This window comes from Salvelinus alpinus, chromosome 16, assembly GCF_045679555.1.
Source record: "Salvelinus alpinus chromosome 16, SLU_Salpinus.1, whole genome shotgun sequence".
Classification (NCBI taxonomy): domain Eukaryota; kingdom Metazoa; phylum Chordata; class Actinopteri; order Salmoniformes; family Salmonidae; genus Salvelinus; species Salvelinus alpinus.
The window spans coordinates 40,706,302-40,850,480 of NC_092101.1; the positions used below are offsets into that span (position 1 = coordinate 40,706,302).

Consider the following 144,179-nt stretch of genomic DNA (forward strand, 5'->3'; position numbering starts at 1 on the left):
ACGGTGCTGTGCAGGCAGGCAGCTCAGACAGTGCTGGGCAGATGAGAGACTCTGGCTGCGCTGGAGAAGAGGAATGCTCTGACAGCACTGGACAGGTGGGAGCAACTGGAGAGAGAACCCGGAGAGACAGCCTGGTGCGGGGGGCTGCCACCGGAGGACTGGTACGTGGAGGTGGCACCGGGTATACCGGACCGTGAAGGAGGACACGCGCTCTTGAGCACCGAGCCTGCCCAACCTTACCCGGTTGAATGGTCCCCGTAGCCCTGCCAGTGCGGCGAGGTGGAATAGCCCGCACTGGGCTATGCTGGCGAACCGGGGACACCATTTGTAAGGCTGGTGCCATGTACGCCGGCCCGAGGAGACGCACTGGAGGCCAGATGCGTTGGGCCGGCTTCATGACACCCGGCTCGATGCCCAACCTAGCCCTACCAGTGCGGCGAGGTGGAATAGCCCGCACTGGACTAAGCACGCGTACTGGGGACACCGTGCGCTGTACCGCATAACACGGTGTCTGACCAGTACGACGCCCTCTCACTCCACGGTAAGCACGGGGAGTTGGCTCAGGTAACCTACCCGGCTTTGCCACACTCCGCGTGTGCCCCCCCCCAAGAAATTTTTGGGTCTGACTCTCGGGCTTCCGTGCTAGCCGCGTACCTTCATACCGCCGGTTCCTCTCTCCGGTTGCCTCTGCTCTCCTCGCTGCCTCCAGCTGTTCCCATGGGAGGCGATCCTTTCCAGCCAGGATCTCCTCCCATGTGTAGCAACCCTTGCCGTCCAAGACGTCTTCCCATGTCCATTCCTGTGTCTGTCTCTGCTGCTGTCACTGCCCTTTACCACTCTGCTTGGTCCTTTGGTGGTGGGTGTTTCTGTAACGGCTGTCCTCGCTGACAGACGGAGAGGACCAAAACGCAGAGTGGTTAGTGTTCATTATTTAATGAAAGTCAACAAAACACTTCAAAATACAAAACAACCAACAAACGTGACAAAACCGAAACAGTCCTGTGTGGCACAAACACTGACACAGGAACAAACACCCACAAAACACACGTGAAACCCAGGCTGCCTAAGTATGATTCTCAATCAGGGACAACGAATGACAGCTGCCTCTGATTGAGAATCATACCAGGCCGAACGCACAAAACCCCAACATAGAAAACAACACATAGACAACCCACCCAACTCACGCCCTGACCATACTAAATAAATAAGAAACAAGAGAAAACAGGTCAGGAACGTGACAAGTATATACATATACATTATATTAAGTGGCATTGTTTAAAGTGGCTAGTGATACATTTTTGATCAATTTCCATCAATTTCCATTATTAAAGTGAGCTGGAGTTGAGTCAGTATGTTGGCAGCAGCCACTCGATGTTAGTGGTGGCTGTTTAACAGTCTGATGGCCTTGAGATAGAAGCTGTTTTTCAGTCTCTCGGTCCCTGCTTTGATGCACCTGTACTGACCTCGCCTTCTGGATGATAGCGGGGTGAACAGGCAGTGGCTCGGGTGGTTGTTGTCCTTGATGATCTTTATGGCCTTCCTGTGACATCGGGTGGTGTAGGTGTCCTGGAGGGCAGGTAGTTTGCCCCCAGTAATGCGTTGTGCAGACCTCACTACCCTCTGGAGAGCCTTACGGTTGTGGGCGGAGCAGTTGCCGTACCAGGCGGTGATACAGCCCGACAGGATGCTCTCGATTGTGCATCTGTAGAAGTTTGTGAGTGCTTTTGGTGACAACCCGGATTTCTTCAGCCTCCTGAGGTTGAAGAGGCGCTGTTGCGCCTTCTTCACCACGCTGTCTGTGTGGGTGGACCAATTCAGTTTGTCCGTGATGTGTACGCCGAGGAACTTAAAACTTACTACCCTCTCCACTACTGTCCCGTCGATGTGGATAGGGGGGTGCTCCCTCTGCTGTTTCCTGAAGTCCACAATAATCTCCTTTGTTTTGTTGACGTTGAGTGTGAGGTTATTTTCCTGACACCACACTCCGAGGGCCCTCACCTCCTCCCTGTAGGCCGTCTCGTCGTTGTTGGTAATCAAGCCTACCACTGTAGTGTCGTCCGCAAACTTGATGATTGAGTTGGAGGCGTGCATGGCCACGCAGTCGTGGGTGAACAGGGAATACAGGAGAGGGCTCAGAACGCACCCTTGTGGGGCCCCAGTGTTGAGGATCAGCGGGGTGGAGATGTTGTTACCTACCCTCACCACCTGGGGGTGGCCCGTCAGGATATCCAGGACCCAGTTGCACAGGGCGGGGTCGAGACCCAGGGTCTCGAGCTTGATGACGAGTTTGGAGGGTACTATGGTGTTAAATGCTGAGCTGTAGTCGATGAACAGCATTCTCACATAGGTATTCCTCTTGTCCAGATGGGTTAGGGCAGTGTGCAGTGTGGTTGCGATTGCGTCATCTGTGGACCTATTGGGGCGGTAAGCAAATTGGAGTGGGTCTAGGGTGTCAGGTAGGGTGGAGGTGATATGGTCCTTGACTAGTCTCTCAAAGCACTTCATGATGACGAAAGTGAGTGCTACGGGGCGGTAGTCGTTTAGCTCAGTTACCTTAGCTTTCTTGGGAACAGGAACAATGCTGGCCCTCTTGAAGCATGTGGGAAAAGCAGACTGGGATAAGGATTGATTGAATATGTCCGTAAACACACCAGCCAGCTGGTCTGCGCATGCTCTGAGGACGCGGCTGGGGATGCCGTCTGGGCCTGCAGCCTTGCGAGGGTTAAAACGTTTTAATGTTTTACTCACGTCGGCTGCAGTGAAGGAGAGTCCGCAGGTTTTGGTAGCGGGCCGTGTCAGTGGCACTGTATTGTCCTCAAACCGAGCAAAGAAGTTATTTAGTCTGTCTGGGAGCAAGACATCCTGGTCCGCGACGGGGCTGGTTTTCTTTTTGTAATCCGTGATTGACTGTAGACCCTGCCACATACCTCTTGTGTCTGAGCCGTTGAATTGCAACTCTACTTTGTCTCTATACTGACGCTTAGCTTGTTTGATTGCCTTGCGGGGGGAATAGCTACACTGTTTGTATTCGGTCATGTTTCCGGTCAACTTGCCCTGGTTAAAAGCAATGATTCGCGCTTTCAGTTTCGCGCGAATGCTGCAATCAATCCACGGTTTCTGGTTTGGGAATGTTTTAATAGTTGTTGTGGGTACGACATCGCTGATGCACTTTCTAATGAACTCGCTCACCGAATCAGCGTATTCGTCAATGTTGTTGTTGGACGCAATGCGGAACATATCCCAATCCACATGATCCAAGCAGTCTTGAAGCGTGGAATCAGATTGGTCGGACCAGCGTTGAACAGACCTGAGCGCGGGATGTTGTTATGATCACATCACGTCTCGTTAATCATAAGGCATACCCCCCCGCCCCTCTTCAAAGTTGCCACCCTTTACCTTCACAACAGCGTTGCACACTCTTGGCTTGTTTTAACAATAGCGATATTATGGAGATTATTTCGTTTTCAAATAACCAAAAGAGAGAGGTTGTAATCTGAATAAAGGGAAAAAGGCCATTCTTGAACATGGGGTGAGACATTCTTGCTACATTGCTAGAGAACCAGTTCGGAGAGGTCTAATACTTTCATATTTAATCATATGTGCCTTCCAAATTCAGATTCATTATAAAAATACGCCCTTTTAATTTTGTCCGGCTTGAAGGAAAAGGAAACCGCACACTGCTCTTGATAGTATCACCGATATTTAATAAGCTTACGTATCGGCCACACGGCCTTCGTCAGAGCTTTTGGAATTTTTTGAAAGTTGCACCCTTATGTAGACCTGGCCCCACCCACATCCGTTCTACACATCGAAGGGGGTTGGAGGCAAAGGAAAATAAAGGAAAATAAATAAAAAATTTGTCCGGCTTGCCATTCCATAAAATTTTATATTTTTTGCTCATGTAATTGATGAAAAACAGTCGCTAGGTGTAGGCAAGACCATAACCAAATAGTGATTTTTACACAAATAGACATGGTAGCAAGATCTTATCTATTTTTACTAACTTTCTATTAAAATGTATTGGAGTGAGATATTAATTTAAGGTACGGCATAAGGTTAGCAGTGGGGTTAAGATTAGGGTTAAGATTAGGGTTAGGTTTAAAATGGTATGACTTTGTGGCTATGCCAGCTAGTGACTACCCTGCAGAACTGCCTCCAGTAGTCTTCCAAATAAATGCCAACCTGCTGTTGATCCTTCTTCACATGATGCCCTGTGGTGTGTGTTTAATATTATGTGTATTTCGGGGCGAGGGATGGGGGGGGCTAAGACACACAGAGGGAGGGGAGGGGGGGTTCAGGGGATTTACTGCTTAAGAAACATGCTTGTGATTAAGAAGCAGAGCCATCTGGTAGTCTGTGACACATACACACAGACACACACACACAAACACAGAGAAAGACCCCCCCACACAAACACACAGAGCCTCACCTGAGTGGCTCTCTCCTGTTCAACCCCATCCACCACAATACCACATGCTAATGAGGGAGGTTCTCTGAAGTCTAAATATTTTATTTGAAATTTTCCACACGGACAAAATCAACAATAACACGGAGCAATCCCGAAAATACATACATATGAAAAAACAAGAAGACAGAGACAGATACACAGTCCCCTCTCCGATTTCATTGTGAGGGACAAAAAAACAAAAAAACAAAACAGCGATGTCCATGTCTTCGAAGAATAAAACAAGTTGAATATGTGAATTAGAAAATAATGTCATTCTACTTTATTGACAATTGTTCTTCCATGATAAATATTTATATCCATTTCCCACCCCTCTCCCTAATCTCCTTCTCACCCCAAAAAATATTATAAGTATTACATTTCAATGGTACAAACAGCAACACCCAGATTCTTGGTGGGTTATGGGTTGGCAATCCCCTTCAACAGTATATTCGCATACTCATCCTCTATAAACCAAACTACAGGGCTCCAGATATGCAAAAGCTTGTCAAGTTTACCCTGGAGGACATTAGTCAATGTTTACAGAAGAAACAACCACGCCAGGTTTCTGAGCCACAAGGAATTGTTTGGATTCGTGTCATCTATCCATGGTTGAATAATTGTTATTCTAGCAGTGCACCACATAAGAGCTAAGATTTGTTTAGGACATTACAGTGAAGGGTTAGCCGAGTGTAGACCCATAACACATTTGAGAGGCTGTTACCAACTGGAGAGCCCAAAATATTTGAGATGTCTCTTTCCACCTCTTTCCAGAAATCTTGGAGCAGTATGTCACAAGTATGTCATAAGATATACATACTAAGTACTTTTACGCTGCTTACATTTGTGACATTCCCCAGAACATGCAGGGTCATAGTTACTTCTGACAACAGGTGTAGTTTGTACTTCTGTATCATTTTATAGTTCTATAGGAACAACACATTTTATTTGCTTTGGTAAGAATCCCATTCTCAATTATCGATGGTCACCCGAAGGTCTTGCTGCCATACATGTATGCTACTATCACTGTTGACCTTGCCTATTGTAAAAAGACCGCTGTATATGTCGTTTATTTTCTTATTTTTTAAGGAGCTAGCATGGACTACACATTTTTTCCATCTTATTAAGGCTAGATTCCTCCTTGTAAAAGGAAATTGAATTGATAAAGCTTCAAAGCTGGAGGAAACAGTGAAATTGTGAGTGTGGTAAACCATATTCTTGTTCCAATTTCAGGAAAGACTTACAGAAGCCATCATTAAAACAAATCATTCAATGTTGTAAATACAGCTTTGTACCAATTCCTAAAGCCACTGTCTATACATGAAGGACAGAAGGGGTTGTTAATGACTGACACACAGAATGCCATATGAAAAGCTGCTTTTCTAGTATTCCATGAGTTAATGGGGTTTGTGACAAATCCAACAGCCCTTGGATTCCAGATCCAACCATGTTGAGTTTGGGTGTTGATCAATCCACTCAGAAATTATCTTAAATTGTGTGGACCAGTGATAGTACTGAAAGTTAGCTACAGACACATTTCAGTTGGAGTTTTTCTAATTACATTTTAGGTCGCTTGTTGTTCCAAATAAATATGGACATTGCTCTGTGAATTGATTTGGAAAAACTTCCCAGGGATATGATTTGGGATCATCTGCAAAGGAGATAATGTAACACCTGGGGGACATTATATTCATTATAATCACAGCAATACGTCCTAACCAAGAGAGTGACAATGAGGTCCACCTAATCAGGAGGTTTGCTGAAGTTCTCATGCCTACTCCTGCATGTAATCATTTCTTCATAGCTTCCCTCCCTCTGCCGGCTGTACACACTCACCATCTGTTAGCTCCACAGCTAGGTTATATTTGAACATCAACATACCTGTCAAAAATAGAGGGAGAGAGAGAGAGAGAAGGGCGGGAGGAAGAGAGAGAGAGGGAGAGTCCATGTACAGATTTATACAGCTAGGGTAAACCAACAACCTTCCTGTCGACATACAAGTTTGTTTTTGCAGTCTTCAATCCTTCAAGATGTGTACTGTAGTGGCATGTTAGATGTAGTACTTGTTTGTCTGTCTTCCCCCCAACCCCCAGGTTACACACAACTTTATCACACACACAACTAGGCTAAACACAACCGCACAGCCTATCAGAGTCATGTTATCAGAGAAAGAGAGAGAATGAGAGTCAGGAGAGGGAGAGCTTTATTTCATTTTTGTTTATTATCTATTTCACTTGCTTTGTCAATGTAAACATGTGTTTCCCATGCCAATAAAGCACATTGAAGAGAGAGCGAGAGCGAGAGCGAGAGCGAGAGCGAGAGCGAGGGCGAGGGCGAGAGCGAGAGCGAGAGCGAGAGCGAGAACGAGAGCGAGAGCGAGAGCGAGAGCGAGAATGAGAGCGAGAGCGAGAGTGGTGTTATATCAAACTAGCCAACTGTCAGGTTAAATGCATAGCATCCCTAGCCAAGGATTAGTTCATAATTAAATAGCACCATGCAGTGCCATGCAGCAGTAGAGATCTAATCAGAACGCTGCAGCCATTAGGCTTGTCTCTCTCTCTGGCTGGCTCCCTTAGTATGGTGGCCTGAGATGCTCTTCTTTCCCACTCTCCTATGTTAATAAGTCTCGATACATATTCACAGTCCTAAAGCACACACTTCTAGGCACAGGGAATGGGATACACATAGAGTCACTCTGCGTGTGGTTCTTAGCACCCCAAACACTAAATGCATACTCATACTATCACAGGCACAAACACACGCACCTGCATACACATACACACACGCACACACACACACGCACACACGCACACACGCACGCACACATGCATGCACATAAACACACATACACACATAGACACACTCAGACTCAGACTCGTCTTCAGTTGCTGTGTATTTAACACACACTCGTTAGCACCCCGGCATACACACACACACACACACACACACACACACACATTCACAGAGTCAGATCTGATGTTACTCATCTTTGTGCTAGCGAGGCTCTGCCTACATGATCCAGCCGCTATCATTCCAACAAGATATCACGGTTTGACACGGTTTGACTTCCGTATTCAACGTTTGTCCAGGGTGGGCATAAATTGTGAATCCTTAAGGTAAGGGTTAAGGGCTGGGATAGGGTTACAACAGAAACAACTCGATGGTTAAGTTTATTCTTCCAAATGGTAAAGGTAAGGATTAAAGACATGCTCCGGAACTTTGCGTAGTAAAATACAAAGTATTTTTTAAACCTTCCGCTTTGGGCTGGATGTGTCAATGTGTAGTTCATACATACATAATCTATGAGCAGAATTACTGTCTTAACTCAATTAGCCATGAAATCCCTAGTTTGAAGGCAACTCTTTTTCTGGAAGCTGTGCTAAACCATTTCCCCTACATTTTCCCTCACGTGGACCATCCCCCTAGCAATTCATGTTCTAGCGAATGAGATTCAGCCCCTCGCCATTTGAATGACAGCTAGCAAGATGCACACAGAGCAGAGCAAGAGAGAGAGCAATGACGTGGTGCACATACTGTTTATGCACAGACATGTATGTGACATAGTGCGTGACATAGGGCTAGTGCGTGTGTAGAATCTCTGTATGTGGTGCATATGATTATATCTCACATATATAACACATGCATTACACAATAACAACTTTATGTTGTTGACACTTCAGCTCTCAATGGGAGATTTCCCCTCAGTCTTTCAGGAATCTGGAGTTTTTAGTCTAACTATATCTCTCTGTTCCACATTGCATCCAAGTACAGTAGCATGCAGTGCTGTGTTCTAACACATAGCTCTGGTGTGCAACTCTCCAATTCTACCAACCTTCGTCTTGTTGAGCTTTTGGAAAGATTCCACATCTCCTTCTCCGTCTCCCTGGGTCTAAATATAGGGATGGAAATCGTGACTTTACAGTATCCCTGTATCCCTGCAAGGCTGCCAAACGCACCATAGCAGATCCACCATAAGAAACAAAATAATGAAAGTATTCACTCGCTAACATATGCATGGAAATACGCACATTTACAGAAGAAATATTAAGAGGAGCTTGCTTTCAATCCCTCAAGTCTCTCTCCACGGAATCCATAGTCTTATCAATTGAAAACAATAGCACTTGAAAGATACATATGTATCTTGCAGACACGCTTAAAGGGGCAATCTGCCGTTGCTACAGGCTGTAAAATGCAGTGAATGTGTCATTTCAATAACCACTCAAATGTTCTGCATTTTGAATGCATGGGTTTCATTCCAAAAAAATAGTAATCTAGCCTAGGCTTTAGACAACCATTTGGATCAGTAACGGGTCTTTTCTCTATAGTTTATAAGGTCCAGAAAGGCACGTTAGCAGGCCAGTCATAGTGTGTATTTTGTCAGGATGTACAGTATCAGACAAAAGTTTGGACAAACCTACTCATTCAAGGGTTTTTCTTTATTTTGACTGTTTTCTACATTGTAGAATAATAGTGAAGACATCAAAACTATGTTACCTGGAATGAATTTAAATTAACATGTGTGTCTTGCTAAAAGTACATTTATGGAATTTCTTTCCTTCTTCATGCGTTTGAGCCAATCAGTTGTGTTGCGACAAGGTAGGGGGGTATACAGAAGAGAGCCCTATTTGGTAAAATACCAAGTCCATATTATGGCAAGAACAGCTCAAATAAGCAAAGAGAAACGACAGTCCATCATTACTTTAAGACATGAAGGTCAGTCAATGCGGAACATTTCAAGAACTTTGAAAGTTTCTTCAAGTGCAGTCGCAAAAATAATCAAGCACTATGATGCAACTGGCTCTCATGAGGACCGCTACAGGAAAGGAAGACCCAGAGTTACCTCAGCTGCAGAGGATGAATTCATTAGAGTTACCAGCCTCAGAAATTGCAGTCCAAATAAATGATTCGCAGAGTTCAAGTAACAGACACATCTCAACATCAACTGTTCAGATGAGACTGCGTGAATCAGGCCTTCATGGTCGAATTGCTGCAAAGAAACCACTACTAAAGGGCACCTGTAAGAAGATACTGGCTTGAGTCAAGAAACATGAGCAATGGACATTAGACCGGTGGAAATCTGTCATTTGGTCTGATGATTTTTGGTTCCAACCGCCGTGTCTTTATGAGACACGGAGTAGGTGAACGGATGATCTCTGCATGTGTGGTTCCCACCGTGAAGCATGGAGGAGGTGTGACGCTGTGGGGGTGCTTTGCTGGTGACACTGTCAGTGATTTATTTAGAATTTAAGGAACACTTGGCTACCACAGCGTTCTGCAGCAATACGTCATCCCATCTGGTTTGCGCTTAGTTGGACTATCATTTGTTTTTAAACAGGATAATGACCTAACACACCTCCAGGCTGTGTAAGGGCTATTTGAACAAGAAGGAGAGCGATGGAGTGCTGCATCAGAAGAATTGGCCTCCACAGTCACCCGACTTCAACCCAATTCAGATGGTTTTGGAGGAGTTGGACCGCAGAGTGAAGGAAAAGCAGCCAACAAGTGTTCAGCATATGTTGGAACTCCTTCAAGACTGTTGGATAAAGCATTCCAAGTGAAGCTGGTTGAGAGAATACCAAGAGTGTGCAAAGCTGTCATCGAGGCAAAGGGTGGCTACTTTGAAGAATCTAAAATCTAAAATCTATTTTTATTTGTTAAACACTTTTTTGGTTACTACATGATTCCATATGTGTTATTTCATAGTTTTGATGTCCTCGCTATTATTCTACAATGTAGAAAATAGTAAAAATAAAGAAAAACATTTGTAGGTGTGTCCAAACTTTTGACTGGTATGGTATCTGCGACTCTGCGTTAACAAATACCATCAGAAAATACACGGATATGCGTTGTTTGTCATGGATCATCATTCTCCCAAGTCATCTTATAATTAATGTGGCCAGCAATATGCTCACATTTGCCCAGTTATTCAGGCAAGCTAACCGTGTGCTCTGCCTTCTCTCCTCTCCGCGCAAGCTAGCAAGCAGGCTAGGTAGTATAGGTATTAACAGCCTATTCAGTAGGGGCTGGACGATATAGTGAGCTTCCATTGGTCAACAGCGCCGCAATGTCGCTGACATTTGCAGAAAGTTCAGCTTTCCCCAACTTTGGCCCGCTCTTTTCACCCTACCTTGCCCATGCATGGATCACCCAACGGTCCCCACGGGCACTTCACTTCCCTCCATTGAAAATGATTGGGGCTCTGTTGTTTCATCGCACCCAATGTGTTATGTGGAAATGCATTGTAACGTAGCAGGCATAAAAGAAACCTAGAACCAAGAACGCCCCAAACTGATGCTGGCACTAAGACCGCACTCAATGAGCTGTACTGGCCCATAAGCAAACAGGAAAATGCTCATCCAGAGGCGGCACTCCTAGTGGCCCGTGATTTTAATGCAGGAAAACTGAAATCCGTCTACCAGCATGTGCCTTGTGCAACTTGAGGCAAAAACCTCTAGATCACCTTTACTCCACACACAGAGACGCGTACAAAGCTCTCCCTCGCCCTCCATTTGGCAAATCTGACCATAATTCCATCCTATAATTGATTCCTGCTTACAAGCAAAAACACAAACGGGACGTACCAGTGACGCGCTCAATATTCAGGTGGTCCGATGAAGCGAATGCTAAGCTACAGGACTGTTTCACTATCACAGACTGGAATATGTTCTGGGATTCATCCGATGGTATTGAGGAGTTTACAACATCAGTCACCGGCTTCATTAACAATAAGTGCATCGACGACGTCGTACCGACAGTGACCGTACTTACATATCCCAACCAGAAGCTGAGGATTACAGGCAACATCCACACTGAATTAAAGGCTAGAGCTGCCACGTTCAAGGAGCGGTACCCTAATCCAGACACTTATAAGAAATCTCGCTATGCCCTCTGTCGAAACATCAAACAGGCAAAGCATCAATACAGGATTAAGATCGAATACTACTACACTGGTTCTGATGCTCGTTGGATGTGGCAGGGATTGCAAACTATCACAGATTACAAAGGGAGACCCAGCCGTGAGCTGCCCAGTGGCGCGAGCCTACCAGACAAGCTAAGTGCCTTCTATTCTCACATCGAGGATAGCAACACTGAACCATACATGAGAACACCAGCTGTTCTGGACGACTGTGTGATCACAATCTATGTAGCGACGATGTAAGACGTTTAAACAGGTTAACGTTCACAAGGCTGCAGGGCCAGACGGATTACCAGGACGCATACTCAAAGCATGCGCTGACCTGATGGCAAGCGCATTCACTGACATTTTCAACCTCACCCTGACCCAGTCTGTAATACCTTCACGTTTTAAGCAGTCCACCATAGACCCTGTGCCCAAAAACACCAAGGTAACTTGTTTAAATCACTATCACCCCGTAGCACTCAGATCTGTAGCCATGAAATGCTTTGAAAGGCTGGTCATGGCTCACATCAACACCATCATCCCAGACACCCTGGAACCACTCCAATTTGCATACTGCCGCAACAGATCCACAGATGACGCAATCACCATAGTGCCCTCCAAGCTCATCACTAAGCTAAGGATCCTGGAAACTCCTTCTGCAACTGGATCCTGGACTTCCAGACGGGACCCTCAACACAAGACCCCTCATGGGTGCGTGCTTAGTTCCCTTCTGCACTCACTGTTCACCCACAACTGAGTGGCCTTGCATGATTCCAACAAATCAAATCAAATTGTATTTGTCACATGCGTTGAATACAACAGGTGTAGACCTTACAAAGAAGATAGCCTGCAGAGCTCTGTCTTACTATCCAGGTCTGTACCCAAACAATTTGAGCTTCTACTTCTAAAAATCCACCTTTCCAGAAACAAGTATCTCACCGTTGCCGCTTGCTATAGACCACCCTCTTCCCACAGCTGTGCCCTGGACACCATATGTGAATTGATTGCCCCCCATCTATCTTCAGAGCTCGTGCTGCTACGTGACCTAAACTGGGACATGCTTAACACCCTGGCCATCCTACAATCTAAGCTTGATGCCCTCAATCTCACACAAATTATCAATGAACCTACCAGGTGCAACCCCAAATCCGTAAACACGGGCACCCTCATAGATATCATCCTAACCAACTTGCCATCCAAATACACCTCTGCTGTTTTCAATCAAGATCTCAGCAATCACTGCCTCATTGCCTGCATCCGTAATGGGTCTGAGGTCAAACGACCACCCCTCATCACTGTCAAACGCTCCCTAAAACACTTCAGCGAGCAGGCCTTTCCAAAACGACCTGGCCGGGGTATCCTGGAATGATATTGACCTCATCCCGTCAGTAGAGGATGCCTGGTTATTCTTTAAAAGTGCCTTCCTCACCATCTTCAATAAGCATGATCCATTCAAGAAAAATTGAACCAGGAACAGATATAGCCCTTGGTTCACTCCAGACCTGACTGCCCTTGACCAGCACAAAAATATCCTGTGGCGTACTGCATTAGCATCGAAAAGCCCCCGTGATATGCAACTTTTCAGGGAAGTTAGGAACCAATATACACAGGCAGTTAGGAAAGCTAAGGCTAGCTTTTTCAAACAGAAATTTGCATCCTGTAGCACAAACTCCATAAAGTTCTGGGACACTGTAAAGTCCATGGAGAATAAGCGCACCTCCTCCCAGCTGCCCACTGCACCGAGGCTAGGAAACACTGTCACCACCGATAAATCCACTGTCATTGAAAATTTCAATAAGCATTTTTCAACGGCTGGCCATGCTTTCCACCTGGCTACCCCTACCCCGGTCAACTGCCCGGCACCCTCCACAGCAACTCGCCCAAGCCTCCCCCATTTCTCCTTCACCCAAATTCAGATAGCTGATGTTCTGAAAGAGCTGCAAAATCTGGACCCTTACAAATCAGCCGGGCTAGACAATCTGGACCCTCTCTTTCTAAAATTATCTGCCGAAATTGTTGCAACCCCTATTACTAGACTGTTCAACCTCTCTTTCGTATCGTCTGAGATTCCCAAGGATTGGAAAGCTGCCGCAATCATCCCCCTCTTCAAAGGGGGAGACACTCTAGACCCAAACTGTTACAGACCTATATGTATCCTACCCTGCCTTTCTAAGGTCTTCGAAAGCCAAGTTAACAAACAGATCACCGACCATTTCGAATCCCACCGTACCTTCTTCGCTATGCAATCTGGTTTCCGAGCTGGTCATGGGTGCACCTCAGCCACGCTCAAGGTCCTAAACAATATCATTGATATCATCGATCATCAACTGCCATCGATAAGAGACATTACTGTGCAGCCGTATTCATCGACCTGGCCAAGGCTATCGACTCTGTCAATCACCACATTCTTATCGGCAGACTAAACAGCCTTGGCTTCTCAAATGACAGCCTCGCCTGGTTCACCAACTACTTCTCTGATAGAGCTCAGTGTGTCAAATCGGAGGGCCTGTTGTCTGGACCTCTGGCAGTCTCTATGGGGGTGCCACAGGGTTCAATTCTCGGGCCGACTATCTTCTCTGTATACATCAATGATGTCGCTCTTGCTGCTGGTGATTCTCTGATCCACCTCTACGCAGACGACACCATTCTGTATTTTTCTGTCCCTTCTTTGGACACTGTGTTAACTAACCTCCAGACGAGCTTTAAATGCAAGTAAAACTAAATGCATGCTCTTCAACCGATCGCTGCCCGGACCTGCCCGCCCGTCCAGCATCACCCTCTCTTTCTAAGGTTCTGCCTTAGATTATGTGGACAACTACAAATACCTAGGTGTCAGGTTAGACTGTAAACTCTCCTTCCAGACTCACATTAAGCATCTCCAATCCAAAATTAAATCTAGAATCGGCTTCCTATTTCGCAACAAAGCATCCTTCACTCATGCTGCCAAACATACCCTCGTAAAACTGACCATCCCACCAATCCTCGACTTCGGCGATGTCATTTACAAAATAGCCTCTAACACTCTACTCAACAAATTGGATGCAGTCTATCACAGTGCCATTCGGTTTGTCACCAAAGCCCCATACACCACCCACTATTGCGACCTGTATGCTCTCGTTGGCTGGCCCTCACTTCATACTCGTCGCCAAACCCACTGGCTCCAGGTCATTTACAAGTCTCTGCTAGGTAAAGCCCCGCCTTATCTCAGCTCACTGGTCACCATAGCAGCACCCACCCGTAGCACGGCTCCAGCAGGTATATCTCACTGGTCCCCCCCAAAGCCAATTCCTCCTTTGGCCGCCTTCCCTTACAGTTCTCTGTTGCCAATGACTGGAACGAACTGCAAAAATCACTGAAGCTGGAGACTCATATCTCCCTCAGTAGCTTTAAGCACCAGCTGTCAGAGCAGCTCACAGATCACTGCACCTGTACATAGCCTATCTGTAAATAGCCCATCCAACTACGTCATCCCCATACTGTATTATCTTTACTTATCTTGCTCCTTTGCATTCCAGTATCTCTACTTGCACATTCATCTTCTGCACATCAATCACTCCAGTGTTTAATTGGTATATTGTAATTACTTCGCCACCTTGGCCTATTTATTGCTTTACCTCCCTTATCTTACCTCATTTGCACACACTGTATATAGGCTTTTATTCTACTGTATTATTGACTGTATGTTTTGTTTATTCCATGTGTAACTCTGTGTTGTTGTATGTGTCAAACTGCTTTGCTTTATTCTTGGCCAGGTCACAGTTGTAAATGAGAACTTGTTCTCAACTAGCCTACCTGGTTAAATAAAGGTGAAATAAATAAATAAATAAAAATGCTTACTTACAAGTCTTTAACCAACAATGCTTTAAGAAGTTTTTAGAAAAATAAGTGTTAAGGTTGCCAATGACATGACGGTGATATTTATGGTCACCGACGACGATGAGACAGGCTATAGGGAGGAGCTCAGGACTTGGCAGTGTGGTGCCAGGACAACAACCTCCCCCATTCAACATCAACGGGGCTTTAGTGGAGCGGGCCGAGAGCCTCAAGTTCCTCAGTGTCCACATCACTAAGGACCTATCATGGTTCAAACACACCCACACAGTCGTGAAGAGGGCATGACAATGCCTCTTCTCCCTCAGAAGGCTGAGAGCATCACCGCCTGGTATGGCAACTGCTTGGCATCTGACCATAAGGCACTACAGAGTTTAGTGCGTAAGGCCCAGTACATCACTGGAGCCAAACTTCCTGCCATCCAGGACCTCTATACCAGGTGGTGTCAAAGGAAGGCCCGAACATTTCAAAGACTGCAGCCACCTATGTCATATAGTGTTCTCTCTGCTACCGTACGGCAATCAGTACCAGAGCGCCAACTCTGGTACAAAAAGGCTCCTGAACAGCTTCTACCCCCAAGCCATAACAGTGCTGAACATTTAATCAAATGGTCACCCTGACTATTTGCATTGACCCCCTTTTAAGCACGGACTCTCCTGCGACAGCTCTATACACACTCACTGGATTCTACCCACACACTCACACATACTACACTGACACTCCAACACACACATATACACACACACACACAAACACAACAAACACACGCATATAGATGCCAAACACACACACAATCACTCTTCACATACACTGCTGCAACTCTGTTTATTATCTATCCTGATCACTTAGTCACTTTTACCCCTACCTACATCCTTAGCCGTGGGAAGTAGGGGTGCTGAGGGTGCTGCAGCACCCCCTGAAAAATAAGAATTTTCAACAAATATTTATACACATTTATTTTTGAAGGAATTATTATTTTATTTTTTTATAAAAGTAGTGCACTGGGCCTTTATTAGTATTAGCAGACTGATATAGACATCTGTAGAGCAAGCAAAAAAAAAATCTGCATCTACACTTTGGCACAATAGGTAGTTGTATAATTAAGAACAGTATTTTGCAGGATTCAATAGTTTTGTATTAGAATTGTAAGAGTTGTTGCCCTGTCTCTTTCTCTGTGTTGTCATTCTAATGGAATCCAGGAAAAACAAAACCCTGTCCTCAAACATTTACATCAAAATATGCAAAGTTATGGGGAAAGACACAAAACATCCACATCAAATGAAATATTTTTCTTGATAAAATAACATGGAAAACAACCACTTTTTGTTCAGTATTAATTTACCATCCTTACAAACCACTTCAAGTAAATCTACATTATTGTATTGTACATAGGCTGGTCATCTAGGTTTGTACCTGTAGACTTTCCATCACCATGAAGAAAAACAACGCACAATACAGTAATTGAGTACATTGAGACAGCAAGTGGTTTGTGATGATGTGATGTGATGATGTGGCTCAGCTGGTAGAGCATGGCACTTGCAATGCTAGGGTTGTGGGTTTAATTCCCATGGGGACCAGTATGAAAATGTACACCCTCACTACTGTAAGTTGCTCTGCATAAGAGTGTCTACTAAAATTGATAAGGAATTAATCAACTGTTTCTGTTTTCGCATAGAAATAAGTTGCATTTGCAAACAGACAAAATGGCGCCGGAAGAAATGGCAGCAGTTTTACGGCGCCCAACCAATTGTGCTATTATGTGTTCTTTTTCGCGTAATTTGTAACTTATTTTGTACATGTTTCTGCAACCGTTTTTTCCTCAACCAACAAGACGCACAAGACATCCTCCAAACACCCGGCAGGGCCAACATCCACGTTATTTGCAAGAGGAAGCGACGCAGGTACAGAGGACAAAGAGCCGGATGCCTGGTCAGGACCCGGAGAAGGCGAGTGGGAAAGCTGCCGTTACTGTCAATACTACTCGCCAACGTGCAATCATTGGACAATAAACTAGACGAGGTACGATCACGAATATCCTACCAACGGGACATCAAAAACTGTAATATCCTGTTTCACGGAATCGTGGCTGAATGACGACATGGATATTCAGCTAGCGGGATACACGCTGCACCGGCAAGATAGAACAGCACACTCTGGTAAGACGAGGGGGGGCGGTCTGTGCATATTTGTAAACAACAGCTGGTGCACGAAATCTAAGGAAGTCTCTAGATTTTGTATATTGTATATTGTGATAAATTGCAGGCCATTACTTGCCTAGAGAGTTTTGAGCTATACTTTTCGTGGCTGTTGATTTACCACCACAGACACATGCTGGCACTAAGACAGCACTCAGTCAGCTGTATAAGGAAATAAGCAAACAGGAAACCACTCACCCAGAGGCGGCGCTCCTAGTGGCCGGAGACTTTAATGCAGGGAAACTTAAATCAGTTCTACCAAATTTCCATCAACATATTAAATGTGCAACCAGAGGGAAAACAATTCTAGATCACCTGTACTCCACACACAGAAACCACAACTCTATTCTCCTGATTCCTGCTTACAAGCAAAAATTAAAGCAGGAAGCACCAGTGACTCTAGCACCAGTGACATCAGTGGTCTATAAAAAAGTGGTGAGATGAAGCAGATGCTAAACTACAGGACTGTTTTGCTAGCACAGACTGGAACATGTTCCGGGATTCTTCCGATGGCATTGTCCTCAATCAGTCACTGGCCACATCAGTCAGGCAACATTCGCACTGAGCTAAAGAGTAGAGCTGCCGCTTTCAAGATGCCGGACTCTAACCCGGAAGCTGACAAGAAATCCTGCTATGCCCTGCGACGAACCATCAAACAGGCAAAGCGTCAATACAGGGCTAAGATTGAATCATACTACACCGGCTCCGACGCTCGTCTTATGTGGCAGGGCTTGCAAACTATTACAGACTACAAAGGGAAGCACAGCCGCGAGCTGCCCAGTGACACAAGCCTACCAGATGAGCTAAATCACTTCTTTGCTCGCTTTGAGGCAAGCAACACTGAGGCATGCATGAGAGCATCAGCTGTTCCAGGCGACTGTGTGATCACGCTCTCCGTAGCCGGCGAGTAAGACTTTTAAACAGGTCAACATACACAAGGCTGCGGGGCCAGACGGATTACCAGGACATGTGCTCCGGGCATGTGCTGACCAACTGGCAGGTGTCTTCACTGACATTGTCAACATGTACCTGATTAAGTCTGTAATACCAACATGTTTCAAGCAGACCACTGTAGTCCCTGTGCCCAAGAACGCAAAGGAAACCTGCCTAAATGACTACAGACCCGTAGCACTCACGTCTGTAGCCATGAAGTGGTTGGTAAAGGTTGGTAATGGCTTACATCAACACCATTATCCCAGAAACCCTAGACCCACTCCAATTTGCATTCCGCCCAAACAGATCCGCAGATGATGCAATCTCCATTGCACTCCACACTGCCCTTTCCCACCTGGACAAAAGGAACACTTACGTGAGAATGCTATTCATTGACTACAGCTCAGCGTTCAACACCATAGTACACTCAAAGCTCATCACTAAGCTAAGGATCCTGGGACTAAACACCTCCCTCTGCAACTGGATTCTGGACTTCCTAACGGGCCGCCCCCAGGTGGTGAGGGTAGGCAGCAACACATCACCATGCTGATCCTCAAAACGGTAGCTCCCCAGGGGTGCGTGCTCAGTCCCCTCCTGTACTCCCTGTTCACCCACGACTGCATGGCCAGGCACGACTCCAACACCATCATTAAGTTTGCAGACGACACAACAGTGGTAGGCCTGATCACCGACAACGACGAGACAGCCTATAGGGAGGAAGTCAGAGACCTGGCCTGGTGGTGCCAGAATAACAACCTATCCCTCAACGTAACCAAGACTAAGGAGATAATTGTGCACTACAGGAAAAGGAGGACCGAGCATTCTCATTGAATTGGCTGTAGTGGAGCAGGTTGAGAGCTTCAAATTCCTTGGTGTCCACATCAACAACAAACTAGAATGGTCCAAAGACACCAAGACAGTCGTGAAGAGGGCACGACAAAGCCTATTCCCCCTCAGGAAACTAAAAAGATTTGGCATGGGTCCTGAGATCCTCAAAAGGTTCTACAGCTGCAACATCGAGAGCATCCTGACTGGTTGCATCACTGCCTGGTACGGCAATTGCTCGGCCTCTGACCGCAAGGCACTACAGAGGGTAGTGCGTACGGCCCAGTACATCACTGGGGCTAAGCTGCCTGCCATCCAGGACCTCTACACCAGGCGGTGTCAGACCCCAGCCACCCCAGTCATAGACTGTTCTCTCTACTACCGCATGGCAAGCGGTACCGGAGTGCCAAGTCTAGGACAAAAAGGCTTCTCAACAGTTTTTACCTCCAAGCCATTAGACTCCTAAACAGGTAATCAAATGGCTACCCGGACTATTTGCATTGTGTGTCCCCCTCACCCCAACCGCTCCTATTACGCTGCTGCTCCTCTCTGTTTATCATATATGCATAGTCACTTTAACTATGCATTCATGTACATACTACCTCAATTGGGCCGACCAACCAGAGCTCCCGCACAGTGTCTAACCGGGCTATCTGCATTGTGTCCCACCCACCACCCGCCAACCCCTCTTTTACGCTACTGCTACTCTCTGTTCATCATATATGCATAGCCACTTTAACCATATCTACATGTACATATTACCTCAATCAGCCTGACTAACCGGTGTCTGTATGTAGCCTCGCTACTTTTAAAGCCTCGCTACTGTATATAGCCTGTCTTTTTACTGTTGTTTTATTTCTTTACCTACCTATTGTTCACCTAATACCTTTTTTGCACTATTGGTTAGAGCCTGTAAGTAAGCATTTCACTGTAAGGTCTAAACCTGTTGTATTCAGCGCACGTGACAAATCAACTTTGATATCTTCCTCTCCCTTTTCCGAGATGTTATCCTCTGTTGTGTCTGCGTCCATTTCTATAGCTGCCTTGTGATTCTCATCTGCCTTTCCTTCTCCACTTTCCTGCTCTTCATCAACCTCTTGCTCCTCATCTACCTCTCTTCTTCAGCCTCTTGCTCTTCATCTACCTCTCTTCTTCAGCCTCTTGCTCTTCATCTAACCTCTCTTCTTCAGCCTCTTGCTCCTCATCTACCTCTCTTCTTCAGCCTCTTGCTTTTCATCTAACCTCTCTTCTTCAGCCTCTTGCTCCTCATCTACCTCTCTTCTTCAGCCTCTTGCTCTTCATCTACCGTCTCTTTTTCAGCCTCCATTTCCTCTGTGTCCCTGCTGTCTTCCTGCTCCAGCTCAGGACCTAGCAGTACCTCTCTGAGAGTACCCATCAGCTCTGACTGGGTCTCTGAAAGAATCTTGGTAATTTCCTGGTCCTGCTGCCCAGGGACCAAGTCAGTAAGGTTGAAGGACTGTTGCAGCAGATTGGGCTGTTCCATCAGGGAGGCTAGGGCCTACACTAACCAGGCCACTAGCAGCTGTACTAGATGATTTTTTGTGTGGCCCCTGATGCCCCGATGTCAGCAGACAGCCGCGCCCAGCGGGCCAGCAAGAAGCTCTGCAGTATGGGCCACAGGCACATCTCCAGGGGCTGGAGGCAAAAGGTGCAGCCGGCGGGGACCACGGCCGGCAGGGTGCACCAAGGGGGGTCAGGAAGTCCTTAGACACGTGTCCGCGGTGGCCATCCAGGATCAGCATGCCTTTGGTGCTCCTACTCCGGTCCAACATGTGTTGGAGCCACACCAGAGGATACCACAGCGACACATCCTCGTCCCTGGTGAATCCCTCTACCTTGGCATCTAGCAGTACATAGTTGTGCAGGCCTGTGCCCTTCATCTCGGGGAGCTGCCCCTTGATTAGGACCAGGGTGCGTAGTATGGTGCCATCGGCCAGTGGTCCCTGGTTTCCACCAGCTGGAGTGCCCCCTTCTTTTGTCTACTTTGGCTGGATCCGCAAGCGCCTCAAAGTCTTCAAAGATGTACAGCTCGTCCAGCTACTCTATGTCTGTGTGGGGCAGATCGTGGGCCTGGATGTGCTTGCCAGTGAACGCCGTGAAGGAGTTAGCTTTGTCCTCCATGGAGCGTGGCATCTTTCTCTCTCACCTTCTCCCATCTCTCCATCCTTCTCCCCCCCCTTTCCCATCTCTCCATCCTTCTCTCTATCCTTCTCTCTCACCTTCTCCCATCTCTCCATCCTTCTCTCTCACCCTCCCATCTCTCCATCCTCTCTCACCTTCTCCCATCTCTCCGTCCTTCTCCTTCTCCTCCCCATCTCTCCATCCTTCTCTCCCACCTTCTCCCATATCTACATCCTTCTCTCTCACCCTCCCATCTTTCCATCCTTCTCTCTCACCTTTTCCCATCTCTCCATCCTTCTCTCTCACCTTCTCCCATCTCTCCATCCTTCTCTCTCACCTTTTCCCATCTCTCCACCCTTCTCTCTCTCTCTCCTTCCCATCTCTCCATCCTTCTCTCTCTAATTCCCCTCTCCATCCTTCTCTCTCACCTTTTCCCATCTCTCCATCCTTCTCTCTCACCTTCTCCCATCTCTCCATCCTTCTCTCTCACCTTCTCCCATCTCTCCATCCTTCTCTCTCACCTTTTCCCATCTCTCCATCCTTCTCTCTCTCTCCTTCCCATCTCTCCATCCTTCTCTCTCACCTTCTCCCATCCCTCCATCCTTCTCTCTCACCTTTTACATCTCTCCATCCTTCTCTCTCACCTTCTCCCATATCTCCATCCTTCTCTCTCTCATCCCATCTCTCCATCCTTCTCTCACACCTTTTCCCATCTCTCCATCCTCTCTCTCCTCCCCATCTCTCCATCCTTCTCTCCCACCTTCTCCCATATCGACATCCTTCTCTCTCTCCTCCCCATCTCTCCATCCTTCTCTCCCACCTTCTCCCATATCTACATCCTTCTCTCTCTCCTTCCCATCTCTCCATCCTTCTCTCTCACCTTCTCCCATATCTCCATCCTCTCTCTCCTTCTCCCATATCTCCATCATTCTCTCTCACCCTCCCATCTCTCCATCCTCTCTCACCTTCTCCCATCTCTCCGTCCTTCTCCTCCCCATCTCTCCATCCTTCTCTCCGACCTTCTCCCATATCTACATCCTTCTCTCTCACCCTCCCATCTCTCCATCCTTCTCTCTCACCTTCTCCCATATCTCCATCCTTCTCTCTCTCATCCCATATCTCCATCCTCTCTCTCCTTCTCCCATATCTACATCCTTCTCTCTCTCCTCCCCATCTCTCCATCCTTCTCTCTCACCTTCTCCCATATCTCCATCCTCTCTCTCCTTCTCCCATATCTCCATCCTTCTCTCTCACCCTCCCATCTCTCCATCCTCTCTCACCTTCTCCCATCTCTCCGTCCTTCTCCTTCTCCTCCCCATCTCTCCATCCTTCTCTCCCACCTTCTCCCATATCTACATCCTTCTCTCTCACCCTCCCATCTCTCCATCCTTCTCTCTCACCTTCTCCCATATCTACATCCTTCTCTCTCACCCTCCCATCTCTCCATCCTCTCTCACCTTCTCCCATCTCTCCGTCCTTCTCCTTCTCCTCCCCATCTCTCTATACATCTCGCTCACCTTCTCCCATCTCTCCATACTTCTCTCTCTCCTCCCCATCTCTCTCCTCTCACCTATTCTTGTCATCTCCCTATCCCTCCTCTCCCTCCCCCTCGCCATCACCCTTTCACTCTCTTTCCCCTCTCTTCCCCCTCCCCCTCGCCATCTCACATTCACTCTCTTCCCCCTCTCTTCTCCATATCTCCCTCTCATCCCTCTCTCCCTCTCCCCCCTCTGCCCCAATGTCAGTCCAAAACTCCAGTCAGGTAATCACCATCTCTGCGGGAGTCATTACTGGGTCATTGAGCTGTCTCTGACTATCCATTCACTCTCACATGCTGTCTGTTGAATATAGATGAACTGTATTCACCTCGACAAGGCCAGTTAAAGAATAGGGGATCTGCTTTAATGAGGCTAACTGTCAGTGAAGCACAACCTGCCTTTCATTCGCTCATCCCTCTTTTATGTGTAATTATGCACACACACTTGGAAGTACACACATACAGACATACGCATAAGCATGCACACAAGCACAGATACACACACACACACACACACACGCACGCACACACACACTCTGTCACATTGAGCTTCAAGAGCAGTGTAGAAGTAGCTCTGGCAATCTTCCAGGCTCAATCAACGTGGCTTTAAAACTCACTGGCTCAAACATCAAGGACGCTTAATACTTTGATAGCAGTTGGATGGAGAGGATGATGGGAAAGATTAAGACGTCCATCTGTTTCTGGTCACAGAGTGAAGATGGGCACAACACACACACACTGCATACACACACACAAATGCTGCATACACACACACATGCCACATATACACACCAGTGGCGTATATATTTATGGATGCCAAGGGAAGCCAGGATCCCCCCCCCAAAATAAAAAAATGGATTAAATAACTTATCTTTCGTCTCTCTGTGTTTTCATGATTTTCCTTCAATTCGCAAGAGGCTGAATGTATCTCACCCCAGAAAAGCATCCAAGCGAGCGAAACAGCGCCCCTCTCTCTGTGTATGTGTAGGCCATCTATCTGATGCTGTCTGGTCAAAAAAGAGTATGACGTTGTTGCCGCCTTAGCATTGAATGCAAGGGAAGCCAGCGAGCATTTGGCCTCCCTTGATAAAAGAAGTATAAATAAATAGCCAATCAGCGTTGAGCTAAACTGAGCGAGCTCAACTGTGAATGGTCCTGGTGCACCAAAAACAAGTGTCAAGGGAAGCCAGTTTGGATTTGGCTTCACTCCTATCACAGAATAACATGTCATCGATAGAAACAACTTGAATTGTTGAATCTCGTTGTGTTGTTGTCCTCCGGTGTCACGCCCTGACCTTAGTTCCTTTTTTATGTCTCTATTTTGGTTTGGTCAGGGCGTGAGTTGGGGTGGGCATTCTATGTTTTGTTCTATGTTGTCCTTTTCTATGTGTTTGGCCGCGTGTGGTTCTCAATCAGAGGCAGCTGTCTATCGTTGTCTCTGATTGAGAACCATACTTAGGTAGCCTGTTCCCACCTGTGTTGGTGGGTAGTTGTTTTCTGTTTTGTGTGTCTTCACCTAACAGAACTGTTTAGTTTTCGTTCTTCATCGTTGTTATTTTGTTTAGTGTTCAGTTAGGAATTAAATTATAATATGAACACTTACCACGCTGTGTTTTGGTCTCCTCCCTTAGACGATCGTTACATCCGGTGGCTAGCTAGCTAGCTCAAATTGTCCCTTAACTAAATTAGCCATGGCTGGAGATAGAGATTTGGACTTGTGGTTTTAATTAATTATCTGCACTGGCCAATGATTTTAACGGCGATTTGGATCCAACCATAAAATACATTGAGCCCCTGGACTGAGAGGATCAATATGTAGTTAGATGTAGAAGGCTAATGTTAACTAGCTAACGTTGCCCATGAAAGGAAGTTAGGCTAGCGAGCAAGCATTTTAGCCAGGTAGCCTAGAACAATAAAAACTAAAAGCATGTACTATATGACAGTCATAGACCGTTTCGTCAACATGAAAGAGAGGAGGATGGCATTGGCGTTTCTCTACAAGTAGGGTGAGTCAACATGTTTTTATACTTGCACAAACGTATACTGTACACACACACAAATCAGAACCATGGACAGCCACATCATATTTAGCTTACATTGGTTGGACTAAATAGTTTTTAGTACCTTTTAGTTGTCACTGTATTAGACTAAGCATAGGTGATTTAGATGATGTTGAAATGTTAAAGTTGAAATGGTGCTGGAATAGTGGAGGATTTTTTTTTTTTTTTTTTTCGACTTGCAGTAACTCTCCGTGGTTCTAAATCAATAGTTGTTTAGTTGTCCTAAAATGTTGGAAATATGAATTTTCTTGACCATGCTGTAGGTCATGTAACTGTTTGTTACATTCAATATCCTTTGTGAGGTTGCTCTCCGCCACTGTCTTCTTATTGTCTCAGTCTTAGGCCTATACACTCTAAAAGAAAAGGTTCCTGGAGTATCCTTTAGGGGTTCTTCAAATTGAAACTGTGGGGGAACCCCTATAAGTTCTTCAAATAACCCCTTTTAATGGATCCTCAAAGAACCTTTGGAATAAACTTTTGGGGTTAATTTCTGAACTACGCCCCTATTATTATTATTATTAATAATTAATCATTATTAATAATAATAATACGAAAAACAATAAGACTATATTTTAATTGTCAGTGTTTATTATGATTTTAGTGGCAAAGTAGAATAATTTTTTTTAAATATGAGGTAAGAGCAGAGCTCCAGGTCCAATGGATACATCCTCTGGCGTGTTGATGTTAATGTCTTGTTGATGTTCTCCGTATCCATAGCCAGAATGATTTTGCAGTGCAAGGTGTTCAAACAGGTTTCCTGTTATATTCATCAGAGCTGTAGGGAGGGTGAAGTCTGTGAATCCCCAAAATAGTAATTATACAGATGATTAACAAAACATGCACACAACAGTATTCATACCTTGTTTTTGTGTTAAATCTGAATGAAAAAAACTGTTTTGATAATGGTTTTCATACACATACCTTGTCCATAATGTAGAGGCCTATGGGATATTCATTCGCTCCACAAAAGCCGCAGCCCTACTACTTCAAGGTCTCAGAGTATGTGATGCACTGCTAACTAGCTAGCCATTTCACATCCGTTACACTAGCTAGCCATTTCACACCGGTTACACTAGCTAGCCATTTCACACCGGTTACACTTCCCCCCTTTGACCTCCTCCTTCTCCGCAGTGATCCAGGTCAACAGCATCAATGTAACAGTGTTGCCTCCGCGAGAGAGAGAGAGAGATAATTGCATTGTACTTTATTGACTGAAATGCTGAACCACTACACTGCTTTGGCAAAATCTACAAATTGTATTTCATGCCAATAAAGCAATCTGAATTTGAGAGAGGGAAGCTTAACCCTTTCTACCCTATACCCAGTATACCTTACCCACAGAGAGAGACTACACCAGACTATTTGGCCCTACCTAACCCAGAGACTAACCCAGTCCAGTCCACCCTAGCTCACCCAGAGAGAAACCACCCCAGCCCAGTGTCACCCTAGCTCACCCAGAGAGAGACTATGGCCCAGCCCAGTCTCCCCAACTAACCCACTCTACATAAGTAGTGCTGAGCGATAAGTGCTTTTTGAGGATGGTTGGTTTCGGCTTGATCATTTTTCTAAACATTAAATGCACTATGCATTATGTGGGTTGAATGCTGTAACAACACAGAATAAAACTATTAATAAAAGTCCATGATGGTAGTGACTTCTCATGACTGCTTATCACTTATTAACCATCATTTATTCACATTACTTTAATGAAATATTTCAGTTGTTGTGTATATTACATTTGTTATATTTGATGACTGTATTATTTCATTCAAGTCAGCATCTCATCTCTATGACTGCTGAATACCAACTATCAATCATGTATGTTCAGGTATAGTTAACTCGCAAAGCAACTGCTCTATCCCTCTCGATCGCACATTCTTCTGTTTCTTTTATGTAGCAGCCAAGTAGGCGCACAATGGATTATGGTAATTGTAGTGAATTCACATTTTCTCTGTTAAACTATGTAGAATATTATAGAACTGTGTAGAACTTCCTACTACGTCGCACGGTGTGCGCATTGAGCTCAACACTATCCAGAAGACCCATTCCTCCAAGCTTTTATCCTGTATTCCAGGGGTGGGCAATTCCAGTCCTCGAGGACCTGATTGGAGTCACAGTTTTGCCTGAGTCCCAGCTAACACACTTGACTCCAATAATCACCTAATCATGATCTTCAGTTTAGAATGCAATTTGATTAATCAGCTGTGTTTGCTAGAGATGGAGAAAAGGTGTGACACCAATCAGGCCCTCGAGGACTGGAGTTGCCCACCCCTGATCTATTCTCTTCCCATAATTCTTAGCATCAGGAAGATACAGAAGCACTTTACACTGCTAAACCTGCCTGTGTGAATCAACTCCACTGCATTTGAGGGGTTTGTGTGTGTCACGTGTGCTCCCTCTCCGGCCTCTAGGTCACCAGGCTGCTCGTTATGACGCACACCTGTCACCATCATTACGCGCACCAGCGCACCCCTAGAGTCGAATGAGGCACCCGTGCGTCAATCTGTCAGTTTAAGCCAGAGATATGTTTTTTTTAATGGACTGTGTCTCAATCTACTGCATCCCCCAATGTCGGGCCTTCCGTATCTTCTCACAAAAACATATGTAGTGTCCGAACAGTATGACCCCTCTATGGTAAGATGAGACTCTCACAGTGTCACGGGACTCGTCTGAAGGTAACCTGGCACTGGTTAAAAAAATGAATGGAAGTAGTTTTGGGGTGAAATATCTCATAGATATAGGGCAGACACTTCAAAACCATGAATAAAAAATCTGTTTTGCCATTTATGAATGTGTTATTCAATGCGTTTCTATGGGCTATAGCTGTCACGTTCTGACCTTAGTTCTTTTGTATTTTCTTTGTTTTAGTATGGTCAGGGCGTGAGTTGGGTGGGTTATCTATGTTTTGTGTTTCTATGTTGGGTTTTTCGTTTGGCCTGATATGGTTCTCAATCAGAGGCAGGTGTTAGTCATTGTCTCTGATTGGGAACCATATTTAGGTAGCCTGTTTTCTGTTGTGTTATGTGGGTGGTTGTCTTCCGTGTCTGTGTGTTCCACACGGAACTGTTTCGATTTTCAGTAGTTCACTTTATTGTTTTGTATCTCAGTGTTCAGTTTGTTCTATTAAAGATTCATCATGAACACTTACCACGCTGCGCTTTGGTCCTCCTCTCTTTCTCCAGACGAAGATCGTTACAATAGCAGTAAAGGCCAAATTCAATATTTTATTAAATCATTTGTAAATCATTTTTTAGGGGTCCTAAAATTCCAAATCAAATAGCTGAGATGGTATGACCATCTTAAAACAATTCCATATGCCACCCCCCCTCACACACACACACAAAGATTGGACTTCATACTCTTCAAAGAATATCTTCAACGGAAAAAACACTGACTTTGCTGATAACTACTTTATTGAGGGAAAATATACTTACGACTGTGATATGTGTTGTCTCACCTAGCTATATTAAGATTCATTCACTAATTGTAAGTAATTTTGGATACGAGCTTCTGCTAAATTACTCAAATGTAAATGCCTATGAAGCTTGTCATATTTTTCCTTTATCTAACCAGACACGTGTTATTGAGATCTTAATCTGAAATGTTCCCATCTTCCCTCAAACAGAGCCCTAGCTAGTAAAACCCAACATCAATATGGCTGCTTCCCCTGGTAATAAAAGGTGGCGAGCGAATGGGAGAAATTAAGAGGTAAAGATGACATAACTGGTCCTAAGAAAAATCATTTCTTAGGAGGTGTCAACAGAACTTTAGTGTACTCACAACCCTCTGGGCCAGGCAGACTCCGGGAAAGGGAGCACATTCTGCATCCCAAATGGCACCCTATTCCCTACACTACTATTGCAAAACTAATGCACAATGTAGGCAATATGGTGTGATTTAGGGACAAATCCTCCAATGCAATCTGTTTAATCTTTGCAAACCCACCAAACTCAATCAGAAAGCTATGACATCACTGCCGGCAGGGTTATTCTATTACAGGAGCTAGGGCCTTCACTTCAGCTTGAACTCTTTAAACACAAAGTGACAGCGCAGTCACCTCACCCACCTCCGCTGTTCACTGTAATGTCATTACCACAGGTTCGAGGCAGAGCCGGGTCTGTCAGTAGCCGACAGGCTCCAGCAATCACATGGTGTTATCTCATTCTACAGCTGAATATTGAATCATAAACACACTCTCTCTCTCTGCATGGGAAACATTTGTATTGTTAATTTCACTTTTGTATAATATCTACAAGTGAAGTAGATAATAAAAATAAGTGAAATAAGCAATACAAATTAACAGTAAACATTACACTCACAAAAGTTCCATAAGAATAAAGACATTTCAAATGTCATATTATGTCTATAACGGCCTAATTCTGTTCTACATGCATTTTTTGGTGTTTTACGTTGTCTCTCTCTGTCTCTGTCTCTGTCTCTGTCTCACACACACACACACACACACACACACACACACACACACACACACACACACACACACACACACACACACACACACACACACACACACACACACACACACACACACACACACACACACACACACACACACACACACACACACACACACACACACACACACCACTCCTCTGCTTTTCTTCTGTTTCCTGGTTGACCATTCTAATCAGCTATGTCATTAAGACCTAAGAGGAGCATTTACAAAGAGTAGTGTGTGTGTGTGTGTGTGTGTGTGTGTGTGTGTGTGTGTGTGTGTGTGTGTGTGTGTGTGTGTGTGTGTGTGTGTGTGTGTGTGTGTGTGTGTGTGTGTGCACGGCTGTGTCCTTCCTCTCTCTTTCTCTGCCTCCAGGACCAAGTTGCACAGGGCAGGGTCAAGACCCGGGGACTCAAGCTTAATGATACGCTTGGAGGGTACTATGGTGTTTAACACTGAGCTGTAAATGAACAGCATTCTTACATGTACATAGATATTCCTCTTGTCCAGATGGGATAGGGCAGTGTGCAGTGTGATGGCGATTGCATTGTCTGTGGACCTATTGGGGCGGTAAGCAAATTGAAGTGGGTCTAAGGTGACAGGTAGGGTGGAGGTGATATTATCCTTGACTAGTCTCTAAAAGCACTTCATGATGACGGAAGTGAGTGCTACGGGGGCGATGGCCATTTAGTTTAGTTACCTTAGCTTTCTTGGGAACAGGAACAATGGTGGCCATCTTGAAGCATGCGGGGACAGCAGACTGGGCTAGGGATTGATTGAATATGTCCGTAAACACAGCAGCCAGCTGATCTGCGCATGCTCTGAGGATGCGGCTAGGGATGCCGTCTGGGCTGGCAGCCTTGCGAGGGTTAACACGTTTAAATGTTTTACTCACATTGGCCACGGAGAAGGAGAGCCCACAGTCTTTGGTAGGGGTCTGCGTCAGTGGCACTGTATTGTCCTCAAAGCGCGCAAAGTTTAATTTGTCTGGAAGCAAGACGTCGATGCCCGCAACGGGGCTGGTTTTCTTTTTGTAATCCGTGATTGTCTGTAGACCCTGCCACATACATCTCATCGCCGTTGGATACTGACACTTTGATGTTTGATTGCCTTATGGATGGAATTCTACACTGTTTGTATTTGGCCATATTCCCAGTTGCCTTGTCATGATTAAATGCGGTGGTACGTGCTTTCAGTTGTGTGCAAATGCTGCCATCAATCCACGGTTACTGGTTAGGGAAGGTTTTAATAGTCACAGTGGGTACAACATCTCCTATACACTTCCTTATAAACTCGCTCGCTCACCCAGTCAGTTTATGTTGTTATCTGAGGCTACCCGGAACATATCCCAGTCCACGTGATCAAAGCAATTTTGAAGCGTGGAATCCGCGTAGGAACTGCAAGAAGGTCAATTAGAAAGCTGTATTCCCAGTGAAAATCCATTGAAAAGAGAGTGAAAAAAAAAATCTGAATGGTTTGTCCTCGGGGTTTCGCCTGCTAAATAAGTTCTGTTATACTCACAGACATGATTCAAACAGTTTTAGAAACTTCAGAGTGTTTTCTATCCAAATCCACTAACAATATGCATATCTTATCTTCTGGGGATGAGTAGCTGGCAGTTGAATTTGGGTATGCTTTTCATCCAAATGTGAAAATGCTGCCCCCTATCCTAGAGAAGTTAAAAGAATGAACACTGAACAAACTAACCAAACGAACAAAACGTGAAGCTATACGAATAAGTGCTGACAGGCAACTACACATAGACAAGAACCCACGAACACAAAAGGGAAAATGGCTACCTAAATATGATCCCCAATCAGAGACAACGATAAACAGCTGCCTCTGATTGGGAACCATATCAGGCCACCATAGACATACAAATACCTAGAACTACAAAACCCCTAGACAATACAAAACTAGCATACCCACCCTCTTCACACCCTGACCTAACCAAAATATAAAGAAAACATAGATATCTAAGGTCAGAGCGTGACACCAGCACAAAAACATCCTGTGGCATACTGCATTAGCATCGAATAGCCCCCGCAATATACAACTTTTCAGGGAAGTTAGAAACCAGTATACAAAAGGCAGTTAGAAAAGCAAAGGCTAGCTTTTTAAAACAGAAATTTGCATCCTGTAGCACAAACTCCAAAAAGATCTAATTGATCATTTCAATAAGCATTTTTCTACGGCTGGCCATGCTTTCCACCTGGCTACCCCTACCCCCGGTCAACAGCTCTGCATCCCCTGCAGCAACTTGCCCAAGCCTCCCCCATTTCTCCTTCACCCAAATCCAAATAGCTGATGTTCTGAAAGAGCTGCAAAATCTGGCCCCTTACAAATCAGCTGGGCTAGACAATCTGGACCCTCTCTTTCTAAAATGATATGCCGCAATTTTGCAACCCCTATTACTGTTCAAACTCTCTTTCGTATCGTCTGAGATCCCCAAAGATTGGAAAGCTGCCGCGGTCATCCCCCTCTTCAAAGGGGGAGACACTCTAGACCCAAACTGTTACAGACCTATATCTATCCGACCCTGCCTTTCTAAGGTCTTCGAAAACCAAGTTAACAAACAGATCACCGACCATTTCGAATCCCACCGTACCTTCTCCACTATGCAATCTGGTTTCCGAGCTCCAATACTGTGCAGCCGTATTCATCAACCTGGCCAAGGCGTTCGACTCTGTCAATCACCACATTCTTATTGGCAGACTCAACAGCTTGGTTTCTCAAATGACTGCCTCGCCTGGTTCACCAACTACTTCTCAGACAGAGTTCAGTGTGTCAAATCGGAGGGCCTGTTGTCCGGACCTCTGGCAGTCTCTATGGGGGTGCCATAGGGTTAAATTCTCGGGCTGACTCTTTTCTCTGTATACATCAATGATGTCGCTCTTGCTGCTGGTGATTCTCTGATCCACCTCTACGCAGACGACACCATTCTGTATACTTCTGTCCCTTCTTTGGACACTGTGTTAACTAACCTCCAGACGAGCTTCAATGCCATACAACTCTCCTTCCGTGGCCTCGAACTGCTCTTAAATGCAAGTAAAACTAAATGCATGCTCTTCAACCGATCGCTGCCCACACCTGCCCTCCCTTCTAGCATCACTACTCTGGACGATTCTGACTTAGAATACGTGGACAACTACAAATACCTAGGTGTCTGGTTAGACTGTAAACTCTCCTTCCAGACTCACATTAAGCATCTCCAATCCAAAATTCAATCTAGAATCGGCTTCCTATTTCGGAACAAAGCATCCTTCACTCATGCTGCCAAACATACCCTCGTAAAACTGACTATCCTACCGATCCTTGACTTCAGTGATGTCATTTACAAAATAGCCTCCAACACTCTACTCAGAAAATTGGATGCAGTCTATCACAGTGCCATCCGTTTTGTCACCAAAGTCCCATATACTATCCATCACTGCCACCTGTATGCTCTCCTTGGCTGGCCCTCGCTTCATATTTGTCGCCAAACCTACTGGCTCCAGGTACATCTATAAGTCTTTGCTAGGTAAAGCCCCGCCTTATCTCAGCTCACTGGTCACCATAGCAGCACCCGTAGCACGCGCTCCAGCAGGTATTTTTCACTGGTCACCCCCAAATCCAATTCCTCCTTTGGCTGCCTTTCCTTCCAGTTCTCTGCTGCCAATGACTGGAACGAATTGCAAAAATCACTGAAGCTGGAGACTCATATCTCCCTCACTAACTTTAAGCATCAGCTGTCAGAGCAGCTTACAGATCATTGCACTTGTACATAGCCCACCTGTAAATAACCCATCCAACTACCTCATCCCCATGTTGTTCTTTTTTTTCTCCTTTGCACCCCAGTATTTCTACTTGCACATTCATCTTCTGCACATATATCACTCCAGTGTTTAATTTCTAAATTGTAAATACTTCGCCACTACGGCCTATTTATTGCCTTACCTCCCTAATCTTACCTCATTTGCACACAATGTACTGTATGTAGACTTTTCTATTGTGTTATTGACTGTACGTTTTTTTATTCCATGTGTAACTCTGTGTTGTTGTTTGTGTCTCACTGCTTTGCTTTATCTTGGCCAGGTCGCAGTTGTAATCGAGAACGTGTTCTCAACTGACCTACGTAGTTAAATAAAGGTGACCTTTTTAAAAAAAAAACACCATGAGTCGTTGATCATGAAACATACACCCCTGCCCTTCTTCTTACCGGAGAGATGTTTATTCCTGTCGGCGCGATGCACTGAAATTCCCGTTGACTGTACTGACTCCGACAGCATGTCCCAAGATAGCCATGTTTCTGTGAAACAGAGTATGTTACAATCCTGGATATCTCTTTGGAAAGCAACTCTTGTCCTAATTTTGTCGACTTTGTTAACTAGGGACTGGACATTAGCGAGTAATATACTCGGAAGCGGTGGGTGGTGTGTGCGCATCCGAAGCCTCATTAGAAGACCGCTCCGGCACCCTCTCCTCCGGTGGCGTTGTTTTGGGTCGGCCTCTGGCATCAGTTCGAATGCTCTAGGATGTGCAGATGAAGGATCCTCTTTGGGAAAGTCGTATTCCTGGTCTTAGTGCTGGTAAGTTGACGTCTCTTTGATATTAAATAGTTCTTCCCGGCTGTATGTAATAACGCTTAAAGTTTTCTGGGCTAACAATGTAAGAAATAATACATAAACAACGAAATACTGCACAGTTTCCTAAGGACTAGAAGAGAAGCTGCCATCTCTATCGGCGCCGTCTTTGTTAAGTGATGCAACCACCACTGTGCTTGAAAATATGGAGAGTGGTACTCAGTAATAGTGTTGGATTGGATTTGCCACAAACATAACACTTTGTATTCAGAGCAAAAGTTAATTGCTTTGCCACCTTTTTTGCAGTGTTACTTTAGTGCCTTTTTGCAAACAGGATGTATGTTTTGGAATATTTTTTATTCTGTACGGGCTTCCTTTTCACTCTGTCAATTAGGTTAGTGTTGTGCAGTAACTACAATGTTGATCCCTCCTCAATTTTCTCCTATCACAGCCATTAAACTCTGTAACTGTTTTAAAGTCACCTTTGGCCTCACTGTGAAATCCCTGAGCGCTTTCCTTCCTTTCCGGCAACTGAGTTAGGAAGGACACTTGTATCTTTGTAGTGACTGGGTGTATTGGTACACCATCCAAAGTGTAATTAATAACTTCAACATGCTCAAAGGGATATTCAATGTCTGCTTTTTTATTTTTTGGGCCATCTACCAATACATTAGGTGCCCTTGTTTGTGAGTCATTGGAACACCTCCCTGGTCTTTTTGGTTGAATCTGTGTTTGAAATTCACTGCTCGACTGAGGAACCTTACAGATAATTGTATGTGTGGGGCACAGAGATGTAGTCATAGAAAATAATGTTAACCTGTCTAGGACTGGGGTTCCGCTAGCAAACCCCGTTCTGCTAGCGGAACCCCTCGCCAACAGCCAATAAAATTGCAGGGCGCCAAATACAAAACAACAGAAATCTCATAAATCAAATTTCTCAAACATACAAGTATTAGGCACCATTTTAAAGATACAATTATTGTTAATCCAGCCACAGTGTCTGATTTAAAAAATGCTTTACAGCGAAAGCTCCACAAACGATTATGTTAGGTCACCACCAAGTCACAGATAAACCCAGCCTTTTTTCCCGCCAAAGAGAGGAGTCACAAAAAGCACAAATAGAGAAAAAATGAATCACTAACCTTTGATGATCTTCATCAGATGACACTCATAGGACTTCATGTTACACAATACATGGATGTTTTGTTCGGTAAAGTTCATATTTATATCCAAAAATCTTATTTTACATTGGCGTGTTAAATTCAGTAGTTCCAAAACATGCAGTGATATTGCAGAGAGCCACATGAATTCACAGAAATACTCATAATAAATGTTGATGAAAATACAGCTATTATACATGAAATTTTAGATACACTTCTCCTTAATGCAACCGCTGTGTCAGATTTCAAAAAAACTTTACGGAAAAAGCATAATCTGAGAACGGCGCTCAGAGCCCAAAACAGCCAGAGAAATATCTGCCATGTTGGGTAGTCAACATTATTCATAAAGAAAATTATAAAAATTCACTTACCTTTGATGATCTTCATCAGAATGCACTCCCAGGAATCGCAGTTCCACAATAAATGCTTGTTTTGTTCGATAATGTCCATCATTTATGTCCATTTATGTTCAATAGCTTCTTTTGTTAGGGAGTTTGGTAAACAATCCAAAAAAGCGATCTGGTCCATTCGGACGAAACGTTCAAAAAGTTATATTACAGGTCAAAGAAACTTGTCAAACTAAGTATAGAATCAATCTTTAGGATGTTTTTATCATAACTGTTCAATATTGTTCCAACCGGAGAATTCTATTGTCTGTAGAAAAGCACTGGAACGAGAGAAACCTCTCAAGTGAAAGCGCGTGACTGAGAACGAGGCTGTAGGCAGACCCCTTAGTAAAACATCTCTCATCCGGCCCCCCTTCACATGAGCAGCCTGAAACCACGTTCTAAAAATGGTTGACTTCTAGTGGAAGCCTTAGGAAGTGAAAAAATACCCATATCCCAAAGTGTATTCGATTGGGGTGAGTTTAAAAACTACAAACCTCAGATTTTCCACTTCCTGTTTGGATTTTTTCTCAAGTTTTTGCCTGCCATATGAGTTCTGTTATACTCACATACATGATTAAAACAGTTTTATAAACTTCAGAGTGTTTTCTATCCAATACTAATAATGCATATATGCATATATTAGCATCTGGGGCTGAGTAGGAGGCAGTTCACTCTGGGCACGCAATTCATCCAAAAGTGAAAATGCTGCCCTCTATACCAAACAAGTTTTAAACACTATTATTGCACACAGAGTGAGTCTATGCAACTTATTATGTTAACCAGGTAATACGGTCCAACCTGCTGTGTCAGCTGACTTAGATATGCTGCTTCAGGCAACTTGCAGACTTGTTTACGTGTTGATGTGCGTTTTGTTGCCAACCTTACTTTGCTACCTGACAACTTTACGGTGTTACTTTTTAACTTCTTATGGCTGCAGGGGCAGTATTGAGTAGCTTGGATGAAAGGTGCACAGAGGTGCCCATAGTAAACTGCCTGCTCCTCAGTCCCAGTTGATAATATATGCATATTATTATTCGTATTGGATAGAAAACACTCTGAGGTTTCTAAAACTGTTTGAATGATGTCTGTGAGTATAACAGAACTCATATGGCAGGCAAAAACCTGAGGAAAAAATCCAAACAGGAAGTGGGAATTCTGAGGTTGGTCGATTTTCAACCAAGACCCTATTGAATACACAGTGGGATATGGATGAGTTTGCACTTCCTACGGCGTCCACTAGATGTCAACAGTCTGTAGAACCTTGTCTGATGCCTCTACTGTGAAGTGGGGCCGAAGGAGACAGGAATTAGTCAGGTCTATCATGACCTGACCATGCTCTGACCATGCACGTTCACATGAGAGGGAGCTCTGTTCCATTGCACATCTGAAGTCAATGTAATTCTCCGGTTGGAACGTTACTGAAGATTTATGTTAAAAACATTCTAAAGATTGATTCAATACATCGTTTGACATGTTTCTACTGACTGTTACGGAACTTTTTGACATTTCGTCTGCTTTTAGTGAACGCGCTTCCTGACTTTGGATTTGTTTACCAAACACGCTAACAAAAATAGCTATTTGGACATAAATGATGGACATTACCGAACAAAACAAAAATGTATTGTGGAACTGGGAGTCCTGGGAGTGCATTCCGACGAAGATCAGCAAAGGAAAGTGAAGATTTATAATGCTTTTTATGAGTTTTGTTGACGGCACAATTTGGCGGGTAACTGTATGGCTTCCTTTTGTGGCTGAACGCTGTTCTCAGATTATTGAATATTGTGCTTTTGCCGTAAAGCTTTTTGAAATCTGACACAGCGGTTGCATTAAGAACAAGTTTATCTTTAATTCAATGTAAACATGTATCTTTCATCAAAGTTTATGATGAGTATTTATGTTATTTGACGTGGCTCTCTGCAATTTCTCCGGATATTTTGGAGGCATTTCTGAACATGGCGCCAATGTAAACTGAGGTTTTTGGAAATAAATATGAACTTAATCGAACAAAACATATATGTATTGTGTAACATGAAGTCCTATGAGTGTCATCTGATGAAGATCATCAAAGGTTAGTGATTAATTTTATCTCCATTTGTGCTTTTTGTGACTCCTCTCTTTGGCGGGAAAAATGGCTGGGTTTATCTGTGATTTTGCGGTGACCTAACATAATCGTTTGTGGTGCTTTCGCTGTAAAGCCTATTTGAAATCGGACACTTTGGTGGGATTAACAACAAGATTACCTTTAAAATGCTATAAGATACATGTATGTTTGAGGAATTTTAATTATGAGATTTCTGTTGTTTGAATTTGGCGCCCTGCACTTTCACTGGCTGTTGTCATATCATCCCGTTAACGGGATTGCAACAATAAGAAGTTTTAATTACCGTTTATGTTTTTAGTTTTTCCCTCATTCAACTTTTTTTCATTCAACTTTTTCACTCCGGACGCTTTATCTGGACATGGTTCGTCAGGACTTCCAACAGCCGAAGCTAAGTAGTAACATTAACATGATGCCTTCTAATTGCAGTCGCTGTACTCATAATATACAGGGGAACGATTGCCTTACGGCAAGGATAGCTGTGCTGCAAGCCCAGCTTCAGACGCAATTGTTAGGCAAGGGTAATTTCAGTGTAGGAAAGGATGAAACAGCGTCTGTGCCACCAGTAAGTACAGATAGTAACGTTAGTATAAATCCCCCTGCACGGTCCCCGTAGCCGGACAACTTTCTCATGGCTTCTGGAGGGAAATGCTGTTGGAATGCTCAACCGGTGTCGCTCATTCAGCCGACAGAAACTTTCAACCGGTTTTCCCCATTAAGCAGCGAGTCGGAGTCTGAGGCCGAGCCTTCTCTGGTCTCTACTCCTCCCGTTACGGGGTCTGAGACGCCGAAGCTTCCCACCATTAGCTCTGACAAATTGAAAACCCTAGTCATTGGCGACTCCATTACCCGCAGTATTAGATTTCAAACGAATCATCCAGCGATCATACACTGTTTACCAGGGGGCAGGGCTACCGATGTTAAGGCTAATCTGAAGATGGTGCTGGCTAAAGCTAAAACTGGTGAGTGTAGAGAGTATAGAGATATTGTTATCCACGTTGGCACCAACGATGTTAGGTTGAAACAGTCAGAGGTCACCAAGCACAACATAGCTTCAGCCTGTAAATCAGCTAGAAAGATGTGTCGGCATCGAGGAATTATCTCTGGCCCCCTCCCAGTTAGGTGGAGTGATGAGCTCTGCAGCAGAGTCTCACAACTCAATCATTGGTTGAAAACTGTTTTCTGCCTCTCCCAAAAGATAGAATTTGTAGATAATTGGCCCTCTTTCTGGGACTCACCCACAAACAGGACCAAGCCTGGCCTGTTGAGGAGTGACGGACTCCATCCTAGCTGGAGGGGTGCTCTCATCTTAACTACCAACATAGACAGGGCTCTAACTCCTCTAGCTCCACAATGAAATACGGTGCAGGCCAGGCTGTTAGCCAGCCTGCCAGCTTAGTGGAGTCTGCCACTAGCACAGACAGTGTAGTCAGCTCAGCTATCCCCATTGAGACCGTGTCTGTGCCTCGACCTAGGTTGGGCAAAACTAAACATGGCGGTGTTCGCCTTAGCAATCTCACTAGAATAAAGACCTCCTCCATTCCTGCCATTCTTGAAAGAGATCGTGATACCTCACATCTCAAAATAGGGCTACTTAATGTTAGATCCCTCACTTCAAAGGCAGTTATAGTCATGATCATAATCTTGATGTGATTGGCCTGACTGAAACATGGCTTAAGCCTGATGAATTTACCGTGTTAAATGAGGCCTCACCTCCTGGTTACACTAGTGACCATATCCCCCTTGCATCCCGCAAAGGCGGAGGTGTTGCTAAGATTTACGATAGCAAATTTCAATTTACAAAAAACCCAGACGTTTTCGTCTTTTGAGCTTCTAGTCATGAAATCTATGCAGCCTACTCAATCACTTTTTATAGTTACTGTTTACAGGCCTCCTGGGCCATATACAGCGTTCCTCACTGAGGTCCCTGAATTCCTATCGGACCTTGTAGTCATAGCAGATAATATTCACATTTTTTGTGATTTTAATATTCACATGGAAAAGTCCACAGACCCACTCCAAAAGGCTTTCGGAGCCATCATCGACTCAGTGGGTTTTGTCCAACATGTCTCTGGACCTACTCACTGTCACAGTCATACTCTGGACCTAGTTTTGTCCCATGGAATAAATGTTGTGGATCTTAATGTTTTTCCTCATAATCCTGGACTATCGGACCACCATTTTATTACGTTTGCAATCGCAACAAATAATCTGCTCAGACCCCAACCAAGGAGCATCAAAAGTCGTGCTATAAATTCTCAGACAACCCAAAGATTCCTTGATGCCCTTCCAGAATCATAGCACTGAGACTGCACTTGTGAAGGTGGTAAATGACCTTTTAATGGCGTCAGACCGAAGCTCTGCATCTGTCCTCGTGCTCCTAGACCTTAGTGCTGCTTTTGATACCATCGATCACCACATTCTTTTGGAGAGATTGGAAACCCAAATTGGTCTACACGGACAAGTTCTGGCCTGGTTTAGATCTTATCTGTCATAAAGATATTAGTTTGTCTCTGTGAATGGTTTGTCCTCTGACAAATCAACTGTAAATTTCGGATGACACACAGCTGTACATTTCAATGAAACATGGTGAAGCCCCAAAATTGCCCATGCTAGAAGCCTGTGTTTCAGATATAAGGAAGTGGATGGCTGCAAACTTTCTACTTTTAAACTCGGACAAAACAGAGATGCTTGTTCTAGGTCCCAAGAAACAAAGAGATCTTCTGTTGAATCTGACAATTAATCTTGATGGTTGTACAGTCGTCTCAAATAAAGCTGTGAAGGGCCTCGGCGTTACTCTGGACCCTGATCTCTCTTTTGACGAACATATCAAGACTGTTTCAAGGACAGCTTTTTTCCATCTACGTAACATTGCAAAAATCAGAAACTTTCTGTCCAAAAATTATGCAGAAAAATGTATCCATGCTTTTGTTACTTCTAGGTTAGACTACTGCAATGCTCTACTTTCCGGCTACCCGGATAAAGCACTAAATAAACTTCAGTTAGTGCTAAATACGGCTGCTAGAATCCTGACTAGAACCATAAAATGTGATCATATTACTCCAGTGCTAGCCTCCCTACACTGGCTTCCTGTTAAGACAAGGGCTGATTTCAAGGTTTTACTGCTAACCTACAAAGCATTAAATGGGCTTGCTCCTACCTATCTTTCCGATTTGGTCCTGCCGTACATACCTACACGTACGCGACGGTCACAAGACGCAGGCCTCCTAATTGTCCCTAGAATTTCGAAGTAAACAGCTGGAGGCAGGGCTTTCTCCTATAGAGCTTCATTTTTATGGAATGGTCTGCCTACCCATGTGAGAGACGCAGACTCGGTCTCAACCTTGAAGTCTTTACTGAAGACTCATCTCTTCTGTAGGTCATATGATTGAGTGTAGTCTGGCCCAGGAGTGTGAAGGTGAACGGAAAGCCTCTGGAGCAACGAACCGCCCTTGCTGTCTCTGCCTGGCTGGTTCCCCTCTCTCCACTGGGATTCTCTGCCTCTAACCCTATTACAGGGGCTGAGTCACAGGCTTACTGGTGCTCTTCCATGCAGTGGATGTGCGTCACTTGAGCGGGTTGAGTCACTGACGTGATCTTCCTGTCTGGGTTGGCGCCCCCCCTTGGATTGTGCCGTGGCGGAGATCTTTGTGGGCTATACTCGGCCTTGTCTCAGGATGGTAAGTTGGTGGTTGAAGATATCCCTCTAGTGGTGTGGGGGCTGTGCTTTGGCAAAGTCGGTGGGGTTATATCCTGCCTGTTTGGCCCTGTCCGGGGGTATCATCGGATGGGGCCACAGTGTCCCCTTGATCCCTCCTGTCTCAGCCTCCTGTATTTATGCTGCAGTAGTTTATGTGTCTGGGGGCTAGGGTCAGCCTGTTATATCTGGAATACTTCTCCTGTCTTATCCGGTGTCCTGTGTGAATTTAAGTATGCTCTCTCTCTCTCTTTCTCTCTTTCTTTCTTTCTTTCTCTCTCTCGGAGGACCTAAGCCATAGGACCATGCCTCAGGACTACCTGGCATGATGACTCCTTGCTGTCCCCAGTCCACCTGGCCGTGCTGCTGCTCCAGTTTCAACTGTTCTGCCTGCGGCTATGGAACCCTGACCTGTTCACCGGACGTGCTACCTGTCCCAGACCTGCTGTTTTCAACTCTCTAGACAGCAGGAGCGGTAGAGATACTCTTAATGATCGGCTATGAAAAGCCAACTGACATTTACTCCTGAGGTGCTGACTTGTTGCACCCTCGACAACTACTGTGATTATTATTATTTGACCATGCTGGTCATTTATGAACATTTGAACATCTTGGCCATGTTCTGTTATAATCGCCACCCGGCATAGCCAGAAGAGGACTGGCCACCCCTCATAGCCTGGTTCCTCTCTAGGTTTCTAGGGAGTTTTTCCTAGCCACCATGCTTCTACACCTGCATTGCTTGCTGTTTAGGGTTTTAGGCTGGGTTTCTGTACAGCACTTTGAGATATCAGCTGATGTAAGGTTTGGACACACTTATTCATTCAAGGGTTTTTCTTTATTTTTACTATTTTCTACATTGTAGAATAATAGTGAAGACATCAAAAGTATGAAAACACATATGGAATCATGTAGCAACCAAAAAAGTGTTAAGCAAGTCAAAATATATTTTTGATTTTTGATTCTTCAAAGTAGCCACTCTTTGCCTTGATGACAGCTTTGCACACTTTTGGCATTCTCTTAACCAGCTTCACCTGGAATGGTCTGAATACTTATGTATATGTAATATAAATGTGCAAAATTTTCTAAACCTGTTTTTGCTTCGTCATTATGGGGTATTGTGTGTAGATTGATTAGGGAAAAAAACAGTTTAATCAATTTTAGACCAAGGCTGTAACGTAACAAAACGTGGAGAAAGTCAAGGGGTCTGAATACTTTCCAAATGCACTGTATTGTGTAGACCTGTGCTGGATTCATGGCATTTTTTTATCATTCCTTTTTTCTAATTTACTTCAGGAATGATGTTGAACCCCTGCTCGGATGAAACCTCTCTCCTGGATGAAACTGATCAGTCACTCTCCCAGTGGTGGAAAAGTACACAATTGTCAAAAGTTAAGATGCCTTAATAGAAAAGGACTCAAGTAAAAATGAAAGTCACCCAGTAAAATACTACTTGAGTAAAAGTCAAAAACCATTTGGTTTTAAATATACTTAAATATCAAATTTACATGTAATTACTAAAATACACTTAAGTATCAAAAGTAAAAGTATAAATCATTTCAAACTCTTTGTATTACGCATATCAGATGGCACCATTTTTTTTAATGTATGGATATCCAGGGGCACACTCCAACACGCAGACATCATTTACAAACAAAGCATGTGTGTTTACTGAGTCCACCAGATCAGAGGCAGTAGGGCTGACCAGGGATGTTCTCTGTTTACTGAGTCCACCAGATCAGAGGCAGTAGGGTGACCAGGGATGTTCTCTTGATAAGTGTGTGTGGACCATTTTCCTGTCCTGCTTAGCATTCAATATGTAACGAGTAGTTTTGGGTGTCAGGGAAAATGTATGGAGTAAAAAGTACATTATTTTATTTAGGAATGTAGTGAAGTAAAAATAAGTTGTCAAAAATATAAATAGTAAAGTACAGATACCCACCGCCCCCAAAACTACTTAAGTATAAATACTTGAAAGTACTACTTAAGTACTTTACACCACTGCACTCTTCCCCCATCCTCACCTCCAGGTATTCCTGGCTGACCATGTTAGTGCTGCATAAACTATTGGAGCCAATGCAAACACAACACTATTTAGGATATCTAGTTTATTCAATTGGTATACTGACTTGTTTTTTGAAAGAAATCTTGAACATATTGCAAAGCAATTGTGTTCCCACAGGTACCCTGTTTATAGTGTCTGTAGGCTATCCAAGGCTTTAAAAGAAATCAAGACAACTACTAGACATTTACACAATTGTATTTATTTCACCTTTCATGCTACACAAAGATAAATGGAATACATTTTTTCGAAACTAATTAAATCTGTTTGTTGGACTTATTGCGTCCGTTACTGAAATGGTTGTTCCAATTTGGATGTTTTATGTAGTCTAATGTATTAATCTTTCTAACCCTGGCAGTCATTGTGAATGCAGATTGTGCGTGAATAAAAGTTAGAATATTCAGATATCCCCAGTTAGGGTGGATTCCAATAGGAATCAGACATCACTTTGAAGGCCTGCATAATGTGACTTGATGCTGGTTTTGCAGGTAACCAGCATATATTGGTATGCTGGTGACTAGCTTATGTGTCCAAAACACAGTGAAGGCTGGCCACCTGCAAAAACCCAACCAAGGAAGGTCACCAGCGAAAACACAACAAAGGCTGGTCACCAGTGAAAACACAACAAAGGCTGGCCACCAGCGAAAACACAACAAAGTCTGGCCACCAGCAAAAACACCAGCGAAAACACAACAAAGGCTGGCCACCAGCGAAAACACAACAAAGTCTGGCCACCAGCAAAAGCACCAGCGAAAACACAACAAAGGCTGGCCACCAGCAAAAACACCAGCGAAAACACAACAAAGGCTGGCCACCAGCGAAAACACAATGAAGGCTGGCCACCAGCGAAAACACAATGAAGGCTGGCCAACAGCGAAAACACAACAAAGGCTGGCCACAAGTGTAAACACAACGAAAACACAACAACGGCTGGCCAACAGTGAAAACACAACAGCGAAAACGCAACAAAGGCTGGTCACCAGTTTAAACGCAACAAAGGCTGGCCACCAGTGTAAACGCAACAAAGACTGGCCACCAGTGTAAACGCAACAACGGCTCGCCACCAGCGAAAACGCAACAAAGACTGGCCACCAGTGTAAACGCAACAAAGGCTGGCCACCAGTGTAAACGCAACAAAGGCTGGCCACCAGTGTAAATGCAACAAAGACTGGCCACCAGTGTAAACACAACAACGACTGGCCACCAGCGAAAACACAACGAAGGCTGGCCACCAGCAAAAACACCACGAAAACACAACAAAGGCTGGCCACCAGCAAAAACACCACGAAAACACAACAAAGGCTGGCCACCAGCGAAAACACAACGAAGGCTGGCCACCAGCGAAAACACAACGAAGGCTGGCCACCAGCAAAAACACCACGAAAACACAACGAAGGCTGGCCACCAGCGAAAACACCACGAAAACACAACAAAGGCTGGCCACCAGCGAAAACACAACGAAGGCTGGCCACCAGCGAAAACACCACGAAAACATAACAAAGGCTGGCCACCAGCAAAAACACCACGAAAACACAACAAAGGCTGGCAACCAGCGAAAACACAACGAAGGCTGGCCACCAGCGAAAACACAACAAAGGCTGGCCACCAGCGAAAACACAACAAAGGCTGGCCACCAGCGAAAACACAACGAAGACTGGCCACCAGCGAAAACACAACAAAGGCTGGCCACCAGCGAAAACACAACAAAGGCTGGCCACCAGCAAAAACACCACGAAAACACAACAAAGGCTGGCCACCAGCGAAAACACAACGAAGGCTGGCCACCAGCGAAAACACAACGAAGGCTGGCCACAAGTGTAAACACAACGAAAACGCAACAATGGCTGGCCACCGGGGAAAACACAACAGCGAAAACGCAACAAAGGCTGGCCACCAGTGTAAACGCAATAAAGGCTGGCCACCAGTGTAAACGCAACAACGGCTGGCCACTAGCGAAAACGCAACGAAGGCTGGCCACCAGTGTAAACACAACAAAGGCTGGCCACCAGTGTAAACACAACGAAGGCTGGCCACCAGTGTAAACGCAACAAAGGCTGGCCACCAGTGAAAACACAACGAAGGCTGGCCACCAGTGTAAACGCATCAACGGCTGGCCACCAGTGTAAACGCAACAACGGCTGGCCACTAGCGAAAACGCAACAAAGGCTGGCCACCAGTGAAAACACAACGAAGGCTGGCCACCAGTGTAAACACAACAAAGGCTGCCCACCAGCGAAAATACAACAGAGGCTGGCCACCAGCGAAAACCCAACAGAGGCTGGCCACCAGCAAAAACCCAAGAGAGGCTGGCCACCAGCGAAAACCCAACAGAGGCTGGCCACCAGCGAAAACCCTACAGAGGCTGGCCACCAGTGAAAACACAACAAAGGCTGGCCACCAGTGAAAACACAACAAAGGCTGGTCACCAGCGAAAACGCAACAAAGGCTGGTGAACCAGTGAAAACACAACAGTGAAAACGCAACAAAGGCTGGCCACCAGCGAAAACGCAACAGCGAAAACACAACAAAGGCTGGCCACCAGTGAAAACACAACATCTGGTCACCAGCGAAAACGCAACAGAGGCTGGTCACCAGCGAAAACATAACAAAGGCCTGCGAAAACACAATGAAGGCTGGTCACCAGCGAAAACACAACAGCGAAAACACGACAACGGCTGGTCACCAGTGAAAATGCAACAAAGGCTGGTGAACCAGTGAAAACACAACAGCGAAAATGCAACAAAGGCTGGTCACCAGCAAAAACGCAACAAAGGCTGGTCACCAGCGAAAGCACAGCAAAGGCTGGTCACCAGCGAAAGCACAACAAAGGCTGGTCACCAGCGAAAGCACAACAAAGGCTGGTCAGCAGCGAAAGCACAACAAAGGCTGGTCACCAGCGAAAACACAATTAAGGCTAGTCACCAGCCTATGCTGCTCTATACTTTTCCCCCCCAGCATGGTTACAGCCAAATCAAATACTAAGAGGGGATGTTACAGTAAGATGTTGATAGAGTGCCCTCTCCTGGTAGTTATGCTACAGTACACTGGAAATAATACTCTAACCCAGAGGTTCTTGAGCTTTTCCAGCTCGAGACTCAAATGTGAAATGTACCGTCCTCACACAACCCAAATTAAGAAACATAAATGTTTACTCATAACTCACGACCCACCTCTCACATGCTCAGGGCCCACTTAGGGTCCCAAACCATAGTTTAAGAAACCCTGCTCTAACCAATTACAAATATCCCACTTCTGATTTCTTATATTATCCCATTGGACCACATTTTCCTCCATTCCCAAACCCTTTCAGATCATAGATACAGTATGTCAGTTTCTCACATGAAGTCTGATAAAGCAGAATGACCCATATGCCAATCTATAATGTTTCAGCACATTCTATATATGAGCGGTCTTGCTCTAGCCTGGGTATCAGTCTGTTGGTTGCATCATGCTAAGGAGTTGGAATGATTGCACAAACAGGCCTGGGACCAGGCTATTCTTGTTCTACTTTCATCAAAATTCTGACCATTCTGAATGGGACAAGCAGGAAATGCATTAATGGCCCAGGTGTTGTTTGGCTTATAGCCTACCTCCAGCAAAGTGAGAGCAGCTGTGATCTTTATGTTCTCAATAATAAATACGGTTGTGTTCTGCTGTGAAGCCATGCTTCGACATGGCTAATCCTGTGTCACAGCAGACAGCAACTCAGTATGTAATCTGTGTCACCGGAGACAGCAACTCAGTGTATTCTCCCTCCCTCAAGACAACCAAGTCGATATATACCACAAAATAATGGTTCAGGGTGGCAGCTCATGGGTCTCCTAGTATTGTCTGTCTGCAACCCTAACCTGTCTGAGTGACTGATGGCCTCGGTAATGGTGGAAGAGAAAACACGTTTAGTGTTTAGGTTTGATCTTTCTCAGCATGGACCACCTTCAACTCAACCATTTCCTAATAAGTCAACAGTCGTGGCAATAAAGATTTTATTGTGACCACGAAAACTACACAAGATCTTGACAAGGATTACATATCACTCTGGTATTTTCAGTTTTTTCATTGGTTTCAAAATGTACATTCTTTTATCATGTATACCTACAGTAGCAACAGCTTTTTCAATAGAAAAAGACACGCAATGAAACTAGATGGCACATTTCTTACATATCGTAAAGAAGTTTCAAATACAGCACATATACAACGAAGAAAATATATATATATTTTTTGAGGGCTCAGTCAATGCAAATGCAGATCTAAAAGGCAATTCTCCACAAATGTTACAATAAGTGTTCCAAAAGCATCCAAATCCAACATCCACCAGAGTCCAACCATTCAATCACACCCGCTTTGAGACACGATCACATCATGTGCTTATGCTGTACAGTCTATCGAGCTCACAGCAGCCATCGGAAAGAAAATAGACCTTTTCAGAAGATTTTTCTTTCCTTTTTTCAATTTTTTTATTAAATTCATCCCAGCATAATAGTTCCTGAAAGTGTGCAGTACTGAATGAATGAGCCTCCACCCCTCTGCTCTCCTCTCTCCGAGATGTGACAGAGCTGGCTTCCTGTGGACTGAACAGTAGCACTGTAGACGGAGAGACTGTGCTTATAAAATGGCATCCTATTCCTTATAAAGTGGGCAGAGGCTTAGCATCTAGGACGCCTCGCACCCTTGGACGCCTTTTCCCCATATTCTAAATGTCCAATATAAGTGCACAACTTTTGCCCAGGGCCCATAAGGGATCTTAGTGCACTATATTGTGAATAGTGTGCCATCTAAAAACAGCTAAGGTTCTGTAAATGCTCTCAACAGATAGAAGAGCCTATCACTGACTGAACACCGGCCACAGGCCATTGTCTGTGTCTCTCTTGAGTTCTCTCCCTCCTGAGGGACTAAACAGCAGCATCAGACTGAATCAGTACATGAAGCACTATCAGCGCTTACAGCTGGTGGGCGCTGTCCTGTGCTTTGAGTGGACTGGAGGGAGCAGTTCTGAACTGGGGGAGGTAGAGGGGGACACTCCTCATCCCTACCACCGACCCCTCGTCACTGTACTCACTAAACATAGAGTCCTGACTCCCGAGCAAAGGGATGCACTCAACGGACGAGCCCCCTCTCCCCAGAACCATCACCTCTTTGAGAAGCATAGCCCCTGTGTCTTCTTCCTCCTCCTCCTCCTCCTCCTCCTCACTCTCCTCCTGACAGCCCATCCCCAGGTAATACAGGTCCTTCTTCTCAATTACCTCTATCCCCCCATCCCTCTCTCCTCCCAGGGCCTCATCCTCCTGTTCTGAAGTCTCGGAAAACTCCCCGACAGAGTTGTAAGAGCAGGAACGCCGTGGTTCCAGGTCCGACTCTCCGGCTCCGGAATGGGAGATCTCCAGCTCCCACAGACCTCCGGGGAAGGAGCCCGAGATGTCAGAGTTGTTGCCTGAGAAGTTGCCCTCGTCGCTGGAACTGCTGAGGCTGCCCTCCTGCTTGTAGAGGTGGTGGGGGTTGTCAGAGAGAAGCACGGTGGCGTAGGTCACTGACGGCTGGGCTGAGCTCTCCAAACTCCTGGGGAGATCTGGGAGTTGGAGGGTCTCCTCCTCCTTTGGGAGCCCAGGCACCTCTGAGTCCACACAGAGAGCTGGGGAGGAGGCTGGGATCAGGTCCTTGTCTGGGCCTGACGTAGGGGGCCCAGTCTTCTCCATGATGGTGGCCTCGGAGATGGTCTCTGAGACGAGGAGTAGTGGCCAGGCTGGCAGGCCCTCTGGGTGGCGGAACAACTGCTCCATAGTGTCAGCCTGGACAAGAAGATAGGAGGAGAGTTAGGACCACAGCAAGGTGAACAAGCCTATGGATTAGATAGTACTTTATTAATACTGTGGCAAGCTGTCCTACACAACACATGCATTTTTTGGTCTCTATGGTCTCTTACTGTTTTAGTAGCCTGCTATATCTTTAAGTGTGTTTTCATGGCTAAGTGTGTGTGGAGTAGTATTCCTGTACACCTCACCTTCCCAAAGTCAATCCCCTGAGCCCAGGAACAGTTGTTGGGGTTGGGAACATCTTTCCACATAAACTTCTTCATGCTGGGATTCAGACAGAATAGAATTTAACAACAAGGTATGGAGCCTTTCAGTCTCCAATCCAACACTCTCACTCATATACATTTACAAAGCGTAGTGTGTTTGTTTACGGATGTGTGCTTAGGTGTAGCTAGGACTGAGGGCAGCATGTGTATGTGAAGTGTGCGCCTCACTCACTCACTCTCACCCCCTTTCTCCCTCGTTCTCAGAACACATTCAGCCAATCTCCATAGTAATTGAGCCCTGAGGACATTCTGTACATTGTTGAAATGTCACGTATAATTTAATTCCATTCCTAATCAATGTGTCTGACTGTGTTCCTCAGATCAATAACTACCTGGAATCACCATTTTAGTCTTAACCACCTGCACAGAGGCAAAAAACATTGATCCTCTCTTTCTAATGTCAGACACAGGCCAAAAGTACTTTCTGTAAATACACCACTGGTATAGAACAGAACACACCACTGGTATAGAACAGAATGCAACACTGCTATTGAGTGTCTACGACTGAGCAAAAATCTGTTAGCAGTATATACAGTTTATTGTCAAATGATTAAACTTTAAATTATATTCAATAATGATGTGAAATATAATCTTACTGGTTTTGGGATATGACCAGGGTGACGAAGAGGACAATGGAGAGGAAGGCGATGATCATCAGAAGCATGTAGGCAGCAGGCCCAGCATCACCCCCCCTAAAGACTGGAGGACAGGACAACACCCTGTGTAAGTCTATCAATCAATCAATCCACATTGGATCATATTCCTATTGACAAGATGGCGCCAGAGAACAAGGCTGACGTTTTACGTATGCCTAAACAATTTTTTTTTGTTCATTTCTTTGCGTTGTTTGTTTTTAACTTATTTTGTACATAATGTTGCTGCTACCATCTCTTATGACCGAAAATAACTTCTGGGCATCAGAACTGCAATTACTCACCACGGACGGCAGAATACTTTTTTTCGTTTAACGAGTCCGATGTGAATGATATACTGCTTCCCGGGAAAAGGCCCAGATCCCCGTCATTTGTGTGAAGAGAAGGCGGAGAAAAAGGGACCAGAGGGCAGGCTGCCTTCTGAGAATTCGTACCCGATCTAATAAACCCCCACTTCCTTCCATTCTGCTAGCAAACGTGCAATCCTTGGAAAATGAAATCTATGACCTACGCGGAAGATTAAACTACCAACGGGACATTCAAAACTGTAATATCTTATGCTTCACGGAGTCGTGGCTGAATGACAACATTATCAACATACAGCTGGATGGTTATATGCTGTATCGGCAGGACAGAACAGCGGCGTCTGGTAAGACAAGGGGTGGCAGACTATGTATTTTTGTAAATAACAGCCGGTGCATGATATCTAAGGAAGTCTCGAGGTTTTACTCACCTGAGGTAGAGTATCTCATGATAAGCTGTAGACCACACTATCTACCGAGACAGTTTTCATCTGTATTTTTCGTAGCTGTCTACATACCACCACAGACTGATGCTGGGACTAAGACCGCACTCTGTATTCCGCCATAAGCAGGAAAATGCTCACCCAGAGGCAGGACCTCCATCCAGGACCTCTGGATGGCATATGAAGGAAGACCCTAAAAATGGTCAAAGACTCCAGCCACCCTAGTCGTAGACTGTTCTCTCTGCTACCGCAGTCTAGGTCCAAGTTGCTTCTAAACAGCTTCCACCTCAAGCCATAACTCCTGGACATCTAATCAAATGGCTACCCAGACTATTTGCATTGCACCCCCCCTCTTTTATACCGCTGCTACTCTCTGTTATCATCTATACATAGTCACTTTAATAACTCTACCTACATGTACATATTACCTCAACTAATCGGTGGACCTGCACATTGACTCTGTACACCCCTGTGTATAGTCTCGCTATTGTTATTTTACTGCTGCTCTTTAATTACTTGTTACTTTGATTTCTTATTCTTACTCGTATTTTTTTTAAACTGCATTGTTGTTTAGAGGCTCATAGGTAAGCATTTCACTGTAAGGTCTACACCTGTTGTATTCAGTGCATGTGACTAATAACATTTGATTTGATACCAATACATAACCCTAGAGGAAATGTGTTAAAACACTCTTATAGAATCGGCACTCAAAAAATGTGAACATATGACTTACATTATAGATGCATGCATGTCAGTGCTTTAATATACAAAATAAACACAAGCCATACTCATATGTCAAATACATAGGCTGTGTTTACACAGCCAGCCCAATTCTGATCATTTGTCCAATTATTGAAGAAAGATCTGATTGGTCAAAAGATCCAAATTGGGCTGCCAGTGTAAATGCAGCCATTGAGACATATTTTTGGGCCGGGTGTATTGTATGTTGTTCCTATCTTGAGGGAGGGCTTACCTTTAGTATACACTGGCTCACCTTCTCCATCCGCGAACACTGGATACAAAATAAACTCGTATTCATCAGTGTCATAGAAATGACCTGGGAAATATAGTCAGAGAACAGAGAGAGGCTCAGATTAGAACAGATTGAGCCATATAAAGTCACAGAGAACAGAGAAACGTGCAGATTAGAACAGATTGAACCATATATAGTAACAGAGTAAAGAGAGGCTCAGATTAGAACAGATTCAAACATGTCTATAAACTCTCACTAGAGGGCGCCAGAAGCTCACAGCCAACAACCTCTCAAACTGGAACTCCAAACGGATTGAAGTGCCACAGTTTGACCAGAAGCTGTTTTAAGGGGGTATAAGCTGTTAAGGAGCATCTTGGACATAGACTTGGTGCTCTGGAACTGCTTGCCGTGCGGTAGCAGAGAGAACAGTCTATGACTAGGGTGGCTGGAGTCTTTTAACATTTGTAGGACCTTCCTCTGACACCACCTGGTATAGAGGTCCTGGATGGCAGAAATCTTGGCCGGAGTGATATACTGCACCATACGCACTACCCTTTGTAGCGCCTTGTGGTCAGATGTCAAGCAGTTTCCATACCAAGCGGTGATGCAACCAGTCAGGATGCTCTCGATGGTGCAGCAGTATAACTTTTTGAGGATCTGAGGTCTCATGCCAAATCTTTTCAGTCTCCTGAGGGGGAATAGGCATTGTCGTGCCCTCTTCACGACTGTATTGGTGCGTTTGGACCATGATAGTTTGTTAGTGATGTGGACGCAATGGAACTTGAAGTCGATGTGAATGGGGGTATGCTCAGCCCCCCTTTTCCTGTTGTCCACAATCAGCTCTTTTGTCTTGCTTACATTGAGGGAGAGGTTGTTGTCTTGGCACCACACTGCCAGGTCTCTGACCTCCTCCCTGTAGGCTGTCTCATTGTTGTTGGTGATCAGGCCTACCACCGTTGTGTTGTCGGCAAACTTAAATGATGGTGTTGGAGTCGTGCGTGGCCATGCAGTCATGGGTGAATTTACAACTGCGACCTGGCCAAGATAAAGCAAAGCAGTGCGACACAAACAACAACACAGAGTTACACATGGAATAAACAAGCTAAGAACGCACCCGAGGGCTCCCGCGTTGAGGATCAGAGTGGCAGATGTGTTGTTACCTACCCTTACCACCGGGGGGAGGCCTGTCAGGAAGTCCAGAATCCAGTTGCAGAGGGAAGTGTTTAGTTGCAGGGTCCTTTGCTTAGTGATGAGCTTTGTGGGCACTATGGTGTTGAACACTAACCTGTAGTCAACGAACAGCATTCTCACATAGGTGTTCCTTTTGTCCAGGTGGGAAAGGGCAGTGTGGAGTACAATAGAGTTTGCATCATCTGTGGATCTGTTGGGGCGGTATGCATATTATAGTGGGTATAGGGTTTCTGGGATGATGGTGTTGATGTGTGCCATGACAAGCCTTTCAAAGCACTTAATGACTACAGACGTGAGTGCTACGGGTCAGTAGTCATTTAGACAGGCTACCTTGGGGTTCTTGGGAACAGGGACTATGGTGGTCTGCTTGAAAATGTAGGTATTACAAACTCGGTCAGGGAAAGATTGAAAATGTCAGTGAAGACACCTGCCAGTTCGTCAGCACATGCTCGGAGTATGCATCCTAGTAATCCGCCTGAATGTTGACCTGTTTAAAGGTCTTGCTCACATCGGCTATGGAGAGTGTGATCACACAGTCGTCCGGAACAGCTGGTGCTCTCATGCATGGTTTAGTGGGGCTTGCCTCGAAGCGAGCATAGAAGGCATTTAGCTCGTCTGGTAGGCTTGCATCACTGGGCTGCTCACGGCTGAGTTTCCCTTTCTAATCCGTAGTAGATTGCAAGCCCTGCCACATCCGATGAGTGTCAGAGCTGGTGTAGTAGGATTCGATCTTAGTTATGTATTGCCGCTTTGCCTGTTTGATGGTTCGTCGGAGGGCACAGGGCAATTTCTTATTAGGGATTTTCTTGTCTCGCTCCTTGAAAGCGGCACCTCTAGCCTTTAAGTCAGTGTGGATGTTGCCTGTAATCCCCGGCTTCTGGTTGGGATATGTACGGTCACTTTGGGGATGACGTTGTCGATGCATTTATTGATGAAGCCAGAGACTGACGTGGTATACTCCTTAATGCCATCGGATGAATCCCAGAACACATTCTGTAGCAGCAAAACAGTCCTGTAGCTTAGCATCCACATCATCAGACCACTTCCGTATTGAGAGAGTCATTGGTACTTCCTGCTTTAGTTTTTGCTTGTAAGCAGGAATCAGGAGGATAGAATTATGGTCAGATTTGTCAAATGGAGGGTGAGGGAGAGCTTTGTATGCTTCTCTGTTTGTGAAGTAAAGGTGGGCCAGAGGTTTTTTTCCTCTGGTTGCACATGTGACATGCTGGTAAAAATGAGGTAAAACGGATATAAGTTTCCCTGCATTAAAGTCCCCACCACTAGGAGCGCCGCTTCTGGGTGAGCATACTCTATATTGCTTATGGCCGTAGCAACGGCTTATGGCCGTTGCTTATGGCCGCTTGTTGAGTGTGGTCTTAGTGCCTGCATCGGTTTGTGGTGGTAAATATTGATGGAAACTCTCTTGGTAAATATGTGCTCTACAGTTTATCATGAGGTACTCTACCTCAGACGTACAAAACCGAGACTTCCTTAATATTAGAGATTGCGCACCAGCTGTTGTTGACAACAGGACACAGACCACCACCCCTCGTCTTACCGGAGGTAGCTGTTATCTTGCCGATGCACGGAAAACCCAGCCAACTGTATATTATCCATGTCCTCGTTCAAACACGACTCGGTGAAACATAATATATTACAGTTCTAATGTCCAGCTGGTAAGATGGTCTCGAACAGAGCTCTTCCAGTTTATTCTCCAGTGATTGCACGTTCGCCAGTAGGACGGATGGTAAAGGAGGATTATCCACTCTCCAACAAATTTTTACAAAGCACCCTGATCTGCGCCCCCTGTATCGGCGTCTCCTCTTCATGCAAATGACGGGGATTTGTGCCTGGTCCGAGAGGAGCCATACATTTTTGGCCTTTGATTTGTTAAAGAAAGCGAATGAAAGAGAGAGAGAGAAAGAATGAGAGGGGAAATGAGACTGCAAGGTACAACAGGAAGTAAATGTACATACCATATAGGTAGAGGAGCTTGTCAGTAGGGGGGAACCTGGTCCACCTCTCCCTGCTCTCTGTGGTCTGGTCCGGTCTGTCCTGGTGGTTCTGACCCGACCACTCTACGACCAGGGACCACGGTACACTGCTGTTGGGCTGCAGAGACCACAACAGGACCACACAACTACTGTTCACACGGGACGCACTGAACGAACGCACACACTGACCTGGAGAGGGAGGGGCAGAAAAGGGAGGACGAGAGAAAGTGGGGGAAGGAAAGGAAGTGTCATGACGTTGGTTTATGACCCCCCCCATAAATACCTTTCTCCCTTCCCTCTCTCTCTGACTCTACTGAGGGACTCTTGAATAGCCTTTGTTAAACATAGAGAGTCTGGGAACATCAAACAAGTGGGGGGAAAGGAACCATATTTCGGTAATAGAACCAGTTGAAAATATGCGTTGGTACTTAATGAATATGATGTCAGTTCGGTTGTCATCTGAGACATTATGACTGATGACAGGATGACATAAACTGTATCTAGGAAAGTCTACACATTATAGTTATCAGATTCACATGGAGCTCAGCTCAGAGTAAATATTTATTGCATTTTCCTTTTCCAAATGGGCGGTAATTTAGAATGCATAAGATACTGTATTTACGATAGCTTCTCCCTTTGTTCCTTAGTATTCCCGCTCTTTCACTCAAACCCAACCCCCTTTTCTTTGTGTAACCAGCTGTCATATCTGTTTCGTCCGCTAGGGACGTTTTCCTTTATGACATAATTTGTAATCAATGTATGATTCATTCTGTGTATATGTAATTCTGCGTGATGAGTCAGGTTTTTAGTAAATAAATAATTAAACCCAATTTTGTATTGCTGATTTAACTTGTTAGCCAGAGTTCGTGAAAATAACCAAGAATTTACAACTTTCAGATGAGACTGAAATAAGGTGACGATTAATATTGACTGCTATTGATGTAAAATATTCCTAGGTCTTTCAGAGTTTATTCGGAAGATAACAGCTCTATAAACACTCTTTCGTGGTGCCCCGACTTTCTAGTTAATTACATTTACATGATTAGCTTTTTTTACATTTTTTATTTTTTTATTTCACCTTTATTTAACCAGGTAGGCTAGTTGAGAACAAGTTCTCATTTGCAACTGCGACCTGGCCAAGATAAAGCATAGCAGTGTGAACAGACAACACAGAGTTACACATGGAGTAAACAATAAACAAGTCAATAACATGGTAGAAAAAAAAGAGAATCTATATACAATGTGTGCAAAAGGCATGAGGTAGGCAATAAATCGAATAATTACAATTTAGCAGATTAACACTGGAGTGATAAATCATCAGATGATCATGTGCAAGAAGAGATACTGGTGTGCAAAAGAGCAGAAAAGTAAATAAATAAAAGCAGTATGGGGGGTGAGGTAGGTAAATTGGGTGGGTAGTTTACAGATGGACTATGTACAGCTGCAGCGATCGGTTAGCTGCTCGGATAGCAGATTTTTAAAGTTGTTGAGGGAGATAAAAGTCTCCAACTTCAGAGATTTTTGCAATTCGTTCCAGTCGCAGGCAGCAGAGAACTGGAAGGAAAGGCGTCCAAATGAGGTTTTGGCTTTAGGGATGATCAGTGAGATACACCTGCTGGAGCGCGTGCTGCGGGTGGGTGTAGCCATCGTGACCAGTGAACTGAGATAAGGCGGCACTTTACCTAGCATAGCCTTGTAGATGACCTGGAGCCAGTGGGTCTGACGACGAACATGTAGCGAGGGCCAGCCGACTAGGGCATACAGGTTGCAGTGGTGGGTCGTATAAGGTGCTTTAGTAACAAAACGAATGGCACTGTGATAAACTGCATCCAGTTTGCTGAGTAGAGTATTGGAAGCTATTTTGTAGATGACATCGCCGAAGTCGAGGATCGGTAGGATAGTCAGTTTTACTAGGGTAAGTTTGGCGGCGTGAGTGAAGGAGGCTTTGTTGCGGAATAGAAAGCCGATTCTTGATTTGATTTTGGATTGGAGATGTTTGATATGAGTCTGGAAGGAGAGTTTGCAGTCTAGCCAGACACCTAGGTACTTATAGATGTCCACATATTCTAGGTCGGAACCGTCCAGGGTGGTGATGCTAGTTGGGCGTGCGGGTGCAGGCAGCGACCGGTTGAAAAGCATGCATTTGGTTTTACTAGCGTTTAAGAGCAGTTGGAGGCCACGGAAGGAGTGTTGTATGGCATTGAAGCTCGTTTGGAGGTTAGATAGCACAGTGTCCAAGGAAGGGCCGGAAGTATATAGAATGGTGTCGTCTGCGTAGAGGTGGATCAGGGAATCGCCCGCAGCAAGAGCAACATCATTGATGTATACAGAGAAAAGAGTCGGCCCGAGAATTGAACCCTGTGGTACCCCCATAGAGACTGCCAGAGGACCGGACAACATGCCCTCCGATTTGACACACTGAACTCTGTCTGCAAAGTAGTTGGTGAACCAGGCAAGGCAGTCATTAGAAAAACCGAGGCTACTGAGTCTGCCGATAAGAATATGGTGATTGACAGAGTCGAAAGCCTTGGCCAGGTCGATGAAGACGGCTGCACAGTAATGTCTTTTATCGATGGCGGTTATGATATCGTTTAGTACCTTGAGCGTGGCTGAGGTGCACCCGTGACCGGCTCGGAAACCGGATTGCACAGCGGAGAAGGTACGGTGGGATTCGAGATGGTCAGTGATCTGTTTGTTGACTTGGCTTTCGAAGACCTTAGATAGGCAGGGCAGGATGGATATAGGTCTGTAACAGTTTGGGTCCAGGGTGTCTCCCCCTTTGAAGAGGGGGATGACCGCGGCAGCTTTCCAATCCTTGGGGATCTCAGATGATACGAAGGAGAGGTTGAACAGGCTGGTAATAGGGGGTGCGACAATGGCGGCGGACAGTTTCAGAAATAGGGGGTCCAGATTGTCAAGCCCAGCTGATTTGTATGGGTCCAGGTTTTCCAGCTCTTTCAGAACATCTGCTATCTGGATATGGGTAAAGGAGAAGCTGGGGAGGCTTGGGCGAGTAGCAGCGGGGGGGGCGGGGCTGTTGGCCAAGGTTGGAGTCGCCAGGAGGAAGGCATGGCCAGCCATTGAGAAATGTTTGTTGAAGTTTTCGATTATCACGGACTTATCAGTGGTGACCGTGTTACCTAGCCTCAGTGCAGTGGGCAGCTGGGAGGAGGTGCTCTTGTTTTCCATGGACTTTACAGTATCCCAGAACTTTTTGGAGTTAGAGCTACAGGATGCAAATTTCTGCTTGAAAAAGCTGGCCTTTGCTTTCCTGACTGACTGCGTGTATTGGTTCCTGACTTCCCTGAACAGTTGCATATCGCGGGGGCTCTTCGATGCTATTGCAGTTCGCCACAGGATGTTTTTGTGCTGGTCGAGGGCAGTCAGGTCTGGAGTGAACCAAGGGCTATATCTGTTCTTGGTTCTGCATTTTTTGAACGGAGCATGCTTGTCTAATATGGTGAGGAAGTAACTTTTAAAGAATGACCAGGCATCCTCAACTGACGGGATGAGGTCAATATCCTTCCAGGGTACCCGGGCCAGGTCGATTAGAAAGGCCTGCTCGCAGAAGTGTTTTAGGGAGCGTTTGACAGTGATGAGGGGTGGTCGTTTGACCGCGGACCCGTGGCGGATACAGGCAATGAGGCAGTGATCGCTGAGATCTTGATTGAAGACAGCAGAGGTGTATTTGGAGGGCAGGTTGGTCAGGATAATGTCTATTAGGGTGCCCATGTTTACGGATTTAGGGTTGTACCTGGTGGGTTCCTTGATGATTTGTGTGAGATTGAGGGCATCAAGCTTGGATTGTAGGACTGCCGGGGTGTTAAGCATATCCCAGTTTAGGTCACCTAACAGAACAAACTCTGAAGCTAGATGGGGAGCGATCAATTCACAGATGGTGTCCAGGGCACAGCTGGGAGCTGAGGGGGGTCGGTAGCAGGCGGCAACAGTGAGAGACTTATTTCTGGAGAGATTAATTTTTAAAATTAGAAGTTCGAACTGTTTGGGCATAGACCTGGAAAGTATGACAGAACTTTGCAGGCTATCTCTGCAGTAGATTGCAACTCCTCCCCCTTTGGCAGTTCTATCTTGACGGAAAGTGTTATAGTTGGGTATGGAAATCCCAGAATTTTTGGTGGCCTTCCTAAGCCAGGATTCGGACACGGCAAGGACATCAGGGTTGGCAGAGTGTGCTAAAGCGGTGAGTAAGGCAAACTTAGGGAGGAGGCTTCTGATGTTGACATGCATGAGGCCAAGGCTTTTTCGATCACAGAAGTCAACAAATGAGGGTGACTGGGGACATGCAGGGCCTGGGTTTACCTCCACATCACCCGAGGAACAGAGGAGTAGTAGGATGAGGGTGCGGCTAAAGGCTATCAAAACTGGTCGCCTAGAGCGTTGGGGACAAAGAATAAAAGGAGCAGATTTATGGGCGTGGTAGAATAGATTCTGGGCATAATGTGCAGACAGGGGTATGGTGGGGCACGGGTACAGCGGAGGCAAGCCCAGGCACTGGGTGATGATAAGAGAGGTTGTATCTCTGGACATGCTGGTCTCAATGGGTGAGGTCACCGCATGTGTGGGGGGTGGGACAAAGGAGGTATCAGAGGTACGGAGAGTGGAACTACGGGGTCCATTGCAAACCAAAACAATGATAATGATAACTAGCCTGAACAACAGTATGCAAGGCATATTGATATTTGAGAGAGACATACAATAAGGCATAAAGTGATTGCAGGTCTTGATTGGGAGAGCTAGCTAAAACAACAGGTAAGATAACAGCAGCAATAACAGGGTGCTAGTCTAACACAGCAACAACAGGTAAAAATGGCGACGACTAGGCAGAGAGGGTCGGATTAACTACACACAGATCCTGAGTTAAAGCACAGAGCCGACAGATAAAACACAAATAAACAGAATGGAGTACCGTGAATTAATGGACAGTCAAGCAGGCATCAGCTATGTAGCCAAGTGATCATAGTGTCCAGGGGGCAGCCGTAGATGGAGCAGGGAGGCCTCCACTAAGCTAGCACGCGGCGTTTAAAGTTAGTAGCCCGGGGGGTGGTCTGCTCAGACGGAGGGGGTCTGCTCAGACGTGGTCGTGTCGACAGAGAATCCAAGCCGGATGGCGATGGCGAAAGAGAGGTTGTGAATTGTAGAATTGTGTTTGCTAACTGGTGCTAGCTTCGTGGCAGTGGCGCTAGCTGCGCTAGCTGCAAGCTAGCTGTGAGGATCAGAAGTAGTGGCTCAGGGATTACGGCAGGAATCCGGCGTTGTTGTCGAGAGACAGTCCGATGCTGGTAAATTGGTGAGTAATATCCAGGCTAATAACAGGGCTGGTGTCTGTGCAGAAGGTAAAAGCTGCTAGCAGCGGCAAAAAATGGCTAAATTAGCTTGTAGCTGATTTAGACCAGTTGTGATGGATTGGCAGGGCTCTGTGTCGGCAAAAAAAAGGTCCAGTCCAATTGGCAAAAGAGGTATTGTAGCCCAAGAATTCGCTGGTAGACCTCTTCGGCTAGCCGGCAGATGGGCCTAGCTCGAGGCTAGCTCAAGGCTAACTGGTGCTTGCTTCGGGACAGAGGTGTTAGCCAGTAGTAGCCACTCGGTTGCAGCTAGCTAGCTGTGATGATACGGTGTAATTGTCCAGAGCTTGCGTCAGGAATCCGGTGATGTGGTAGAGAAAAAGCAGTCCTATATGCTCTGGGTTGATATCGCGCTTGCAGACTGGCAGGTATTGGCCCGAGCTGAAGCTGGCTGTGTCCGAGTTAAGGGTGAAGACCGCAGCAGTGGCTAACTGACTACTAGCTAGTAGCTAGTTATCTGGCTAGCTTCTGATTGGGGTTACGGTTCTAAAGTATAAAAAATAGCAGGTCCGTACCACATTGGGTGAGGCGGAATGTAGGAATGTATATTCAGTTCCTAGATGGAAAGTGAAATTAAAATATATACGAAATGTATACGCAAATCAGGTAATATTAATTACAGAGAAAGGATTTTATAGAATAGCATGTCATATCACTTAATCCGGCATAGCCAAAGACACGACAGAAGAGAGAGAGAGAGTGGGGGAAGGAAAGGAAGAGAGAGTGGGGGAAGGAAAGAAAGAGAGAGTGGGGGAAGGAAAGAAAGAGAGAGAAATAAAAATGAAGTTTATATTTTCTCTTCATGTAAAAACGGTTGGCTGGCATGCCCTCACGCGTCTGAGCGGTCGGCTGTGAATGCCCTCACCCGCTAGTACACTTATGATGACTGTGATTTGAGTTCTGACCCTCTACAGGATGTACAGTAGGAACAATACCGATGCTTCTCCTTTCTGGGTTTTAATTTCCTTACACTTAAGTGTAACTGTCACTAAGGAAGAGGGATAATGCCCTCGAAGCCGGTGGTTGGAGGATATATTGGCACAGTTTGCCAGCCCTCGACTTTGTCTCGGGCCTAACAACTCCCGTGCCAATATATCTTCTGACCACCGGCTTTGAGGGCATTATCACTTTTATCCAACGGGTTACCAACATATTCAAATAATGATCTACATATTTTCATTAAAAACGTTATTTTGATTAATTTATTCGTAGTATTTCATCATTCCACAAGATATCGTCCCGACACAAATCTAGGGTTGCTAGAGACGCGACCCAGTCGTTCGTTCTTTTTGTTCTGTATCTGTGGACGGAACCCATTTGTTCAGTCTTTTTGTTCTGTAGCTATAGACGCGAACCAGATGTTCGTTCTAAATGCTCCATTGCCACTGACTGGCAACGTTCTAATCCCTTGCTTGCTAGCTAGCCAACTACGGCTAATTTACAGTCACGTCAAAAAGTGCAGCCAGACTAACAGCAAAGTAGCTGCATTTGCATTTGTTTAAGCTGTTTTCTAGTTTGATTTATTTGGATACATCCATAACAATGAGCTTATGATGCGCAACTTTGCCTGGCAGAGAAAATGAAAGACAATCTATGACATTCATTTCAGCTGATTTTAATAAATGAAACCATACATTCTCTTTGTTACCCACCACAGCTGACAGCTACTTATTGTATGTCCCATGTATCTGTACATTCCCCTGGATTGTGCATTGGTCGAAATATCTGTCTCAGTCTGTGCTACTACTTCTGCTGCCTTGCTTCTTCAGCCTTTAAGGTGTTGATGGTGCTGCAGTGTTCACTTTGTTTTCGGCCAGGATGTTGGTCGGTTAGTGACGGACGCCAGTAGCTATGGAGCGAACCTTCGCACCCATGTTCACTCACTGACAATCTCCCTCGCTTCTAAACCAGCATTGGCCAGTTTCTGGACTGTCGTTGTCCTGATGCTGTGATTAGTGTATGAAGTTGTTCCAGCTGCCCTACAGATCTTGGGTAAAAGTGCTGCCAGATACTTCACGCCCATCGGCTCTGACGTGTACCAGATCGAGTCCCCGATACACTCTCCTCTCCTTGGGTGGAGATAAAATGCAAGGGCGTTCTCCGGGCATTTCGATAGATATTTCTCCAGTGATGCCACCAGCATAGCGGCTTCCCTGGCTGCTCAAACATGAATCCCCTCTTGGACTCCCTGCCACTCTCCCTTGGGTCCAGATGATTCTTTGTGGCCTTGTTATATGCGAGAGTGGCGTGTCTGAGTGAGAGAGAATGCATTGTTTTAATATTGTTTTCCAGTAGCCCAATTACGAGTGCAACTTAGAAAAAAAACACAAACAGGCTATGAACAACATACCTTAGAGCGTTCTCGTCTGTTTTTACGAGGAATGAGTTGGGCTTTTGTCTGTTCCCCTCTTTTCCTCTTCGATCCAGATGTAACTGGAGGTTGAACTACACTTTCTGGACCAGACCCCTTGGTGTACCAGGATTCAGAGCCTGGGAGTTTTGGAGCTTGGGCCATTGTCCTCATCGGTGGCTGTTTGTGATATATTTTCCTTGCCGCCTTAGCTGTTTGATGTTGCCCAGAAATACAGGATTAGAGGTGGTAAATTCGGTGTCCTTCATATGGCACCAGCTGCGACCAGTGGGTGGATCATTTAGAAACCGGTTGAGCTCACTACGGAGTGCCAGGTAGCTACTTATGCTGTACTGCTCCCCCTTCCCATTTCATACATTTGTTGGAGAAGGATGTTAAACTCTTCCTTAGTGACAGTTTAAGTCAACAATTGTTTAATTCTCTGCAAGTCAGCCCTCGAAGCAACGCACAGCCCAGTTTGTATTCTTAACAATGCAGTATCCCCCAAATCTGCATGCCTGGGGATTATTGGGATTATTATTATCTCTTCTTCCCATTCATCCATTGTCATGCCGCCGAAAAGATCAAAAGAAATGTTCTACTCATCCATTTTAGTTTTCGCAACAAAGTATCGATTTAGCCAGTCAACTGAAAAAAAGTGGTGTGTTGCTATGACAACCAGCTCAATTTGCTGCTTTACATGGGACGGTGGAGATCCCAAATCAATATCGAAAAGGTCTGAGAGAGACAGACAGCACGGTTTATACAAATCTCTGCTGTTGAAAACCAAATGCTAGTCTAAAAGAAATGGGAGATAATGTCTAGATGCTTTTCACAGTGGAGATCAAGATTTAGCAGGTAGTAACTTGTGAAATAGACACCGGCTGGAATGTGGTTTTATCCAATCAGCATTCAGGATTAGACCCACCGTTGTATAAACACACACACACTTCGATTATATACCATGGATCTTGACTGGGAACGAATCTTGGTGGAATAGTACAATTCCGAATGAATTGTGTTTCTATAACGCAAGAACATGCACAATATAACAGTATCAGTAAAGTGTCATAATTAGGCTATATAAACATGAATGAATAAGCATAATATTACACTACTATAACACCGATATAAACAAGGCTATAAACATAGCAGAATAAACAATAACCTAAACGATAAACATCTTGTCGTAGAGAGAGAAACCAATTACTGACACTGACAAGATAAAGATTTGTGTCACTCTCTCTCTCTGGCCCATAGCCACAGGTAGTAGGGGTGCTGAAAAATATTAATAAAAGTAGTGCACTAGGCCTTTTACATGCCTTGATAGCATGTATTATGCATCTATTTCATGTTGGATGCACTGTTCCACAAGTAGGCTAAATGAGTCAATGTAGCCTATGTACAGTGCATTCGGAAAGTATTTTCCCCAATTTTTTTTTAATGTTACAACCTAAAACAAATCCTCAATCTACACACAATACCCCATAACGGCAAAGCGAAAGCAGATTTTTAGATTATAATTTTTTTGCGCAAATTTATTAAAAATAAATAACAGAAAAACCTGAATACCTTAAGTATTCAGACCCTTGCTATGAGACTCGAAAATTATCTCAGGTGCATCCTGTTTCCATTGATCATCCTTGAGAAGTTTCTACAACTTGATTGGAATCCACCTATGGTAAATTCAATTGATTGCACATGATTTGGAATGGCACACACCTGTCTATGTAAGGTCCCACAGTTGACAGTGCATGTCAGAGCAAAAACGCAGCCATGAGGCCGAAGGAATTGTACGTAGAGCTCAGAGAGAGGATTGTGTCGAGGCACAGATCTGGGGAAGGGTACCAAAACATTTCTGCAGCATTGAAGGTCCCCAAGAACACAATAGTTTGGAAACACCAAGACTCTTCCTAGAGCTGGCCGTCCAGCCAAACTGAGCAATTGGTGAAGAAGGGCCTTGGTCAGGGAGGTGACCAAGAACCCGATGGTCACTCTGACAGAGGTCTAGAGTTAATTCTGCGGAGATGGGAGAACCTTTCAGAAGGACAACCATCTCTGCAGCCCTCCACCAATCAGGTCTTTATGGTAGAGTGGCCAGACGGAAGCCACTAGATGGAAGGACTTTCAGACCATGAGAAACTAGATTTTCTGGTCTGATGAAACCAAGATTGAAGTCTTTGGCCTGAAGCCCAAGCATCACGTCTGGAAGAAACTTGGCACCATCCCTATGGTGAAGTATGGTGGTGGCAGCATCATGCTGTGGGGATGTTTATCAGCGGAAGGGACTGGGAGCCTAGTGTCATGACGTTGGCCTGGGGGTAGGTTTATGACAGTCATAAATACCTCTTCCCCCCTTTTTCCTCTCTCTACCCTACTGATGCGACATTTGAAAATCCTTTGGTTAACATAGAGATTCTGAGAAGATCAGAAGGTGGGGGGAAATTAACTATATTCTGGTAATCCGACCAATTGAACATATGCGGTGGTACTTAATGAATATGATGTCAGTTCGGTTGTCATCTTTGACATTCTCATAAACTCTACAGTGGAAAGTCTGCACATTGTAGTTATCGGATTCACATGGATTTGTTGTTCAATTTAAATGTTTGAATATAAAATTATTGGTGAAGAGATTTAATGTAATTTTAGCTTCCAAATGAGAGATTTGGGTATTCATAAGGTTAGGGCTCTGCTCAATCAGTGGCCCGCCCCTGTAAAGAAACATGGGTTATAAAAGTTTTCAAACACGCCCTCCTCTCCCTTCCTATATAAAGCCTTGACGACAATATAACCTCCTGTTCCAAGGATGTGGGGACAACGGTCCATACGTTAAAAGGACTAACATGTCAACTACAGAACTAAGCCAACCTCAGCGTGAGCTTTGGTTGCGGATGGTATGAACTTTGAACTCTTATTCACTACAGAAGTGATACCTCCTAGCCGTTGAGTTAGCAACAGCAGCTGCAAACGTGGGCTAGGAAAGAACAGACAGAGTATCCCGTCTACCAACGACATTACTACAACGTATCCAATTTACCACCAGAGACATTCTTCAAAGGACAAAGGACTTGGTTGGGCAACACGGCCTTCCATCTACCACCAACCTACCGAAGCGCAGCTCAGAGTAAATATTTATTGCATTTTCCTTTTCCAAATGGGTGGTAATTTAGAATGCATAAGATACTGTATTTACGATAGCATGGCTGGTACCTTTGTTCCTCAAGTCTTCCCGCTCTTTCACTCAAACCCAGCCCCCTTTTCTTCTGTGTAACCAGCTGTCATATCTGTTCCGCCCGCTAGGGACGTTTTCCTTTATGATGTAATTTGTAATCAAGGTATGATTCATTCTGTGTATATGTAATTCTGTGTGATTAGTTAGGTATTTAGTAAATAAATAAATAAACCCAATTTTGTATTGCTGATTCAACTTGTTAACCAGGGTTCGTGAATAAGGCCGTAACGTAACAAAATGTGGAAAAAGTCAAGGGGTCTGAATACTTTCCGAATGCACTGTATGATGAAGTTGAGTAGTACATTGTGGACTCCATTCCAAAGACCTTTAAACCTAATATAAACCTAATGTTGAGGTGATAATATCTATGGGACATTTTTGTTTGAGTTTCTTTTTACAGGGAAAGTGAACATTAATCAATATTTCAGTAAAAGTGACAGTTTTAGCCAGCCGGCTTTCAACCGCTGTCCCTGGGCAGGTTATTAAAAACAGTTACAATACAGACAAACAATGAGCAGTGAGCACATGCAGAGCAACATAGGACAAGCAACACGTAGCACGTAGACAGAACAGCAGCACAAAAAGCAACAAAGTGTTTCCAAATCTCACAAGCTACAGACAACAGATATCATGGACAGCGGCAATGCACAGCGGCAATACACAGCTAGGGATTATGTTCACAAGTCTGATTGACCTTTTGCCATGCCACGTTTGTTTTTGCTGTTCTCCAAATAGCATTCTAGAGTTTTAAAATTGTGTCGAAGTATAAATGAGCTTCAACTGGTGGATGTATTTCTACACACTCCACTTTGCCATACCCTAGGCACAGATAGAACAATGAGACAGATATTTCACTGGATGTATAAATATGAAGCATCTGCTTGGCGTTTTCCACTCACTACTAAATATGGTAATGAGAGGAAGCCCAGTGGCAGGCAGAGGGAGAAGATGGAACGAGATGGATTTTGGCCTACATTCTGCAAATGTTCTCATAGATGAATCTCAATACAGTTTTCTGTTCCCAAAAGTAGAATCTGTTATGAACAGAGTGGACAAAGTTTTGTAGACTTTTGCCTTTGCAAAAGTTTTAAGAAATCGCGTTATTTAGGAGTGCAAAGTTGAATTGAGTTATTGCACGCGCTCATTTCACAGAGTAGGCGTTCCCTGACGGAAATATGCAGATGTATGCTAGAACGGCCCAATAGGATCTCGCTAGCTCGTGCTTGGCTCTGCCCACCTCCTTACTTGTTCTGCCCACTATGACTCATCTGTTCCCATTGGAAACGACAGGCTGTGGTCTATCTTTGTTTAGATATAAAAATCTTTGCCATAGGTTTAGCTGAACGCCATCCCCAAACTACTTCCCGCTGCTATGCTCCGGGCTGGTGCGAGAATCTGCAATGCTTATCTTATTTATCTGCCCCAGCACCACAGGGTCATGAATTACTCTGCACATGCGGGAGCTCCATGACCTGTCTGGGAAGGTTCTAGAAGCTCACAACAACCACTCTAACAAAGGCCACTATGGAAAGCACAGCGGTAGCATGTGTATATGAAAAACTATGTTTACAAATACAACAGTGACACTTATGGTAACGGGGCATAATGCTACATACTATAAATGATATGCCAAACAGAATAGTAATAGCTGTACTATAGGACATATGGTTCCAAATTGATCGAAGTTACTGAGTAATTTGTGGTTATTACCCATTACTACACAACATGTAAAAAGAAACCCAATAACCCCCCCCCCCCCCCCCCCCGCAACTTACATTTCGATGCGCGCACAACATTCAGGTATTCTTGTTACTGTCCACAATAAAAATTGTCCTCAGAAAATGTGCGTCTTCTTTCTTCCTATGATGAGTGAGGGATTACTAAAAAGGTCGGCTGCGTGAGAATTAGCACAACAAAGAGTGTTCCCCTCCTGTCCTTGACTACAAAATAAACTGAACATCATATTTCATTTTTTTGGCCCATCCAAGTTGAGACCAGTACCTATTTTACTAATAATAACAGTACCAGCATCACAGTTAATGGTTTCCTCTCAGCCAACTAGTTATTCATGAAAATATGAATAACAGATGAAAACACACAAAAAACATCCCGTGTGTCACAAAGACGTGTGCCGAGAAGAGCTCCATTTTACAATTAATTCCAAGTCCATTATAACAATTATTAGACCTTGGTAGAGAACATACCAAGCCAGAGATAATGGTTTTTGATCCACTCTCAGGCTTTTAACTGACATCAACATGCCTAATAATTTATATTTTAGTCATTTAGCAGACACTCGTACCCAGAGCGACTTACAGGAGCAATTAGGGTTAAGTGCCTTGTTCAAGGGAACATCAACAGATTTGCCACTTAATTGACTCGGGGATTCAAGCCAGCGACCTTTCGGTAAACTGGCCCAAAGTTTTTAACCACCAGGCTACCTGCTGCTGTCCTCACCCTTCCTCTCCTCTCCTCTCCCTCTATAGTGAAGCCGCACCCCCCTCGGGCCTTGAGGCAGTGAGCATGCCCAGTTGGGACCAACATGCCTGTTATCTCTCACTGATGACCACGGAGTCAGAAACATAGTATTTCAACTGACTATGACATGATGCAAGAACACCAACTAAATATATGTTATTTAAATTGGGAAAACAGATATTTGGTTCTGAACGCAAACTCTTTTGACTGCTAGTAATCTGTGTACTGGGTATAACAATCCTTCAGCTCTATACAAATACAGTACATTCCCATTCAGTGTATTTTTCAGCAGCGACTTACGTTTGGGGTGTCTATCCAGGGTCATGTGGGTGTTCCTAGTGGAAGAGCCCTGGCTGTTCTGAGCCTTGACCGTCACAGAGTGGACCTCCCCTCTCCACTCAAAGCTATAGGATGACACCAGGCCTATTCTCTCCTCAGTAACAGTGCCCCCAGAGTCCTGGTGCTGTACTACAAGTTCCTCCACACAGTAGGTTGGCTCCACTATGGGGGGATGCTATGGGGAAGAGGAGAGGGAAGAGTTGAGACTATCAAGGACTGTAATGAGGATTTGTTATCCAATGTGCTACTTCCTTATATTCTCTAATCTGATCTGAGATAGGTAACTGAGTACTGCTGTATTGCACTGACTCATCTAGTATTTTCAGAATAAACTAAGAACAACGACTTAGTGAAAGGAGAGGCACCTTCGTACACCTGTTCAATTAATCTAACTCTCTCTGATGTTGACATCTAAACCACATACTATGAAACATGTAATGTGTTCTCTGAAGGCTATGGACTGTACCTCGAAGAGAAGAGTGACGTTCGTCTGCGTACTTGCTGGATCCTCCTGAAACACTCGCCAGAAATCAGGACCCTGGTCAGGAGCTGAGAGAACAGAATATAGATGTTACAGCTGTGTGTGTGTGTGTGTGTGTGTGTGTGTGTGTGTGTGTGTGTGTGTGTGTGTGTGTGTGTGTGTGTGTGTGTGTGTGTGTGTGTGTGTGTGTGTGTGTGTGTGTGTGTGTGTGTGTGTGTGTGTGTGTGTGTGTGTGCGCACACGTGTACCTACTGTATGACTGAGGCTTGAATTTTCTATCAGAACGTTATTTTCCATTTGGCAGCAGGCTACATGAAAATTGGAACAGCTGGATAGGGGAAACGGCTCGAGTCGCACAAAATGGAATATAACGTTGCGGATAAAGTTCTAAAGACCTACATCGCTATACTGAGAGAGTTTTAGTTTCTAAAAGGACATACTGTATTTGGGTGTTTTTGGAGCATTTGTTCATGTTTATTCGGACCCCCGTACTGTACAACGAGGATGAGGAAGCGAATCACTGGTTGGGGTAGGTTTCTCAAAAACAAGTGAAATCACAAAAAAAAGTTTCTGGACCTTTCTATTTCAATGACACTAACCTGTATAAATAAAAGTGAAATGACATGCATGAAGTGATGAGGAAGTCATCCAGTACAATACTGTACCTCTGCTGTTGTGAGTGGTGGTGTAGAGCAAGTGGCTCCAGTCACTCCAGGTCCCGGAGCCGTTGATGTGCATACAGCGGACCTGCACATTGTACACCCCACACACATCTGGTTCAAGGACCTCAGCCCACGACTCAGTCTGCAGAGCTAGGACCTGTGGAACATATCCCAATTAAATCACATATTTAGACCAAATAATTTATTTTTCAATGATAGACCTTCAAAATAAATAAATAATATCCCATTAACTCAAAAGAAAATGGATTTTGGGAAAATACACTACATGACCAAAGTTATGTGGAGACCTGCTCTTCGAACATCTCATTCCAAAACCATGGGCATTAATATGGAGTTGGTCCCCCCCTTTGCTGCCATAACAGCCTCCATTCTTCTGGGAAGGCTTTCCACTAGATGTTGGGACTTGCTTCCATTCAGCCACACGAGCATTAGTGAGGTTGGGCACTGATGTTGGGCGATTAGGCCTGGCTCGCAGTCAGCTTTCCAATTCATCCCAAAGGTGTTTGATTGGGTTGAGGTCAGGGCTCTGTGCAGGCCAGTCAAGTTCTTCCACACCGATCTTGACAAATCATTTCTGTATGGACCTCGCTTTGTGCAAAGGGGCATTGTCACGCTGAAAACCAGAAAGGTCCTTCCCCAAACTGTTGCCACAAAGTTGGAAGCACAGAATCGTTTAGAATGTCACTGTATGCTGTAGCATTAAGATTTCCCTTCACTGTTACTAAGGGGCCTAGCCCGAACCATGAAAGACAGTCCCAGACCATTATTCCTCCTCCCCCAAACTTTACAGTTGGCACTATGCATTCGGGCAGGTAGCGGTCTCCTGGCATCCGCCAAACCCAGATTTGTCTCTCGGACTGCAAGATGGTGAAGCGTGATTTATCACTCCAGAGAACACGTTTCCACTGCTCCAGAGTCCAATGTCTGCGAGCTTTACACCACTCCAGCTGACGCTTGGCATTACGCTTGGTGATCTTATGCTTGTGTGTGGCTGCTCGGCCATGGAAACCCATTTCATGAAGCTCCCGACGAACTGTTATTGTGCTGACATTGCTTACAGAGGCAGTTTGGAACTCGGTAGTGAGTGTTGCAACCTAGGATAGACGATTTTTACACGCTATGTGCTTCAGCACTCGGCGGTTCTGTTCTGTGAGCTTGTGTGGCCTATTACTTCGCGGCTGAGACGTTGTTGCTCCTAGACGTTTTCACTTCACAATAACAGCACTAACAGTTGACCAGGGCAGCTCTAGCAGGGCAGAAAGTTGACGAACTGACTTGTTGGAAAGTTGGCATCCTATGATGGTGCTACGTTGAAAGTCACTGAGCCCTTCAGTAAAGCCATTCTACTGCCAATGTTTGTCTATGGAGACTGCATGGCTGTGTGCTCAATTTTATACACCTGTCAGCAACGGGTATGGCTGATATAGTCGAATCCACTAATTTTAAGGGTTGTCCATACACTTTTGTACATATAGTGTATACTGTATGTCTTAAAAGATATGAATGTTATGTGACCCAGCAAGCGAGGGAACATTTTGAATGGAGGAAAGATTTCCAAAATACCCATGTGCCCAAAGATAGTGGGCATTTTCAAAATTAAAAATATTTTCCAAAATATTCTCATCTGCCCACCAAAAGTGTTAATCAAAGGTTTTATTACAATGACGTATTCTGCTTCATGCCACCAAGTCAGTGTTCCTCTACCAGTAAATGCCATGTATTTTAGGGAAAATAATGCCACTCCTAGATCAGAGATAGATCAAAAATAGAGACCAGCTGATGCTCATGGCCAGGCGGTTGGAGCTAGATGAGCTCAGGGCCACATCCAATATGGCCCCCTATTCAGGGTTCCCCAATTAGCAGCCCACTGGCCGAACTTGGCACGCCGATAATTTTTATTTCACCTCCCAGGTTTTCTGAGCAAAACAAAAAGTTAGATATATTTTAAAAAATTGGACATAAAATACTGTAAAAACCCCAACAAATCAGCTCCAATTGATTTTAATATTGGAAATATCTGTTCCAAAATTATTCCCACGCATAATAGAGAGATATATGTAATCGTATACTAATGTAAACAAGGTTTGAAATGATTATGTTTTAGTCAAATATTATATCTGTTTGGGCTTCTTGCGGTCAATTTGGCCTTTCTAGGGAGTTTTTCCTAGCCACGTGCTTCTACACCTGCATTGCTTGCTGTTTGGGGTTTTAGGCTGGGTTTCTGTACAGCACTTCGAGATATTAGCTGATGTACGAAGGGCTATATAAAATAAACTTGATTTGATTTGAATTTGCAGTCCACAAATTATTTGTAAGTATGTTCTGGCCCTGTGACCATCCGTTCAAGAATAAATCGGCCCCCGGCTGAATCTAGTTGATGATCCCTACATAGTGCACCACTTTGACCAGAGCACTATGGCAAGAGCCCTACGTACCTGCCAGAATGGATGGGCCCTGCCAGTTGAGAGGGCATAGCGGACCTGGTACTGCATATCGTAGATGGGCAGTTCTGGGGCCACCCACGTCAGCATTAGCACCCCACTGGGCATGCTCACTGCCTCAAGGCCTGAGGGAGGATGGGGCTTCACTAGAGGAAGGGAGAGGACAGTCATTATGTAGCCTGGTCAAGAAGACTAAAAGCTATACATGTTTTAAAAATATATACTACATATTATTAACACATACTGGTGCAGTAGGTTTCAAAAAGCCACAACATGTAAGAAAATAAATGTAACAAGACCAGAACTCCTATACTGGTCCAAACTCACCGTGGTCCATAGGTGTGATGTAGACAGGATGTGACCTTGTGCTGTTGTCGGACTTGGCCTCCATCCACAGCTTGTAGCAGGAAGTCACTCTTATTGGCTGCAGATTGCAGCTCTTCACTCCCCTATAGCCACTGGATTCACACTTCGCCTGCCTGGCCACACCCACTGGCACACCCACCCTCTCCGCCTCCTCCATGACGTCACAGGACAGGTCGGCCACCCTGGAGAATTTAACGGACACACACACACACAAAGAACGTCAGGGTGAAAACACCTTTACCACTTCTTGGTATATATGAACAATGTCATAGTCAATGGTATGCAACAAGTCTAAACTTCTACACCGCCTGAGTTTTGAAATCACAGCAATAATTCACAAATTATCACACACACAGTCATTTACATTTTGCTTGACAACCTGGACTCAGGGGTAGATGTAACATGGTAAACGTAAATCTGTCTCCCTCCATTTAGGTGGGCCTAGCCCTGTCACAGATACCATGGTTGTCCTTAGTTTAAAGATGTTTATCCAGAGACAGGTGTTTTGTCCATCTCTTTAGCTATCATACCCCATACATCCACCCAACCATCCATCCCACTGATTTTAAAACGCAGTCCTCCAGAAAATGGAGAGCAACACTTATGCAGTTCTACTAAGCAATATATATATTTTAAAGCCACGTTAGACAGGATTACCTACACATGCTAACCAGCTCAAATAGACAGAAGTGGCTATATGGCAGACCAATCCGAACTCATCTCTCGGCATGTCCAGCCCACTCATTATCTCAGCCAATCATGGCCATCGGGAAGGTTGCTCATAATTTAACAATTTTATTCGTATTTACAGATGGCATAGAAGTTTGTTATTAAGGCACATGAAAGTTAACATGTTGCAGAAGGCATTTCTGCCCAAAAACTCAATTTGATGAAAAAAATTATAATATTACGTTGAAATGGCTCTCGTGTGAAGTAGTGACCCGCGACATACGGTACACCTAGTTTCCTGAAACGGGTCAGAAATAGCTAAAAAGTAGTACTGTAAGTAGTTGCTAAAGTTGACCGTGATGAGATTCAAACACGCAACCTTTGGGTTGCTAGACGTTCACGTTATACACCCCCCATCCACCCTGACCAAGGACCTTAAGTAACCTACTGTCTCATGAACCATACCACACTGCATGAATCAGGCCTTCATGGTCAAATTGATGCAAAGAAACCACTACTAAAGGACACCAATAAGAAGAGACTTGCTTGGCCCAAGAAACACGAGCAATGGATACTAGACCGGTGGAAATCTGTCCTTTGGTCTGAGGAGTCCAAATTTGAGATTTTTGGTTCCAACCGGCATGTCTTTGTGAGACGCAGAGTAGGTGAACGGATGATCTCCGCATGTGTGGTTCCAACCGTGAAGCATGGAGGAGGAAGGTGTGATGGTGCTTTGCTGGGGACACTGATTTATTTAGAATTTAAGGCACACTTAACCAGTATGCTTACCACAGCATTCTGCAGCGATATACCATCCCATCTGGTTTGCACTTAGTGGGACTATCATTTGTTTTTCAACAGGACGATGACCCAACACACCTCCAGGCTGTGTAAGGGCTATTTGACCAAGAAGGAGACTGATAGAGTGCTGCATAAGATGACCTGGCCTCCACAATCACCGACCTCAACCCAGTTGAGATGGTTTGGGATGAGTTGGAGCGCAGAGTGAAGGAAAATCAGCCAACAAGTGCTCAGCATATGTGGGAACTCCAAGACTGTTGGAAAAGCATTCTAGGTGAAGCTGTTTGAGAGAATGGCAAGAGTATGTAAAGCTGTCATCAAGGCAAAGGGTGGCTACTTTGAAGAATCTCAAATATAAAATATATTTTGATTTGTTTAACACTTTTTTGGTTACTACATGACTCCATATGTGCTATTTTATAGTTTTGATGTTTTCACTAGTATTCGACAATGTAGAAAATAGTACAAAATAAAGAAAAACCCTTGAATGAGTAGGTGTGTCCAATCTTTTGAATGGTACTGTACGTGACCCGTTTCAGGACGCTAGGCATATGGTCACGTCAATACTTCACAGGAGGCATTTGATATTTATCAAAATGCGTCTTTTTTGGCCAGAAATGCCTTCTGGAACATGCAAGCTTTCATGTGCCTTAATAACAAACTTGTATGCCATCTGAAAATACGAATAAAATTGTTAAAATGACGAGCCTAGTTGGTTTACCCATAGAAAAAGACAGGAACGTTCCCACTAGCCATGATTAGCTGAGATAATGGGTGGGCTGAACATGTGGAGAGATGAGTTTGGATTGGTCTGCCAAGTAGCATGCTTCGGTCTATAATATGAGCTGCTCAGTTTGTGTAGATAATCCTTGGAACCGCAGATTAAAAAAAATATATATAACATTAGCCATGGAGAACTGCAAAAGTGTTGCTACTGCTCTCAACAATATTGCTACCCTGAGTTTAGCAGGCGCTATCAACAAAGTTCAGTGGGAAAAAGTTGTGAGGGACTACTTTCTGGACATGGTCAGTGTAAACCGGAGTGACTTGAGACAACGCGGGCCAAACAAGCTGTACAAACAAAACGGAAGTGTTCATCTATGTATATGGGTAAGAAACTAGCTAGATTTTCAGATATATGTTTCTAATTTTGCTAGAAAGACATTTCCATTGCAAGTTAAAGCATAATGTTAGCTAGGTAGCAAACGTTAGCTTGCTGGCTAGCTAACTTTACATGTATGATCGGTGTAGTAATATTATTTGTATCTTAGAAAGCCCTTTGCATTGCTAGTTATAGCCTAACGTTAGATAGCTAGCTAACATTGAACCTAGTTGGTTAGCTTTAGCTACCTGCAGATGTCCCGGATTTACATTTACTATGTTATACTTAGTCTTGGAGACCAGGCTGTGCTTGAGGGGGTTAAATCTGTTCTGTATTGTTCTATGATCCTGAACCAACTCGCATCCCGTATTTCTTAGGAATATATCACAGAGACACCAAGCAGTGACAGTGAAAAGGTGTCATATGTAACTTTTTCGGCGACCAGACCAAATTCACATAGAAATGTGACTTATAGATCTGTCATTCTCATTGAAAGCCAGTCTAACAGGCTGACTACACCGCTCGCATCGCGTGCGCAAGCGTTGGAAAATAAATGTAGAAATCTATATTATTAAATTATTGCACCCGAACGTCTGCATTGCCAAGGGCTAAAAAATAAGTCTATTTATGACTCAGATCGCGCTGCAAGTCCTGCCTCTCCCATCTCCTCATTGGTTTATAGAAGCAGGTACCCACGTGCCATCTCCTCATTGGTTATACCCACGTGGGTGACTGAAGGACGAACGAGGTCGGTGGCGGTAATGCACCTAATTTATGAAAGTTGCCAATCGCAATATAAAGTCAAGAGAAGAAAAAGCCTAGGAGGAGAGATGACTAGAAACGATTCGGTTGACCGTTTTATGTGTGGATTAATTGTCGGAGTAGAGGACCTTGTGCATTTTAGGTAAAATAACAACTCAATGTTTATATCCCAGGACAAATTAGCTAGCAACAGCAAGCTAGCTAAATAGGACAAATTAGCTAGCAAGTGCAAGCTAACTAGCTAAATTGCCATAAAGGTTGAATGCTTTTCGACCTGTCCCCGAATTAATGTAAATGGTTCAGAGTTTGTTTAGATATTTTAACCTGCGTGTCGTGATCGCGTTTGGTGTGGGGGGACAAAATAAATTCATGCACGATGGCGCACGTGCGCAGCTGGTTTGGGTTCCGTGATAGAAACAGTAGATCTGTTCTATGTGCACTATTGCATGGTGGCTAGCTATGACAATCCGTTTGTAGCGCTAGTAGTATTGTATGGGTTGGGATTATGGTTAATTGTTTAGCTAGTTCATTATATATACACATTGTTTAGCCAGCTCAAACCATTAAAATTGTATCAACCAGGAAATGGCAGAGCGATTTATGTATAATACATCTTTAACAAAGAGCCAAATGTAAGATCCTCCAGTATTTCAAATGCTCTAATAGACTGATCTTAATCATATGATATAAGATAACCAATAGTCACTTTAACTATATGTGTACAGGTGTATGTGTAGGTTTTACAGGTGTGTAGGTTGTACATGTTTTTGTGTAGGTTGTACAATGCTGTAAATAGTGTTTACCTGGACATGAAGTTGATTCCACCTATAGGTAGGTTGTTCCACCTACAGGTCATGCTGTCCAGATCCCCATTGGTCACACAGCTGATATCAATGACCGGATCTGAAACACGCAGATAATCTACATCAAATAAATACATTTCCTGAGGTCTAACCCTAACCCAATCCCAACCCTATATCAATCCAAACCTTGACATCCATCCAAACCCTGACATCCATCCATCCATCCAACCATCCATCCCAGCACACCTTTAATGTATATCGTTGAGTAGCGGTAGTTACAGCTATACGTCTCCCCTAAAGGCTGGCAGCAATGCAGGGTGTCAGACAGTCTCTGCTCCGATGGTCGAACCGTTATCTTACTGACACGGTCGTTGACTGCAGCGTACTGGCTCCTAGGAAGGCGGTCACGGGAGTTCAGAATCCAGACCGTGGTGCTGGCGTTCACCCTGAGGTCATTGAACACGCAATAGACGGTCACGCTGTCTCCAAAGCTGGCCACCACTCTCTCAGGGAGATATGTCACATCTGAAACAAAGCAAAGTGAACTCAGCCACATCAAACCTTCAAACTTTTCTAAACTTTATTAGGGTAATGTCAAAAGTAAGTCCAAGGAAAATCCAAGGTGGAAATTTTATCGCAGCAAACACAACATTACAGTTGGAACTTAATTTGGCCAAAGAAAATGACTCAACAGAATGAAACAAAACACTTGCAAACTAGTTTAAACCTTCACAGAAGTTTTGAACAGGCTATATTGCAGCAATTACCAATAATCTTAAACTAAATATGGAGCACCCAATTCAAAAAGACAGATTTTTGCATATTTAAAGAACTGGTTTAGATTAATAAATAGGCTACAATAATAAAATGATATACAATAATAATAATGATAAAACAAATGATTATAAATACGAAAATAAAATAAAAAGTTGCATCCTACCTGAATAGCAAGTTGCACAGTAGCCTGAATTTGGCCATTTGTGTGGTACACTATACAGTGCATTCAGAAAGAATTCAGACTTCTCGATTTTTTCCACATTTTATTACGTTACAGCCTTATTCTAAAATGGATTCGATTATTATAATTGTTTTCAAATTTATACATTTAAAAACAAAAATGAAATACTTTATTTACATAAGTATTCAGACCCTTTGCTATGAGACTCGAAATTGAGGTCAGGTGCATCCTGTTTCCATTGATAATCTTTGAGATGTTTCTATAACTTGATTGGAATCCACCTGTGGTAAATTAAATTGATTGGACATGGATTTGGAAAGGCACACAACTGTCTGTATAAGGTCCCACAGTTGACAGTGCATGTCTAAGCAAAAACCAAGCTATGAAGTCAAATCAAATCAAATCAAGTTTATTTTATATAGCCCTTCGTACATCAGCTAATATCTCGAAGTGCTGTACAGACACCCAGCCTAAAACCCCAAACAGCAAGCAATGCAGGTGTAGAAGCAAAGGAATTGTCTGTAGAACTCTGAGATAGGAGCTCTACGGAGGTCCTCCTTAGAGATGGGAGAACCTTCCAAAAGGACAACCGTCTATGCAGCACTCCTCCAATCAGGCCTTTGCGGTAGAGTAGCCAGACAGAAGCCACTCCTCAGTAAAAGACACATATCAGCCCGCTTGGAGTTTGCCAAAAGGCATCTAAAGGACTCTCAGACCATGGCAAACAAGACTCGCTGGTCTGATGAAACCAAGATTGAACTCTTTGGCCTGAATGCCAAGCATCACGTCTGGAGGAAACCTGGCACCATCCCTAAAGTGAAGCATGGTAGTGGCAGCATCATGCTGTGGGGATGTTTTTCGGTGGCAAGGACTGGGAAACTAATCAGGATCGAGGGAAAGATGAACAGAGCAAAGTACAGGGAGATCCTTGATGAAAACCTGCTCCAGAGCACTCAGAACCTCCGACTGGGGTGAAGGTTAACTTTCCAACAGGACAACGACCCTAAGCACACAGCCAAGACAACGCAGGAGTGGCTTTAGGACAAGTCTCTGAATGTTCTTGAGTGGACCAGCCAGACCCCGGACTTGAACCTGATTGAACATCTCTCGCGAGACCTGAAAATAGCTGTGCAGTGACACTCCCCATCCAACCTGAGAGCTTGAGAGGTTCTGCAGAGAAGAATGGGAGAAACTCCCCAAATACAGATGTGCCAAGCTTGTAGCGTCATACCAAAGAAGACTCAAGGCTGTAATCGCTGCCAAAGGTGCTTCAACAAAGTGCCACATAAAGGGTCTGAACACTTATGTAAATGTTATATTTCAGTTTTCTATTTTTCATACATTTGCAAAACTTTCTACAATCCTGTTTTTGCTTTGTCATTATGTAGTATTGTTTGTAGATTGATGAGGTAAAAAAAAAACGAATTAATCAATTTTAAAATAAGGCTGTAACGTAAAATGGTGTAGACAGAGGGCTGCCGTGCTTCTAGCTCTTAGGAAACTTTGCAGTATTTTGTTTTTAATGTATTATTTCTTACATTATTAGCCCAGAATTTTTTTTGTGTTACTACATACAGCCGGGAAGAACTATTGGATATCTGAGCGGTGGTAACTCACCAGCATTACGACAAGGAATACGACTTTCCTGAAGCGGATCCAGCTCAATTGAACTGATTCCAGAGGCCGACCCAAAACACCGCCAGTGGAGGAGAGGTACTCGGAGTGGTCTTCTAGTCTGACTTAGGAGGCGCGCACACCACCCACCAGTTCCGAGTATATTACTCACTAATGTTCAGTCTCTGGATAATAAAGTTGACGAGCTCAGGGCGAGGATTTTTTTGTAGAGAGACATCAGCGATGAAATCATACTCTGTTTCACAGAAACATGGCTGTCTCGGGACATACTGTCTGAGTCGGTACAGCCAGTTGGGTTCTCAGTTCATTGCGCAGATGGAATAAACATCTCTCCGGGAAGAAGAAGGGTGGGGTGTATGTTTCATGATTAACGACCCATGGTGTGATTGTGATAAAAATACAGGAACTCAAGTCCTTTTGTTCACCCAACCCAGAATACCTCAAAATCAAATGCAGACCGTATTGACTCCCAAGAGAATTCTCTTCGGTTATAGTCACAGCCGTGTATATTCCCCCTCAAGCCGATACCACGACGGCGCTCAAAGAACTTCACTAGACTTTATGCCAACTGGAAACCACATATCCTGAGACTGTATTTATTGTAACTGGGGATTTTAACAAAGCACATTTAAGAAAAAGGCTGGCAAAGTTCTATCAGCACATTGACTGCAGTACTCGCGCTGCTAAAACACTCAACCACTGCTACTCAAACTTCTGGGATGCCTACAAGGCCCTCCCCCGCCCTCCTTTCAGCAAATCTGACCACAACTCTGTTTTGCTCCTCGCTTCCTATCGGCAGAAACTCAAACAGGAAGTACCCGTGCTAAGGACTCTCCAACGCTGGTCTGACCAATCGGAATCCACGCACCAAGAATGTTTTGATCACGCGGACTGGGATATGTTCCGAGTAGCTTCCGAGAATAATATTGAAAAATATACTGAGACTGAGTTTATCAGGAAGTGTATAGGAGAAGTTGTACCCACTGACTATTAAAATCTAACCAGAAACCGTGGAGAGATTGCAGCATTCGTGCAAAACTGAAAGCTTGAACCACCGCTTTTAACCATGGCAAGGTGACTGGAAATTTGGCAGAATACAAACAGTGTAGTTATTCCCTCCGCAAGGCAATCAAACAGGCAAAATATCAGCATAAAGACAAAGTGGAGTCTCAATTCAACGGCTCAGACAAGAGACATATATGGCTGGGTCTACAGACAATCACGGACTACAAAAGGAAAACCAGCCACGTCGTGGACACCAACGTCTTGCTTCCAGACAAACTAAACACCTTCTCCGCCCACTTTGAGGATAACACAGCGCCACCGACGCGGCCCGCTACCAAGGACTGTGGGCTCTCCTTCTCTGTGGCCGACGTGAGTAAGACATTTAAGCGTGTAAACCCTCGCAAGGCTGCCGGCCCAGACGGCATCCCTAGCCTCGTCCTCAGAGCATGCGCAGACCAGCTGGCTGGTGTGTTTACGGACATATTCAATCTCTCCCTATCCCACTCTGCTGTCCCCACATGCTTCAAGATGGCCACCATTGTTCCTGTACCCAAGAAAGCAAAGGTATCTGAAATAAATGACTATCACCCCGTAGCACTCACTTCTGTCATCATGAAGTGCTTTGAGAGCCTATTCAAGGATTATATCACCTCTACCTTACCTGTCGCCCTAGACCCACTTCAATTTGTTTACCGCCCCAATAGATCCACAGACGATGCAATCGCCATCACACTGCCCTATCCCATCTGCACAAGAAGAATAATTACGTAAGAATGCTGTTCATTGACTATATCTCAGCATTCAACACCATAGTACCCTCCAAGCTCATAATTTAGCTCGAGGCCCTACCTGTACTCCCATGACTGCGTGGCCAAGCACGCCTCCTACTCAATCATCAAGTTTGCAGACGACACAACAGAAGTAGGCCTGATTACCAACAATGACGAGACAGCCTACAGGAAGGAGGTGAGGGCTCTGGGAGTGTGGTGCTAGGAAAATAACCTCTCACTCAACGTCAACAAAACAAAGGAGATGATCGTGGACTTCAGGAAACAACAGAGGGTGCACCCCCCCTATCCACATCATCGGGACCGCAGTGGACAAGGTGGAAAGCTTCAAATTTCTCAGCGTACACATCACTGACAAACTGAAATGGTCCAACCACACAGAGATTGTGGTAAAGAAGGCACAACAGTGCCTCTTCGACCTCAGGAGGCTGAAGAAATTTAGCTTAGCACCTAAAACCCTCACAAACGCTTACAGATGCACAATTGAGAGCATCCTGTCGGGCTGTATCACCGCCTGGTACGGCAACTGCACTGCCCACAACCGCAAGGCTCTCCAGAGGGTGGTGCGGTCTGCCCAACGCATCACTGGGGGCAAACTACCTGCCCTCCAGGACACCTACAGCACACGATGTCACAGGAAGGCCAAAAACGTCAACAAGGACAACAACCACACGAGCCTGTTCACCCCGCTATTATCCAGAAGGCGAGGTCAGTAGAGGTGCATCAAAGCTGGGACAGAGAGACTGAAAAGCATTTATCTCAAGGCCATCAGACTGTTAAATAACCATTACTAGCACATTAGAGGCTGCTGCCTACATATATAGACTTGAAATCACTGGCCACTTTAATAAATGGAACACTAGTCAATTCAATAATGTTTACATATATTTTGCATTACTCATCTCATATGTTCACTACTCGTCAAAACTTTTAGAACTATTCATTCAAGGGGTTTTATTTTGACTATTTTCTACATTGTATAATTTTAACTATTGAATAATAGTGAAGCCATCAAAACTATGAAATAACACATAAGGCATCATGTAGTAACCAAAAGTGTTAAACCAATCAAAATATATTCTTCAAACAGCCACCCTTTGCCTTAATGACAGCTTTGCACACTCTTCCAGTTTAAGTTATTTTCTGTTTGTTTATGAGGTACACAAAATCAAATCTATTGACTGAAAGCTAAAAGGGCCATAGCCTAGGTGATTAGTTGCATGTAATGATCTTCCTCTTAGCAATGAGACCTCTCAAGTGTAATAAAAAGAGGATGAGAAAGAAAGAGTGAGTGTGTGAGGGAAAACATCCTGGAGCCTCTCCAGGACAACATTTTTACAAATGGCTCTGCGTGTGTGTACGTGTGTGTCTGTATGTGTTCGTCTTGACCAATATAAATATCATTACAGCTGAAGTCTGAAGTTTACATACACCTTAGCCAAATACATTTAAACTCAGTTTTTCACAATTCCTGACATTTAATCCTAGTCAAAATTCCCTGTCGTAGGTCAGTTAGGATCACCACTTTATTTTAAGAATGTGAAATGTCAGAATAATAGTAGAGAGAATGATTTATTTCAGCTTTTATTTATTTCATCACGGTCCCAGTGGGTCAGAAGTTTACATACACTCAATTAGTATTTGGTAGCATTGCCAATTGTTTAACTTGGGTCAAACGTTTCAGGTAGCCTTCCACAAGCTTCCCACAATAAGTTGGGTGAATTTTGGCCCATTCCTCCTGACAGAGCTGCTGTAACTGAGTCAGGTTTGTAGGCCTCCTTGCTCGCACACGCTTTTTCAGTTCTGTTCACAAACTTCCGATGGGATTGAGGTCAGGGCGTTGTGATGGCCACTCCAATACCTTGACTTTGTTGTCCTTAAGCCATTTTGCCACAACTTTGGAAGTATACTTGGGGTCATTGTCCATTTGGAAGACCCATTTGCGACCAAGATTTAACTTCCTGACTGATGTCTTGAGATGTTGCTTCAATATATCCACATAATTTTCCTCCCTCATGATGCCATCTATTTTGTGAAGTGCACCAGTCCCTCCTGCAGCAAAGCACCCCCACAACATGATGCTGCCACCCCCGTGCTTCACGGTTGGGATGGTGTTCTTTGGCTTGCAAGCCTCCCCCGTTTTCCTCCAAACATAACGATGGTTATTATGGCCAAACAGTTCTATTTTTGTTTCATCAGACCAGAATACATTTCTCCAAAAAGTACAATCTTTGTCCCCATGTGCAGTTGAAAACTGTAGTCTGGATTTTTTATGGCGGTTTTGGAGCAGTGGCTTCTTCCTTGCTGAGCGGCCTTTCAGGATATGTCAATATAGGACTCGTTTTACTCTGGATATAGATACTTTTGTACCTGTTTCTTCCAGCATCTTCACAAGGTCCTTTGCTGTTGTTCTGGGATTGATTTGCACTTTTCGCACCAAAGTACATTCATCTCTAGGAGACAGAATGCATCTCCTTCCTGAGCGGTATGATGGCTGTGTGGTACCATGGTGTTTATACTTGTGTACAGATGAACGTGGTACCTTCAGGCGTTTGGAAATTGCTCCCAAGGATGAACCAGATTTGTGGAGGTCTACAATTTTTTTCCTGAGGTCTCCTGAGTTCTTTTGATTTTCCATGATGTCAAGCAAAGAGGCACTGAGTTTGAAGGTAGGCCTTGAAATACATCCAGAGGTACACCTCCAATTGACTCAAATGATGTCAATTAGCCTATCAGAAGCTTCTAAAGCATGATATAATCTGGAATTTTCCAAGCTATTTAAAAGGCACAGTCAACTGAGTGTATGTAAACTTCTGACCCACTGGAATTGTGATACAGTGAATTATAAGTCAAATAATCTTTCTGTAAACAATTGTTGGAAAAATTACTTGTGTCATGCATAAAGTAGATGTCCTAACCGACTTGCCAAAACAATAGTTTGTTAACAAGAAATGTGTGTAGTGGTTGAAAAACAAGTTTTAATGTCTCCAAGCTAAGTGTATGGAAACTTCCGACTTCAACTGTATATTTCCATGGTCCTGGGTCCTCTGTGTGTGTGTTTTCAATAATCACTTCTACACTGGGGCAGAATCCCTCAGTGGTCCCCATCTTTCATTCCCTGTCTTTGTCCTTTATGAAGAGCCTTCATCATGTGAGTCAGAGAGAGGGCTGTCAGGGCTGACAGATGAATCTACAGCTCTGCAGTAAAGCTATAGGAGGAGAGGGTGGACATAAACAAACAACCTCCGAAAACCAACTCTCTGCATGATGTAGTCATCACAGAGAGAGGGAGAGAGGGACAGAGAGAGAGATAGATGAGAAGAGTGGCAGGGAGGGAGAGAGAGAGGGCGAGAGAGACAGAAAGGGGAGAATAAGCTAATAAACTCTCATATCTACTGGGTGAACTACCACAGTGAGACATCACAGCAGCAAGACTTGTGGCCTGTTGCCACAAGAAAAGGGCAACCAGTGAAGAACAAACACCATTGTAAATACAACCCATATTTATTTATTTTCCTTTTGTACTTTAACTATTTGCACATCGTTACGACACTGTATATAGACATAATATCACATTTGAAATGTCTTTATTCTTTTGGAAATTCTGTGAGTGTAATGTTTACTGTTCATTTGTATTGTTTATTATCTTGGTAATGTTAAAGCAAGTGAAGTAGATAATAAACAATAAAAATGTATAAAGCGCTTAAATTAAATATGTAATAATTAAATATGTGAGAGAGAGAGAGAGATCAACTAGACTAAAATGTTCCTTTGATGAAGATAATAATAATACAATCCCCACCTTCATATTCCTAATCTAATATTGTCTTTATTTAATCCATCCAGCTCCCTAATTGCCACCCTGATCCTGTCCCCATATTTGACATTACATCTGACAACCTGAGACATTTACATTTACATTTAAGTCATTTAGCAGACGCTCTTATCCAGAGCGACTTACAAATTGGAAAGTTCATACATATTCATCCTGGTCCCCCCGTGGGGAATGAACCCACAACCCACAACCCTGGCGTTGCAAGCGCCATGCTCTACCAACTGAGCCACATGGGACCACTTCACAATTTCCAAACCAAATATGTTGGCCAAGTTACCCAATGTATACTGTATCGGCTGCAAGTGTATGAAATGCATATTTATGAATCATCGCGTCTCTAACAGTACAGTATGCAGCAGGTACAGACCCATCCCAGTCTCCCCATATATAGCTTCTCCTTTCTCTGTTGCTCATTGTGAAAAAAAAGAAAAAGATTTCAGTCTTGGGGGTGTGGTTCAATGTGGCAGTTACTGAAATTTGTTCCACATGAGCCACCATAGGAACAAAGCCAGAATTACTTCTGAACTAATCTAAGATAACTCAAAAGAAGGCTGTAATTTTCCCGTACGTTTTTGCAGAGGTTTTAGTCATGCAGTTTTACATCCAGCTAAAGTGTTTTTCCATAGGAAAACATAGTATTTTTCACACCGGGTGCCTTTCCTTCGCTGGGCGGGCCGTTTGGGAACTTTTAGGCAAAATTTGAATATACCCGCTTCTCCAGACACCACTACACCCCTGCATAGGGCCAATGGAAAGACAGCAGTCACACACAGCATGATGTTAAAGCACCACTACACCACTGCATAGTGCCAATGGAAAGACAGCAGTCACACACAGCATGATGTTAAAGCACCACTACACCACTGCATAGTGCCAATGGAAAGACAGCAGTCACACACAGCATGATGTTAAAGCACCACTGCATAGGGCCAATGGAAAGACAGCAGTCACACACAGCATGATGTTAAAGCACCACTACACCACTGCATAGGGCCAATGGAAAGACAGCAGTCACACACAGCATGATGTTAAAGCACCACTACACCACTGCATAGTGCCAATGGAAAGACAGCAGTCACACACAGCATGATGTTAAAGCACCACTGCATAGTGCCAATGGAAAGACAGCAGTCACACACAGCATGATGTTAAAGCACCACTGCATAGTGCCAATGGAAAGACAGCAGTCACACACAGCATGATGTTAAAGGATAAGCAGTCCATAAACTTATAATAAGCCAGTAGGTCCCAATAATAAGAATACAAAAACACAACCATTAAGCATTACTCAATCAAAATGTACAACTATCAGTTCTACTGTTCAACTATCAGTTCTACTGTTCAACTATCAGTTCTACTGTTCAACTATCAGTTCTAATTTAAACATATTTTTCTTCTCTATGCTGCCTGCAGCATGATCTATTTTGCCTGCGCGCATGACAGACAGTCGTTGATCGGAGTACGTCTCCGGAGTCACCGGAGGAGCACTTATTAATCCTGCTGTAGAATTCATTGCGGCCAGCAGGCCAAACGAACGACTAAAATGAACGAGTCACTCAGAAAAACGAATCATGACTCGAGTCAATAAAAAGAGTTGTTCAAAAAGAACGAATCGTTGGCAAACTGCACATCACTAAAGCACATGTGTACATTCCTGTGTAACCAGAGGTTTTATTGTGCAGGTATACAGTATGTGAGGGGACTATATCTGACTGTATATTTAATGTGTGTAACTAGGGCAAGGCAGACGTCTTACTGTGCAGGTAGATGTCAAGGGAGTATGATAAGTTAACTGTGTGTTTATGATGTGTATGTTTCTGTGCAAACAGAGAGAGAGGTCTCACTTTCCAGACGGATACGATGTTGTTGGCTCCAGTCACTCCACAGGTGAGGCAGAGCAGGGTGGTGAGACCGAATCTGGACAGTGTAGTGCAGACCAGGCCTCAGTCCAGTCAGAGACACCCACTGGCCTCCAGACACCTCCACGTGCTGGAACAGAGGAATAACACAAGATGTCATACAGAGGTTACTCCATCTGCAAAATGCAGTGTCAACATGTATTGACAATTTGACACAAATACAAAATGGCATTGTGATGACTGAGAACATAACTGAAAATGATATCTACATCTAAGAAAACCATGAGTGGCATTAAGACTCTTCAACATCCTCTATCCTCTAGGTGTTTGCTCTTGTTCTCTGTTAAATTATTATTGTCTTTAGCTTTATTTTCTGTAAGACCTGTACTTAGATGTTGTGTTTGCTCGGAGGCCAGTGTGTTCTTACCAGCCAGTTGGGGTGAGAGGTATTTTGGGAGGTATTGTATCGGACTTCATAGCTCAGTTGAACAGGGCTGGCATGGGGCTGTGGGTCACTCCAGCTCAGAATCAACTCTCCCTCTGTGGTCTGGGTGTGTGTTAGGTTCAGTGGTGGGCTTGGTTTCCCTGTACAACACACACCACAAGCAATACATAATCATCTTCATCATCCATGGTTGTTAGCATCATCACCATCCTCCAAACTATGAAACACCATTATCATCGTCACTATGGGCGGCAGGTAGCCTAGTGGTTAGAGCGTTGGACCAGTACCTGAAAGGTTGCTAGATCGAATTCCCGAACTGACAAGATAAAAATCTGTCGTTCTGCCACTGAACAAGGCAGTTAACCCACTGTTCCTAGGCCATCATTGTAAATAAGAATTTGTTCTTAACTGACTTGCCTAGTTAAATAAAAGGTTAAAAAATAGTTTTTTAAAATAATAATCGTCATAATGGCATCCAATGTCGGATCGTAATTTGACCAGTATTTTGCAGCAACATGATTTGAAAGTTTAGTCCATAATGTTGCTTGATCGGTAGTTAGGCTATTAGCTGGACAAAAGTAGGCTACATGAAAAGTGCAATACTGTTAATACACTGAACTAAAATATAAACGCAACATGTAAAGTGTTGGTCCCATGTTTCATGATCTGAAATAAAAGATCACAGAAATGTTCCATATGGACAAAAAGCTTATTTCTCTCAAAATCCGTGCACACATTTGTTTACATCCCTGTTAGTGAGCATTTCTCATCTGTTTACATCCCTGTTAGTGAGCATTTCTCATCTGTTTACATCCCTGTTAGTGAGCATTTCTCATCTGTTTACATCCCTGTTAGTGAGCATTTCTCATCTGTTTACATCCCTGTTAGTGAGTATTTCTCATCTGTTTACATCCCTGTTAGTGAGCATTTCTCATCTGTTTACATCCCTGTTAGTGAGTATTTCTCATCTGTTTACATCCCTGTTAGTGAGCATTTCTCATCTGTTTACATCCCTGTTGGTGAGCATTTCTCATTTGCCAAGATAATCCATCCAATTGACAGGTGGGATTAAACAGCATGATCATTAAACAGGTGCACCTGGGGACAATAAAAGGCCACCCTAAACTGTGCAGTTTTGTCACACAACACAATTCCACAGAGGTCTCAAGTTGATGGAACGTGCAATTGGCATGCTGCCTGTGTGACAGAGTGTCCCATGGTGGTGGTGGGGTTAGGTTTCAGGCAGGCATAAACTACAGACAATGAACACAAGTGCATTTTATCGATGGCAATTTAAATGCGCAGAGATACCGTGACGAGATCCTGAGGCCCTTTGCTGTGTCATTCATCCGCCGCCATCACCTCATGTTTCAGCATGATAATGCACAGCTCCATGTAGCAAGGATCTGCACACTATTCCAGGAAGCTGAACATTTCCCAGTTCTTCCATGGCCTGCATAATCACCAGATGTCGCCCATTGGGATGCTCTGGATCGACGTGCACGACAGCATGTTCCAGATCCTGCCAATATCCAGCAACTTCGCTCAGCCATTAAAGAGGAGTGGGACAACATTCTACAGGCCACAAACAGCCTGATCAACTCTATACAAAAGAGATGTGCTGCACTGCAAGAGGAAAATGGTGGTCACACCAGATACTGACTGGTTTTCTGATACATGCCCCAACATTTTTTTAAGGTATCTGTCATGTGAAATCAATAGATTAGAGGCTAATGAATTTATTTCAATTCACTGATTTCCTTATACGAACTGTAACTCAGGAAAATCTAGAAAGTGTTGCATGTTATGTTTATATTTTTGTTCAGTATATAACCGTGTGTTTGTGCAGGTTTTCAGTGAATTTATGTAAATCACGAAGCTCATCTGCATTTCCAGCGCAGGAACATTCTCAGTAACAAACAAGTGATCAAATTAAGATGCGATATCTGTATTTCTACACTGCAAAGACAACAATGGTCTCAGGCACATACAGTACTGTAACAGCCATTGGAGACACATTGATTGTCCCTAATAACTGCCTTGGTTATAGACTCCAACAGGCTTCATACAGGGCAGCCAAATGATGAAATGAGCAGAAACGTATATGAGATGACAGGCTCAGTGGTGTATGAACATGATATAATAACGTCTATCTAAAAGACATCATCTCTACTTTAGTGGTCCATGGGCTTCTTACTGAATACCGATCAATAAGGCCAAGCTCCTCATGTCAGGAAAATCAATACCTCAAAATGTAATTCAAAAACCTGAAAATGCAACCCAGTACCAAGGCAGAGTAGAAGACACCCTTTCGCAATTTCTTCCTGGAATTTTAACATGTATTACAGTATTTGACAGTGAGATGTATCTTCCTGGTATTTAAACTGCTTTGTTCATTTTGAGGTATTTGTGTTTACTCCCAGTGATTGACTTGACAGGAACGTTATTTGTAACCCATCTTATAAAACAGAAAATTGTGATAATTATAGGGCTGTCCCCGACCAAAAAAATATCTTAGTCAACCGAAAGTCATCCGTTCTTTCGACCAATCGATTTTGCCAAAAGGCACCTAAAGTTTGCCAAAGGCACCTAAAGACTCTCAGACCATGAGAAACAAGATTCTCTGATCTGATGAAACCAAAATGTAACTCTTTGGCCTGAATGCCAAGTGTCACATCTGGAAGAAACCTGGCACCATCCCTAAGGTGAATCATGGTGGTGGCAGGATCATGTAGTTGGAAGGTGAAGGTTCACCTTCCAACAGGACAACAACTCTAAGCACACAGCCAAGACAATGCAGGATTGGCTTCGGGACAAGTCTCTGAACGTCCTTGAGTGGCCCAGCCAGAGCCCAGACTTGAACCCGATCGAACATCTCTGGAGAGACCTGTAAATAGCTGTGCAGAATGGGGGAACCTCCCCAAATAAAGGTGTGCCAAGCTTCTAGCATCATACCCAAGAAGACTCAAGGGTGTAATCGCTGCCAAAGATATATATATATGTTACTGCTAAACTAAAACAATCTTGGTCGACCACCAGCCTAACGGCAAAACAATCGACCAGTCGACTACTGGGGTCAGCCCTACATAATTAGAAGAGAGGCAAGTGGGATAATTGAGTCTCATAATGGAAATGTCCCCTCCTAGCCGACAGGAAGACACTGGATTCATCTGCTTCATTATTAAAGATATTAAGTATTATCACTCTCAGACATTCACGTCTTAATAAACAGGCTGTGAATGTGAAATTACATTTAGGGAATGAATGGTAGTTCCCTTCATGTTGGTTGGACACTAAAGTTGCTAAATCATGCATTGACTTTGATAAAATACTTGTGTGAAAATGTAAGTTAAGTGCAAGACTATTAAATCAGAATACCACCCCATTCGAGAATAAACAGCATATCTGACATACTGCACGCACATTCATTCCTCCCATAAAGGAGAGGGGAGCAAACTTAAAGCTGATAAGAAGGCAATTTTCCTGCTTCCTGCCTTGCTACATAATTTAGGCATACTGATATTCCAGGGGTTTATTCCTGTCTCTCTTGAAAAGTGCTCTTTCTGTGGCATAGGACTTGCATGTAGCTACGTATGCTTTACTGCTTGCGATGTAAGAGAGCAGACCCACTAATGGAAACAATAACCTCCGATCAAAATGTTGTTGCTGATCATTCAGAACATGGCTGATGAGGCAACATGTATGCATCCTCTAATGTACTGTCATAAAGATCACATGTTCAACTTAATAAAAAAAACAGTTTTGCATCTTTTCCCATCTATAGTAAGTGCCAAATAAAGTAACAAGGTTGACTGTAACAGGATTGACAACTTCATCTTAAATCAGCCATAAATCTGTCAGGTTTTGGCCAGGACTGTTCTGGTTTTTTGTCACTAGATGTCCCCATTGCACCTTTTTTGTACCTTTTGTTTTTCCCTTGCTCTATTATTGTTTGCACCTGTATGTCGTTCCCTTGTTAGTATTTAATCCCTGTGTGTTCCTTAGTTCCTTGCTCAGTGTTTGTATGTTAGCACCCAGCCCCAGCCCAAGCCTTGTTGTGAACATATATTTTTCTCTTGTTGGATTTTCCAGAGGTTCTCTGGTTTTGTTCTTTTGTATTTTGGATTAGTCTTTTAGGTTTGTTTTTTCCCTTGCTGTTTTTACCACTTTGTGGATTTTCTTTGTATTTTGGAAATTATCTATTTTTTATTAAACCACCATCTCTAGTACTGCTGTGTCTGCCTCATCTTCTGGGTTCTGCCGATTTAGTGACTGTTTCTCGCACCGGGTCCTGACAAAATCTCCTTGTGACAGGGGGAATGGAAGCTTGTGTGCAACAGGGAGAGGAAATTGAATACAAGCTTCACAATTTATTTATTTATTGTTAAAACATATCTAGCCTGTCCATCTATGGGTAACAGGGTTGACATGTTATGCTCGACCCGCTCAGTTTTACACCACAAAACACCAGAAAATGGAACCAGCTCACCTGCTTTTACACTATGATTTGAACATTAGATCTTCAATGTCTCTTCATAAAAATAAAAAATAAATTAAGAATAGTTTCACCAAATGAGAGTTCAGGTCACGTAAGAGGTTTAACCTTAAAATCAGTGACATTTTTTTTTTTACCTTCACTAACAACAAATAAATAATCTTCAGAAATTACTTTGTCAAAGCAGCAAAATAACTAGGGCTTTACAATGGTGAAATGTTGGAGTTAAGTGTGCTAGAATCTTCCTACAAGTCACAGAGGATGCTCAAAATACTGAATTTTGGCCCTTTAGCAAGTCTTTATTCATATAAAAAAATCAGATTTATAAAATGTTCCATGTGATCTAAATTAAATGACACTTCAATTAATTTAACAGGCTTTTAAAACTCAATATTTGCACAATTTCTACTTGTATCAAACCAATGTTCCATTGACCAACAAGGCCGCAAAGAGCTTAGATTGAGCAAACAACGTATGTGTTTCCCATCAGTGGAGAGATCTCCAGCTCATCACCATGGTTTCTGGGACCAGAGTAAACACTAATCTCGGCCTGCCTGGAAGTCCCAAAGGGCAGCTGGTATCAGACCTACTGAAGCGCGTTACACTCACTATACTGTACACGTGTGTATGTGGTCTTTAAGCCTAAACAAATAACTCCCCAGTTTCCTCATGATACAAATGGCTCCCTAGATACCGCTAGCCTACATAATAAACAGTGCCAGCTCGCCAGGCAGCACGCTGGTACTTGGTAAATGTTAAGTGATATCCATTAACCTCAGAATATGAGGACCAGATATATAAGCCATTAAAGCAATTAACATCCTCTATCATCTTCAGAAGAGAGGTTGAGAGAGGGATCAGGTACATTCACACTCCTTACAGAGACGTGGAGGGACGCTGAGCATCACCAGGGGACCTGCTGTGGTGTTGGACACATTGGCTATCACCACGACGATACTGCTGACCACATGGAGAGCAATAGAACAGGTGATGGAATCCTCTCCCACACAGTCAGTCCCATGTGTGGTGTTAACCTCACTGTCAGGCAGTGTTCTGAAATAGACAAGAGACATTTATGCACTTCACCAGATGAGGACATGGACTGCATCCCCCCATATGTATTACGTTTAGCCCTATGTGTCCTAGTCGAAAACCCAGCCTAAATAAATATACTTTCATTCAGTAAAGATACGAGGCTAGTGTAGTGTGCTAATCATAGACTAAGCACAGGTCAAGGTGCAAGCTAGCCTGGTCCCAGATCTGTTTGTGCTATCATGTCAACTCCTTGTCATGCCATGTTTGAAAGGATCACAAACATCTAGGACCAGGCTAGGTGCAATCCACATGAAAGTAATGAAAAAAACAAGTAAAAACACTATTGTGATATTTTGCCTAATTATTTGCAAAATATTTAATCCAATGGGCCAAAAGGCCAATTATAGGCAATTATAGGTGTTGGTTTTTTATCACAAAGTCTCAGCCTGCTCCATGCATAACCCTGCTGTGGGAGATGAATAGGCTCTGCCAGTCACATTGCATGCACAGACAGGCACGGACACACACACACCTCAGACCCCCACCTGAGCTCTTACAGCCTCAGGCACATCTTTGAGCCAACACTAGACAAGAATAACAAACAGGACGGGAGAGGAGAGGACAGACTCTAGACAATAGCAGCAGGTTGAATTGAACTTGATACTCACGCTAAGTGCTGCAAGCTAAGTGCCACTGACCCAGGAGTGGAGGTGTCTGAGGAAGTGGCTGGGTGCTTTAGATCACATATTACATTATCCCAGGTCTCATCAACACGGCACAGGATGTCCCAACAGGTGGCTGGAGAGAAGTTCAATTAGCATATTAGCATCAACACAGGCACATACTCTGTCTGTTTGGTCACTGTAAACCCTAATATATGAACTCACCAACCCCACGCAAAGCATACACACACACACACACACACACACACACACACACACACACACACACACACACACACACACACACACACACACACACACACACACACACACACACACACACACACACACACACACACACACAAAATTAGGACAGTCATAGCAAGCCCTGGAACATATTCTGAAGAAGAAGCCCTAGAATCTGGCCAACGTCATTGTTTATCATCCATTCCCCCTCTTACTCACACTTAGGACCTCAGGTCTACCTGAGCTGAATCACCATGTCATTGGAGAAGAAAATGTAACACCTACTCACACCATTTTACCTCTGCACAGTTATTGTCAACGATTCATGAGACCGTTTTCAAAACATCCCCTCTTTAAATGCCACAGAGCCACAGGCTGTGGGTAGCCTCATCTAATATCCATCGATTAGTATTAGCACGCGTCAGAGGCTACCACCACGCTATCGATCTCATGAATAAATCCTTCGCCCTGAGCCTTTGCTTCCTGTTGTTAAAACACACATATGCACGGATGCACACACAGGTACACACACAAACACACAGATCTTTAATTTGTGTTACCACCTCCCACTTCCACCAACACCTCCAAACAGAGAGGAACACCACACTCAAGTCTACAGAGGCCATCTTATCACTCCAGTTAATTGGCCCCTATTCAATTGAATGCGCCTCAATGTTCTCTTCCTCAGTGCAGTTAAGTGGTCACAGGCTGTTTTATTACGCACCCTTCAGAGAAATGAAAACACATTTATCCAGCTGTCCAAGGCCAGTATGTACAAATCGTCTCAGCATAGGAGTGCTGATCTAGGATCAATTCCTTGCTCTTATTCATTATGATTTAAAAGGTATTTGATCATTGGTCAGCATCTTGTGAATATGGTCCCAGGGCAGTAATAAGACAGAACTCTCACCCAGTAAATATCATGCACAGGAGGTTGGTGGCACCTTAATTAGGGAGAACGGGCTGGTGGTAATGACTGGAGCAGAATCAGTGGAGTGGTATCAAATACATCAAACAAATTGTTTCCATGTGTTTGATGCCATTCCATTTGCTCCGTTCCGGCCATTATTATGAGCCGTTCTCCCCTCAGCAGCCTTCTGTGATGTCATGTCTGTAAAACAGAGCAGGACGCTTACCTCTGCTGGGCTCAGTCTCCGGGTGAGGTCCTAGTGTGCTTGTGAAGTTCCTGAAGAGGCACTGAAGGGTGTGTGGGTGTCCCGGATCAGATGGTGCTGCCCTGGACCCCGCAGACCCCCTGTCTTCTTCCTCTCCTCTGTGGTGAAGTTGGGCTGGGCGTGAGGAACAGCAGAGCTCTGTCAACCAGGGGAGGTCTAGAAGGTCTCCATGGGGGGATACTTCCACAGGCTCCACCAACACAGCACCTGAGGCAGAAACAGGAAGTAAACATGGTTGACAGGAAATTACATCAGACACTGGACAGAAGTTGTGGCTGGGGTATAATGATGCTGGTAATACCAGAGTTGTGGGTTTGATTCTCAGCATGGTATTCAAAGACGACATTGATATGAATTCCTAATACATTCATTTCAGACCGAATTGTGAAGATATCAAGAGATGTTCATGAAGTTGGTAAAAGTATTATAAAAAGGCTACACTATTGTTCAGAGACCTTTACTAGAATGAACTCTGGTAACCTCAGCCTATACCAGAGGATTTCTACCAGCTCAAGGATACATACTGTACATGCTTCTTTGTCAACCAGGTAAAACAATGTGACTGACAAGACTATGGTTCATTCCACCCATTAGTCGCCCATCCACCCTCCCAGTCTCCCCATAGCATGCTGACTTGGGATAGATATTACAAAAGGGATGTCTGTTGTATATTGATTCCCAAAGACGGAGTGTTCTCAATAACACAAACACGTTTGCCCACATGTACACACAAAGGATTGCTACTTTACCTGACAAAGATCCACTTCTAGGATCAATGTGTTGTGTAACTAGCCAAATTAAAAGGTATGTAGTGCAGCAATCATGTGTGCGGTTCCAATTTCATTTCTACTTTTCATGGGGGAAAATATTTTTGTGTGTTTATTTGGTTCTATATGGGCCATTTTTGTGGTCAGGAGACATTATGCCCTGCTGAATGATCTATTCTGTGTTTCACTTGTGTGGTAGAAGGATTATTGCCAAACACATTGGATGATGTCCAACATTACAAAGACGGCTAACCGCAGAGACCGGTATACATCTATTTAGATCACTCAGTGTCACACCAATGAAATGCAACACTCAACGGCCCTTTTTATTTTGGCAATAATGGACTGTATTGTAAGTAGGGGCGTGATTGTATGGGAAGATTACCTTTGTTTCTGCATATATGCGTATGAGTGTACTGTTCTGTATGTTCTGGCACATGAAGGTTCCAGAGAATTGCTGCCGGATGTAACTACATGTGGCATTGCTGCTGAAATGTTTGCTATTCATTATTTTAGTCTAAAGGAAAGCTTTCCTGGGGATAGTGAAGTTGTGTGACTACAGGCAGAGCCACATAGGAGGTAATGTGGATGGATGCAGTGAGATAGAAGAATCTGAATTAACGGGAAAGGAACTCAACTCACCGTGGGAGACGATGAGAATATGCACCAGGAATGTCAACATTGCAGACAGGATCCTGCAGAGATAGAGAAAGTGAGGAAGAGAGGGAAGGAGGGAGAGAGCGAAAGAGGGAGCGAGAGAGAGAGGTACGGGTAGATGAAGAGAGAACCCGTAGAGTGTAAGAAACATAGATAAAGAGAGAGAAAGAAAGAGAGAAAGATATGTAAAACACATAGACAGTCTATGCAATCTTGACTCAATCCAACACTGAAAACTCATTTGACAGGAGAACAGAGGGTTCTACTGAACTTCGTCAGAGCCTTTAGTAATAGTCACCACACCATGACCACAGTATTCTGCTGTAATGGCCTGGGTGTTGTCTGCTCATATGCAGGCACAGGCTTGACTGATCTCTACACCGCAGAAACTTCCTCATGCAAGATTAGAATGGATGATACTGTACTGTTTTACGAGCATGCAGCTATACGAAGGTTTGTCAGCTTCTGAATGTACAATTGCTGAGTCATTTTTCAAAAAGTAAAATTCCCTTCCCCATTCACACTTACATTTCCATTATCACTATAGCATTCATATCATAAACCACTATATAGTCCAACCCCAACCCTCCTGTGATGACATAGGCAGTACAGTAAATAACATTAACACACAATAAATAACACTAACCTACATTACATGCTGTATAAACATGGTGCCTGCCTGCCTGGGTTTTAAATCAGACGTGCTAAAGTTCAATCCCATTCCACATTAATTCCATTTCATATTCAAGATCACCACCATCAATCATACTTACATTGTCTTCATGAGTGAGAGTTGGTGCGCATGGCCTCTACTGTGAGTGAGATTACTCTCACTGGGGAGGGAACAGAGATAGAGAGAACCTTAGGGACCAGTTAGGAAGACAACACAACACACAGATATACAATGTGTACAAAACATTATGAACACCTGCTCTTTCCATGAAAGACTGACCAGGTGAAAGCTATGACCCCTTATTGATGTCACTTGGTAAATCCACTTCAAATCAGTGTAGACGAAGTGGAGGAGACAGGTTAAAGAAGGATTTTTAAGACAATTGATACATGGATTGTGTATGTGTGCCATTCACAGGGTGAATAGGCAAGACACAATATTGAATTGCCTTAGAGCGGGGTATGGTAGTAGGTGCCAGACTCACTGGTTTGTGTCAAGAACGGCAATGCTGCTGAGTTTCACTCTCAACAGTTTCCCGTGTGCATCAAGAATGGTCCCACCACTCAAAGGACATACGGCCAATTTGAGACAACTGTTGGAAGCATTGTAGTCAACATGGGCCAACATCCCTGTGGAATGCTTCGACACCTTGTGGAGTCCATGCTACAAAGAATTGAGGGCAAAAGGGGGCGGGGGTGCTATCTAGAACCTAAAACGATTCTTCGGCTGTCCCCATAGGAGAACCCTATGAAGAACTATTTTTGGTTCCAGGTAGAACTCTTCAGTTCCATAGAACCCTTTCCACAGAGGGTTCTACATGAAACCCAAAAGGGTTGTACCAGGAATCAAAAAGGGTTTTCCTATGGGGACAGCTGAAGAACTGTTTTGGAACCCTTTTTTCTAAGAGTGTAGATAGAGATGTTATAGATATGTTTCATCTCTACGCTGAAGAAATGATTGAAACTGCTCCCCAAGTCATCTCGCCATCCAGAACCAAATCTCCCACTACTAAATGTTAATGTATATCAAAAGAGACTACTACCAAGGTAAATTAAATTCAAGCGGGGACCATTTCTTCAAAATTGCTCTGAGGGCCCCATATATAGTAACCCACCATATACGTATAAAAATTCATATAAATTTCCCTTTCAGTCCCTGGATCTTTGATTAAATGATTTCACTGGAGGATTTCTGACTATCACAAGTCTTGTAAAATTAAATTTTGGGTTGTTCTTTAATAAACGATCTCTCCTTAAAGTAGCAGCTAATTTGCATATATTGAAGACAAGGCATTGACGTGTCTGACAGCGTAGAAATAGAACGACAAGACTAGAGTCCATTTCTACTTAGCTGACTGACAAACAGGTCCCTGCTGCCACTGCCACTCAGATAATAATACATTTGCTTTGTTTTCAATTGATTACCACAACAATAGTCTGAGGGAAAGGCATCTTCCATCTTATTTTATAACATTTCCGTTAATGCCAGTGTGGAAGGGTACTGTGTCTCACTGCCATGGGGGAGGTTATAGGTAGACACAGGAGATTCTTTTCAATAGGCCTACAGGATTTATTGCATAAAGAGGGTAATCATTGTTTCAAGTTTCAAATGAATGTCACATGGCCAAGTACAGTGAAATACCTTTCTTGCAAATTCAACACCCAACAATTCAGTAACCAATAACAAATCAGTGGAGGCTGCTGAGGGGAGGATGGCTCATAATAACGGTCGGTAATAACGGTCGGTAATAACGGTCGGAACGGAGCGGCTGGAAAGGCATCAAACAAATGGAAAACGTGTGTGATGTATTTGATACCATTCGACTGATACCGCACCAGCCATTACCAAGAGCCCAATCTCCCCAATTAAGGTACCACCATCCTCCTGTGATAACAATGTAACACTAGAAAACACACAAGAAAAAATAAGAATATGAAGAACACAATAAGTAAGTAAGGATACTATATACAGGGTCAGTTCAGTACCATATTTACAATGTGCAGGGATACTGCAGTAATGGAGGTAGATACAGTTGAAATCAGAAGTTTACATACACTTGGAGTCATTAAAACTTGTTTTTCAACCACTCCACAAATGTTTTGTTAACAAACTATAGTTTTGGCAAGTCGGTTAGGACATCTACTTTGTGCATGACACAATTTTCTTCAACAATTGTTTACAGACAGATTATTTTACTGTATCACAATTCCAGTGGGTCAGAAGTTTACATACACTCAGTTGACTGTGCCTTTAAACAGCTTTGAAAATTCCAGGAAATTATGTCATGGTTTTAGAAGCTTCTGATAGGCTAATTGACATCATTTGAGTCAATTGAAGTGTACCTGTGGATATATTTCAAGGCCTACCTTCAAACTCAGTGCCTCTGCTTGACATCATGGGAAAATCAAAAGAAATCAGCCAAGACCTCAGAAAAAAAATGGTAGACCTCCACAAGTCTGGTTCATCCTTGGAAGCAATTTCCAAATGCCTGAAGGTACCACGTCCATCTGTACAAACAATAGTACACAGGTATAAGCACCATGGGACCACGCAGCCATCATACCGCTCAGGAAGGAGACACGTTCTGTCTCCTAGAGATGAACGTACTTTGCTGCGAAAAGTGCAAATCAATCCCAGAACAAAAGCAAAGGACCTTGTGAAGATGCTGGAGGAAACAGGTACAAAAGTATCTATATCCACAGTAAAACGAGTCCTATATCGACATATCCTGAAAGGCCGCTCAGCAAGGAAGATGCCACTGCTCCAAAACCGCCATGAAAAAGCCAAACTACGGTTTGCAACTGCACATGGGGACAAAGATTGTACTTTTTGGAGAGATGTCCTCTGGTCTGATGAAACAAAAATAGAACTGTATGGCCATAATGACCATTGTTATGTTTGGAGGAAAAAGGGGGAGGCTTGCAAGCTGAAGAACAGCATCCCAACCGTGAAGCACGGGGGTGGCAGCATCATGTTGTGGGAGGGTTTTTCTGCAGGAGGAACTGGTGCACTTCACAAAATAGATGGCATCATGAGGGAGGAAAATTATGTGGATATATTGAAGCAACATCTCAAGACATCAGTCAGGAAGTTAAAGGTTGGACGCAAATGGGTCTTCCAAATGGACAATGACACCAAGCAAACTTCCAAAGTTGTGGCAAAATGGCTTAAGGACAACAAAGTCAAGGTATTGGAGTGGCCATCACAAAGCCCTGACCTCAATCCTATAGAAAATTTGTGAGCAGAACTGAAAATGCGTGTTTGAGCAAAGAGGCCTACAAACCTGACTCAGTTACACCCGCTCTGTCAGGAGGAATGGGCCAAAATTCACCCAACTTATTGTAGGAAGCTTGTGGAAGGCTACCCGAAACATTTGACCCAAGTTAAACAATTTAAAGGCAATGCTACCAAATACTAATTGAGTGTATGTAAACTTCTGACCCACTGGGAACGTGATGAAAGAAATAAAATCTGAAATAAATCATTCTCTCTGCTATTATTCTGACATTTCACATTCTTAAAATAGTGGTGATCCTAACTGACCTACGACAGGGAATTTTGACTAGGATTAAATGTCAGGAATTGTGAAAAACTGAGTTTAAATGTATTTGGCTAAGGTGTATGTAAACTTCCGACTTCAACTGTATGTATAGCGGTAAGGTGACTAGGCAACAGGATATAAGATAAACAGAGTAACAGCAGCTTGCATGTGAGTGGGTGTGCGTGTGTATAGTCCGTATAAATGTATGTGCATATGTGTGTGTGAGCAGTGTGTGTGTGTGTGTGTGTGTGTGAGACAGTACAAAACTCAAATTAAAAAAGGTCAATAAAGATACAAGTTTAACTCAGTCCATGTAGCTATTTTGTTAGCTATTTATCAGTCTATTGCTTCGGGATAGAAGCTGTTCAAGAGCCTGTTGGGCTAAGACTTGATGCACCGGTACCGCTTGTCATGCGGAAGCAGAGAGAAAATTCTATGGCTTGGGTGGTTGGAGTCTAACGATTTTCCGGGCCTTCCTTCCACACCGCCTGATATTATCATGACATAAGGTGAGACCCAGATGCAGACACAGGAGGCAGATGGTTGGAGTCTTACAATATTTATTAATCCAATAGGGTAAGGCAAGAGAATGATCGTGGACAGGCAAAAGGGTCAAAACCAGTTCAGAGTCCAAAAGGTACCGAAGGGCAGGCAGAATCAAGGTCAGGGCAGGCAGGATGATCAGGCAGGCGGGAAAGTAGTCCAGGGTCAGCCATGGGTCAAAACCAGGAAGACTATCAAAAAGAGAATAGCAAAAGGAGTACGGGAAAACACGCTGGTTGACTTGACTAACATACAAGATGAACTGGTGTAACGGTCGTCTTGTGGTGAATGAGCGGACCAAGGCGCAGCGGGTGATGAATACATAATGAATTTAATTGAGAAAAGAATAACGATGACGAAGCACACTTTAGAAATTACAAAATAACAAAAACAAACTAAACAGACCTGAACATGAGAACTACATGAAACGAAGAACGCACGAACAGGAAAAACGAAATGAACGAACGAGACAGTACCGTGTGGTGCAACAAAACACAGACACAGCGACAATCACCCACAAACAAACAGTGAGAACAGCCTACCTTAAATATGGTTCTCAATCAGAGGAAACGTCAAACACCTGCCTCTAATTGAGAACCATATCAGGCAACACATTAAACCCAACATAGAAACACAACACATAGAATGCCCACCCAGCTCACGTCCTGACCAACAAAACAAAGGATTAACACAATAACTAGGGTCAGAACGTGACAACTGGCACAGAGAGACAGGAAACACAGGGATAAATACACTGGGGAAAATAAGCGACACCTGGAGGGGGTGGAGACAATCACAGGAACAGGTGAAACAGATCAGGGCGTGACAGATATAGATGTCCTGGATGGCAGGGAGCTCAGCCCCAGGTATGTACTGGGCTGTCTTGGGCTGGATTTGAGGGCCCATGCCAAACTTTTTCAACCTCCTGAGCCTTCTTCACAACTGTGCGCATGTGTTTAGACCATTTTAAGTCTTAAGTGATTTGGACACTGAGGAACTTAAAGCTCTCGACATGCTCCACTACAGCCCCGTCGATGTGGATATGGGCGTGCCCCCCCCCCCCCCATTTCCTGTAGTCCATGATCGGCTCCTTGGTCTGACTGACGTTAAGGGAAAGGTTGTTGCTCTGGCACCACACTGCCAGGTCACTGACCTCCTCCCTGTAGGCTGACTCATCGTCACCGGTGATCAGGCCTACCATGCCATGTTGTTAGCAAACTTGATGATGGTGCTAGATCACTGCGCCACTCGTGAGGCCTAAGACACTGCATCGCAATGCTAGCTGTGCCACTAGAAATTCTGGGTTCGAGCCCAGGCTCTGTCGCAGCCGGCCACGACTGGGAGGCCCATGGGGCCGCGTACAATTGGCCCAGCGTCGTCCGGGTTAGGGGTGGGTTTGGCCGGCAGGGTTATCCTTGTCCCATCGTGCACTAGCGACTCCTGTGGCGGGCCGGGCGCAGTGCATGCTTACACGGTCACCAGATGTACGGTGTTTCCTACGACACATTGGTGCGGCTGGCTTCCGGATTAAGTGGGTATTGTGTCAAGAAGCAGTGCGGCTTGGTTGGGTTTCGGAGGACGCACAGCTTTCGACTTTCGCCTCTCCCGAGTCCGTACAGGAGTTGCAGCAATGAGACAAGACTGTAACTACCAATTGGATACCACGAAATTGGGGAGAAAACTTGGTGTTGGAGTCGTGCGTGGCCACACAGTCGTGGGTGATCAGGGAGTACAGGAGAGGACTAAGCACACACCCCTGTGGGGCCCTTATGTTGAGGGTCAGCGTGGCATAGGTGATGTTGCATACTCTCACCACCTGGGGTCGGCCCGTCAGGAAGTCCTGACGGGCCGATAACTAATAATAACTAATAATATAACTTTAAAATTATTCCTCAAAGGCAGTGAAAATACAGGCAACAATGTTACTAAACTCAGCAAAAAAAGAAGCGTTCTCTCACTGTCAACTGCGTTTATTTTCAGTAAACTTAACATGTGTAAATATTTGTATCAACTTAAGATTCAACAACTGAGACATAAACTGAACAAGTTCCATAGACATGTGACTATCAGAAATTGAATAATGTGTCCCTGAACAAAGGGGGGGTCAAAATCAAAAGTAACAGTCAGTATCTAGTGTGGCCACGAGCTGCATTAAGTACTGCAGTGCATCTCCTCCTCATGGACTGCAACAAATTTGCCAGCTCTTGATGTGAGATGTTACCCCACTCTTCCACAAAGGCACCTGCAAGTTCCCAGACATTTCTGGGGGGGAATGGCCCTAGCCCTCACCCTCCGATCCAGACGTGCTCAATGGGATTGAGATCTGGGCTCTTCGCTGTCCATGGCAGAACACTGACATTCCTGTCTTGCAGGAAATCACACACAGAACAAGCAGTATGGCTGGTGGCATTGTCATGCTGGAGGGTCATGTCAGGATGAGTCTGCGGGAAGTGTACCACATGAGGGAGGAGGATATCTTCCCTGTAACGCACAGCGTTGAGATTACCTGCAATGACAACAAGCATAGTCCGATGATGCTGTGACACACCACCCCAGACCATGACGGACCCTCCACCTCCAAATCAATCCCGCTCCAGAGTACAGGCCTCGGTGTAATGCTCATTCCTTTGATGATAAACGTGAATCCGACCATCATCCCTGGTGAGACAGAACCGTGACTCGTCAGTGAAGAGCACTTTTGCCAGTCCTGTCTGGTGAAACGACGGTGGGTTTGTGCCCATAGGCGACGTTGTTGTCGGTGATGTCTGGTGAGGACCTGGCTTACAACAGGCCTACAAGCCCTCAGTCCAGCCTCTCTCAGCCTATTGCGGACAGTCTGAGAACTGATGGAGGGATTGTGTGTTCCTGGTGTAACTCGGGCAGTTGTTGCCATCCTGTACCTGTCCCGCAGGTGTGATTTTCGGATGTACCGATCCTGTGCAGGTGTTGTTACACATGGTCTGCCACTGCGAGGACGATCAGCTGTTGGTCCTGTCTCCCTGTAGCGCTGTCTTAGGCGCCTCACAGTATGGACATTGGAATTTATTGCCCTGGCCGCATCTGCAGTCCTCATGCCTCCTTGCAGCATTCCTAAGGCACGTTCACGCAGATGAGCAGGGACCCTGGGCATCTTTCTTTTGGTGTTTTTCAGAGTCAGTAGAAAGGCCTCTTTAGTGTCCTAAGTTTTCATAACTGTGCTTACCGTCTGTAAGCTGTTAGTGTCTTAACGACCATTCCACAGGTGCATGTTCATTAATTGTCTATGGTTCTTCATTGAACAAGCATGGGAAACAGTGTTTAAACCCTTTACAATGAAGATCTGTGGATTTATTTTGATTTTTATGAATTATCTTTAAAAGACATGGTTCTGAAAAAGGGACGTTTCTTTTTTTCCCTGAGTTTATAATGAGCTACAGTGGACATGACTGAATATGTTCATGGCTCTGGGATTCTAACTAGCAACCTTTCGGTTACTGGCCCAATGCTCTAACCGCTAGGCTACCTGCTGCCCTATTTGACTCACTCAGTAATGAGAAAGTGTTTTTACCTAGTCTGGGAACTTGATTCCCACACCAAACATCAATATCTTACCCTTTGCAAGCATTACTCCAAACATAAATACAGATCAATGACTGCATCTGTAGCGTGGTTCATTCTGCGTTGTGTACTTTTAATTAGGACGCTGCCACAACTGACGGTCTGCTCGTTGAAATCTTTTTATTTGCCCTGCACACGAAGAGACAACACACATTATGTTACCCTTGGCGCAGTCACAGCTCAGGCACCTTGCTAGCCGAAGGTCAGGCAAAAGAAATAACAGGTGCTACGTGCACACATTCGATGCACAACAGCACACCATACAAGTAAAATTATACAGAACATAATTCGGACAAAATAAAAGACATACCTGCACACGAAGAGACAACACACATTATGTTACCCTTGGCGCAGTCACAGCTCAGGCACCTGCGCAAGCACATGGACTCACTCAAACACTGTCCCAAGTACTCACAAGTTACAATAGATACCCTAGTTAGCGAGCTTTGTGAAACTTGTTAACATAAATCTTTATATTATCCACATTATAACAAACTTATGGTTGCAAAACAGTACATTGTGTAACATTATAACGGTTTTATATTAAACAGTTTCGGAGCCAAGGACAACATACCTTGCTAGCCGAAGGTCAGGCAAAAGAGAACGATGAAGGGGTATGGAAATACAGATAACCCGCGATGGGCCAAACCAAAATATACACAACTTTTACAATCACATGTACAGTGGGGAGAACAAGTATTTGATACACTGACAATTTTGCAGGTTTTCCTACTTACAAAGCATGTAGAGGTCTGTAATTTTTATCATAGGTACACTTCAACTGTGAGAGAAGGAATCTAAAACAAAAATCCAGAAAATCACATTGTATGATTTTTAAGTAATTAATTTGCATTTTATTGCATGACATAAGTATTTGATACATCAGAAAAGCAGAACTGAATATTTGGTACAGAAACCTTAGTTTGCAATTACAGAGATCATACGTTTCCTGTAGTTCTTGACCAGGTTTGCACACACTGCAGCAGGGATTTTGGCCCACTCCTCCATACAGACCTTCTCCAGATCCTTCAGGTTTCGGGGCTGTCGCTGGGCAATACGGACTTTCGGCTCCCTCCAAAGATTTTCTATTGGGTTCAGGTCTGGAGACTGGCTAGGCCACTCCAGGACCTTGAGATGCTTCTTACGGAGCCACTCCTTAGTTGCCCTGGCTGTGTGTTTCGGGTCGTTGTCATGCTGGAAGACCCAGCCACGACCCATCTTCAATGCTCTTACTGAGGGAAGGAGGTTGTTGGTCAAGATCTCGCGATACATGGCCCCATCCATCCTCCCCTCAATACGGTGCAGTCGTCCTGTCCCCTTTGCAGAAAAGCATCCCCAAAGAATGATGTTTCCACCTCCATGCTTCACGGTTGGGATGGTGTTCTTGGGGTTGTACTCATCCTTCTATTCCTCCAAACACGGCGAGTGGAGTTTAGAGCAAAAAGCTCTATTTTTGTCTCATCAGACCACATGACCTTCTCCCATTCCTCCTCTGGATCATCCAGATGGTCATTTGCAAACTTCAGACGGGCCTGGACATGCGCTGGCTTGAGCAGGGGGACCTTGCGTGCGCTGCAGGATTTTAATCCATGACGGCGTAGTGTGTTACTAATGGTTTTCTTTGAGACTGTGGTCCCAGCTCTCTTCAGGTCATTGACCAGGTCCTGCCGTGTAGTTCTGGGCTGATCCCTCACATTCCTCATGATCATTGATGCCCCACGAGGTGAGATCTTGCATGGAGCCCCAGACCGAGGGTGATTGACCGTCATCTTGAACTTCTTCCATTTTCTAATAATTGTGCCAACAGTTGTTGCCTTCTCACCAAGCTGCTTGGCTATTGTCCTGTAGCCCATCCCAGCCTTGTACAGGTCTACAATTTATCCCTGATGTCCTTACACAGCTCTCTGGTCTCGGCCATTGTGGAGAGGTTGGAGTCTGTTTGATTGAGTGTGTGGACAGGTGTCTTTTATACAGGTAACGAGTTCAAACAGGTGCAGTTAATACAGGTAATGAGTGGAGAACAGGAGGGCTTCTTAAAGAAAAACTAACAGGTCTGTGAGAGCCGGAATTCTTACTGGTTGGTAGGTGATCAAATACTTATGTCATGCAATAAAATGCAAATTAATTACTTAAAAATCATACAATGTGATTTTCTGGATTTTTGTTTTAGATTCCGTCTCTCACAGTTGAAGTGTACCTATGATAAAAATGACAGACCTCTACATGCTTTGTAAGTAGGAAAACCTGCAAAATCGGCAGTGTATCAAATACTTGTTCTCCCCACTGTATGTACAATATTGGTATGAAAAAGTGTTTGTACACCAAATAAAAACATTAGCTATGCAGCTGTAATTAAATTAAAAAAATACACTGAATTATTATTATTATTATCAAATTATTAACATCCCCTCTTGACCTGGCCTATTTGAATTGGTCCTTGTGTGCAATTTGGTGCGTAATCTAGGGGAACAACATCACACTGCTACACATCCATGAATTCATTGGTTCTCTTGTTCAAAACAATAACATCCCAGGTTACAATAAAGTACCATGGATGGACAGCTACTCAGCCAAGTGGCCACCTGCAGCTGAGAGACCTATTCCTAGACAATCCATAGGGATGAGTTAGGCCACTGAGCAATAACAACTGGACTAGGTGTTATTCAATGTGATATAACAACCTCTGTGTGTGTGTGTTATCAACCTGCTATCAGTATAATGATGAGAAGGAAGCATTGGGCATGATCGGGCCCTAAATGAGAAAGTGAATCCTCTCCATCACAGCCCGTGCTGGTACACACATGCCTCATATTCATTAGATCACATATCAAAACAAGTTGTACTCTGCCAATGACAATAACAACATATGGTGGTAGGCGTATCACAAATTTCAAATGACCAGAAAATAAATTAATGTTAATCACTAGTCAAATGGAAAACCATCAAGTTTTCATAAACAAATGTGGTCCAGATTTGATAAAGCACCTCATGGGTATTCACATAGATCAGAGGCCAAATCAAATCTCTCATCTCATTTTGAGTACCGATTGAATTTCAGCAGGTTGACACATTGCCACAAGCAGAACTGAGCGATTTTCCCCTTAGATAGGCCAGCTGCAAATTAAAAATATACTGTATTGTAAAAATGTATGAATACAAAAAGGTGCTTTTCGGTCTTCATTTAAGGTTAGGGTTAGGGTTAGCAGTGTGGTTAGGGTTAGCAGTGTGGTTAGGGTTAGGGTTAGGGTTAGCAGTGTGGTTAGGGTTAGGGTTAGGGTTAGTTATTAGGGTTAGCAGTGTGGTTAGGGTTAGGGTTAGGGTTAGGTTTCTAATCAGATTGTATAACTTTGTGGCTGTCAGCTAGTGACCACCCACATGTCAGTTCAACATCTAGGTTTGATTTACATTTGGTTTGATTTACATTTGGTTGAGTTGTCAACTAAAGTGAATTAAAAGTGAAATCAACTACACATTTTACCATGTCATTGGATTTCGATTAAAAGTCCCCTTTTAACCTACGAAATTCCCTTATGTTGATGCCTTCTTCAAATCCAACCGTTTCCCACGTTGATTCAACGTCATGATATTTAATTTTTGTTGGTGAAATGACGTGGAAATGCAGAGCTGCCTCCAGAGCAAGATTCATGAAGAAAAAACGCTAACCTGCTGAATTCCATCCATAGCCTGAACATCAATGTAGATTAATTATCCTATAAAAAGGTGTGAAGTCTGTTTTTGACACCCAAATCTCAGTCCTTCGATTGCATGCCTCTGGGAGTATTGCCTAACAACCTACTCTACGAAGCCACCGACGCAATGTGAGTCACAGCGTTCAACCAGTTCCAAACTGGGCGCGCTGGGGCTTGCATCACCGGGAGGAAATCCTGGTTGATTTCTTTAGAAACGCAGTTGCACAGGTTACTCTAGAGGGCCTTCCAAGACATTATTTATGCATGCCAGAATTGCTCAAATATGGCTATAAGAGTTTGTTTTCTCTTTTCTTTTTGACTTGCAATCTTTAACCAAAAACAAATATATGCATATAAGCTATACAGCCTGGATGAAAAAAATAACAAATAAGAAGGCAAAAATATATATACACTTTTGTTGTTTTTTCCCTTAGAAAGAAAAGCATGCAGCAAACATATCTGGCCAGGTGACACACAGACACACTGAGACAGCTTTGTCTGTATTTATACTGTATGTCGACTATGTGTACCGTTTTAAAATGTATGTCGTTTTGTGCTTGAGCTGTTCTTGTTTATTCATGTTCTGTTTTGTCATGTTTTATGTGGACTCCAGGAATCCCCATAAAATACCACAAAAAAGAGCCCCTTGAGTTCCTACACATGGACTACAAATAATCTTGAATGTTGCACTGATCTTGAAAGCGCGTCCTGCTCTAAATAGTAGGCTACAATTCAAACATTTAGAAGAGAACATTAATTAACTGTGCCTTACTTGATATTTTGGTTCCTCTCCAAGTCGCCGATTTCCCAGTAGCTGATAGTTATCCAGTCAGTGAATTACTATGCAACAAATACCGAAGTTTTGAGAGGGGACTCAGTATGCTAGCCAATAGTTTGCCTCATTCCTTCACCAATTAAGGGCGGATAATAAGCTACTGTTGTAGACCATACTGTTAAAGCTATGTCAGAATGCTGAAACAGTTCCTTGTCATTGAAGTCCAGTATGTTTCCCAGCGCTGTCTCTTCTCCCCGACATGTAGCTAACTGAACGGCGCTCTTCACTAGCGGTCCTCTAGGTTTGGAGAAGGGAGTGGCGTAGGTTATGCATGAGACAATATCGTCACGGGAACTATCGCCTACCAAATAATAACACTGTTCTAATAACCATTAAAAACACAATTATAATAAAAATGTCTCCAACACAATATAACATGGTTGACAATGCACAATTAAATATGCACTATGCATAAATCGGTCTGCCATTTCCTGGTTGCAAAAAGTTGCTTAAATTTCAGTTTATGTGACAAAACAAGTAAGTATAGTGTAGATAATCATTGTACCATCTAAACCACTGTCAAATATATGTTCCATAACACAAAATATTGTATTTTCAGCTGTTTGAAGCTGGTGTACAAAAAGTAAAAGACACAAAAATGTAACGGGAAGCATAGAAATAGCTACATAGTACATATCTACCAGATCTATATTTCACATTTCTATGTACATTTGGTTGATCACCCAAAAAGTTATATATTGCAGCTTTAATTAGTAATTAGTCTAATAAAAATAATTATTAATTGTATTTAGTCTCAGAGGCATTAATAATAACACATTCATAATGGGAAAATTATCATAACATTGCTTTGGAGGACAATGTGAAATTATTAAAGTAGAAAAAAGGAGTGAAATCATCCTTAAGGAGATGTCATATTACAGTTTCAGAGATAGTTTAGTCATGGCAAGTTTGTAGCCCCTAGGGACATTTTTTATATTGTATAGTCAAAGGGTAGCTGTTATTTTAACTGAAAAGTAGGCCTATACATGAGTAAGAACACAGTGGCCTCCACCCAGCCAAAGTGAGCAATTCGGGGGAGAAGGGCCTTGGTCAGGGAAGTGACCAAGAACCCGATGGTCACTCTGAAGGTGCTCCAGAGTTCCTCTGTGGAGATGGGAGAACTTTCCATAAGGACAGCCATCTATGCAGCACTCCACCAATCAGGCCTTTATGGTAGAGTGGCCAGACGGAAGCCACTCTTCAGTAAAAGGCACATGACAGCCCGCTTGGAGTTTGCCAAAAGCCACCTAAAGGACTCTCAGACCATGAGAAACAAGATTTCCTGGTCTAATGAAACCAAAATTGAAATCTTTGGCCTGAATGTCAAGCATCATGTCTGGAGGAAACCTGGCACCATCCCTACGGTGAAGCATGGTGGTGGCATCATCAGGCTGTGGGGATGTTTTTCAGCGGCAGAGACTGGGAGACTAGTCAGGATCGAGGGAAAGATGAACTGAGCAAAATACAGAGAGATCCTTGATGAAAACCTGCACCAGAGCGCTCAGGACCTCAGACTGGGGCAAAGGTTCACCTTCCAACAGGACAACAACCCTAAGCACACAGCCAAGACAACGCAGGAGAGGCTTTGGGACAAGTCTCTGAATGTCCTTGAGTGGCCCAGCCAGAGCCCAGACTTGAACCCAATCGAACATCTCTGGACAGACCTGAAAATAGCTGTGCAGTGACACTCCCCATCCAACCTGACCGAGCTTGAAAGGATCTGCAGAGAAGAATGGGAGAAACTCTCCAAATACAGGTGTGCCAAACTTGTTGCGTCATACCCAAGAAGACTCAAGGCTGTAATCGCTGCCTCAAGGCTGTAAAGGTGACTTAACAAAGTTGCTGTGTAAAGGGTCTCAATACTTATGTAAATGCGATATTTCATTTTTTTTTTTATATATATACACATTTGAAAAAATGTCTTCACCTGTTTTTACTTTGTCATTATGGGGTATTGTCTGTAGATTGATGAGGGACAAAAACAATTTAATACATTTTAGAATAAGGCTGTAACATAACAAAATGTGGAAAAAGTCAAGTGGTCTGAATACTTTCCGAATGCACTGTATATGGACTAATAGTTACCATGAGGTGATGGTTATTTATCACATCATATTCATCCTATTTATCAGTTTCCTTTACAATTTACATGAAATCTTCCTCCCTTGAAACTACCTGAGTGTTATAGCTATTATTGTGTCTGATTAAGCATAAATAGAAGCATGATATTGAGGTGTTGCGTTAGCAGAAAAAAAGATGGGTGAAGGAGAAATAAGGATATCTGGCTTCAGGCTCTGTTGTCCTTTGACAACCCTGGCTGGGATTTAAAAATAATACATTAATTTCATCTACACTCTGGAGGTGTGGCAGATTGATTACATTTGAGTCCACATTCCTTGCTTTCACCAAAGTACAACTTCAGTCCTGAGCAACCTGAACAACACATTTCTAATCCGTCCATCCCAGAAGCAGTAGTGTTCCTGCTGCATCCCAATGTAAACACACAGACGGGCATATATCAGGGTCTGAATACCAGGCAGTCATGGACAGTCACAGCCTGTCTGATTTAAAGTGAAGACAGAGTCCCAACAACTCATTCTGAGAGCCACTGGAGTAGGAAAAATACATTTCTCATAATGTTTGTATTTCTATTATGGATCCCCGTTAGTTCCTGCCAAGGCAGCAGCTACTCTTCCTGGGGTTTATTATGGATCCCCGTTAGTTCCTGCCAAGGCAGCAGCTACTCTTCCTGGGGTTTATTATGGATCCCCGTTAGTTCCTGCCAAGGCAGCAGCTACTCTTCCTGGGGTTTATTATGGTTCCCCGTTAGTTCCTGCCAAGGCAGCAGCTACTCTTCCTGGGGTTTATTATGGATCCCCGTTAGTTCCTGCCAAGGCAGCAGCTACTCTTCCTGGGGTGTATTATGGATCCCCGTTAGTTCCTGCCAAGGCAGCAGCTACTCTTCCTGGGGTTTATTATGGATCCCCGTTAGTTCCTGCCAAGGCAGCAGCTACTCTTCCTGGGGTTTATTATGGATCCCCGTTAGTTCCTGCCAAGGCAGCAGCTACTCTTCCTGGGGTTTATTATGGATCCCCGTTAGTTCCTGCCAAGGCAGCAGCTACTCTTCCTGGGGTGTATTATGGATCCCCGTTAGTTCCTGCCAAGGTAGCAGCTACTCTTCCTGGGGTTTATTATGGATCCCCGTTAGTTCCTGCCAAGGCAGCAGCTACTCTTCCTGGTGTTTATTATGGATCCCCGTTAGTTCCTACCAAGACCGCAGCTACTCTTCCTGGGGTTTATTATGGATCCCCGTTAGTTCCTGCCAAGGCAGCAGCTACTCTTCCTGGGGTTTATTATGGATCCCCGTTAGTTCCTGCCAAGACCGCAACTACTCTTCCTGGGGTCCAGCAAATTAAGGCAGCTTATAACATTTTCAGAACATTACAATGCATTCACAGATTTCACAATACCTGTGTGCCTTCAGGCCCCTACTCCACCACTACAACATATCTACACAAACAAATCCATGTGTACATGTGTGTATAGTGCGTATGTTATCGTGTGAGTGTATGCCTATATTTTTATTGCTTCACAGTCCCCGCTGTTCCATAAGGTGTATTTTTATCTGTTTTTTAAATCAAATTTTACTGCTTGCATCAGTTACTTGATGTGGAATAGAGTTCCATGTAGTCATGGCTCTATGTAGTACTGTGTGCCTCCCATAGTCTGTTCTGGACTTGGGGACTGTGAAGAGACCTCTTGTGGCATGTCCTGTGGGATATGCATGGGTGTCCGAGCTGTGCGCCAGTAGTTCAAACAGACAGCTCGGTGCATTCAACTTGTCAATACCTCTCATAAATACAAGTAGTGAGGAAGTCAATGTCTCCTCCACTTTGAGCCAGGAGTGATTGACATGCATATTATTAATATTAACTCTCTGCCCTGTTCTGAAAAAAAGTCCCTTTTTCCTAAGTCCCTTTTTGTTAACGATGAAAGATACCCCTGTATTGGAATCCTGAAACTACTTTATCTCACTATAGTAACTGGTCACAACCACAGAGTAGGCTGCAGATCAAAGGATGGGAAAAAAGTTCCCACAGCGCTAGAATGTAAACCTTATCTCTTATGATCTCAGTAGGCTACTTTATCAGACCATCTCAGTAGACTACTTTATCAGACCATCTCTGTGGGCTACTTTATCAGACCATCTCTGTGGGCTACTTTATCAGACCATCTCTGTAGGCTACTTTATCAGACCATCTCAGTAGGCTACTTTATCAGACCATCTCTGTAGGCTTCTTTATCAGACCATCTCTGTGGGCTACTTTATCAGACCATCTCAGTAGTCTACTTTATCAGACCATCTCAGTAGTCTACTTTATCAGACCATCTCAGTAGCCTACTTTATCAGACCATCTCTGTGGGCTACTTTATCAGACCATCTCTGTGGGCTACTTTATCAGACCATCTCTGTAGACTACTTTATCAGACCATCTCTGTAGTCTACTTTATCAGACCATCTCAGTAGGCTACTTTATCAGACCATCTCTGTGGGCTACTTTATCAGACCATCTCTGTGGTCTACTTTATCAGACCATCTCTGTAGACTACTTTATCAGACCATCTCAGTAGGCTACTTTATCAGACCATCTCAGTAGGCTACTTTATCAGACCATCTCTGTGGGCTACTTTATCAGACCATTTCAGTGGGCTACGTTATCAGACCATCTCAGTAGGCTACTTTATCAGACCATCTCAGTAGACTACTTTATCAGACCATCTCAGTAGGCTACTTTATCAGACCATCTCTGTAGACTACTTTATCAGACCATCTCAGTAGGCTACTTTATCAGACCATCTCTGTAGGCTACTTTATCAGACCATCTCTGTGGGCTACTTTATCAGACCATCTCTGTGGTCTACTTTATCAGACCATCTCTGTAGACTACTTTATCAGACCATCTCAGTAGGCTACTTTATCAGACCATCTCAGTAGGCTACTTTATCAGACCATCTCTGTGGGCTACTTTATCAGACCATTTCAGTGGGCTACGTTATCAGACCATCTCAGTAGGCTACTTTATCAGACCATCTCAGTAGACTACTTTATCAGACCATCTCAGTAGGCTACTTTATCAGACCATCTCTGTAGACTACTTTATCAGACCATCTCTGTAGTCTACTTTATCAGACCATCTCTGTAGGCTACTTTATCAGACCATCTCTGTAGTCTACTTTATCAGACCATCTCAGTAGGGTACTTTATCAGACCATCTCTGTAGGCTACTTTATCAGACCATCTCTGTGGGCTACCTTATCAGACCATCTCTGTAGACTACTTTATCAGACCATCTCTGTAGTCTACTTTATCAGACCATCTCAGTAGGCTACTTTTTCAGACCATCTCTGTGGGCTACTTTATCAGACCATCTCTGTAGGCTACTTTATCAGACCATCTCAGTAGGCTACTTTATCAGACCATCTCAGTAGACTACTTTATCAGACCATCTCTGTGGGATACTTTATCAGACCATTTCAGTGGGCTACGTTATCAGACCATCTCAGTAGGCTACTTTATCAGACCATCTCAGTAGGCCACTTTATCAGACCATCTCAGTAGGCTACTTTATAATACTTGCTAATGAGAACAACTGTCCATTACTGAGAGTAAGACTGATTTTTAACACAATAGAGACACACACACACACACACACACGAACACGCACACGCACACGCACACACACACACACCTATGTTAAACTAAACATTATAACATCAGGTCACGTGACAAACGTACATAATGAGTAATGTGCTAATCATGATGAATAATTATCCCATCTACCTGGTCTTTCGTGTACATTAATATTAATTGTTCTGGGATAAATACTCTCTAATTTCCTGGGTGATTCCCTGGGCGATTGCTAAATACTGCACCATTTAAACACCCCAATCCCCCCAAAACACATGTAAATATTGGACTATAAATTGTGCCTTTCTGTACTATACTTGTGCTAAAATGTTTATTCTACTGAGCCATTTACTTTATGTTTGGTATTCTTATCTTTTATTATTTCTTATTGTTGTTGCATTGTGGAGAAGGAACCTGTAAGTAAGTATTTTGTTGGACAGTGTATACCATGTGTATCCCGTACATATGACTAATAAAACTTTAAACTTGATTCTGTATGAGAGGCACACAGCCAAAGCAGAGGTGGGTAACTGTTCTTAGCAGGTTGTTTGTTCCCTGACAGAGATGAGAGTCTGATTCCTCAGTGAAACACAGTTTGACACCTGGAGCATGTCCTTGTCTAACTATGGACTGTTTTGCATGTAAAGGAAACAAAACCTCTTTTCACCAAAACCTTCTTCTACCTTTTTTCATTCTATTATAGGAAGCAGATGTGTTTATATTGTAAAGTTTGACGTTGGAAGATCATTTCAAATCAAATCAAATTGTATGTCACATGCGCCAAATGCAACAGGTAGACCTTACAGTGAAATGCTGATTTACAAGCCCTAACCAACAATGCAGTTTTAAAAAAATAAAGTAATAAACAAACAGATGCCTCACAAGTCCTCAACTGGCAGCTTCATTAAATAGTCCCCACAAAACATCAGTCTCAACGTCAACAGTGAAGAGGCGACTCTGGGATGCTGACCTTCTAGGCAGAGTTCCTCTGTCCAGTGTCTGCGTTCTTTTGCCCATCTTAATATTTTCTTCCTTTGCAACTCCGGCCAGCATCCCGGAGTCGCCGCTTCACTGTTGATGTTGAGACTGGTGTTTTGCGGGTACTATTTAATGAAGCTGCCAGAGGAGGACTTGTGAGACGTCCGTTTCTTAAACTAGACACTCTAATGAACTTGTACTCTTGCTCAGATGTGCACCGGGGCCTCCCACTCCTCTTTCTATTCTGGTTAGAGCCATTTTACGCTGTTCTGTGAAGGGAGTAGTACACAGGGAGTAGTACGAGATCTTCAGTTTCTTGGCAATGTCTCGCATGGAATAGCCTTCATTTCTCAGAACAAGAATAGACTGACGAGTTTCAGAAGAAAATTGTTTGTTTCTGGCCATTTTGAGCCTGTAATCGAACCCACAAATGCTGATGCTCCATATACTCAACTAGTCTGAAGAAGGGCAGTTTTATTGCTTTTGGGGGTGGGGGTGTGTGCAGGCATGCTTGTGTGATGAGATGGAAAGCCCTGTGAGTATAGGATGCGTCATATGTAGGGGCACCCTATTATCGTTTTATGTAGGCTATATCTTGTGGGTTGCATTGATTGGTCTTCCCTGTCAGACCCCTGTCTAGTCCTATCCTCCACATGGTGTGCTGGATTGCAGCTGTGATACATTTCTGCAGCTATCTCCACAGCCTGCAATGTGTGGGTGTAAGTAGGCCATCAAGGGCAGGAAGATACCAAAGGCAGACAAAGCTTCCAAATCCTATTGTAACGCTCGTCGGAAGGATGAGACCAAGGTGCAGCGTGGTAAATGTTCATGCTTCTTTATTAAATCCGAACACCAAACAAAATAACAAAATAACAACGAACGTCACGTTCTGAAGGCTACACAGAGCTAACAAAAAACAACATCCCACAACCTAAGGTGGCAAAACAGGCTGCCTAAATATGATTCCCAATCAGAGACAACGATAGACAGCTGTCCCTGATTGAGAACCATACCCGGCCAAAACATAGAAACACAAAACCTAGAAATAAAGAACATAGAATGCCCACCCAAATCACACCCTGACCAAACCAAATAGAGACGTAAAAAGGCTCTCTAAGGTCAGGGCGTGACACCTATACTACCCTATATTCACACCACAACTCCACACTGAGATCACAGAGATATTAACTGATGTGGGGATTGTCTTCCAGAAAGCATTAAGATCATTTTTAGCCCATGTTACAATGAATCGTTATATTCATAGTATAGTTCACTCAGTGGGCTTCACACAATCACAATGGGTAAAATCACAGTTGGCTTTGACAAAGAACATGTGTGAGACAGTACAGTAGGCTACATTACAGTACACTAGAAAGGACACCAGGCTTACACATGCATTCAGGGGGGTGACATCATTCTCCTCTCACCAGGCATCAACCCACTTCTTGTAAGAATGACATCCTCCGATGATGTCATGCTCCCAGGAAAGTGGTCACATGGTGCACTGCACACTGATGAATAATTAATAAACCGATTCCATCATTTGGCGTGCAGAGCAGAAAGAACAGTAGCCGAGCCACCGCCTATATACAGGAACATACACGGAGAGACACATACATTGTGGATAGGTACCTGTAGTCTAGAGTGGCATAATAGGATCGCAAGGGGGGTAATATGAAAAGAATATGAAATAATATGAAAACTAGGCGGTAGGGTATCCTTGCTACCAGTAGAAATATTTAATGACGTTGTTGCATGTGATACGAGCCGCATTCATATGACTCTGGCTACGAAGACTATTGCGCTTTGAAACGTCATCTACTTAATCGACTGTTGGCTATTGTTTAACAAATGAATATGCTCATGACAAATTAATTTATCTAGATAGCAGTGACTGTGTCGTCTCTTATCTTGACTAGTGAATAGCCATAGCAACGGAGTGAAGTAGCATTTTCCTGAGGGAGAAAATGTTTAGTTTACAAGGTGCGAGGAACAACAGAGGATTTACTATCTACGTCACAGGCAAGCCTAGCTGGCATTCTGAAGTTTGTCCACCGTTAAATCCACAAACCGGGCTGTAACTCTTTCCCTGGTGATGGATCTATCTCGCCGGTCGGCTAAATTGATTGTCCTACTGATGAGATCGATGGTGGCCAACAAAAGCTGGCCGAGCATCCTTTCATTAGACTATGAATTCTGTCCTGGCAGTCAGTATGGCTTCGCTTACCATTGTCTGCCAACAACATGATCTCACATCTCACTGCTATATTTCACCAATGTTTGTCCAAAAGACACAATCGTCAAACCGCAAAGCTGTAGTCAAAGGTGCTATACAACCGTCAAATGTGAGATTCGTTTCTGGCCACCTGCGATGCCTCCTCTCGACAATGCCGCTTGAAGTCCACAGAGGAAAGGTCATATCCTAGATTTGGCTTTTTTTATTTTGTAAATAAAGTGAGCCTCTTCTGAAGGTTCTGACAGCTCTTGGCCTTGCCAAGACACTCAGCCAATTAACCCCTGCTGACACAGGCCAAAATCAGACAGAAGAAAATTCTGATGTCTGACAAAGCCATGCTGCATAATGTCACAACTTGCCATTTGCACCACTTGGACGAACGTCAAGAGTCGACACGAGTTTGTGAGATCTTGTTGCAATAGAATAGACGGTGTTATGGCAGGTGTCAAACAGGCCAGCAGCCGCTGACTGGGGTAGCCTTTTCACCTTTGATGCCCCCTAAGAGCAGTGCTCACTATAAAACTGATTTTACAGAGGTAGGATAGCAGAAGCTTGCAGAGTATTAGCACTGAAGCATGGTACTGTACAAGAGTGCAATTCAGGCCCAGTGGAGCATGAAGACTAAAGGCCAAGCTAAGTATCTCCCACCTCTATTAACAAAAGGCTAGGTTATACCTTAGCGCTTTGTAAGTTATTTTCCTTTAAAACTGTATAACGAAAGGAAATATAATTTGTTCAGCTTTTTCCTGTAAATAACAGGGTTGGTATTAATAGTGTCTGTATATTTACATGTTTGTGGAAGGTCTGTGTTAGGCATCCTCCTCAGTCTACAGTGTTTCCACTGGACCCTTGCGCAGGGCCCCTGCTATGAATAACCCTGTGTCCCATAGCTGCAAGAGTTTCATTTCCCAGGCTAAATGGACATGCCATCCGCAAGCACAACTCAGGACATCTTCCAGACGTTTGCACACATACAGTACCGTACACTCCCCTTCATGGATTCAAATTAAGAAAAAAGGAGTAGTGTAAGGAATTTGGTGGAAACTTCCACCAGCCATACACCAATGCAGTGGTTTTAAATGCAAGAGGGAGAGTGAATGAGGGCACACTTCTGGAAAAAGGGTAGAGAATTGGAATGCAGCTGAGTTGGCCTTGCAGAGGGGATCAGAGGATATTTGTTCCTTCAGTTCAGTCTGGGACATACAGTAAAGATCTAGCTTTTCATTTATGACTTATTCACTAATTTGCATAAAGTAACACCTCCATGGAAATGTAAAATGCTGCTTACTGATAGAAGTGCTCCCCCAAATTATACGCGTGTGTCATCGATCCCTCCGGAACTGTGTCATTGCGCACACCTGGTCCCCATTCCCACTGGTTGTATTTGTAGATATGTGCCCTTTGTTTCTCCATTGGGCTGATGATTATTGTTCCAATGTTTGTTGGTCATGTGAGTACCTATGCTATGTCGTTTTGGCTTTCGTGCCACGTGTATTGTGCAGATGATTACAGGTCTCGTCCCGTGTGATAATCATTGTGCGCTTGTGTTATTTATCCGAGGTACTCCTCGCTCTTTTGTTTGGGTTTCAACCCTGTGTTTTGTATACGTGTTTGTTTGGTCTTCGTCCCCGTGCCTTTACATGGCACGCTGTAATTTGGGTATAATAAAAAAAACTATTACTCATTCCTGCGCCTATCTCCCGAATCATTCATACCAACGTGACAGCTAGTGTGTGTGTGTGTGTGTGTGTGCTTCCATGTCATCATCCATCCATCCATCCACGCAGGACAGAGGGGTACTCAACCAATCAGATGAGAGAGTGTGATGATGCGTATGCCGGTTTACGGTTTGTGGGAAACAACCAATCAGATGAAGGAGCGTGATGACTCGTATGCTGACTGGCTTGCAGGGGCAGATGAAAGACATGTATTTATTTTATTTAGTGCTCTTATCTAGTGACTTGGTTATTTATTAGATATAGTAAAACCAACCAGTTTCACAGATGTTTACATTTTTTTTTTTTTAAATTGGCCTATTTTTTCGCGATTTAAAGATGAAAATTACATACTTTATTTTGCACATAGGTACTTACAATAGTCATTAATTTAACTTATCATAGCCTTTCACCACCCCACTTACAGTACATATACAAACATATTTTGTTCCATATACCTTAATCATACACTTTACATACAGTACATGTTACTTTAATACACAGTATTACATGATAGGAATCAGTGGAGGCTCCTTAGAGGAAGAAAGGGGAAGACCATCCTCAGTGAATTTAAAAAGAATGTAAATAGTGAAACATTAAAAAAGTTATCCTTTTCAGAAAAAACGATACTAAATATATTCACGTCACCAAATAATTGATTAAAACACGCTGTTTTGTAACGAAGGTCTACAGTAGCCTCAACAGCACTCTGTAGATTAGCACCATGGTGTAGCCGGAGGACTGAGAGTTTCCGTCCTCCTCTGGGTACATTGACTTCAATACAAAATCTAGGAGGCTCATGGTTCTCACTCCCATAGACTTACACAGTAATTATGACAGCTTTCGAAGGACATCCTCCAGCCTATCAGAGCTCATGCAGAATGAACTGACATGTTGTCCACCCAGTCAAAGGATCAGAGAATGAATCTAGTACTGAAATCATAACCTACAGCTATCTAGCAATGCAGTGCATAAAATGTGCTGAGTAGTTGACCTACAGAGAGAAAGACAATAGTTTAAACGTTTTTAACAAAATAATTTCTTCAAAAATTACGGAGAAGCAAGAGAGAGAGAGCGAGAGCTATCTATATTTCATTGTATTTTTTTCACTTAGCTCGTGAATGCAGCTAGCTAGTTTAGCCTACTCAAACACCCAGCTCAAACAGAGGGAGGCTATGTTAGCTAGCTGGCTATCCAACACTTGAACTCTTCCAAGTCAAAGTAAGCTTTTGGTTTTATTAATTTATTGTCACCGGGGCCCGTCGGAGTAACTGCTAAATTGCTTGCTGACTGTACACTGCACTGCATGATTGTAGCGAGTTTACTAACGTGTTGGTTCTAGTAGCTATTTTGATTATGGCGTTAGCTAATATAGTGACAATGATGTAGGCTGTGTGTAGAGGTTAGCGGTTATGATATGAAGGTTTGGCTAGTAAAGCTTTTCACCTGGTCACAGACAGCTGATGTGTTGGGCACCTTTTCCCTTCACTTATTGTGCACAAGGGAAAAGGTGACAGGAGGAGATCGCGTAGATGCGAGAATAAATTATGCAACAAACAAAGTGATCATGCTGTTTGTATGTGGCTGCTATGAAAGTTAACTCTGTTTGCGTGTGATCAGGAGTTTATTCATTCTGCCAATTCTGTTGAAAAACGTTCTTAAAACCTTTCTAGCCCAGGGGTTCCGCTAGCGGAACACCCACAACATTCCGCTGAAAAGTTACAAAATAAATTTTTGAAATATGTAACTATCACACATTAACAAGTCCAATACAGCAAATGAAAGATAAACATCTTGTTAATCTACCCATCGTGTCTGATTTTTAAAATGTTTTACAGCGAAAACACAACATATATTTATGTTAGATCACCACCAAATCCAAAAAACACACAGCCATTTTTCCCAGACAAAGATAGTCACACAAAAGCAGAAATAGAGATAAAATTCATCACTAACCTTTGATAATCTTCATCAGATGACACTCATAGGACATCGTGTTACACAATACATTTATGTTTTGTTCGATAATGTGCATATTTATATCCACAAATCTCGGTTTACATTGGCGCAATGTTCAGAAATGCCTCCAAAATATCCGGAGTAATTACAGAGAGCCACGTCAAATAACAGAAATACTCATCATAAACTTTGATGAAAGATACATGTTTTACATATAATTAAAGATACACGTGTTCTTAATGCAACCGCTGTGTCAATTTTTTTTTAAACGTTAGGAAAAAGCATACCATGCAATAATCTGAGACGACGCTCAGAAATACACAACATTTCTCCGCCATGTTGGAGTCAACAGAAATACGAAATTACATCATAAATATTCCCTTACCTTTGATGATCTTTCATCAGAATGCAGTGCCAGGAATCCTAGTTCCACAATAAATCGTTGTTTTGTTCGATAATGTCCATTACTAGTGTCCAATTAGCTACTTTTGCTAGCACTTTTAGTTCACATGTCAAACGCTGGCGCCGGTCTAGGCGAACTCGTACGAAAACTTAAAAAAGTTATATTCCAGGTCGAATAAACTGGTCAAATTAAGTAGAGAATCAATCTTCAGGATGTTGTTATCATATATATCCAATAACGTTCCAACCGGGGCATTCGTTTTTGTCTACAGAGTAATGGAACACATGGCCATATCATGACTAGCGCGTGTGACCAGGAACTAGCATTCTGCCAGACCACTGACTCAAATAGCTGCCATCCGGCCCCACATCACACTAGATGCTTCATTCCACGTTCTACTGACTGTTGACATCTAGTGGAAGGTGTAGGAAGTGCGAACAGATCCATATCTTACTGGGATGTGAATACACGATGAGTTTAACATCAACCAGCCCCAGAATTTCCACTTCCTGTTTGGAAGTTTGCCTGTTATATGAGTTCTGTTATACTCACAGACATAATTCAAACAGTTTTAGAAACTTCAGAGTGTTTTCTATCCAATAGTAATAATAATATGCATATATTAACATCTGGGACAGAGTAGGAGGCAGTTCACTATGGGCACGCGATTCATCCAAAGTGAAAATGCTGCCCCCTATCCCAAACAGGTTATTAAACGTAAGCAAACGGAACGAAACGGGGATAAACATACCTGAATTTGTCCAATAGAAACTCTCTTTCGCAACTGCTGGATTAATCATGACTCCATGGATCAGCTAGATGCAGGCAACAGTGTGCAAGGCAGTATTGAATGTGTCACTGTCTGTCACCTTGATTACTCCAATTTCTCTCAACCTACATTGTAAACTTTGATTCATAGGCTAGGTTGTAGCAACCGCATGATGGGTATAGGGAAAATTCCAGTATTCCGTAGTAGCCTAAACCTAACGATGTTACAATGAACTGGGTGAATGGAATATGCAATGTGTAACGGGCTTCCTCCTCCTCTTCATACGAAGAGGAGGAGTAGTGATTCGACCAAACTGCAGCGGGTTGTGAATACATAATGATTTAATAAACAAAACTGAAGAACACGACGAACACTTGAATAATTACAAAACAAATAAACGAATGTAGACAGACCTGGACCCGAACTTACATACAACGTGAAGAACGCATGAACCAGGAAACAGACTACATAAAACGAACAAACAAACAAAAACCGGAACAGTCCCGTGTGGCGTAACATACAGACACATCACCCACAAACAAACAGTGAGAACAACCTACCTTAATATGACTCTCAATCAGAGGAAACGTCAAACACCTGCCTCTAATTGGGAGCCATACCAGGCAACCCAAAACCAACATAGAAACAGAAAACATAGACTGCCCACCCAAAACTCACGCCCTGACCATCAAACACATACAAAACAACAGAAAACAGGTCAGGAACGTGACAGAACCCCCCCCCTCAAGGTGCGAACTCCGGGCGCACCCCTAAAACTCAAGGGGAGGGTCTGGGTGGGCATCTGTCCGCGGTGGCGGCTCCGGCGGTGGACGAGGACACCACTCCACCATTGTCTTTGTCCCCCTCCTTAGCGTCCTTTGAGTGGCGACCCTCGCCCCCGACCATGGTCCAGGAACCTTCACTAAGGCCCCTCCTACATAGAGGAGACAGCTCAGGACAGAGAGGTAGCTCAGGACAGAGAGGTAGCTCAGGACAGAGAGGTAGCTCAGGACAGAGAGGTAGCTCCGGACAGAGAGGTAGCTCCGGACAGAGGGATAGCTCCGGACAGAGGGATAGCTTAGGACAGAGGGACAACTCTGTACTAATGGCAGCTCCGGACTGGGAGGCAGCTCCGGACTGGGTGGCAGCTCCGGACTGAGTGGCAGCTCCGGACTGAGTGGCAGCTCCGGACTGAGTGGCAGCTCCGGACTGAGTGGCAGCTCCGGACTGAGTGGCAGCTCATGACTGTAGGGCAGCTCATGACTGTAGGGCAGCTCATGACTGTAGGGCAGCTCATGACTGTAGGGCCGCTCATGACTGTAGGGCCGCTCATGACTGTAGGGCCGCTCATGACTGTAGGGCCGCTCATGACTGTAGGGCCGCTCATGACTGGAGGGCCGCTCATGACTGGAGGGCCGCTCATGACTGGAGGGCAGCTCATGACTGTAGGGCAGCTCATGACTGAAGGGCAGCTCATGACTGTAGGGCAGCTCATGACTGTAGGGCAGCTCATGACTGTAGGGCAGCTCCTGACTGTAGGGCAGCTCTGGCAGCTCCTGACTGGCTGGCGGCTCTGGCAGCTCCTGACTGGCTGGCGGCTCTGGCAGCTCCTGACTGGCTGGCGGCTCTGGCAGCTCCTGACTGGCTGGTGGCTCTGGCAGCTCCTGACTGGCTGGCGGCTCTGGCAGCTCCTGACTGGCTGGCGGCTCTGGCAGCTCCTGACTGACGGACGGCTCTGGCAGCTCCTGACTGACGGACGGCTCTAATGGCTCGGGACAGACGGGCGGCTCTAATGGCTCGTGGCAGACAGATGGCTCAGAAGGCGCTGGGCAGATGGATGGCTCAGAAGGCGCTGGGCAGACGGATGGCTCAGACGGCGCTGGGCAGACGGATGGCTCAGACGGCGCTGGGCAGACAGATGGCTCAGACGGCGCTGGGCAGACAGATGGCTCAGACGGAGCTGGGCAGACAGGCAGTGCAGAAGGCGTTGGGCAGACGGCCGACTCTGCCCTGCTGAGGCGCACAGTAGGCCTGGTGCGTGGTGCCAGAACTGGAGGTACCGGGATGACGGCACGCACTTCAAGGCTAGTGCGGGGAGCAGGGACAGGGCACACTGACCTTTCGAAGCGCACTATAGGCCTGGTGCGTGGTACCGGAACTGGAGGTACCGGGCTGAGGGCACGCACCTCAGGGCGAGTGCGGGGAGAAGGAACAGTGCGTACAGGGCTCTGGAGACGCACAGGTGGCTTAGTGCGTGGTGCCGGAACTGGAGGCACTGGGCTGGAGACACGCACCATAAGGAGAGTGCGTGAAGGAGGAACAGGGGGATGCCTGGTGCGTGGTGTAGGCACTGGTGGTACTGGGCTGGGGCGGGGAGGTAGCGCCGGAAATACCGGACCGTGTAGGCGTACTGGCTCCCTTGAGCACTGAACCTGCCCAACCTTACCTGGTTGTATGCTCCCCGTCGCCTGACCAGTGCGGGGAGGTGGAATAACCCGCACCGGGCTATGTAGGCGAACCGGGGACACCATGCGTAAGGCTGGTGCCATGTAAGCCGGCCCAAGGAGACGTACTGGTGGCCAGATATGTAGAGCCGGCTTCATGGCACTTGGCTCAATGCTCAATCTAGCCCTACCAGTGCGGGGAGGTGGAATAACCCGCACCGGGCTATGCACACGTACAGGAGACACCGTGCGCTCTACTGCGTAACACGGTGTCTGCCCGTACTCCCGCTCTCCACGGTTAGCCTGGGAAGTGGGCGCAGGTCTCCTACCTGCCCTAGACCCACTACCTCTTAGCCCCCCCCCAATACATTTTTGGGTTGTACTTGCGGGCTTTTCGGGCTTCCGTGCTAGACGCGTCCCCTCGTAACGCCGGTTCCTCTCTCCGGTTTCCTCCGCTCTCCGAGCTGCCTCCAGCTGTTCCCATGGGCGGCGATTCACCTCAACTTTAGCCCATGGTCCTTTTCCTTCCATGATTTCCTCCCAAGACCATAAATCCTGCTTCGTGCGCTGTCCGTTAACCCGCTGCTTGATCTGGGTTTGGTGGGTGATTCTGTAACGGGCTTCCTCCTCCTCTTCATACGAAGAGGAGGAGTAGTGATTCGACCAAACTGCAGCGGGTTGTGAATACATAATGATTTAATAAACAAAACTGAAGAACACGACGAACACTTGAATAATTACAAAACAAATAAACGAATGTAGACAGACCTGGACCCGAACTTACATACAACGTGAAGAACGCATGAACCAGGAAACAGACTACATAAAACGAACAAACAAACAAAAACCGGAACAGTCCCGTGTGGCGTAACATACAGACACTGACACAGGAGACAATCACCCACAAACAAACAGTGAGAACAACCTACCTTAATATGACTCTCAATCAGAGGAAACGTCAAACACCTGCCTCTAATTGAGAGCCATACCAGGCAACCCAAAACCAACATAGAAACAGAAAACATAGACTGCCCACCCAAAACTCACGCCCTGACCATCAAACACATACAAAACAACAGAAAACAGGTCAGGAACGTGACACAATGGCGGATTTAGGCTTAGGCGACATAGGCAGCCGCCCAGGGCGGCGTATTGCCGGGGGCGGCATGGGGTGCCCGCACAAAAAAATATATATTCTGAATGGTGACATTTGCGCGATTGGTTTTCTATCACTCATTTGCATGTCACATCAATATCATGTCAGCTTGTGGGACTGTGGGTCAATTAACCTTGTCAGAGTGGGCACCCTGATTCTAGTTTGTGAGCTAGGCAGGCTACTGCCTGGGAAGGTCTCCCACTCAGAAGTACAAGATGGGGCGGGGGTAGGTTGACCTCAGGTCTCCCCACTGAAATCTATCAAATAGCGCACCTCTAACTTTGTACAGTACTAATGCAATTAGTAAGGCAATTATTTGTGCAATTTAGTTTGTGTGTTTCTTGTTTGAAGTGCAATAGTGTAATAATCAGGTTCTCTTCTTTATAAGTGTGATATTCTATTTGTGTATTTGTGTGATATAGGATTTGTGCAATTTAGTTTTATTTGTGTGTTTTTTGTTAGCAATAGGGTAATAGTGTAATATTTCGATTCACATCTTAAACGGCACCGACCGCCACTGATAGAATACACATAAAATGGTACTCATCATTACATACTCTTGCAATAAGTGCCATGGGATCTTTAGTGACCAAAGAGTTAGGACACCCCTTTAAAGACCCGTTTTCAATATGAGGAACATTCCATTGTTAGTTATTAATTGAACATTTATAAATGAAATTGAAGTTGTGATCTGTCTTTGAACGTACTGCTTTCTTGTTCATTTCAGAAGCATGTTTCTCTTTGGCTCTTGTTTGTCTGTCTTTCCCCCTGGTGGCATTCATACGTCTTTGTACCATCCAATTTGAAACGGAACACCATTGACTGGGAGACTTTTACTCTCCCAACTGAGTTTTTTTCCCTGCCAAAGGATGTGCATATATTGAAGCTCAAGAATACGATATGTTACTATTATAATGACAGGCTATCTGTACCGGGATCCTGCCAGATTCCATATAGGGGGAGAGACACGAAAGCCCAGCTTGCTTAGCTGGCTGGGCGGGTCTCAAATGGAGAGCGCTATTGAACGTTTCCAGCATTGCAGGAGCTGTGTTGACTCTGCTTTGTTCCGGGACAATGAAGACCGCGCTGACTTTCAATGTAGCAACTGTTTGTTTGTGGAGGACTACAGGAGCGAAGTAGCTACTCTTAGCAAGCAAGTAGCAAACCTACACAAGCTACTGGGGAACCCACGCCCACCTGCTTTTTATTTTTCTTCCACCCCAGTAGCCGGACGCCGCTCTGGTCTGGTGGAAGTGTCGCCGCCGTGTCGGCTCTCCACAGCCGACTGGCCGGTGCTAGACAGGGTTCCATCCCCGAAGGGGTCTCCCCCTTCCCTGGAGAAAGGAGCTGTTCTCGACCCAACCAACCAGCCATGGAGGTACGTCACTCGCCATGGAAGTCGAAGAAGTCGTCCTCTGGCAACAGGGGTCTCCATGGAGATGTTGAGCCCGGAACTGACACAGACCAGAAACAGCTTTGCCGCCCTGGCCAATCAAGATCGGATCCGGAGGTACCTGCATCTTCGTCCTCAGTTCTGTCTCCCTCTCCTGTGGATTCTACTTCGGGTTTAGATCCTCGGAGCTCCCAGCCTCACCAGACCATGAGGCTGCCTGAGAGGCCGGCCCATTCAACATCACCAGCTGTCATCATAGGCAGCTCTATGGTGAGAAACATCTCGATCCCCAAGGCAAAAATCCTGTGCTACCCAGGAGCACGAGTACAGGACATAAGGCTGCTTTCGACTGTTCTACCACAGATGCCGGGAGTTGACACTGTCATAGTCCGTGTGGGGTCAAACGACATCAGGAGGGCAAGCTCAGAATATTTGAAAATGGATTTTAAAAGAACTGATTTTAGCATTAAAAGACTCCAAAAAACGGCCAATAATTTCAGGTCCAGTACCATCATTGGGCCGCGGGTGTGAAAGATTCAGCAGACTGCTGGCATTACACATCTGGCTAAAAGACTACTGTAGCTCTGCTGGAGTCACTGTTATTGATAACTTTGACACCGTCTGGAACAGAAGATACTCTACAGGAATGACGGAGTCCATCCAAATCATTTTGGCTCCTGGACCCTGTCCTCGCATTTCAAGGCTGCGTTGAAACAATGACTGGTAAATGATCCAAGACCAGCTCAGTTAAATCCCTACCATTGTGACAATGAGTCTTCATAATGTTGCATCAAATGTACATGATTGGCAAACACAATGTAAGTAATTTAATTGATGTACCCCTAATTGCACCGAATACATCTGTTTATCCTACAGCTATTGTAAGCCGTAATCATGAGCCTATAAACTAGAGTTACACTGTTAGCATTGAGGCAGTGTGCAATAGTAGGAAGACCACTTTATGCAGCTCACCCTGCACTATCAGCTCCAATGTAAATAACATGAGTGAGTAGTAAAGCATTAAAAACAATCAAACAACCCAGAAAAGTGCTAAAAATAGCCCATCTTGACCTGTGTAGCCTAATAAACAAGGTCCATGAAGTCAATAACTTGCTTGTAACAGATGACATTCATATTCTGACTATCTCTGAAACTCACTTAGATAATACATTTGATGATACAGTGGTAGCAATACATGGCTATAACATCAACTGAAGAGACAGAAATGCCAACAGAGGCGGTGTTGCGGTCTATATTCAGAACCACATTCCTGTAAAGCTTAGAGACGATCTAATGTTAAATACTGTTCATCTGCCTCACCTAAAGGCCATTCTTGTGGGAAGCTGCTATAGACCACCAAGTGCTAACAGTCAGTATCTGGATAACATGTGTGAAGTGCTTGATAATGTATGTGATATCAAGAGAAGTATAATTTCTGGATGATTTAAATATTGACTGGCTATCATCAAGCTGCCCACTCAAGAAAAAACTTCAAACTGTAACCAGTGCCTGTAACCTGGATCAGGTTGTCAGTCAACCTCGCAGGGGGGTTACGAACAGCACAGGAATTAAATCATCAACATGTATTGATCACATCTTTACTAATGCTGCAGAAATTTGCTTTAAAGCAGTATCCAAGGAGGAATTGAAAAATGGTATGGTTTAGAGGGATGAGGCAAAAGGTATGGCAATTAAGTCTGGCAGCCCAACTGATTGGCAAACATTCTGCAAATTAAGAAATCATGTGACTAAACTAAATAAAAAGAAACTATACTATACTATGAAACAAAGATAAATTATATAACGAATGACAGTAAAAAGCTTTGGTACACCTTAAATGACATTTAGGGAAAAAAAGCCAACTCGGCTCCTTCATTCATTGAATCATTCATCACAAAGCCCACTGATATTGCCAACTACTTTAATAATGACTTTTTCATTGGCAAGATAAGCAAATTTAGGGATGACATGCCAGCAACAAACGCTGACAGTACACATCCAAGTATACCGGACCAAATTATGAAAGACAGGAATTGTACTTTTGAATTCCGTAAAGTCAGTGTGGAAGAGGTGAAAAAAATATTGTTGTCTATCAATAATGACAAGCTACCGGGGTCTGACAATCTGGATGGAAAATTACTGAGGATAATAGCAGACGATATTGCCACTCTTATTTGTACCATCTTCAATTTAAACCTACTAGAGAGCATGTGCCCTCAGGTCTGGAGGGAAGCTAAAGTCATCCCACTACCCAAGAATAGTAAAGTCATTCCTCCCCCCAATGCTATTTCACAGTAAACAAATTGACAACAGAATTTCAGCACACTTATAGGGAAGGACACTCAACAAGCACAGCACTCAACAAGCACAAATGACTGATGATTGGCTGAGAGAAATTGATGATAAAATGATTGTGCGGGCTGTCTTGTTAGACTTCAGTGCAGCTTTTGACATTATCGATCATAGTCTGCTGCTGGAAAAACATATGTGTTATGGCTTTACACCCCCTGCTATAATGTGGATAAAGAGTTACCTGTCTAACAGAACACAGAGGGTGTTCTTTAATGGAAGCCTCTCAAACATAATCCAGTTAGAATCAGGAATTCCCCAGGGTAGCTGTTTAGGCCCCTTGCTCTTTTCAATTCTTAGTAACGACATGCCACTGACTTTGAGTAAAGCCAGAGTGTCTACGTATGCGGATGACTCAACACTGTACACATCAGCTACTACAGCGACTGAAATGACTGCAACACTCAACAAAGAGCTGCAGTTAGTTTCAGAGTGGGTGGCAAGGAATAAGTTATCCCTAAATATTTCTTAAACTAAAAGCATTGTATTTGGAACAAAACACTCACTAAACCCTAAACCTCAACTAAATCTTGTAATAAATTATGTGGAAATTGAGCAAGTTGAGATGACTAAACTACTTGAAGTAACCCCAGATTGTAAACTGTCATGGTCAAAACATATTGATGCATTAGTTGCTAAGATGGGGAGAAGTCTATCTATAATAAAGCGATGCTCTGCCTTCTTAACAACACTATCAACAAGGCAGGTCCTACAGGCCCTAGTTTTGTTGCACCTTGACTACTGTTCAGTTGTGTGGTCAGGTGCCACAAAAAAAGGACTTAGGAAAATTGCAATTGGCTCAGAACAGGGCAGCACGGCTGGCTCTTGGATGTACACAGAGAGCTAATATTAATAATATGCATATCAATCTCTCCTGGCTCAAAGTGGAGGAGAGATTGACTTCCTCACTACTTTTATTTATGAGAGGTTTTGACATGTTGAATGCACCGAGCTGTCTGTCTAAACTTCTGGCACACAGCTTGGACACCCATGCATACCCCACAAGACATGCCACAAGAGGTCTCTTCACAGTCCCCAAGTCCAGAACAGACTATGGGAGGCACACAGTACTACATAGAGCCATGACTACATGGAACTCTATTCCACATCAAGTAACTGATGCAAGCAGTAAAATTTGACTTAAAAAACAGAAGAAAAAAAAACACCTTATGAAACACTTTGCCGGACCCTTGGATGAGTAGCTGCTGCTTTGGCTGCTGCTTTATAATATTTACAATACAATCCCTTATGCTAGCTAGCTCATTTTAGTTGAGAGTAGCAAAAGTTTGCTACTAGTTATCTGGAAAAAAAATACAACTCATCCTTATGCCCAAAACTTTGGTATTTTGTCTGTAGCTAGGTTTCCGTCCAAATCGCGACAGATTTAATGCGAATATTCAAAAATCCGGTGGTGTGTTTTGACTTGTTAAAGAAAAAAAAATCACTGTGTGATGGCGTAGTGCACACAAAATGTACTTTTTTTCTTATTAAGTTTTCATGTACCGAATATAAAAATCTAAAATTCAATAGGTTTCTATCTCATCTTCAACTCTACCGATTTAATGTGTTAAATAGCAAATGTGCCTACTCTGGTCTTGTCACATGTGCTCTGGCCAACAGTTTGCATATAAAGTGCGGGTAGGCTGTCTACATTATGAGATTATTATGGACAAGAGCCAGAATATTTTTATTTGTCAAACGGCAGTCAAGCAACAATCATCATGTCACCAGAATAAGACCCTCAATATTTCTTGGAATGGAACATCAAGATCACAGTGCACTTTCAAAACCCTGTGTAGTTAATCATAATATATTTAATCTGTAGCCTTTTAAACTGTATGGTTTCCTGGGTCATAGTGGGAGGACCACACAACATGTCATTGCATGTCTCCAAGTTTATTTCGATATGATGGTTGTTATATCAATATTTGTGAATAAAGGCACTTTCAACACCTTTTCTCGCATAATTAATTTTACAGACACAAAAAGATCACATCATGTCAAACGAACAAATAATCTGTTAGTATTTGTAAAATTGTACTGAAACTTTATTATTATTATTTTTTTTATTTTTTCCCAGTATCGCATAAAAACTGTGGAGATGTTATGGTTATTGGAAGGTCTGTGTTAGGCATCCGGGTTAATGTAACAAATTTTAGTAACGTTGCCAAATCTTGTTCCCTAATTTATTTTGTTATTTGGTCCTCAAACTTGAACATGCCATTTCTGATCAGTCGGGTAGGTGGGCCTTCTGAGCCGGCATACGAGTTATCACTGTCACGCCCTGACCTTAGAGATCCTTATTTATTCTTTATGTTTGGTTAGGTCAGGGTGTGACTCGGGTGGGAAAATCTATGTTTTCTATTTCTTTGTTGTTTTGCCATGTGTGGTTCCCAGTCAGAGGCAGCTGTCTATCGTTGTCTCTGATTGGGGATCATATATAAGTTGTCATTTTCCGTTTGGGTTTTGTGGGGTGTTGTTTTCTGTTTAGGTTCTTTCCCTGACAGAACTGTGTGCTTTCGTTTTCTCCGTTTGTCATTTTGTTTGAGTGTTTTTTGTGAACATTAAATCATGAACACTTTCCACGCTGCGCTTTGGTCTCATTCCGACGACGAACGTTACAATCACACTCCTTCATCTGATTGGTCAAGTAGGCGGGCCTTCTGGCTTTGTGGTAGTAACTAGTGACGACCCAGCACTGGCTTGTACACTACCAATGATGAAGTCTTTAAAAATACTTAACATATAGGAAGCTTAACAGTTTCTCTTGTAAAAATATATGTATTATTGTGGCTCAATGTTACATTTATGACAGGGTCGTTAGCATTAGGGTTGTCAGACAATTTTTTGCCCAAACCTAGCTCAAATTCTGGACGTCAGATTAAAACAAGGCCACAGCATCCATAAGGTGAAAATCAGACCTGAATCCATTTGGACTGAATATGTTTGTACAGTATATGCAAGAATAAATTACATTTATAATTTATAGCCCTCACGTGCACATTTCCGCCCATGAATGACAATGCTAACACATTCTGAATATTCTAACATCTTTCAGCCGAATCTCAGAGTTTTAAAACTGGACTTAAGCACTTGGGTTGAGCAGCAACAGTGCTAGTATCTAGCTAACACCAGTCGGATGAGAGGGAAGCTACAAGCTGTCACGTTCTGACCCTAGTTATTGTGTTAATCCTTTGTTTTGTTGGTCAGGACGTGAGCTGGGTGGGCATTTCTATGTGTTGTGTTTCTATGTTGGGTTTAATGTGCCTGATATAGTTCTCAATTAGAGGCAGGTGTTTGACGTTCCTCTGATTGAGAACCATATTTAAGGTAGGCTGTTCTCACTGTTTGTTTGTGGGTGATTGTCGCTGTGTCTGTGTTTATTGCACCACACGGTACTGTCTCGTCTCGTTCGTCTCGTTCGTCTCGTTCGTTCGTTCGTTCGTTCGTTCGTTCGTTCTTTCCTGTTCGTGCGTTCTTCAGTTTATGTAGTTTGCATGTTCAGGTCAGTCTACGTTGTTTGTTTGTTATTTTGTATTTATCAAGTATAGTTCGGTTCAGTGTTCGTCTTGTCTAAAAAATTCATGATGTCTACATACCTCGCTGCACATTGGTCATCTGATCCCTCTCTCCTCTCCTCGTCTGAGGAGGAGGACAACGTAGACAGTCGTTACAGAATCACCCTCCCCCAAAGGATCAAGCAGCGGGGAGAAGGGCAGCGACAGCAGCAGCAGAAATCCCAGGACTCCTGGACATGGGAGGAGATTTTGAACGGAGAAGGACCCTGGGCACAGGCTGGGGAGTATCGCCCCCAAAGCTGAGCTGGAGGAAGCGAAAGCTGAGCGGCGGCGATATGAGGAGGCAGCACGGCAGCGCGACAGGTACGAGAGGCAACCCCAGAATTTTTTTGGGGGGGGGCTAGAGAGGAATGTGGCTAAGCCAGGTAGCAGACCTGAGCGCACTCCTCGTGCTTATTATAAGCAACGCGTCACTGGTCAGGCACCGTGTTATGCGGTTAAGCGCACGGTGTCGCCAGTGCGTGCCCATAGCCCGGTGCGCTATAGGGCAGCCCCCCGAAAGTGTCATGTGAGTGTGGGCATCCAGCCGGGGTGTATTGTGCCTGCTCAGCACGTCTGGTCTCCCGTACGCAGTTTCGGGGCGCTGGGAGGGTGCAGTGCGTCCTATGCCTACACTCCGCTCGTACCGGGCAAATGTGGGAGTGGAGCCTAAGGGAGAGGTGCGCGTAGTAGGCACTAGATCTCCAGTGCTCATCCACAGCCCGGTTCAACCTGTGCCTGCACTCTGGAGGGTACGGGCTGGAGTAGTCATCCAGCCTGGGGGAGTGGTGCCAAGGCTGCGCACCAGAGCTCCAGTGCTCCCCCACAGCCCGGTCCTTCAGGTGCCTCTTAACATCAAGCCTCCTGTAGGTCTCTCCAGCCTGGTGGGTCCTGTGGCAGCCCCACGCACCAGGCTGTCTCTCCGTCTCCTCCCTACAGGTGTGCCCGTCTGTCCCGAGCCGTCCAGCCAGGACCAGCCAGAGCCGTCCAGCCAGGACCAGCCAGAGCCTTCCAGCCAGGACCAGCCAGAGCCTTCCGCCAGACGGGAGCGGCCAGAGCCTTCCGCCAGACGGGAGCGGCCAGAGCCTTCCGCCAGACGGGATCCGCCAGGGCTTTCCGCCAGACAGGATCCGCCAGGGCCTTCCGCCAGACAGGATCCGCCAGGGCCTTCCGCCAGACAGGATCCGCCAGAGCCAGCCAGCCAGGATCCGCCAGAGCCAGCCAGCCAGGATCCGCCAGAGCCAGCCAGCCAGGATCCGCCAGAGCCAGCCAGCCAGGATCCGCCAGAGCCAGCCAGCCAGGATCCGCCAGAGCCAGCCAGTCCGGAGTGGTCCCTCAGTCCGGGGCTGCCCCTAAGTCCAGCGGGACCCATGTCTAGGGTTCCCAGTCCAAGGTCGGTGGCGAGGGTCGCCACCTTGAGGAGGCCACAGAAGCGGACAAAGACAAGGGTGAAGTGGGGTCCACGTCCTGCGCCAGAGCCGCCGCCGCGGACAGATGCCCACCCAAACCCTCCCCTATAGGTTTAGGTGGTGCGGTCGCAGTCCGCACCTTGGGGGGGGGGGGATACTGTCACGTTCTGACCCTAGTTATTGTGTTAATCCTTTGGTTTGTTGATCAGGACGTGAGCTGGGTGGGCATTTCTATGTGTTGTGTTTCTATGTTGGGTTTAATGTGCCTGATATGGTTCTCAATTAGAGGCAGGTGTTTGACGTTCCTCTGATTGAGAACCATATTTAAGGTAGGCTGTTCTCACTGTTTGTTTGTGGGTGATTGTCGCTGTGTCTGTGTTTATTGCACCACACGGTACTGTCTCGTCTCGTTCGTTCGTTCGTTCTTTCCTGTTCGTGCGTTCTTCAGTTTATGTAGTTTGCATGTTCAGGTCAGTCTACGTTGTTTGTTTGTTATTTTGTATTTATCAAGTATAGTTCGGTTCAGTGTTCGTCTTGTCTAATAAATTCATGATGTCTACATACCTCGCTGCACATTGGTCATCTGATCCCTCTCTCCTCTCCTCGTCTGAGGAGGAGGACGACGTAGACAGTCGTTACACAAGCAAAGGAAGTTAGCTATATTTTACAATGGAAGGTTTTTCATTCATCATCTGTTTAAACTGTAGACCTTCACACGTGCGTGTAATAAGCACATAAGATAGCAAACGTCCTTGGCTACTATTGCCAGTTAGCTAGCCAACTAACATTAGACAGTAACTTTAGCTAGCTACAAGCCAACAAGATTGTAATGTTAGCGGTATGGACGGATCACGCACGGCACAACAAGCAAAGCTAGTAAAGTTAACAGTCAACACCAAACTTTGGGAAACTGCCATGCTGCAAATGTACAATAAATGCAATGGGCATTGCTCAACTAACGTTAACTAACGTTACTCCATACACTAGTCAATCTGGCTTGCTTAGCAATGTAGCTAACATTATGCATAGATTCAGTACACTCCTTCCTCTGTCATTGCAATTTTTATAATGCATTGTAATCCACATTTGCGCTGACTGATTAATACAATATAAAGTTACTTTTCATTGTATTCGCGAAAACCTGAAGAAGCCATTAAGTAAAAAGTAGTCAGGGAGGCAAACAACACCATCATTGGCAATGCTTGCTTGGGCGACCTTTGCGCTGTAAAAAGAAAACGCCATGCTTGCTATCTTGATTAGCTGTGTGACTGTTTTCAACTCAACTGTTTTAGATGTTTAAGATAAATAAATGTTTCTATCAGTACTGAGTGAATGAACGATAACAAAAGCTTCCTGTCATCACCAGACTGTCCATTTAAATAAAGTGCCAAGATAATGCGTTGATGACAGGGTTCGTAACGTAAGCGTTAACATTATGGTCATGGGACCTGAAGGGTTTCCACTAGTTACCACAGCCGCAAATAATAAATTGGCTGTATCGTAAAAATGTATGAATTTATTTTTTTTGCTTTTTGGTCTTCATTTAAGGTTAGGGTTAAGCATACATTTAGCAGTGTGGTAAAGATTAGGGTTGAGGTTAGGGTTAGGTTCACAATCATATTTTAAGTAGAGAAATTGACCCCCCCCAGTCCCGACACACACCGGCCCGCGCACGCACAGTGTAGTTATTTTCAGTTATTAGGTGGCTCTTTAAAGAGTATTTTTGAGGGGCAATGGACAGGGATTGTTGTTTGCTCAAGCATCTTCATGCGTGTTTGACACTTCTGATATTCTGTATTTCCCTGATTGTAAGGATCAGTGTCCCGCTAGTGGGACAACTTCCGGTGAAACTGGAGGGCACGCAATTCAAATAAATAATCATAAACATTATGGATTTTAAACATTTAGGTACATATAAGTATCTTATATCGGCTGAAAGCTTCTTGTTCATCTAACTGCACTGTCCGGTTTACAGTAGCTATTACAGCGAAAATATCAAAATATTTTTCCACCGACACAGGTTTCATACATTCACATATAACGATTAAATATTCACTTACTTTTCGAAAATCTTCCTTTGGTTTGTCATCCAAAGGGTCCCAGCTATAACATGTAGTGTCGTTTTGTTAGATAAAATCCTTCTTAATATCCCAAAAAGTCCATTTAGTTGGCGCCATCGATTTGAGTAATCCGAGAGAAAGAAATCCGAAAATCTACCCCTAAACTTTGTTTCAACAAGTCAAAATACGTTTCTATCAACTCCTCAGACACCCTAAAATGTAGTCAAACTATAATATTTCTTACGGAAAGAAGTATGTTTAATAGGAAACCGATTTTAGCATGTGCATAATGTCTTCATAGCGCACGCAAACACGAATTTCCAAGACTGTGTCCTTCTACTAAAACTGATATTTCTTCTTCGTTTTTGAAGTTACAAGCCTGAAACCTTGAACATAGACTGCTGGCACCCTGTGAAAGCCATAGGAATTGCATCCAGGGAGCTAATTTTCAATATGACCTTTCTCTTGCATTTCTAAGAGGATGGTCTGTCAAAAAAATACATTCTGGTTGGTTTTCTTTGGATTTTCTCCTACCATATCTACCATATCTTGTGTTATATTCTCCTACATTATTACATTATTTTAACATTTCTACAAACTTCAAAGTGTTTTCTTTCCAATGGTACCAATTATATGCATATCCTGGCTGCAGGGCCTGAGCTACAGGCAGTTTACTTTGGGCATGTCATTCAGACAGGAAGTGGAGAAAAAAGGGGCCTAGCCCTAAGAAGTTTTAAAATGTGGGTCAAAATACATTTGAAATAAAAGTATTATCTGACTTTTCGGGGGCGAAGGACACTGTCTACCGGTATCTTAGCTACTGAAGCTACTGGTGTCGCTCCCGCCTCCCAACGGTTGTGCACGGGAGTCCTCCTAACTAGCTAACGCACAGTGTCCTTCCCTAATGCCTACCAAACACCTGCCCTTGCGTCGTTAACAGAACTGCGGGAAAACAGTGCCCGACAGGCGGGGGTGAAGAACACTGTCTACCGGTGTCCTAGCTATCGTGAGCTAGCTATGTACAATACCAGTCAAAAGATTGGACACACCTACTCATTCAAGGGTTTGTCTTTATTTGTACTATTTTCTACATTGTAGAATGATAGTGAAAACATCAAAACTATGAAATAACACATACGGAATCATGTAGTAACCAAAAACAAATAAAAAAATATTATAGATACTTCAAAGTAGCCACCCTTTGCCTTGATGACAGCTTTGCACACTCTTGACATTCTCTCAACCAGCTTCACCTGGAATGCTTTTCCAACAGTCTTGAAGGAGTTCCCACATATGGCTGCTTTTCCTTCAATCTGCAGTCAAACTCATCCCAAACCATCTCAATTGGGTTGAGGTTGGGTGATTGTTGAAGCAAGGTCATCTGATGCAGCACTCCATCACTCTCCTTCTTGGTCAAATATTTCTTACACAGCCTAGAGGTGTGTTGGGTTATTTTCCTGTTGAAAAACAAATGATAGTCCCACTAAGCGCAAACCAGATGGGATGGCGTATCGACGGAATGCTGTGGTAGCCATGCTGGTTATGTGTGCTTTGAATTCTAAATAAATCACAGATAGTGTCACCAGGAAAGTACCCCCACACATCACACCTCCTCTTCCATGCTTCACGGTGGGAACCACACTTGCCGAAATCATCCGTTCACCTACTCTGCGTCTCACAAAGAAATGGCGGTTGGAACCAAAAATCTCAAAGATTTCCACCGGTCTAATGTCCATTGATTGTGTTTCTTGGCCCAGCAAGTCTCTTCTTATTATTGGTTTCTTAGTAGTGGTTTCTTTGCAGCAATTCGACCATGAAGGCCTGATTCATGCAGTCACCTCTGAACAGTTGGTGTTTGTAACGATTTTCGTCGGGAGAAGGAGAAGAGGACCAAGGTGCAGCGTGGTAAGTATTCATAAATATGTTTCTTTAATAAATATGAACACTAACAAAACAACAACACGACAAACGAACAGTTCTGAAAGGTGACGACAAACACTAAACAGAAAATAATCACCCACAACTCAAAGTGGGAAAACAGGCTACCTAAATATGGTTCTCAATCAGAGACAACGATAGACAGCTGCCTCTGATTGAGAACCACACACGGCCAAACACAAAGAAATAGACAACATAGAACACCAGACATAGAATGCCCACCCAAACTCACGCCCTGATCAACCAAAATAGAGACATAAAAAGCATCTCTACGGTCAGGGCGTGACAATGTTGAGATGTGTATGTTACTTGAACTCTATGAAGCATTTATTTGGGCTGCAATCTGAGGTGCAGTTAACTCTAATGGACTCTAGGTAACTCTGGGTTTTCCTTTCCTGCGGCGGTCCTCATGAGAGCCAGTTTCATAATAGCGCTTGATGGTTTTTGTGACTGCACTTGAAGACACTTTCAAAGTTCTTGTAATTTTCCGCATTGACGGAAAATTAATGTAATGATGGACTGTCATTTCTCTTTGCTTATTTGAGCTATTCTTGCAATAATATGGACTTTGTCTTTTAACAAATAGGGATATCTTCTGTATACAACCCCTACCTTGTCACAGCACAAGTGATTGGCTCAAACGTATTAAGAAGAAAATTAATTCCACAAATTAACCTTTAACAAGGCACATCTGTTAATTGAAATGCATTCCAGGTGACTTCCTCATGAAGCTGGTTGAGAGAATGCCAAGAGTGTGCAAAGCTGTCGGAACCAGAAGCACAAGCATTTCACTATGCTCGCATTAACATCTGCTAACCATGTGTATGTGACAATTACAATTTGATTTGATTCGAAGCTATCATCAAGGTTAAGGGTGGCTACTTTGAAGAATCTCAAATATAAAATGTTTTGATTTGTTTAACACGTTTGTTTACTATATGATTCCATATGTGTTATTTCATTGTTTTGATGTCTTCACTATTATTCTACAATGTAGGTGTGTCCAAACTTTTGACCTATCCCGCCTGCTGTGTAGCTAACTAGGTAGCTAGCACCCAGTGTCCTTCACTAATACCAAACAAACACCTAGCTTAAAAATGGACCAATATAAGTATAAAAAGGGGATCTTGTAGATGCAGGAATGCCCCGAATTGCAGACCACACTATACCTTTTCTGTTTTGCTACTACAGAGAAGAGTATGGTGGAGACTGAACTCTCAACTAATTGCCCTCATCCGTCAGATGGACTCCACCCCTACGGTACATCCCAGGGACACACTGCTTAGGGTGGTGGATTGTGTTCCCTGAAATGCATACACCAGCTATTTTTTTATTTATTTTTATTTAACTAGGCAAGTCAGTTAAGAACAAATTCTTATTTACAATGACGGCCTACCCCGGCCAAACCCTAACCCAGACGACAATGGGCCAATTGTGTGCTGCCCTATGGGACTCCCAATCACGGCCGGTTGTAATACAGCCTGGCACCGAGACACAGTGCCTCAGACCGCTGCGCCACTCAGGAGCCCAATTGACGCCAGGCCCTCTCTTTGCGTTTGTTTATCTTCTGGTCCCACTCGAACATCCAGCTCCTCTGCTGCATGATATCAGAGAAGACAACCGTTGTTCCGGAAACATTCGGATGACCACCTCTAAATTCACGCATCTGCGCACCAGTGCTGTCCCCTTGGTGTATCCCAAGTGATTTCCACCAAGGTGGATGACTAGGATGTCAGGGGGAGAAGTAGCACAGGCCCTCTGCTGGCGCAGAACACTGAGCAGTTTCTGCCACTTCATGCCTTGCTCTCCGAGCCACCTACTGTGACAATAATGTTTATTTTGTAAATAGTTAATGGGTAGGCTACATGTTCATTATTTGTGTATTTTCCAGGAGCTTGCTAAATTGTCTTGTTAAATAAATCTTACAACAACAACAAAAAATTACAGTTTTCTGCAGATTGGCTTAAATGGGTTTCTGATTTTTCAGCTGTTAATATTTTTAAAAAAAATACTAATAACTGCATTATTTCTGTTGCCATTTGTTTTACTTGACTTGTATTGCTGTGTTATGCTGTATTACAATGTTGTATAATAATGTTGCATAATCACCTTCCGGTGTTAAAACCAAGGAAATGGAAAGTTTTGAATCCTAAGCAAACTGCATACACATTGTTTGAAGTACAAAAGACCAACATAAAGTTGAAGTCGGAAGTTTACATACACCTTTAAACCTGTATGACGGCTGTGTGGTCCCATGGTCCAGTCCAAGGTGGCTTAGCAGTTCAGACGTCTTTTTCCGTATTGTCGTGTCGTGTCCTGTATATATATATATTTACACCTTTTCTTCGCATATCTTTTATTTATTTTATTATCCAAGAACTCAACTACAAAAGCTTTCCTGCAAAAGCTTTCCTGCAACCCGCTTCACCAATTACAAAAAGTATTACTTACCTCAATCTGAAAATCCATCGTGGAAGCTAGCCAGGGGCTAATTCAGAAGCTAGCCTGAAAGCTAACCAGAAGCTACTCCGATAGCTAGCCAGAAGCTAATCTGTAGCTGCCCCGAAATTAGCCGGTTTGCTGGCTAGCGTTGGTGTTTCAGCTGCCCACGTTTTGTGGTCATCAGCTATTCCTTTAGCTCGATAATCTACCGGCACTTTTGTGCAACGCGACTCGGACCGGAGCATTCCGGGACTTTTTTTCTTTTTCTCTCAGTTTCCCCGGATTCCAGCCGCAGGCTCTGGACACCTGCACCTTGATTTCGCAGCTAGCTAGCTGCATACCGTGTGACTATTGGCTTACGTCGACCCCGGAGCAAACTCAAATCATGCTGGAGCTAGCCAGCTAAGGAGTTCCATCACCATCCGGACCCGTTTCTTTTGTTGCTGCTGCAGATACGGAACCCCACCGGGCCTTCACGACTGACTGCCGCGACTGACTGCCGACGTTATCTGCCCGAGGGATTTATCCAACCGGCACCTCCGTCCCGACGTTACCTGAACGCTCATCTGAGGCCCGCTAATCGTTAGCTGTCTTATCGGCTGCTATCTGAACAAAACCCCACTACACGGAACCTACCGACGGAAACGCACGAGGTATCTACAAACAGACCTCCATCCTATGCTGCTACCGATAGCCATATACCTGGCCAGCTGTCTGGATCGCCACGACCCCAACCAACCTCTACTCACTGGACCCTTATTGATCACTCGATTAAGCATGCCTCTCCTTAATGTAAACATGGTGTTTATACTTGCATACTACTGTTTGTACAGATGAACGTGGTACCTTCATGTGTTTGGAAAGGTCTTGGCTGATTTCTTTTGATTTTCACATGATGTCAAGCAAAGCGGCACTAAGTTTGAAGGTAGGCCTTGAAATACATCCACAGGTTCACCCCCAATTGACTCAAAATATGTCAATTAGCCTTTCAGAAGCTTCTAAATCCATGACATCATTTTCTGGAATTTTCCAACTGTTTAAAGGCACAGTCAACTTAGTGTATGTAAACTTCTGACCCACTGGAATTGTGATACAGCGAGTTATAAGTGAAATAATCTTTCTGTTAACAATTGTTGGAAAAATTATTTGTGTCATGCACAAAGTAGATGTCCTAACCGACTTGCCAAAACTATAGTTTGTTAACAAGAAATTTGTGGAGTGGTTGAAAAACGAGTTTTAATGACTCCAACCTAAGGGTTTGTAAACTTCCGACTTCAACTGTAACTACTGTAGTAGTTCAAAGCTGTATGCTGGCAAATCTTAGTATAGTATGGGTGGAGTAGGCATTGTGGTGCTCATGTGAATTTCCTTTCTTTGTCGGCTTCAGACCAATGGCTACCTCTCACTTTAAAAAATGTGGGAGTTTTTAATGATAGTAACATCTTCGTTGTCTTTCTGATATAATATATCACATTCCCTAAATACCTTTAAGGCTTGAAAATTATGCAATGTATGCATTGAATTAAATTGTCATAAATAAATAGAAAAAGTGCACCAATACTTTAGCCCGCATCGTGCCAGGGTGAACATGTTTGCTGGGAAGTCTCTATCCGTGAAATAAAATAGTAAAAGATGTACAGTGCTTTCAGAAAGTATTCATACACCTTGAGTTATTCTACATTTTGTTGTATTACAGCCTGAATTCAACATGGATTACATTTATTTTCTCTCACCCATCTGCATACACTAATTCCCCATAATGACAATGTGAAAACATGTTTGTAGACATTTTTGCCAATGTATTAATAATTAAATACAGAAATATCTTATTTACATAAGAATTCACACTCCTGAGTCAATACATGTTAGAATCACCTTTGGCAGTGATTACAGCTGTGAGTCTTTCTGTGTAAGTCTCTTTGCATACCTGGATTGTACAGTATTTGCACATTATTATAATAAAAATTATTCAAGCTCTGTCAAGTTGATTGTTGATCAAACTGACTGGACAGCCATTTTCAAGTCTTGTCATAGATTTTCAAGACAATTTAAGTCAAAACTGTAACCAGGCCACTCAGGAACATTCATTGTTGTCTTGGTAAGCAACTCCGGTGTATATTTGGCCTTGTGTCTCAGGTTATTGTCCTGCTGAAAGGGGAATTTGTCTCCCAGTGTCTGTTGGCAAGCAGACTGAACCAAGTTATCCTCTAGGATTTTGCCTGTGCTTAGCTCTATTCCGGGTTTTTTTCATCCTAAAAAACTCCCTAGTCCTTGGCGATGACAAGCATACTCATAACATGATGCAGCCACCACCGTGCTTAACAATATGAAGAGTGGTACTTAGTGATGTGTTGTGTTGGATTTGCCCCAAACATCATGCTTTGTATTCAGGACATAAAGTTAATTTATTTGCCAAATTTTTTGCAGTCGAACTTTAGTGCCTTATTGCAAACA

The 144,179-nt window shown here is 44.0% G+C and overlaps 1 protein-coding gene across 2 annotated transcripts; it reads right to left on the bottom strand.

The window, feature by feature from the left end:
• Positions 1 to 47,255: 47,255 nt before the first annotated feature.
• lepr (leptin receptor) lies at positions 47,256 to 109,460 on the bottom strand. Of its 2 annotated transcripts, none has more exons than XM_071346226.1 (20): positions 109,166 to 109,460; positions 97,124 to 97,183; positions 96,336 to 96,388; positions 94,888 to 95,133; positions 93,512 to 93,641; positions 92,689 to 92,861; positions 87,296 to 87,453; positions 86,854 to 86,998; positions 77,035 to 77,313; positions 76,789 to 76,888; positions 72,613 to 72,833; positions 72,280 to 72,431; positions 69,827 to 69,980; positions 69,147 to 69,229; positions 68,642 to 68,855; positions 54,898 to 55,104; positions 51,731 to 51,814; positions 49,956 to 50,058; positions 49,282 to 49,357; positions 47,256 to 49,069 (listed from the first exon to the last, which is right to left on the bottom strand). In XM_071346226.1, exons 2-20 carry the CDS (start codon positions 97,132 to 97,134, stop codon positions 48,224 to 48,226), a joined length of 3,435 nt encoding a protein of 1,144 aa, XP_071202327.1. In that variant the 5' UTR covers positions 97,135 to 97,183; positions 109,166 to 109,460; the 3' UTR covers positions 47,256 to 48,223. The 2 variants fall into 2 exon arrangements, with proteins under 2 accessions (XP_071202327.1, XP_071202326.1); XM_071346225.1 differs by lacking the exon at positions 109,166 to 109,460 and adding an exon at positions 108,183 to 108,491.
• Positions 109,461 to 144,179: the final 34,719 nt, after the last annotated feature.

Bases quoted from the DNA above. Each gene is read 5' to 3' on its own strand.
- lepr (XM_071346225.1), bottom strand. The intron at 95,134-96,335 runs GTGAGTTGAGTT...TTTCTGCCTCAG, and splicing joins TATTCTCATCGTCTCCCACG to GTGCTGTGTTGGTGGAGCCT. The intron at 49,070-49,281 runs GTGAGGTGTACA...CTTCTTGTCCAG, and splicing joins AGGGGATTGACTTTGGGAAG to GCTGACACTATGGAGCAGTT.